A 144,179-nucleotide genomic window follows, 5' to 3' on the forward strand; every position below is an offset into this window, starting at 1 on the left:
ATCTCACGATACATGGCCCCATTCATTCTTTCATGTACCCGGATCAGTCGTCCTGGCCCCTTTGCAGAGAAACAGCCCCAAAGCATGATGTTTCCACCACCATGCTTTACAGTAGGTATGGTGTTTGATGGATGCAACTCAGTATTCTTTTTCCTCCAAACACAACAAGTTGTGTTTCTACCAAACAGTTCCAGTTTGGTTTCATAAGACCATAGGACATTCTCCCAAAACTCCTCTGGATCATCCAAATGCTCTCTAGCAAACTTCAGACGGGCCCGCACATGTACAGGCTTAAGCAGTGGGACACGTCTGGCACTGCAGGACCTGAGTCCATGGTGGCGTAGTGTGTTACTTATGGTAGGCCTTGTTACATTGGTCCCAGCTCTCTGCAGTTCATTCACTAGGTCCCCCCACATGGTTCTGGGATTTTTGCTCACCGTTCTTGTGATCATTCTGACCCCACGGGGTGGGATTTTGCGTGGAGCACCAGATCGAGGGAGATTATCAGTGGTCTTGTATGTCTTCCATTTTCTAATTATTGCTCCCACAGTTGATTTCTTCACTCCAAGCTGGTTGGCTATTGCAGATTCAGTCTTCCCAGCCTGGTGCAGGGATACAATTTTGTTTCTGGTGTCCTTTGACAGCTCTTTGGTCTTCACCATAGTGGAGTTTGGAGTCAGACTGTTTGAGGGTGTGCACAGGTGTCTTTTTATACTGATAACAAGTTTAAACAGGTGCCATTACTACAGGTAATGAGTGGAGGAAAGAGGAGACTCTTAAAGAAGAAGTTACAGGTCTGTGAGAGCCAGAAATCTTGATTGCTTGTTTCTGACCAAATACTTATTTTCCACCATAATATGCAAATAAAATGAAAAAAAAAACAGACAATGTGATTTTCTGGATTTTTTTTTCTGTTTGTCTCCCATAGTTGAGGTCTACCTATGATGTAAATTACAGACGCCTCTCATCTTTTTAAGTGGTGGAACTTGCACTATTGCTGACTGACTAAATACTTTTTTGCCCCACTGTATCTGTCCTGCCCTGCTTCTCCTATTCCCCCCCCTTACTGGAGCAGACACTCCTCCGGCTTTCAGTGGTCATGCTTTGCTGCAGCAATGTTACCCCTGTACTGACACTCCCCTCATCTGCTGACTTAGCAAACTTATAGGGGTGAGCAAGATCAGGACTAGCCTTCCTGGCGCTCTTCCCTCTACCCCGCCTTCTGTCTCCCAGCTAGCCTCACTGTCAGGGCTGGACTGGGACTAAAATTCAGCCTGGCATATGAAGTTACACAGGCCCACTAGTCACATGGTGACTATATAATATCTTTGTACACTTGTAGGTTACAAGAAGTGAGAGATTAACACGACTATATAACATGTAGTCAGAGCTGTGCCCAGTATTTCAGCTCAGTCCTATTTATTGCTTTTAGGTACAGTACTCCTCCCAAAGTTGTCCCCTTTTGTATGCACGGTGACAGAATTCCTGGCAGAACTGCTATCCATTGGGCAACCAGACCCCCTGGTCATAGCTGCCCCTATCATACCTCCCAACTTTTGAAGAAGGGAAAGAGGGACAAAGATTGCAGCGCCCGCAGCGTGCCGCAGCAAATTTTAGGCCACGCCCGGCCACACCCATTTAGCAACTAGTCACACCCATGTCCACGCCTAATCGCACCCATTTAGCACTGCTGATCACACTGACTGGTACTGAGGGCACAGTGGCTGGCATTATGGGCACATTGACTGGCACTAAGGAAGAGAGAAAACAGAGAGAGAGAAAAAAGAGAAAGAAAGGAGAGCGAGAGAGAAAGAACAGAGAAAGAACAGAGAGAGAAAGAAAGAGGGGAAAGAAAGAAAGAACAGAAACAGAGAAAGAACAGAAAGAGAAAGAAAGAAGTAAAGAAAAGAAAGAACAGATATAAAGAGGAATGAAAAAGAAAGAGGGGAAAGAAAGAACAGAGAGAGAGAAAGAAAAAAGAAAGATTAGAGAAAGAACAGAGAGAAAGAAAATGAGGGAAAGACAGAACAGAGAATGAGAAAGAAAGAGAGAGAAAGAAATAAAGATTCTATTAAGATACTATAGCAGCCCAGCTCCCATTGTAGTGCCCACCTGAGCCTCCCTGTGCAGGACATATCATGATCAGCTCACATGGCCGGCAACCCCGATTCCAAGGCGATCCTGCTGTCTGCGCTGTCGGAGGACATGGTGATGGATCTGAAGCATTCCTGGTTCCGTCACAATCTCCTCATGAAATTACCTAATTTCCGGTCAGCTTCCAGCACATCACTTCAGGTGGAACGTCATGTATGTGTTTTAAAATGCTCCTCGGGGCTCCGCCGTGTACTCCTGTGTCCGTGGGAAAAGCCAGCTTTGTATGCTTCATACACACTTGGCCCCGCTCCGTACATCCCATACACATATGGCTCCACTCCGTACACCAAGTACACACACGGCTCCTCTACGTGCACCTCGTACGCGCACGGCTCTGCTACATCTACCCTGTAAACCCCTCCTGACCCCACACATACTTGCCTCATCCAGCACCATGACAACAGCACAGCAGTCTTGCAGACACCAAGAGGCAAGGCTGAGCACACAGGACCTGTGATGAGGTCACAGGAGGGGGCAGAGTCAGGGGTCACATGATCAGGGGTGTGGACAAAGGTTCCTGATCATGTGACCCTGGCCCTGACTCCTCCCCTCCTGTGACCTCATCACAGGTCGTGTGAACAAAGAGAGCAGGCAAGCGATGCTGTGAGTGGCTGCGGGGGGGAGGTCTCATGCTATGGCGAGGATGGGGTGCGTGAGGGGGGCGTGGTGGCTTATCTCCCTGCAGTGCGGGAGGGTTGGAAACTATAACCGCCGTGCCCGCAGAGGGCCGGCGGCAGGAGCAACAGCCGGGCCAGTGGCCGCATCAGCTGGCAAGCGGCCAGATGATCGGGCGCTGCCGCCCGTGGCCCACATGACAGCAGGCCAGCGGGAAAATGCCCGGTTGGTTATATTACCAATCCGGGCCTGCTCACTGTCCTGCAGCTCCATACTACCATCCCCCCCCTCATCTATCCCATTGAGCGTCTGCTCAGTGAGCAGCAGACTCATGTTCATATTGTCTATGGATCTCAGTGTTGCCAGCTGCACATTTAGAGCCAGTATCTGGGCTTCCAAATGCACAACGTGCTCACATCTCGCACAGCAGTATGCACCCTCGACCGGCTGTTCAAGGATTGCATACATGTGGCAAGATGTGCACTGGATGGCATTGTCAGTAATGGAGCACATTTCCTAATGGGGATTGCACCAGACAGAAAAGTAAAAATAAATAAAAAGTATTAATAAAATATAGCAGTAATTCCTCCCTCGGATATCCAAGAAGTATCGTTTCTCCTTGCGGAAATTGACATGCTAAGCATGCCGAGATGAGGAGACTTAAAGCCACAATTTGCATATATCCTAGAGGAGCATTGTGGCTTTAAAGCCTCCGTTACACACTGCGATATCGCTAGCAATATCGCTGTAAAGTCACCGATTTTGTGACGCTGCAGCGATATTGCTAGCGATATCGCTGCATGTGATACTTACCTCTGACCGGCTCCCCCGCTGGTTATCGCTGATCGCGCGAGAAGCTCCTGGACCATTCCTCGTCGGTCACTTCCTGTGGCGCTGACGAGCGACGCGTGGAGCCGTGCGGGAGGACGCAGGATTGCCGCGTCTGACAGGTAAGTAGTGATCCCCATCCCCAGCGATGTCGCTGGTGAGATCTGCCTGTGTGGCAGCTCACTAGCGACCACCTAGCGATGCACCAGCGATCCTGACAGCGTCATATCGCTGGTCGGGATCGCTGGTGCATCGCTAGGTGTAACGGTACCCTAAGTCTCCTCATCTCAGCATGCTTAACATGTCAATCTCCACTAGGAGAAACGATACTTCTTGGATATCGGTCAGACGCCTCTCACACAGCCAAACCAGATCTCGCACTTTGCACTGACGAAGGGCAGTACCCCGAAACAAAGTGTCTGCAAATTGAGATTCTGGTTTGGCTTTTATCCTAAGTCATGAGACAAGGCTCGTTAAAGGGTCGACATTGACTTGTAGGATTGCTACTTCCAATAGGTGGTACTAGAGTTCTAGTCCTCTTCCTCTCTGAAGAGACAATTTGCACATTCCTCCCTTGGAAATTCCCTGAATCCAGTCACTGAATCACAAGTCACACACACATACCACCGTTCGCACTTACGCTCCGGTCACATTCAGCTTGCTCACACTCGCTCAGGCAGAAGATGTAAGGGTACGTGCACACGCTGCGGAATCCGCTGCGGATTAATCCGCACGGATTTTGCAAAAACCGCAGATAATCCGCAGGTACAAAGACCTGCGGATTATCTGCGGTTTTGCCTGCGGTTTGGACCTGCGGATTCACTATCTCCACAATGGTGGAGATAGGAACCCGCAGCGGTTTCCGCAGAAAGAATTGACATGCAATTCTTTCTGCGGATTCAAAACCGCAGCAAATCCGCGCGTTTTTTTCCGCAGCGTCGGCACAGCGTTTTTTTTTTTCCCATTCAAATGAATGGTACTGTACACCGCGGAATCCGCAGCGTGTGCACACAGCCTAAGGTTGGTTTCACATTAGCGCATGGCGCCGCTAAGCCCTGCCCCCTGCCCGCTCCATCCGGTCATCGCCTCCTACTATCGCACACGGCTGCATGCGATCTGCGCACCCTATCTTTAGCATAGGGTGCGCAGACTGTGCGCTAGTAGGATTTTGGCGTGCGCTGCGCACTTTTGAACGTGCACCGAGCGCGCCAAAATGCAACATGGTGCGTTCGGCGCACCTTCAAAAGTGCGCAGCGCACGCCAAAATCCTAGTAGCGCACGGCCTGCACACCCTATGCTAAAGATAGGGTGCGCAGATCGCATGCAGCCGTGTGCGATAGTAGGAGGCGATGACCGGATGGGGCGGGCATGGTGCGGGGCTTAGCGGCGCCGTGCGCTGCATGTAAAATGCGCTAATGTGAAACCAGCCTAAAGAGATTCTTTTCCCCTTCAACAGCAATCCACCCTGCAGCTCAATGCACTTCCAAAAGTGAACACAGCTGGACGAGGATTTTTTTTTTTGCGGGATGAGTTGTAGATTTTTTGGTACCATTTTGGGGCACATTTTTTGATTGCTTTATATTCAGATTTTTAAAACACAGTGAACGAAATCCAACAACTCAGTTTTTATTTTTTGTGCAGTACACCGTGCAGTAAAAGTGATGACATGTTTTTCGGGTCGGTATGATTTCAGTGATATCAGATTTATATATTTTATGCTTTGCCATTTTTACACATGAAAAATAATATTTTACAAAAATGATTTTTTTTTCATCCCTATATTATGAAAGTTGTACCTTTTTTGTTTGCCGAACAAGCCATATTAGGGCTTGTTTTTTGTGGGCCGATTTGGCGTTTTCAATTATATATATATTTTTTTACATACAACTTTTTGATCGCTTTTTATTTTTTTTCCAGTGTTAGCCATACCGACTAATATGCCAGTTTCATACACCAGTTTGTCCCGGACGCAGCGACACCAATTATGCATACTTTTTTTTTTTTTTTATTACAAATGCTGTGTTTTGTATGGCTTTTAGCGATGTGTGCACTTGAGTTTTTTTTTTTAATTTTTTTTTTTTAACTTTTTCACTTAGTCCCACTTTGGGACGTGTCATTTTTATTTTGATCACTGGTGTCATACACTACTCGTGTACTGCAGTGCATGAGAGCAGTGAGTGAGTCACTGACTCAGCCTGTGAGACCCAGGGGTCATCACATGACCTCAGGATATCATGGTAATCATCAGGACCAACCCCCCCTTGCAACCAATACCGCTGTCGCAATTGACAGGGGTTAATAGTACCTGATCGGCTTCAAAAACCATCCTGGGTTGATACAGCTGGATTTCAGCTGTCATGCATGGCGGACACCCACTGGAATTGCCGCAGCTAGTCTCTTATTCCTCAGCGCCATTTAGGCTGTGTGCACACGCTGCGGATCAGGTGCGGATTCATCAGCGCGGGTTTTGTAAAATCCGCAGGTCAAAATACCTGCGGTTTAACCTGCGGATTGCTCTGCGGTTTTTCATCTCAATGGAGATGGCAAACTGCAGGGGAATCCGCAGAAAGAATTGACATGTCAATTCTTTCTGCGGATTGAAAACCGCAGATAATCCGCGCGGAAAATTCCGCACCATCTGCATTGTGGTTTTTGATTCTCATAGGGAATCATGGTACTGTACACCGCAGCAGCCGGAACCGCAGCAAAATCCGCAGCGTGTGCACACAGCCTAAAAAGCAGCGCTGAGGAATAAGGCCAATTAAGTTATCAGCAATTAGAGGTTAGCTGCTATTACAGGCAGATTGCTAGCTGTATAGCACAGCCAGCATTTGCTAGGTATAGTGAGGGCTCAGCTCCTGAGACTGCTCTATACACTTACACAAGACACTCAGCATACATATATGGTAGATATTGGGAAGGGGGTTAAAATGGTTGTCCTAGACGTGGACAACCCCTTCTTGATCAAAATGTTTGGCGCCAATAAAACCTGTACTCACCTATGTCGCCGTTCCCGCAGCTCCTGAGCAATTGCTGACACCAGCGCCCAATCTGCGATAGCGTCACTGTTCCCGCCTCCTGTTGAATTGAGCAGGAAGAGGAAGGGCGAGATCAGCTGCAGCCTGGACTTCATGTTCAATTGGTCCAAATGGAAGGACAGTGCCGCCAGTACTCATTGGGCACTGGCGTCACAACAACCTCACGTGAGCCCTGGGACACCGCAGGAACGGCTCTGGCATGGGAGGCGAGTATAAGCTTTATTATTTTATGGGGAACAAGTGTGAGGTATGAGAAGACATTATCCAAGACTAGATTCCTAATTTAAGAACAATTGCAAATATTGTTGCGCCAGATGCATCTTTCACCATAATCTAGCAAAATAAAAGCACAGCCTTTATACCCTTGATCCACACATTTCAACTGAAAAATGCCAAGGTTTGTCTCTAGATTTCACAACACGAACTGCACGAGTTAGTTTTAAAGGGAATCTGTCACCCCTTTTTTGAGATATCATATAATGATATCATTCAATTGTGTGTCACATAAAGATTCTCTTAGTACTTTTGCTTCCCCCTGACCCCGCACCTTTCATGCACAAATACCTTTTTTATATCGGTTCAGATGTATGTAAACTGCCGCTGGGCGGTCTGATGGGCGGGGCTTATTCACCTGGCCCCCCCCCTGTCTTGCTCTATGCATTTCTTCAACCTGTGCGGAGCAGATTTCAGTAGCAGTACGGGAGGACCATGATATCCAGATCAGCCACACGTTCTCAAGGATCACACACCACCCCTCCCACAACTCACACTACTGTTCTTTAGACTCTGATCTATATTTTGCTGCATTCAATGTTCAACTCTCAAAATGCATTTCCAGATCAAACCCACTGTTTGTGAAGCTGGTACCGCCCAAATGATCGAAACTGTGGCGTAAGAAGGCCCAACTTAGGCTATGTGCACACCTAGATTGTTGTCCTGCGTATTTGTAAAAATCCGCCGGTAAAATCTCAGGTCAAAAGACCTGCGGTTTCACACCTCTACAACGGAGGTGTGAAACCGCAGTGGAATCCACACAAAGAATTGACATGCTGCTGATTTGATCCCGCAGAAAAATCCGCAGCATGTGCACTGCGTTTTCCAGTTTACCATTGAAAACAATGGTACTGTACAACGCAGCTAAATCTGCTGCAGACCCGCGGAGCCTGAAACGCTGCGGATCCGCAGCAGAATCCGCACCGTGTGCACATAGCCTTAGAGATGAGTGAACATGCTCGGATAACGTGTTATCTGAGCATGCCAAATGCTATCCGAGTATGTTGGGCATACTTGAATATGTTTGAGTCGCCGCGGCTGCATGTATTGTGACTGTTAGACAGCTGCAAATCATGCAGCCGCAGGGACTCTAACGTATTATTTGAGCCTGCCCAAGATACTCCGATAGCACCCAAGCATGCTCGGATAAGACTATCCAAGTGCGTTCGTTTATCACTACTAATTAGTGGTATTAATAGATTTAGATTTTATTTCATTTTTGCACTTGGTCCAATTACCCTTTCTCTTCTCTCCTCCAGAAATAGCCTTAACACACATACATAATGAACTTGTGCCATCACATGTAGACTTTTTGCCTACATTTTCCACTTAGGTGTACCATTTAATTTACCACATGCTCTTCCATTTTTGTGCTCCAAATTACCTTTGTTGCACAATAGGGATTCTGACTTACATTTTAGCTTCCTAGATTGTAACTTTATCTACTTGTTATCACTTGTAGATCCCATTTTTTCAGACATCTCTTCATTGAGATTTTGGTCTAAATTTCTCAGCAAGGGACTGTGTATTAGTGTATTGCTAGATAGACTCCTGCTTGTACCTTTGTGGTACACTTCTAGCCTTCATAGCCTAAGTGATCTGTATGGTTATTTGTATCCTTGTTCCATTTTCTTACCTTCACACCTTAACATTTTTGCTTTCATAATGTCCACATTTAAAGTAAAGGAACTCCAACTCCACCCACATTCCTAATGAGATATTCAGCATTGCTCCAAGCATGATGTTTGTTACTATTATGCACTTCCACTAAATAAATCTAAAGTCTTCCTGAGCTTTTAAGCAATTCTTTACACCATAATTCACCTACAAACTGTCTTGTAAGCTTTCATTGTTGCTTACAGAACGGCTGGATGCTCATAATGTAAGACCTATAATGGCTGCTCCATGTGCTTGGACCTTATTAAAAGGGAATCTGTCACTCGATTTATTCCATCCAAACCACAGCAGCAGGAGTCAAAGCCTGGCTGCAGAACTGCAATCAGGTATATATTTCTGAAACTCTCTGGCGTTCCAGAGTAAACAGTTCGAAGAGCTGCGTGGAGACTATAGGGAAAGACTATACTAGTCTGGCGCCATCACCAGACAGCTTCTCTTCATTTCATTGACAAGTCTCTAACATGTTTACATATGAACAAACCCACAATCATCTGGAGAGGCACTGGATTAATATAGTCTCTCCCTGTAGTGCCCAGCTGACAAACTATTTTTATAGAAAAATACACCTGACTGCAGTCGTGCAGCCAGGCTCTCATTCATCCGGCGATGGATCAGGCAGCCTGAACCAAGTGCTTTTAATGTAAGATGCATATTTAAAATTTATCATAACCGATCAACACATCTCCTAACCTTGTTTATCCACACCAGTCAGGAGGCATTTGTCTCTAGTTGTGAAACCACCATTTTCTTGCCATAACATGTATTCCTTCTGAATTTTACCCATACACAATCTGCTCCTCTGTCGTTTTACTCCAGGCTAGGCTTCCTGAAGATTGTGAACACATGGCGACGTGGCATGGTCTCAGGCGACATGTAACCCCAACCTAGCTATTTCAAAGCGAATATTGTCAAACACTGAAGGACTTATTGTTTTCCATACCAGATCCACGGTCTGAAATTTGCAGTCTGCATTCCATTTAATTGGCAGTCATGTCAACTCTTAAGGGTATTTTTCATCTTGCAGACTCCTTCAATTGGTTTCAGAGTTTGCACCCTTACTCAAACTGGTCAAGCATGAGCTAGGACACTGACATAACACTCCAATTTCCTGATTTGGTATGATGGTATCACTTAATTTCCTTTTTCAAACTACAATTTTACTATAAACTATTTGCATCTGTTGGACAGTTCAGTTTTCTTGATTGGGGGAGGTAAGGGGTGAATATCTTCCTGCATAAGGTAAAACATACTCAAAGCAGAGGTAGAACAATAAAAAGCAATCACGTCATAGATCAAAATGTATTTTCTTAAAAATTGTTTACAATTAGACAATGACACAAAATTAAATGTTATATTTGCATTCATATCATTTTAGAAAAAAAAAAAAATCCCACAAAAAGAGCCATTCTACCGAAATGTCAGCTAAGCCATGCACGCAGCGTCAGGCGGTAAATCACAACCCTACGAGCAATGGGATGAGAAGAGTGACAAATTTAATGCCACTTACAAACTGGACCAGCAGGATTGTTATGCAGAAAAATAATTAAAACATCAGGGCATTGCCAAGTACAACCTGAACGTTCCAGGAACACTGAACTGATAAAAACGCAACAGTAGCTGCATGAGAGCAGACGGCTTGGGTATATGTAGGGAAAGTTGCAGTATTGTCCAAAATACACGAGGTTCCCAAAAGGCACTTCCCTACATACAAGTGATATTGCAACTCGTTTCGTACAGAATAAAAAAAACATGTGTTACAGACCAGATGGGACTTTGAAAAAGGAGAAAGAGAGAAGAGGGGAAAAAAGGATTCAATGTGATCCATTTGTTGAAATATTACAGAATATCATCTTTGACCCTTTGCTTTTCTTCATTGTCAGAACTTTGACGGTCATGGTCCCTACTTTCGTGCTCACGCTTATGGCCTCTGTCTTTACTCCGACTTCTCTTTCGCGGCCTCTCCCTGCTTGAGCTGCGCTCTCTTTTTCGGGACTTTTCAGCACTGTCTGTCCGCCCACGACTACTGCTTCTGCTATGTTTGTTTGACTTCTCTTTTTGTCTGTTTGACTTTTCTTTGCTCCGGCTTCTCCCTCTAGCATTTCTGCTAGGGCTCCGGCTCTTTCTCTGTTTTCGGTCTTTGCTTCTACTTCTGCTGTGTCTTCTTTCCTTACGCAATTCTCTGTCTTCTCTGTGCCGTCTGTCCTCTCTGTCCTTCCTCTCTTCACTCCTCTTGCGCTCTTTTGAACGCTCTCGGGGTCTATCCGTATCTTTTTCCCTGCCATTGCCCTTTTTATCATGCTCCCTCTTTCTGCTTCTCTCATTTTCTTTTTCTCTGTCCTTATCTCTCCGGTCTGTCTTGCGGTCTCTGCTCCGACTCCTGGTCCTGTGCCTTTCTCGACTTTTACTTCTCCTACGCTCGTTGCTTCGTGACCTCCGTTTGTCTTTGGACTCGCGTTCTATCCGCTGCCGTTCTCGCTCTCTCTCTAGTTCCCTATCGAAACTTGATGTTCCATGATGTTCCCTGTGATGGCTTCTACTCCTTGATCTCCTAGGCGACCTTCGTGGACTTGCAGACCTTTTCGGAGACCTATACAAATGCAAACATAAGGTACTCGAATTAAAAACAAAAATAAATATTACAAAGCAAAATGTTATGTCCTTCGAGGATCAGTCTTCGATATGTTAAAGGGTTCCCCTTCATCATATACATGATGATATATACACATACATATACAGATATTTTAACTACTGAAGACATGTAAACTTGGTGCAGCCGTTTGCTAAAGCTAGGGGGGGGGGTTTGTTAAGAGGTTTAGTTTGAAAAGTCACCTAGACCGTCTCCTCTCAACGTGACGCTGAACATCTTCTGCTTCCTCAGCATTCTCTTTCTTGACCTTTCTTGGTTTGGTTTTGATTTGTTGGTCTATGTGTTTCTGCACTGGAACAGGGATCCTTGGAAACAGCGTAGAGAACCACTCCAGCTTAGTAAGGAATGAACGTAACATCTCTCCTATTGTCATTATACAGCCTCCACCAGCTTTCACATCGAGGTCCTGTAAAATTAGCGGAAGAAAGAGGCAAAGGGGAAGATTCTTGTAAAACAGCATCTTGCATATGTGAAATAAAGTCACAAAAACTACAAGTCATACTGGAGGTATCTAATCTTGGGTGCATCCATAGGTGTTAGTGATCCTAATAGAACATGGAGGTGTGCACTACTAGCAGACTCCTTTTTCTAAGTTCCCTACAAAATAGGAGGTGGGCTGCATTCCTCCATTACATAAGAACAAAGGTGCTAATAAAAATAGGTCCACTTTCTAAGATTTGGACTGTCAACTTAACACAAGCCTATAAAAGTGAGTAGAAATGATTACTAATATTAAAAACACAACCGTGAATTTCAACATGCATTCTGAGGGTTTACAAAGGGTATAAGACAGGTGTTAACATCAATTTATCCCCAAATTTCCCTCACTTTCATTTCATTTGAGCCCTGGGCATATTTAAAGGCGAATCTTAAGATAAAACTTCTTGCACTCACACACATGCATGTGTTCAGTTTAATTTCGCCCCATACAATTGGTGCAGCAAAAAGATCTAGAGGAAAAAAGAGCAGGTTAGCTGAAGTAAATCAGATAATGCCATATTGCAAACCATTTTGGGGCAAGGAAAGCTCTTCATAGCAGAAACAGGAGAAATCTTCCAAAGAAGCCACTACACTGAACCACCTTAGGCCGGCTTCACATTTGCGTTCCTCAGAGCTGCGGACTTCCTCAGTGAAGCTCCGCCCACTGCCGCACCTCCTCCGGTCAGCTCCGCCTATGTCCGCATACTTCTGCATGCGTCCCTATCTTTAACAAAGGGTACGCACGCAGGTCGTGTGGATGTATGCGGATGCCTCCGCATGCGTCGTTTTGACGATGCGGCGACCAGCGACGAACGCAACATGTTGGAATTTGATGCGGTCAACGCATCGTCAAAACGACACATGCGGAGGCATCCGCACAACCTGTATACCCAATGTTAAAGATAGGGTACGCAGGCCGCATGCAGAAGTATGCGGACGTAGGTGGAGCTGACCGGAGGTGCGACAGTGGGCGGAGTTTCACGGAGGAAGTCCGCAGACCTCCGCAGCTCAGCCATCCGCAAATGTGAACATAGCCTTAGAGACAATGTCATCTGTAAAGTAAATGTTTGCTATATAAACGATGTCTGCAAAGCCGTCAGGTTACTCATTTTTTCCCTTCACCTCTGAACATGCCATTTACCTACAGATGTAGGGCTAAAAAGGGTTACAATGCTGCCCGGCTGTCTTACTCAAAGTGTGGCTCTCCAGTAAAAATGTATTTGTTTCTTCCTGGAAGACGCCGGCTTTCAGTCACTGCTCATTATGTTGTGAGCGGCAGCTGAAAGAACGCTCCGACACTCTGATTTGACAACTGGCTCTGTAGAACATCAGTGCTAAGCGAGTTGTCAAATCAAAGTGTTCTTACAACCGCTGCTCACAGTACAGCGAGTGATGCTATGAGCAGTTACTGTAGCTGATCCATGCACGCCGCCATGACTGAAAGCCGGACGATCCCAACATTTGCAGGTAAAGTGTTTTGAGGTGACAGGTTTGCTTTAATAATTAGAAAACGTAGCTCTGAAGTAGCAACAGACTTTATAAAATTATGTATAAAAAAAAAATGGATTAAAAATGTAGACAATAACTATCACTAAACGTTTAAAGAAGTAAAAAGAATTCACAATTTTAATAGCAAAAGATCAGGAGTGACAGCTTGTAACTTGCAGACATGGAGAGTGTTGTGCCGGTGTGTGGCATCTTCTCATCTGGATGTAGCCGTCTTATCTATTCCACACATTTTTGATGAACTTGAATGGGGACGGAGGGGAATGGGAGGGTCGAGCATGCATCCTGCTGCACGTGTCATACATATGCACCAAATGTGCAGTATGTTCTGTGCAGATTTGCTTGTGAAAAAATGCAGTGGAGATTTATGTGAAAAAAAAGTCTCTTCTACATGCTGTCAAGTTATTTTATTTTTTTAGTCAAATACAGTGGTTGATTCCAGAAAGATATTAAAAAGGGAGCACTCCATGTCTGCCATGGTATTACTTGAAACAGCAGATTGGTGGGTGGTGGGGTGATGATCTACCTTATGGAGAAGTCATCAATAAATTTTAGGCTGGAAATTTCTTAAAGGAAAATGACTTGATCACTATCTAAATAGCAGACTGATGAACGATATATGGTGCCAACAGGCCGTTTCAGCATCAGCATGCACAATTGAAAGCTGTACAAATGAAAATTGAATTACCCTTGTTGACATACCTCTTCGTCATCAAGAAAGTCTTCATACCAGTCCCATAAGTCGGTAGGGGGTTGTGTGTACCTGGGACATGGAAAGACAATATTCATGTAACAGAAACAAGAAAATTCATAATGGATACTTTAAAAACCTGAACCAAAAGTTGAAAATACATATATAAAAATTCTCTCTGCACGGTTGTCCTAAGGCCCTTCCATCTAATGTTCCCAAGAGGTGAATACACAGTGGATTTCCTCTGCCGATCTGTGTGTGGAAAATCCACTGCATATTCCAGTGGCACCGTTAACACGCTGTGGAGAAACTGAGTAATTTAGGTGGCTGCAACCACCAAGGATTTCATATATACAGCAGGATTTATGGGAATGTACCCTCTTGCTAAGCAAGTTATTTTCAACGTCATATCCTACAGAAGAATGTCTATACGATAGTGAAATATACTGTAACATGACCACTAGCTCCCCTGAATATTGTATTGGATCTTATATTTCATGGGACCAACAATTTTCTAGAATTGTGTAATAAAAATATAATGATCATTTAAAGTGAACCTGTCATCAGGTTTGGCCAATGCAAGTTACGGCCACCGCCTTTCAGAGCTTATCTATAGTATTCTAAAATGCTGTATATCTGCCCCTGATCCGACCTGCAAGAGAAGAAAAGGTTTTATTATACTCACCTGCAGAGCAGGGCAGTCCGATGGGTGTTGCAGGTGCTGGGCCTCTCTGACCTTTCCCAGAGCCTGCAGTACTTTGCTCTACCCTCAACAGGGCAGATAAGTAGCGGGATGCCGGAGAGCCATAAAGCAAGCAGGAGGGCAGTGTCGCAAGAAGATGGGAGGCGCCAGACTAGGACTTGGGACCCCCATTGGACGGACCGCCCCCGGGTGAGTATAATAAAACTTACTTTTCTTCTTATCTTGCAGGTCGGATTGGGGGCTTATCTACAGCATTATAGAATGCAGTAGATAAGCCCTGAAAGGTGGTGGCCGTAAATCGCGTTGGCCAAACCTGATGAAAGGTTTGCTTAATAAACAAAAAAACAAAAACACACATACCCACTTACCTTATATACATGAACCCAAGTGCCCTAATGTACGGGGAGTCTGTGTGTGTGATAAGCCCCATTACTTGCTTTCTTGTCAGCTTCAGTGTGAACAGTTTATAGAGGAGACAGAAGGCTGTTGATACAATGCCGCCTGTTCCAACACCACGGACCTGCAAAGACAAAAGAAGGCTTCTGTAAGTCACATCTCTTCATGCAATAACATGAATAGTGAACCAGAGGCAACGAGCCCCATGAGAACCACGATGCCCACACAGAAGGTTTACACCTCTCTTCTTTGATTAGATAAATAGATCACATGGCTTTGTACACCTATTGGTACATTTACTTGATCTTGGACAAAAATATTTTAATCCCCCCTAGAAATAATTGAATTCCAATATGAAAAAAAAAGGCTTTAAACAAATGAATAAGTGTAAAAAAAAATATTTTGTGGGGCAATTATTTCTTATATACCTCATTGGAAAACACCAAGAATGGGAAGGCACGTACTTCTACTTACCCCCCCGCACATCCCGGTTTGTCCAGCAGTTTTCCGACTTCCTTTCTCCCAAGGCTCAACATGATTAACCTAGAAGAGTGAACGAGTGGGGTTATTACAATGTCTTACGTAAAGATACAACTCTGCTACTCTGTACTGAGAAATCTTAACAAAACAAAGAGAAGTCAGCATCTTGGAAGAAATAAGATGTCAGGGCAAAGAGTTAAAGGCAACATCAAAAATATAACACAAAATTATCAGATTTAGGGCAGTCACCAAGAGCCTTTCAGCCTTTTCCACAAAGGATTGTACCCTTAAAGGAGGTGTCTTCCCTCTCCAATTGCCTGAAAGGGGCAGACCGATGCTATAAAGCAGGGTTCCCCAACTCCAGTCCTCAAGGCCCTCCAACAGATCATGTTTTCAGGATTTCTTTAGTATTGCTCAGGTGATAATTGCATCACCTGTACAATACAAGGGAAATCCAGAAAACATGACCTGTTGGTGGGCCTTGAGGACTGGAGATGGGGAACCCTGCTATAAAGGATATTGGATCCTAGATAAGTAATCCAGTGTACGATCTTTGCAAGGAAGAGCTCCAGTTCTTGCAAACTAAACTTTTTTTTTAGTGTTGCAACTGCAAATTCAGCTATTTGCCAGAGGTACCAGGTATCTCATGAGAATCCGACTTCTACCTCTGTGTATATATGGCAATCCTATATATTGTTCCAAAGACTGTCCCCATCTCTCGCTTTCCTCCTGTTTGTATGAATTAATACACAGAAGGATATTGTATAGAGGATACATTTAGCTTAAAATAATTTGGTAAGGGACTTCAAACACTCTATAAGTTGCCATGTAAGGATAGGACAAGGCGCCCAGATGGCACCTAGTATCCGATAGACCTAAAACATACAAATTTAGTGCCAACATGTATATTTGGTGGAGAAAGATTGAACTTAATGGAACAAGTGTCTTTTTTCAACTTACGGTATATGTAACTATATAAAAATGTTTTTTTTTTAAAAAAAAAAAAGTTATACTTAATATTCACATTTCTTTTCGAAGTTTGGATTGTGTCGCCAGTACACTGGTATGCTTAGTAGCTGCTGAACCACTGACACAGACGTACAGCATTTCTTATGCCTCCCACGACAAGCAGATGACAATGTGTTCTTCAGAACCAGAAAAACAAGATGTACATGCAGCGACTCCACTGCCAAAATCAGCAATGGGAAAAAAGATCCTGTTTTTACACAGCCAACGATCTGTATAAGAACGAACCATTACATATAGAGGTCGCCAGTACAAAACACTTCACGGAAGGCAACAAGACACAAGCACCAAATTATATTTTATTAATACTAAAATTTCTGGGACTTTGTCCCCCCACACATTAGTGAGTTTTTATTATCTGGGCATCTAATCTGTCCTTAGGATAAGTCATCAATGACGAATCAGTGGAGATCAGACACCTGGCACCGCATTGATCGGATGTAATGAGCTCCAACCAGAATGAAACTTTGATTAGAAATGACCCCACAACTTAATACAATGTCTAGTGGCCATTGACGAGAACTACACACTAAAGGCCCCGTCACACGAGATCACTGTGTGTGACGGGGATCAGCGACCGCCCCCCCCGCCCGTTATTGCTGATCATGCAGCATTGGCCAGGGTCGTTTTTCGATCGCTGGTCTCCCGCTGGCCAGCACGCATCGCTGCGTTTGGCAGCGAGAGACCAGCGATCAGCAACGCTGGTTTCTAATGTAAACATCGGGTATCCAGGAGCCGCGGCTTCTGGATACCCGACGTTTACATTAGAAACCAGCGTCGCTGGTCCTGGTCGCTGGGGCTCTCTATGCGACAGCTCAACAGCTATCAGCCTAACGATGTCCCAGCGATCCCATCATGTCGGATCGTTAGTGGGATCGCTGGGACATCGTTATGTGTAACGGGGGCTTTACTCCTATTCAACACCATAGGAATTGATCTGCAGTTCTCAGCAGTGGCTGTAGTATATTGATCAGAGCCAGACCGAACCACCACTGATAATGGGGGTGGCAGGATCTGATAATATCTAGGTAATAAGTGTTTGGATGTCCAGACAATCGCTGTCTTTTCATGCCCAGAATCTAGAGTATGCTTAGGACATACACCTTACAGGGTATCAGTACATCATCCTTCTACTCAATCTAGGGGTCCATTCACACAGATAGACCGGCAGCACGATAAGAATAGCGGTTGTTTAATATCCTGTTTACACTGGCAGACCAAAGAAACCGATGAGCACTGACCAGGGTGGATAAAAATCAATGTTTTTTTTTTTAAAAAAAAATCAAAATCGGATTTTTTTTTATTTAAATCGGATTTTTTTTATTTAAATCGGATTTTTTTCAATAAACTGCTTTTTGAGGAAAATATTTTACCATCCAAAGGTTCTTCCATCATGAGGTAAAGCTGAGTTGTTTAACTCAGTAGAATAAAGGCTGTATATGTGTAACATTCACAATGCCATGCTCTTCCAGAGGTTTCTGTAGGATTAGTGGGCAGTTTCTCTCCTATATTATCACAGACGCTCGCTTTACTTACGCAGTTCTCAAAACTGAATTTGACTCCGCAGAGGTCCCAGCCTCTTCTTCACGGCAAAAATGTTACAACATGAACAGAGTCGAGAAAAAGACCTTAATCCTATTATTCTACAAACCTATGAATACAGAATCAACCCATTCAGTGCCAAGTCCAAGAAGTTAGACAATATGTTTCTGATTGTTTGGAGTGGAATAAATCTGCACAACACAAGAAGAATGTGAATCTAAGTGTGAGGAGGAAGGGCAAGCAGACAAGAAAATGAAAGTGAAACTTTGAGCACAATACTGCAGCATAGCCACAGACAGACAAGTCTGGATCTGTTTGTGTGTACGATCTGAGGTTTATTACATTCTTTCCTATCGGTAAGGCAGACATGCGTGCAAAATGCAAACGATGCAACAAAGAGATGCAAGGCCTGGTGGCGCGAATGAGGCAACATCATGAGAAGTGCGGTGATGAAGATGACCAAAGAAACACTTCTGAACAGGCAGGATCTTCAGGTTGGTAAACATTTTTATTGAATCCTATTTCTAAAGACTGAACTGTCATGTGTGAGAAAAATTATATTTCTTATTACTGCATGTTACTGTCATTTGGTACAGTTATGAAGAAAAACAAATATTCCTTTTGGGGCAGGGGCAGTAATGTGTTGTGTACAATAAGCAGAAATTGTATAAACAATAAAATAACAGCACTGACTTTTTTTGTTTAGGGGAATTCATGGATTCTGGAAACTATCCACCTCCAAGATCAACATCATCCTGTTCTACAGTTTCAGAGTTATCCATCCAGGATAGTGCTTCATTAGCAGCAGCATCATCATCAGACACCCACAGCCACATATCACCATCACCCAAAAGGAAGAAAAAACCTTTACCTCCTGGAACCACCATAGATAGGTTTGTGATAAGAACTAGCAGATTAGAAAAAGAGTTGATTGATGAAAAAATTGCCCAGTTTATTTATGCAACGAACTCTTCTTTCCGTCTGACTGAGAACCCACATTTCATTAATATGGTTCAGTCACTGAGACCAGGATACAGTCCACCCAGCAGAGCTGATGTTGCAGGGAAACTGCTGGATCAAGTGTATGACAGAGAAATGGAGCAATGTGCAACAGCTCTGGAGGGTAAAATTGTTAACCTAAGTATTGATGGGTGGAGTAATGTCCACAATGATCCTATTGTATGTGCTTGTATAACAACAGAAGAAGGTAAAGTCTTCCTTGCACAAACAACTGATACGTCAGGAAATGCACACACAGCAGAATACTTACAAGAAGTGGCAGTAAAAGTTATAACGACATGTGAACAAAAATTCAAATGTCTAGTACGCAGTTTGGTCACTGACAATGCAGCAAACGTATCCAAGATGAGAAGAGATTTAGAAGAGCAGGGAGGGAATACAAAGCTGCTAATAACATATGGTTGCAGTGCTCATTTGCTGCACCTCTTAGCCAAAGACTTAAGTGTTCCAGAAATAAAGGCTAATGTTGTTGAAATTGCTAAATACTTCCGTAATAATCATTTTGCTGCAGCAGCTCTGAAAAGGATGGGTGGAACCAAGCTAACGCTCCCACAAGATGTTAGATGGAACTCTGTGGTGGACTGTTTTGAGCAGTATATCAAAAACTGGCCTATTCTGATGACACTTTGTGAAGAAAATCGAGATAAAATAGATGGCACTGTCACGGCCAAAATCCTCAACATTGGGCTTAAGAGAAATGTTGAACATATGCTGAGCTTCCTGAAACCCATCTCTCAAGCTTTAAACAAAATACAGAAAAATAGCTGTTTTATTGCGGATGCTGTTGAAATTTGGAAGGAACTGAGTGAACACTTAAAAACAGAACTACACATGGACAGAATTAAATTACAAGCAGTAAACAAACGAATGGGATAAGCACTGACTCCAGCTCATTTTTTGGCAAATATTGTCAATATCCAATATCAGGGTCAAAACCTAAGTGCTGAAGAAGAGGAGTTAGCTATGACATGGGTATCCAGCAATCATCCATCTTTAATGCCAACTATAATAAACTTCAGAGCTAAGGGGGAACCATTCAAGAAATATATGTTTGCTGAAGATATTTTAAGGAAGGTCACACCAGTAAACTGGTGGAAGTCACTTAAGCGCTTGGATTTAGAGACTGTTCAAGTAATGATTTCACTTTTAACAGCAGTAGCTTCTTCTGCAGGCATTGAAAGAATATTCTCTTCCTTTGGACTCATTCATTCTAAATTGAGAAATCGGTTGGGACCCAATAAAGCAGGAAAGCTTGTTTTTCTTTTCCAGATTATGAATAGGAACAAAGAAGAAGATGATGATGAAGATGACGACAAGTGAGCTACAGAGGACAGCAGGGACAGTAGTATTTAAGTTTTTCATGTGTCGGCTGGGCTGACAGTCTAAGTTTCTTAAAATATATATATATTTTGTTTAGCCAAATTAGTTAACAAACATGGATGTTTGTTTAAGCAAATAACTTATGCTATAATGTTGTTATTGTTTCAGTTGAATAAATCTATTTAAATTGTTATTAAGGTCAGGATTATTTTTCTCCTTCCTAAGTACAACAGAACAGTGGTGTCAAAATATGAATGATTAACCCATTAAACTGGGGAGAAAAAAGTAATATAAAAAGTGATTCTAAAAATCTTCATCTACTTGCATGTTAAAGTAGCAAGAACTAGTTTAGGTAGAAACTTTGATTTAAATCAAGCCTTACTGACTAGTGATTTAAATCGTGATTTAAATCAGTTAGATTTAAATCAAATCCACCCTGGCACTGACTGATGTAATAGAGTGCTCAGTGCACATAGGCTGTTGTTATTTTCCTATTTACACAAGACTATGCACTGCTGAGATCGATTTTACCTGATGAATGAGCGTTTTTTGCTTGTTCATTGAGATAAATTGTAAGCAGACTGAATGGGACAGGTACATCAAGACTACCACAGTGCGCTACACCAGTCTTCCTGCAGTACAAGGCTCCAAATTCATTGAGATGAACCACTTAATGAATTTGGCGCAATTTCTAAGGGTATGTTCCCATGGTCAGTAAACGCTGCGTGTTGAACGTTGTGCACAGCCGCAGCGTTCAAATGTTACAGCATAGTGGATGAGATTTCATGAAATACCATGCCCACTATGCGTGCAGGGACGCCTCTGGCTTCCCTGCGTACACGCATATGCGGCGCGTCTTTCCAGAACGCAACATGTCTATTTATCTTGCAGAGACGCTTCTTCTCTGCAAGAAAATATCACCGGACAGTGTATTGGACGCAGTGATTCCGCACGGGTCAATGAACACACGCGCTATCACCGGCATTCAAAAGCCGGCAGCGCTTTGGACGAAGCGGACATGTGCTGCGTCCAAAGAGCTGCTGGTTTCTGCCCGTGGGAACATACCCTTAGGGGCGAGCACCTCTGTGAGTCGTGCAAAACATGCTACTCCAGGAAAGTACTGGAGTAGCATTTCTGCAGTTTAAAAAAACAGCCCTTTTGATATGAGAATATTCCCTCAATCTGAGAACAGCATAATGTAGGAAAAAAGAACCCAATTCCGTGTCACTTACTTGGCTGCTTGCTGTATTTATAAAATCACTGTTTTATCATCAGGAGTTCACCCCTAGAGGAGTTGTAAACCTGCTACCATGTAGTACTCCATATTCATGAGCTCTGAATAACCCCCCTGATAGACCACTTTCTGTGTACACTGCGCATAGGCAGAAAGATACCAATCAGTTATCACTTACTGGGTTTTTTGCTGAAGTTTGGATAAAACTGATTTATCTGCTGATATACAAGTTCTCTAAATGCTAAACTCTGTATAACCAATGATTGGCAGATTTCATTGTACACTGTACATAGGCAGCAAGCTGCCAATTAGTGGTAAAAACTGGGTCAGACAGAGATCAGGAATATGGTGAACTACCTGCAGCAGGTTTACTAGTCCTCTAGTGGAAAAATCCCCGTTTTATCAGCAGGAGTTTATAAAAAATAACAGCAAGCAGCCCAGTAAGTGACACATAGCTGGAATCAGGATCTCTGCCCATACATCATGTTGCTCTCAAATTAGGTAGCAAAAAGCCAGCGAGATTCCATTTTACATAACAAATCTTCCCCACTGTATGAAGTCTCAAAAATCCGCAGTGAGCTTAATGGCGCTTTCATTAGGTGTCTTAAAACATCACAGGTTTGCCACAAGTTTTATTAACAATATGTGGAATGATTGACATACCACATCTAAATAGGTGGCAAGGACACACTGATACATTTGAGAAATAGAACAAAGATTTCGCATACTGCATTGTCACCAGTGGATCAATTTACACCTTTACAATATGAAGGAAGTTATATTGCCAGACGTTTGCACAGTCTCCACTTCCAGCAGTCCAGTACTTATTGCCATATGCAGTTGGATCGTCTGCCATTAGTGCTCAGGCTGCGTGTACCTCTGCAGTAAAGGAGACAGCTCTGTAGGATGTAATGCTGGATTCTGTATTGGACCCTGAGGTGGCCACCATCTCCTCAGTTTCTGAGTCCAGTACATAAGCCAACACTAGGAACACATTGCATCCTGCAGAGCTGCTGCCATACTGGTAGGCAAGGAAATAGAGCAGGACAGTCTCACACAGCGCACAGGAGAGCCGATGTGGAAACAATGACCAGTCTTCACATGTCTGCTGTTACAGAAAGATTATATATACAAAAGGTAGAATGTTAGAAAGAGAAACTTGACGAGTGATTGAGTTTTCCTATAAGAGGGCAGAGAGGTGGTTTGATGGCTAAAAGGGTATCCAGACTTGGGACAAAAGTCTGCTATCACTTTTTTTTTCCAGATTGCTGAATTGTGACAGCGTGTGGTATGCACACAGTCACAATTTCTGAAGCCAACAGGCAGTCATGCGTTCAGTTTCTGTCAATAGAAGTTAATTGAGAGATGAGATTAGCTGGCACAAGACTAAACTGATACACATCACATACATACAGTCACATGACCACCCGCTCACACTGGGAATAGTGAAAATGTACACATCGCACACAGTCACAAAGAGTGATTGCAGACTTTTGTATCAACCCCGGACAGCATAAATAATATCATTCATAGAAGCTGTGGGAGATGTGGCATCACTCACACTGCTTCTATCACCACTCCCTTCAGAGAAACAAGCTGCGGGCCAGCGGCGACAGAAGACACGTGCCGCTGCTGTGGTCACTCTGGAGGGCATCAGAGGGCAGCGATCGCTGTGCTGGCCCTTGATGATGTCCTGCTCCTGGCCAGGTGACCAAAGAGGGAGAAGTGACTGCACGGCCATTCTCCTGATCACAGTCTCCCTTCAATGAAAAGTCACAGAAGTAAAAATTAAATACATTAAAACCAGGTGCAGTTATTAGCTGTATAAGGAGATCAATAAATTGTCTTAATATAAAGCAAATCACAGTGGCTTGGGGGTTGAAAATAGATATTTCTAAAGTGATCTCTATGTATCGGACCAGCCCTTTAATGAATCAGGGCCTTAGAATGCAATAGTACAAGTTGTATCGCCTTACCAGCCCCCGGGCCCCCCACTGGCTCCAGTATTAACAGATAACATGGATCTATGACCACAGTAGCCAATCACTGGCCTCAGCGGTGACCTCAGTAACTGGCTGCAGCGGTCCCACGTCCATATGAATAGAGGAGGACCAGAGGCCCCTGGTGGGCACAGGAAGCAGCAGGGGGTCGGTGAGGAATCCCCGGGTACATGTGATCACAGGCGGGAAAGCATGGCGGCCGCTCGGCACAGATCAGGGCAGGCCCCGCACTCAGTCCGTACTCTCACCCCGCTCTACGTACCTTAAAGTAGATTTCGTCCACCACCTCATGGTAGGTCTTCAGCTCGTACAGCTGCACCTTGAAATATGGAGAGGACAAGATGTTGGTCAGAATCATAGGGTTCAGATTCATAGTCTTTTCATTGCCCCACAGCGGCAGTACATTCCCAGGCTTCCCAGAGGGCGCAGATTTGTTTCCCCCACCACCTGTCTGAGTGGGTTGCGGGGTCCCCCCGAGGGCCACCGCGTTGTTATTCGCCATTTCTAACCGGAGAAAATATGGCGGCTGCCTCACCGGACAGCAGGAAGTGACGTCACGTAGTGGAAAGGAGGAAGAAAGGCGGCTGGGCAGAACTGCCGAGAGAACCAATCACCGCGCTGGAATATGCGGGCAAATCAAAATGCTTGTACTTGGCGTCCAATCATTGAGTTCGTCTCTCGTATCCATGAAGTAACCAATCACAACGAAATGCCGTGACCCGCTTGTTTTTTTATTTTGGAGATTCGAAACTTTATTTTTCAACCACCACAGCTAACAGTGAGCATTTTGTGTAAGTCATGATCCAGAAGAGACGTAAATGGACGTCTGTCCGCCCGCAGTGTTTAATAATTGTACTAATTCTAAAACTCTCGTGTAGCTCAGTGCTTCCAGCGCCCCACTGCGGTTTACCTCCTGGTCTGCGGTAGTGAAACTCCTAAGCAGCAGTGAGTGCAGCGGTCAGGGATAGAGCGTGCAGAGATCAGGGATAGAGAGTGCAATGGTCAGAGATAGACAGCAGCGATCAGGGATAGTGCAGTGGTCAGGGTTACAGAGCAGCGATCAGGGATAGTGCAGTGGTCAGGGTTACAGAGCAGCGGTCAGGGATAGTGCAGTGGTCAGGGTTACAGAGCAGCGGTCAAAGATAGAGAGCAGCGATCAGGGATAGTGCAGAGATCAGGGATACAGAGCAGCGGTCAGGGATAGAGAGTGCAGTGGTCAGGGTTACAGAGCAGCGGTCAAAGATAGAGAGCAGCGATCAGGGATAGTGCAGAGATCAGGGATACAGAGCAGCGGTCAGGGATAGAGAGTGCAGTGGTCAGGGATACAGAGCAGCGGTCAGAGATAGAGAGCAGCGATCAGGGATAGTGCAGAGATCAGGGATACAGAGCAGCGGTCAGAGATAGGGAGCAGAGGTCAGGGATACAGAGCAGCGATCAGGGATAGTGCAGTGGTCAGGGATACAGCAGCGGTCGGATACAGAGCAGAGGTCAGGGATAGTGCAGAGATCAGGGATAGAGAGCAGCGGTCAGGGATACAGAGCAGCGGTCAGGGATAGTGCAGAGATAGAGAGCAGCGGTCAGGGATAGTGCAGTGGTCAGGGATAGAGAGCAGCGGTCAGGGATAGTGCAGCGGTCAGGGATAGTGCAGTGGTCAGGGATAGAGAGCAGCGGTCAGGGATAGTGCAGAGATCAGGAATAGTGCAGTGGTCAGGGATACAGAGCGTCGGTCAGAGATAGAGAGCAGAGGTCAGGGATAGAGAGCAGCGATCAGGGATAGTACAGTGGTCAGGGATACAGAGCAGCGGTCAAAGATAGAGAGCAGCGATCAGGGATAGTGCAGAGATCAGGGATAGAGAGCAGCGGTCAGGGATACAGAGCAGCGGTCAGGGATAGAGAGTGCAGTGGTCAGGGATACAGAGCAGCGGTCAGAGATAGAGAGCAGTGATCAGGGATAGTGCAGCGGTCAGGGATAGTGCAGAGATCAGGGATACAGAGCAGCGGTCAGAGATAGGGAGCAGAGGTCAGGGATACAGAGCAGCGATCAGGGATAGTGCAGTGGTCAGGGATACAGCAGCGGTCAGAGATAGAGAGCAGTGGTCAGGGATACAGAGCAGAGGTCAGGGATAGTGCAGTGATCAGGGATACAGAGCAGCGATCAGGGATAGTGCAGAGATCAGGGATAGAGAGCAGCGGTCAGGGATACAGAGCAGCGGTCAGGGATAGTGCAGTGGTCAGGGATAGAGAGCAGCGGTCAGGGATAGTGCAGTGGTCAGGGATACAGAGCAGCGGTCAGGGATAGTGCAGTGGTCAGGGATACAGAGCAGCGGTCAGGGATAGTGCAGAGATCAGGGATACAGAGCAGCGATCAGGAATAGTGCAGTGGTCAGGGATACAGAGCGTCGGTCAGAGATAGAGAGCAGAGGTCAGGGATAGAGAGCAGCGATCAGGGATAGTGCAGTGGTCAGGGATACAGAGCAGAGGTCACAGATAGTGCAGTGATCAGGGATACAGAGCAGCGATCAGGGATAGTGCAGAGATCAGGGATACAGAGCAGCGATCAGGGATAGTGCAGAGATCAGGGATAGAGAGCAGCGGTCAGGGATGCAGAGCAGAGGTCAGAGATAGAGAGCAGTGATCAGGGATAGAGAGCAGCGATCAGGGATAGTGCAGAGATCAGGGATACAGAGCAGCGGTCAGAGTTAGGGAGCAGAGGTCAGGGATACAGAGCAGCGATCAGGGATAGTGCAGTGGTCAGGGATACAGCAGCGGTCAGAGATAGAGAGCAGTGGTCAGGGATACAGAGCAGAGGTCAGGGATAGTGCAGTGATCAGGGATACAGAGCAGCGATCAGGGATAGTGCAGAGATCAGGGATAGAGAGCAGCGGTCAGGGATACAGAGCAGCGGTCAGGGATAGTGAAGAGATAGAGAGCAGCGGTCAGGGATAGTGCAGTGGTCAGGGATAAAGAGCAGCGGTCAGGGATAGTGCAGTGGTCAGGGATAGTGCAGAGATCAGGGATACAGAGCAGCGATCAGGAATAGTGCAGTGGTCAGGGATACAGAGCGTCGGTCAGAGATAGAGAGCAGAGGTCTGGGATAGAGAGCAGCGATCAGGGATAGTGCAGTGGTCAGGGATACAGAGTAGAGGTCACGGATAGTGCAGTGATCAGGGATACAGAGCAGCGATCAGGGATAGTGCAGAGATCAGGGATAGAGAGCAGCGATCAGGGATACAGAGCAGCGGTCAGGGATAGTGCAGAGATCAGGGATAGAGAGCAGCGGTCAGGGATACAGAGCAGAGGTCAGAGATAGAGAGCAGCGATCAGGGATAGTGCAGTGGTCAGGGATACAGAGCAGAGGTCAGGGATAGTGCAGTGATCAGGGATAGAGAGCAGCGGTCAGGGATAGTGCAGTGGTCAGGGATACAGAGCAGAGGTCATGGATAGTGCAACGGTCAGGGGCAGTGCAGTAGTCAGGGATACAGAGCAGCGGTCAGAGATAGAGAGCAGAGGTCGGATAGACAGCAGAGGTCAGGGAGAGTACAGTGGTCAGGGATACAGAGCAGCGGTCAGGGATAGAGAGCAGCAGACAGTGATAGTGCAGAGGTCAGGGATAGTGCAATGGTCAGGGCTAGAGAGTGTTGAGGTCGCCCCACTGCGGTTTTCCTCCGGGTCTGCGGTAGTGAAACTCCTAAGGCCTGTTTTCCACTTCCGTTTTTGACCATCAGTCAAAATCCGCCGTTTTTTTCTCCATTGAGTTGTATTACCGGCGGATCTTGACGGATGGCCATCCGTTGGATCCGTTTTTTTGCGGATCCGCCAAATTTTTTTTGTCCGCCGACATGCCTGGACGGACCCTGCAATGTTTTTTTTGCTGCAGGATCTGCATTTTACAGTGCGCATGCCTGGAGGAATGAAGTGAGCCGAAAATGTAACCCTGAAATCCTTTCTGGCGGACGGAAAAAATTCTCTCTCTCTTTCCCAGGCAGCGGTTCCTTTAAAATTCATAGGATCTGTCAAAAAACGGATCCGGTGGCATCCGTTCACATCAGTTTGCAACGGATCCGCTTTCCGCTATTTTGGCGGATTTTAACTGACACAAAAAAACGGAAGTGTGAAACAGGCCTAAGCAGCGGTCAGGGATAGAGCGTGCAGTGGTCAGTGATAGTGCAGAGATCAGGGATAGAGAGTGCAGCGGTCAGTGAAAGTGCAGAGATCAGGGATAGAGTGTAGCGGTCAGTGATAGTGCAGAGATCAGGGATAGAGAGCAGCGGTCAGGGATAGTGCAGTGGTCAGGGATACAGAGCAGCAGTCAGGGATAGTGCAGTGGTCAGGGATACAGAGCAGCGGTCACTGATAGAGAGCAGCGATCAGGGATAGTGCAGTGGTCAGGGATAGAGAGCAGCGATCAGGGATAGAGAGCAGAGGTCAGGGTTAGAGAGTGCTGAGGTCAGGGATAGAGAGCAGCACATAGTGATAGTGCAGAGGTCAGGGATAGTGCAATGGTCAGGGCTAGAGAGTGTTGAGGTCAGGGATAGAGAGCAGAGGTCAGGGATAGGGCAGCGATCAGGGATAGAGAGCAGAGGTCAGGGCTAGAGTGCTGAGGTCAGGGATAGAGAGCAGCACATAGTGATAGTGCAGCGGTCAGGGATAGTGCAGTGGTCAGGGATAGAGAGCAGAGGTCAGGGCTAGAGAGTGCTGAGGTCAGGGATAGAGAGCAGCACATAGTGATAGTGCAGAGGTCAGGGATAGTGCAATGGTCAGGGATAGAGAGCAGTGGTCAGGGCTATTGTGCAGATGTCAGGGATGGAGAGTGCAGTGGTCAGGAATAGTGGCTGCGTTGTTGCTTGCTTCACTCGCCTGCTCTGACTTGTTTTTTGTTGTTTTGTTTCCATCTTTGTTGTTTTGACCTAAAATTCCACATAAACATAAGTTTTCTTTCCTGGCATTTTTTTTCACCTTTTTGGGGAGTAAAATTAATCTGTTATGTGATTATGTTTTTTACATTATGTTAAATATATTTTTAATCTGTATTTTAGCTTTGTTTCTGCACCCAAAATCAACCCCAATTATACTTTGAAAGAGAATTTGTTACCATATTTGACCTATCTTAACTATTAATCTTGCCATACAGGCTATAGAATTCTGAAAACAGTCTTCCCTGTATGTCTCATATAACTGAGTTGTTGCTGAGAAATCTTTTATCACTTTATATAAGTGACCTCTTCCAGGCTCCGGGGCGGATGCTGCCTGGAGATAAATTTGCCTCCAGAGCTTTTTTTAAAAAAAATATAATGGGGAATTACCGGTGTTCCCAATTTGATGTATAATGGTTACCAGTGTGATGGCCGCTGTCTGCTCTCCTGTTCTCACTGCAGAGCTGTGTGTGATTATACCTGACACATGTGCAGGTTCCTCTCAGCTTTCAGCTCACAGGCAGACAGGGTGTAATATTCTTACAATACACCAGAGCTCAGAGAGAAGCAAAAAATGTGTTTCCAATAAGACAAATTTAATTTCACCTGTTCTGTCTTGGTTGCTTGTCTCACACTGGGGACTCCACCTTCATGTAACATAATCTCTGGAGGCAGAGCTACCAGGCACCATTGTCCCCAGAGCCTGGAAGAGGTCATTTATATAAAGTGATAATAGATGATTTCTCAGCAACAACCCAGCTGATATGAGACATACAGGGAGGACGTTTTCAGCATTCTGTAACCTGTATGCCCATATTAATAGTTTAGATAAGTCAAATGTGGTGACAGGTTCCCTTTAATATTAGCTTTAAAATAAAAACGTAACCTCATGGCACATCTGGTCGGGTTGTTGGAGACATGTCACTTCTGCGCAATGAATGAATTAAAGTCAGAAAAGTACGTCCTAAACTCAAAAAAAAACTGGTGATTTACTAAAGAAATAAAATGCCAAAACTCTGAAATTGAGGCGGTATTGTGACGTACACAACTTTTATTGGAGGATTTTGCCACTTTCTGCATCTCAGTAGACTTTTCGAAAGTATCTAGAAAAGCAGGTGAGACTGAAGCTTCGTTCATGGCTGGCTACCTAGACAAGGAGCATACGGCACCATCTGGATCGCTGAAGCCAACCACCTCTGCGTCCTTGCGGTTCTCCCATCCTGCTGAGGTGAAGCTGCCCTTGTAGCAGCCTGAGAGAGAACACAGAGTTGGGACCAGCAGCGCGACCATGCTGCTGGCCTGAATTGACCATTTTCTGGAGCGCACCGACCTTCAGCAAAGCAGGGAGCATTGGGCTCCTGAAGCCTTATGTTAAGAAAACTAATTTTAAGAGCCTCCATCTCCAGTATGTGGCTACCCTTAATAAATAATTCATCAGTCTGTGGCTGCCCATTATCAAAAGGCTACAGATGTGTCCCTTATGTTCCTCTTTCTAGCAAAGTTAGGTCCTAATGTCCGGTCCGATGGCTCCCTGCATGCAGTGCGAGATCCCACCACCATCCGTGGTCCCCCACACAGTGCTATGACAGAAACCAGCATACCAATACTGTTTTTTATCATAATTTATACCAGAAATCTGGCGTGATTAGCTGAACTCTACACTTGCTCATGGCTGGAGTAGAGGTTCTTTTCTGGCTCATGAACAAGCAGAAAGTTGCACCATGTTATTACGAGTTGTGTACTTCACCCTGCTCAAGTGGGCTATAGGTTCAAGACTGGTGTACAAAATGTCAGTGAGCCATCTAATAGATGGTGTAAACTTTGGGGTCAAGTAGCCACTTTTGGAGTGTTTTGCGAGGTGGCAAATTATTAAAAGACTTGTGGAAAGGAAAAGTAGAGCGGTTCATCATGTAAACCAGGGATGTCAAACGCATATGCACAGAGGGACAAAATTAAAAGCTTCAACAAAGTTGCTGGCCAACCTTGATATTTATTAAAAAAAAGTCTACAATTACGTAAGTTTTTCCTTATCACCCAATATAACTGTTAACTTTTTCGTATGGAAACAAACTTAAAGGGGGTGTCCCACGAACAAAGTGAGAATTTTCTGACTATGGGAACGATGACGTCAGTAAGGTAACCAGGTTTCATTGACTTTGAGCTTCGATGATTCTTACATCAGTGCTAGACACTTCAGGAGCGTTCTCACGCTGCTGCCTCAGTGTGTTCTGGCTGTTTTGCTGAGCGGTTGCTTCCTGCTTCCGCTCAACAATCCATCCGGATGTTGCAGAGCTGGAGTTCTTTGTGGGACAGCATCATCACATAGGGATTATCTGCGGACAGGTGAGGATGACATTGTTTTTATTTTTATTTTGATATTCATAAATGAGTAAAAAAGGTCGGGGAGTTATTTTTTGAAATAAAGGACTTTACTCTGTGTTTGTCTTTCTTACATTTGGATAGGGGGTTATTAATGGGGGTGTCTTATAGACGCCTCTCCATCACTAACTCCTGGGCTTGATCTCAGCTGACATTGCAAAGCTGATATCAGCCCTGATACTATTACCTCACTTGCCACCGCACCAGGCCAAGTGGAAAGAGTCTAAGCGCCAGAATTGGCGCATCTAATGTGTCATTTCTTGGGTGGTTGAGGGCTGGTGTTCTTAGTCAGGGAGGATGCCAATATTCATGTCCCCTTCCTAGGCTATTAACATCAGTCCCAGCTGTCTGCCTTGCCTTTGCTTGTTATTAGTAGGGAAGGACCTCATGTCATTTCTTTGGTGGGGGGGTCACCCTTGTTAATAACTGGTGAAGGCTAGGTAGACAGCTGTGAGCTGATAGTAATAGTCCGGGAAGCTCCATATTTATTACACCCTTCCCAGACTATAAACATCAGCCCACAGCTGTCTGTTTTCCCTCAGATGGTTATGGCAAATCTGGAAGATCCTACAGCATATTTATTAAATAAATAAAATAAACATTAAAAGCATGTAAAACAAATGCGGACACTAAACCACACATGAAGAGAAAATATAAGGTCCCTAGATCCTCGCCAAAGTTAGCACTGATATATGCCTACTTATGTTTAGTCAGTCCCCTTTTCTGTAAATATTTTTACATAAATTAATTTCCCAAATATTATTTGAAACTACAGATATGCTTTAACAGTACACAAAATTACATGTTTGTCTAAAGTGCCAATTAAAAAAAAGGAAATTTTAATTTAAAGGACCAAACATTTAAACCAGCAAATAGGTATATTTCTGTCATACGCCAAACCATGACAAATATGAAATAAAATATTAATTCAAGACAAAGCAAAATGGGAAACAATAAACAACAAACAAACATTACAAATTATAATAAGAAGGTGGGGAATTAACATCAGAGCCAGGACTGGGTGTTGAAAAAGGTGGGGAAGCAGCAACAGGAGTGGAGACATAGGGCATATGTGAGGGAGGAAGACTAAATGGTAGAGATGGGGGACACCTGGATGTTTGCATCTGACCGAACAGTTTCAAAAGGTTCAGGTTTGGGTACCAGAACAGAAACCGGACCCCATTAACTTGAGTGGGGGGGGGCCTGAACATCCAGTATTTGCAACGCTGTCATGTTCATGACGGCGCAGCAAACACGGCTTGTCATCGGTGGTAAAATCATCACCGCAGGTCAGATAACCTGGGTTCCCACTCTGTCTAAAGATAGCGTGAGCGCGCAGCTATGATCGGAGGTAGAAAATTTACCTCTGGTCACTGTTGTCACCTTATGGGACTACTACTCTCTTCAGCCGATGCCTGCAGATGCTAATAACAGTGAGAGCAGGAGCTGCGGATGGGAGTATTAGCTGGCTCCTGTGCTGTAAATAAATAATGCAAAAAAATGGCTTTGGATTCCCCTGTATTTCTAATCACCTGCCAGGCAAAACTCACAGCTGGGGGCTGCAACCCTCAGCTGTCAGCTTCAGCAAGGCTGGCTATCAAGAATAGAGGGGTTCGTTACACCATATTTTTAATTATTTAAATAAATAATAAAAAAACGTTGTGGGGTACGCTAATTTTTGACAGCCAGCCTTGCTAAAGCTGACAGCTTGGGGCTGGTATTCTCAGGCTGGTAAGGGATGATTGATATAGGCCCTCAGCCTAAAAAATAGTCGCAGCCACGTAGAAAAGGAACATCTATAAGATGCGCAAATTCTGGTGCTTTGCACTGCTCTTCCCACCTGCCCTGTAGCGGTGGCAAGTGGGGTTCATATTTGTGGGGTTGATGTGACTTTTGTATTGTCTGGTGACATCAAGCCCATGGCTTAGTAATGGAGAGGCGTCTGTAAGACCCCTATCCATTACTATTCCTATAGTTATATGGTAAATAAAGAAACAGGCAGAATAAAGTCCTTTCATTGAAAGAACGACACAGACTCCTTTAATGATTCTAATTTAAACCATACTCCCCTAATGCCTAATTACGCCGAAGCCCTCATTATCCTGTAATAACATAAAAAACAACAATATCACTCTCCTGTCCGGCCTTCTGTCCCACACCGTATACCATGTCTGGGGGGGTAAACAGTTTTCAACCTGGACGGTGCCAAGATGCGACCGTCCACGCTGCGACCCACTGGTGAATTAGCTGTTGCGAGCGGAGCGTCAGTGACTAGCGGTGATGTCATCGAGGTTACCTCCGGTCACTGAGGCTGCGTTCCCAGCTGGGCTGATCTGCGGTGACCTCGATAAGTTTCCTGCTGGCACCGTGAGACAGAGGCGAATTCACCGCAGCAAAATTCTCCTGAACAGTGAATAAGCTTGTCACTGTTGTTGATACATAATAAGTTGCAAAATATACATATTACCTGTGGAAATCACAGGTGACCAGAGAGTGCTGGCTGTGCGCTGACTCTCCTAAACCCCTTTAGATGCTTATTTGTTTATTATAAGCTTATTAGTTGTATAATATGTTCTTTGTAAGCTTATTAGATGTGACCCTGCGGTGTGGGTTCTGCCGTATTGTTCTCTAGGCTGATATTACATCAGGGGATTTGTCTTTCATTATTATTTGCTTACATAGGTACTGTTTATAAATGCCCTGGTTTGGATTACACTTCATCTCCAGACACCAAGAGATATTATACCCCTAACATTGCTCATACATTTTGAGGGTCGGCATTTGAATAATTTTGGTGTTCAGAGGCGATTGCATCCCTGTGCAGAGGTGCGGTCACTATACTGCAGCTGCAGATTTGTCAATATTAAGCTTTAAATGCACTGATTTACAGGCTTTCCTAATTCTGACAATCTAATACTGGGTGCTGCAGCTGCCTCCCCTGTGTTCTGAGGCACCTTTTCATCTTTTTCATGTGTCATATGTTTGTGTATTATTTTAATTTGTTATAAACATGTTAATTTTATCCTTCCGAACACTTCTTGATTTTTATGCTGCTTACATGTTGCATGATCAGTATGATATTTTTGTTACTTGGGTGCGTTTTATACGGACGCGATACGGATGGCACACGCATGATCTGTGTGCTGTGCAAATTTTTTCTCGCACTCACTGACTTGCATCACCGAGTCTCGTCTAATATACACGCCACTTCCAGCATGCTGCAATTTTTTTTTCTCAGTCCGATCCGAGCTGAGAAAAAAATTGCAGATGAACACAAATTTATTCAATAACATTAGATTTTTTTTTTTTTGGATTGCACACATCCATTATAAATGCAGTTCAGTATGAGCCCTTATACAGATAGTAAAGTATAATGCAAACAAAAGTGCCCCCAAACACAGTTAGACACACCCACAGTGATTTCCTTCACAGTAACCTCCACACTCACGGCCTGCTAATCCTACTCTACCCCCCTCGCTCAATCCCCCCGGCAAAGTATGGTGACCCCATCACAGTGTGATTCCCCAACTGTAATCCCCACACAACCCTTCATACAGTATAAAGGCCAAAAAAAGTGCTCCATACAGTAAAATAGGCCCCATATAGTCCTTCATACAGTATAGCGGGGCCCTACATTGCTTTCCATACAGTATAATGCCCCCATATAGTGTCCCATACAGTATAATGGCCACAAAAAGTGCTCCATTTAGTATAATAACCCCACATTGTGTTCTATACAGTTGTAAACACTTATGTCCCCCCTAAAAATTCAGAAAAGTATTCAAGGAGTGATACCTTTATTGGCTAACCAGAGAAATTATATTTGCAAGCAAGCTTTCAGGGCTCAGAAGGCCCCTTCCATCAGGCTGGATTACAAGTGAATTACTGAGAAGAGAAGGCAACATTTAAATAGGAATTATAACAGGACATGAGGTGATGCTAGCTAGAGACAGGCCAAGGAAATCAAATTAAGGTTTCTGCTACACATGCAGATGAGGACCAAGTGTTTTATTAGAGATCTGAAGACCTTCTTGTGGAAGTGTGAACTGTGTCCATCTAATGAGTCATGAATCCAGGTGTCAAATTCAGTCCTATTGTTAGAGATTGAAACATATTTATAAATTTAAACTCCCAAATTTTTCTTTCTCTGTCACTATTAAAATGACCTTTCAATATTAGGACTTTTAGATCTGCCAAGCTGTGTCCAGGTCTAGAGAAGTGTATCCCTACAGGTGTGTCCAGCTCATTTTTTATCGTATGTCTATGCAGATTCATCCTTGTTTGTAGCTTTTGCTTAGTTTCCCCGATGTATGTCCCTGCATTGCACCTTGTACACTGTATCATGTACACTACATTGGAGGATGTACATGAAAAAGAGTCCATGATCTTATAGTCCTGATTTGTGTTGGGTATGGGGACTTTATCTGTTGGGGATATGTGGGTGCAGCTCTCGCATTTCTTACTGTTACAGGGAACTGTGCCTGTCTCTGATGGTGATGCGAGGGCACGTCTGACAAGGATATTCCTTAGGTTGGGAGGCTGTTTGTAGGAGAGCAGTGGCAGTTCTGGGAATATTGCTTTCAGTCTGTGGTCTCTGTGGAATATGGGTTGGAGGTCAGCGCCAATTTTCCTTAAAATGTTCATGTGAGGGTTGTAAGTGACCACCAGTGGCACCCTGTTGTTTTCCACCTTCTGTTTGTAATCCAGGAGGCTGCTTCTTGGGATCCTTGTAGCTCTGTGGATCTGTTCATCAATTACAAGTGGATGATATCCTTGGTGTAGGAATGTTTTCCTAAGTGATAGTAGTTGTGGTTTTCTATCCTTGTTGTTTGAACAGATCCGAATGTACCTTATAGCAGTGGTCCCCAACCTTTTTTGCACCAGGGACTGGCTTGAAGCAAGACCATTCTTCCATGGCCCGGCAGGGCGGGGATAGAGGTGTGACAGGGGCGGGGCTTTGGTCATAAGGGGGCAGGGCTATGGACGTGGTTGTAGTTTAGCAGTGCATACTTATCATTTAATTATAACATTTTTAATGTGACTCAACTCACCATAGGTTTTGAATGAGTGGGAGCACCTGGCTTGTTTCTCTGTTTCAATGGGAGCACTGGGCTACTTCTTCTGATGACCGTCACTGCTAATGATCATTGGAACCTACAAGGAAATGGAGCATTGAGCACTTAAGAAAAATTGTACTGGAGTTCTGTACATGCTGATTATTTTCTAATCATCAGAAAATGTATGTGTGGTTCCCCCCATCCTGTCCAGCTCTGTGTGGCTCCCCCTGTTGTATGCATGGCTCCCCTGTCCCATCCTGTATACATGGCTCTGCTCCCACCCTCCCATCCTGTATACATGGCTCTGCTCCCACCCTCCCATCCAGTTTACATGTTTCTGCTCCCATCCTCCCATCCTTGTATACATGGCTCCGCTCCCACCCTCCCATCCTGTATACATGGCTCTGCTCCCACTCTTCCATCCTGTATGCATGGCTCCCCTGTCCCATCCTGTATACATGGCTCCGCTCCCACTCTCCCTCCCCTGTATATATGGCTCCGCTCCCACTCTCCCTCCCCTGTATATATGGCTCTGCTCCCACTCTCCCTCCCCTGTATTTATGGCTCCGCTCCCACTCTCCCTCCCCTGTATACATGGCTCCGCTCCCACTCTCCCTCCCCTGTATATATGGCTCTGCTCCCACTCTCCCTCCCTTGTATATATGGCTCCGCTCCCACTCTCCCTCCCCTGTATTTATGGCTCCGCTCCCACTCTCCCTCCCCTGTATATATGGCTCCGCTCCCACTCGCTCTCCCTTATATATGGCTCCGCTCCCACTCTCCCTCCCCTGTATATATGGCTCCGCTCCCACTCTCTCTCCCCTGTATTTATGGCTCCGCTCCCACTCTCCCTCCCCTGTATATATGGCTCCGCTCCCACTCTCTCTCCCTTATATATGGCTCTGCTCCCACTCTCCCTCCCTTGTATATATGGTTCCGCTCACACTCTCCCTCCCTTGTATATATGGCTCCGCTCCCACTCTCTCTCCCTTATATATGGCTCCGCTCCCACTCTCCCTCCCCTGTATATATGTTTCCACTCCCACTCTCCCTCCCTGGTATATATGGCTCCGCTCCCACTCTCCCGGCCTCCCTTGTGTATACGGCTCTGTTCCCACTCTCCCTCTCTTGTATATATGGCTCTGCTCGGCTCCCCCATCCTCCCCCATCATACTTACCCTCACATCGCTGACCTTCCTTCCCGTCGTTGAACTTCCCTCCCTGCATCTCGCGGTTCTTCAGCTCCTTTGCGGAGCTGTCACGTGCTACCGCTCATTAAGGTCTATGAATATGGACGCCACGCCTATGGGAGATGAGTGGCGTCCATATTCATGACCTTAAATGAGCGGTACACGTGACCGCTCAGCGCTGGATGAAGCCGGCGCGGGATGCAGGGTGAGTATCAGCTGCTGCACCGCCGCCGGCTCCCCTTCTGTCCGCGGACCGGCAAGGGCACTGCAACGGCCCGGTGCTGGGCCGCGGACCGGTGGTTGGGGACCCCTGCCTTAGAGCTTGACTGTAGATTATTGATTTTTTTTGTGTGTCTTGGATAAAAGCTGTTCCATCTCAGGTATGCCGGACGTCCTGTGGGTTTATGGTAAATAGTCGTCTGTACGGTATTGTCTTTGATGTACAGTATATGGTTGTGTTTAGAAAATGGATTTGGGATTTTGAAAAGTTGAGGGTGAGCTTGATGGTTGGGTGGAACTTGTTGAAGTTTTTGTGGAAGGTAAGCAAGTCCTCCTCTGAGCCTTTCCAGATTATTAGTAGGTCATCAATGTAGCGGAAGTATGCTAGAGGTTTGATAGTGCGGGATGCCAAAAAGTCTTGTTCTAGTTTAGCCATAAACAGTTTAGCATACCGTGGTGACATTTTGCTTCCCATGACGCTGCCCATGTTCTATACCAGTGGTCCCCAACCTTTTTTGCACCAGGGACCGGTTTCAAGCAAGACCACTCTTCCATGGCCCGGCAGGGCGGGGATGGAGGTGTGGCAGGGGCGGGGCTTTGGTCATAAGGGGGCGGGGCTATGGACACGGTTGTAGTGTAGCAGCGCATACTTATAATTAAATAACATTTATAATGTGACTCAACTCACCATAGGTTTTGAATAAGTACTCCATGACCCCCTTCTCCCCATCATTGCCTTCACCCCATCACTCCCTTCTCCCCATCATTGCCTTCACCCCATCACTCCCTTCTCCCCATCATTGCCTTCACCCCATCACTCCCTTCTCCCCATCATTGCCTTCACCCCATCACTGCCATCTCTCCATCATTGCCTTCACCCCATCACTCCCTTCTCCCCATCATTGCCTTCACCCCACCACTGCTGTCTCCCCATCATTGCCTTCACCCCATCACTGCTGTCTCCCCATCATTGCCTTCACCCCATCATTGCCTTCACCCCATCACTCCCTTCTCCCCATCATTGTCTTCACCCCATCACTCCCTTCTCCCCATCATTGCCTTCACCCCATCACTCCCTTCTCCCCATCATTGCCTTCACCCCATCACTCCCTTCTCTCCATCATTGCCTTCACCCCATCACTGCCATCTCTCCATCATTGCCTTCACCCCATCACTCCCTTCTCCCCATCATTGCCTTCACCCCACCACTGCTGTCTCCCCATCATTGCCTTCACCCCATCACTGCTGTCTCCCCATCTTTGCCTTCACCCCATCATTGCCTTCACCCCATCACTCCCTTCTCCCCATCATTGCCTTCACCCCATCACTGCTGTCTCCCCATCATTGCCTTCACCCCATCACTCCCCTCTCCCCATCACTGCCTTCACCCCATCACTGCTGTCTCCCCATCATTGCCTTCACCCCATCACTCCCCTCTCCCCATCATTGCCTTCACCCCATCACTCCCTTCTCCCCATCATTGCCTTCACCCCATCACTGCCATCTCTTCATCATTGCCTTCACCCCATCACTCCCTTCTCCCCATCACTGCCATCTCTCCATCATTGCCTTCACCCCATCACTCCCTTCTCACCATCATTGCCTTCACCCCATCACTCCCTTCTCCCCATCATTGCCTTCACCCCATCACTCCCTTCTCCCCATCATTGCCTTCACCCCATCACTGCCATCTCTCCATCATTGCCTTCACCCCATCACTCCCTTCTCCCCATCATTGCCTTCACCCCATCACTGCCATCTCTCCATCATTGCCTTCACCCCATCACTGCCATCTCTCCATCATTGCTTTCACCCCATCACTGCCATCTCTCCATCATTGCCTTCACCCCATCACCCCCTTCTCCCCATCATTGCCTTCACCCCATCACTGCCATCTCTCCATCATTGCCTTCACCCCATCACTGCTGTCTCCCCATCATTGCCTTCACCCCATCACTCCCTTCTCCCCATCATTGCCTTCACCCCATCACTCCCCTCTCCCCATCATTGCCTTCACCCCATCACTGCCGTCTCTCCATCACTCCTCTCATGGCCTTCTCCTCATGTCCCCATCTCCTCCAGGGCCAGGCTACACAAACACAGACCAACACACACATACATACACACACACACACACACACACACAGACAGACATACATACACACATACACATTATACACACACACACACCACCTCTCTCCTCTCACCTGCCCGCCGCCCGCGCTTCCTCGCTCTGACACAGCAGCGGCCGCGCTCTCCTCTCTGTGTCAGTCAGAGACAGGAAGCGCGGGCGGCGGGCAGGAAGCTGGACGGGTCCTTGCAGCTCCGCTCCTGCTATTCCCTCTTGCAGGCAGCGGAGCTGCTTGGATCGCTCCCTGGCCGCCGCTAAGAACTGCTGCGCGCCGCCCCAGCCCCCGCTATGCCACTGACCGCCCCTGGCTCCCCTTGTGTCCGCGGACCGGCAAGGGCACTGCAGCGGCCCGGCGGTTGGGGACCCCTGTTCTATACAGTATAATGGCTAAACATATCACTGCATAAAGTATAATGAATTGCCCCACATAGTGTTCCATACAGTGTAAAGGGCCCACATAGTGCTCCATACAGTGTAAAGGGCCCACATAGTGTTCCATACAGTATAATGGCCCCACATAGTGCTCCATACAGTATAATGGCCCCACATAGTACTCCATACAGTATAAAGGGCCCGCATAGTGCTCCATACAGTATAATGGCCCCACATAGTGCTCCATACAGTATAATGGCCCCACATAGTGCTCCATACAGTATAATGGCCCCACATAGTACTCCATACAGTATAAAGGGCCCGCATAGTGCTCCATACAGTATAATGGCCCCACATAGTGCTCCATACAGTATAATGGCCCCACATAGTACTCCATACAGTATAAAGGGCCCGCATAGTGCTCCATACAGTATAATGGGCCCCACATAGTGCTACATATTTATAGAAAAAATAAGCCTAAATTATGGCACTTCCTAAAGTCTCAAACATTACCTACAAAAACTTAGAAGTATACGCCAAATATTATTAAAAAATAATCCATATTTATTGAAAATTCTTTTTTAAAAAAAGTTAATGACAGAGATACAAATGCAAAAATACTGCTAATAACAGGTCAACAAAAAAAATTAGGAAACCATTAAATAACAGACAATTCTTTATTTGATATGATAAAGACATACACACTAAAAATGGTACATGATTAGACAACATGTGGTACGTCCTTTTAAAACGTGATAGCCATTATATAGATTTTTTCAGGACACAATTATCCTCTCATAAAGTTGTCCTTAATTCATATATATTAACCTCTGGAAATTATCCACATTAATTAATAGAAGGAAAAACCCTGTGCATTTTATAAATATATCTAATTTACATAGTTTTATTAAAAATTATTTGAGAAAATGCATCATATATGAAAACCCATGCCCATAGAAAATGTATGCATTAACTAACCTGCAAAGTGCAAAAGTGCATAGCAGCAAAAAATACTTATAGCTGTAATAGCCCAAGTAAATCTTTCCAATCTATTTGAAATCTACATTTATCATAGATTGATTATTTGGTGAACTTCGCTCGCAAATCAATACCTATAATTTATTAATTGTATATAGGTTTAGCAACCACCTATATATAATGTTAATTACTTGGTATCCAATGCAGTAGGAGTCATCCATTATCTAACTTGACCTGTTATTAGCAGTATTTTTGCATTTGTATCTGTCATTAACTTTTTTCCAAAAAAGAAGTTTCAATAAAGATGGATTATTTTATAATAATATTTGGCGTATACTTCTAAGTTTTTTTAGTGCTACATATAGTATAATGGCCCCACATAGTGCTCCGTACAGTTTAATGGCCTCTCATAGTGCTCCATACAGTATGATATCTCTACAAAATGCTCCATACAGTATAACGGCTCCAAATAGTGCTCCATACAGTATAATGGCCCCATATAGTGCTCCATACGGTATAATGGCTCCACATCGTGCTCCATGCAGATAGTGCTCCATATAGTCTAATGACCCCACATAGTACTCTGTACAGTATAATTGACCCCACATAGTGCCCCAAACAGTATAATTGGTCCCACATAGTTCTCCATACAGAATAATGAGCCCCACATAGTGCTCCATACAGTATAAAGAGCCCACATAGTGCTCCATACAGTATAATGGCCCCACATAGTGTGCCATACAGTATATTGGCCCCACATAGTGCTTCATACAATATAATGGGCCCACATTAGAAAAAAAACTCTGCCCGTTCCCTCGCTGATTCGGTCTTTTCATGATGTATTCAGATCCTCTGCGCATCTCAAAGGAGGCGCATGGAAATGGCATGATAGTGCCCTCTGTGCTGAACCACCATACCGTATAAAGGTCCCACATAGTGCTCCATACAGTATAATGGCTCCACATTGTCCTCCATACAGTATAATGGACCCCACATAGCGCTCCATACAGTGTAAATGTTAGGAACGGCGGAACGCACTAAATAAAAATAAATAATAAAGTGCGTTCGCCGCTCGGGGTCCACCGTGCAGTAGATGTTACACCTCTGCTAGGTAATGACAGACCGCAATATGGCGGTATATTGCGCACGGGTTGGACTTCACCCGAAGTGCGCAAAGCGGGCTCTGTTCACACACAGAGGCGCCGCAACATAAACATACAAAAACACTGAGCTTGTTAGTATCACAGGCCTCAGGTAAATGCACACACGGTATAAGGTCACAGGAGCAGGACCTAAGACAGAGGAGCTGCGTCCATCTAGACCTACCGTGTTTGCGGCATCGCTACTGCGAGCGCCAAGAAGGGCTGCAACTGCAGCGCGGCGTAGGACACTGCCACAGGACGACACAGCTACAAAGCAGGCGCAATGTCGGATGCTAACGCAGAGGTGCGTTGTGCATAGTGGCCTAAGACTTGCCACAGACTGGCGCAGACTACTGAACTAATTCCCTAACCACATGCGTAATATCAGAGGGAAGGGGTTTCATAATAAGTCAGTCACCAGAATCATACATCCGTCACCATTCACACATAGCAAGTATAGGCTATACTAGCGCATGGCCGAACGGTCATGCGCGCTTTTTATAGCTGTGAGGGACCTTCCAGATGTCCGAGATGGACCAATGAGATCTTGCGCAGGACCTGGGCACATGACTCCCGATCTCCAATGGGAGATCGTCTCATGAGCATGCCCAGTATGAGCACAGAGGAACTTAGTCTCTGGAGCAGTCTGCTGCAAAGTAATCTTCAATGCAGTAGATAGACAGCAGGAGACCGCAGAATGTGAGGCTCTGGATTCCTGCAGAGCAGACGCAGAAACCTGACGCCAGACAGTAATGGCCACACATAGTGCTGCATACAGTATAATAACCCTACATACTGCTCTATATAGTATAATGGCCCTACACAGTGCTCCATGCAGTATAATGGCCACACATAGCGCTCCATACAGTATAATGACCCCACATAGCGCTCCATACAGTATAATGGCCTCACATAGCGCTCCATGCAGTATAATGGCCCCACATAGCGTTCCATACAGTGTAATGGCCCCACATTAAAAAAAATATACCTCTGCCCATTTCCTCGCTGCTCCGGTCTCTTCATGGTGTCCTCAGATTCTCTGCACATCTCGGAGGCGGTGCATTGAAATGACGTATTGCGCCTTCTGTGCAGCCATCAGACGCAGAGGAGGGGCATAATGGGAGGAGTGTCAACTGACGCTCCTTCCTCCATCATTGCTTTCAATTGTGTCGGCATCTAGAATGTTGATATAGTTGAAAGTGCCATATGTGATGTAAACCAATTAAATTGACAAGGACAATATTTATGCACATTTTTACTTTACACACGAGTTGATAAATCCCCCATTGGAGTGCCGTTTTTTTTTCTTTTTATCACATTAACAAGCTAATATGCCATTTCTATCAGTTTGGATTATATCTGTAAAGGGCACATGGGAATGACTGGCCTTCTTGAGTTATCATCTGTGTGGCATTTAAAAATGGTACAGTATTTATAGTGTGAACCAAGCAGCTCATTGGCATATTTGACTAAGGGACAGTTCTGAACACTGAAGTGCTTGGGTTTCATTATTCATATGCTGACACACTGCTTTTAAAATGCCACTTTAAAGGGATTGCCTAGCCTGAAATGAAAAGTCTGCTCTTACATTATGTGACTGCGTTGCTCAAACTGTCACGATTCCCCTGTACTCCACATGGTGGCCATCCACGTGACTGTATGTATGATATTTGCCGAATAGACTACTGCAATTCTCTAATGTGTCATCTATTGAGAGAAGACAAATGAGTCTAGTCAGCAGATGACCATAAGTATGCAATCCGGCAACATGGGGAATATAGGGGAGGTGTGACCGCTTGTGCTTCGCACACCGTCACTGTTTGGCAGTCTGCAGTCACAAACTTTTCATCTCAGCCTGGACAACCCCTTTAAAAAGTGGCATTTTTTGAGAAGCTTTGTGTGTGTCATGGCACCCTTACTGATACAAGTCCAGTAATAATAATAATAGAATTCGACCTTTTATTACTTTTGAGTCTGCAAAAACTCTTACTGTTTCTCTTATTCATTCTCGTCTGGACTATTGTAACTCTCTTCTAATCGGTCTCCCTCTTACCAAACTCTCCCCCCTCCAATCTGTCTTGAATGCTGCAGCCAGGATCATATTTCTCGCCAATCGTTACACGGATGCCTCTACCTTGTGCCAGTCATTACACTGGCTACCCATCCACTCCAGAATCCAGTACAAACTTATTACCCTCACCGACAAAAGCACTCCACACTCGGCACCACCCTACATCTCCTCCCTTGTTTCAGTATACCACCCTACCCGCGTCCTCCGTTCTGCTGATGACCTGAAGTTAGCATCCTCAATAATCAGAACCTCCCACTCCCGTCTCCAAGACTTTACACGTGCTGCGCCAATTCTTTGGAATGCACTTCCCAGGTCAATACGATTAGTCCCCAATCCCCACAATTTTAAGCGTGCCCTAAAAACACATTTATTCAGACTGGCCTACCGCCTCAACATATTAACCTAATCTATCCCTGTGTGGCACAGCCAAAAGTGTTACCATAACAAGGTTCCCCGCATCATGTTCCCACATGTTTTATGCATCCATTAGCCCTCTGTGTCTGTACTGTTACACACTTAACATTATGGCTGGTCCATACAATCAGGGCAATTGTTACCACCCACCTTTCGTGTCTACCCTTTTTTCCTCATAGACTGTAAGCTTGCGAGCAGGGCCCTCATTCCTCTTGGTATCTGTTATGATCTATGTGATTATTGTTATGCTGTAATGTCTATTGTCTGTACAAATCCCCTCTGAAATGTAAAGTGCTGCGGAATATGTCGGCGCTACAGAAATAAAATTTATTATTATTATTATAAGCTTTGTATGTGTCATGGCACCCTTACTGATACAAGTCCAATGAAAAAAAGTTTTTTATAGTTCCAGCACACGATGTGAAAAAATTAAGAAAAGCCTTTATTTAATCCATAATTAAAAAATGCAATTCCAGTGATGATAAAAACATGTGTAGGCTTACGCGTTTCGGATCATATTTGACCCTTAATCATGCTATGATTAAGGGTCAAATATGATCCGAAACGCGTAAGCCTACACATGCTTTTATCATCACTGGAATTGCATTTTTTAATTATGGATTAAATAAAGGCTTTTCTTAATTTTTTCACATAGTGTGCTGGAACTATAAAAAACTTTTTTTCATTGAGCATTTCTCCCAGATGGGGATGGATCCACTCCGTGCACCGAGATTATGGAAAGGAGGACTGGGCAGGCTGAACCAGGTGAGCTGAAGATCAATCCTACATTGTTTGATACAAGTCCAGTATGCAGACAGGCTATAATGCTACACTAGGTAGGTCATGCAAGAGTGAAATAATGATCCATGTGGCTGGGGAAGCTTAGTATTTTCAGAGCAGACAGAGTGCCAGTAACATGGTGAGTATAGTCTTTTGTACTGGCAGGCATCCTATGGGTCAAATCTATATTATTAGATCAGGGGGGCTGCTCAGCTCCTCTGGAAGTACAGAAACGACACCACGTACTCCTCCAGCATCACAAGGCCAGTCTGTATTTCTCCTGATCTAATAGTATTGCTGTGATACTACACGCAAGGGTAAATTTATGTGGGGATTTTTTTACTACATTCTCAAAACCAGACGCTATTTTTTTATTTCCTGTAGCATGGGATTTGCAATGCAGTTGTCAGCTATGCAGTTTTTACAGATGAAGCACATTTTTGTTGCAGGGGTTATCTGGGATTTTTGTTGTTCTTTTTTCCTATGGGTCTAAGAACTTAGTGGTAGTTAGTTGCTAAGCATGTGTTTGTTCTGTCTTGCAACTATCTCTCCCGGGTCAGAGCGGTCACACTCTGTTCATGGCAGCGATTCTCCTGCTTCTGGTGACGTTGGGTCGCCAGTGCAGCTCTTCTTCTCCCACTCTGCTTTGTCAATGCCAATGCCATTCTGATTGACAGCCGGCTCCCGGCAGGTAGACAGAAGGAGGCTGGCTGTCAATCAGCATGACATTGACAGTGGCACCCCCACAGCAGAGCAGAACAGAATTCACAGGAAGCAGGAAAATGAATGTCAGGAGTGGTCCATGACCTCTTGGATGAGACAGCGGCCTTCTATATAACTTGCTCTTTAAAGAGGTCATGTCATCAGAATTCTATTATTGAAATCAGGTTGTGATGCTAACTCCTTTATGATTGGGCAATTTTTTGCTTTTTTGTTTTCGTTTTTCCTTTGCTTTTTTTTTTGTCAAGCTGAATCCGGGCTCACTTTTTGCTGGATGAGTTGTACTTTTGTTGACACTAATTCACTTTACCATATAATGTAAGTAAAGGTACAGCAATACCGGCATACTTGATTTTTTTTTTTAGTTATTTTAATGTTTTTAAAAAATTTAGAACTTTGCAAGTTAAAACTTTTGGTTTATTTTACCGTTATTTGAGATTTGTAAATTGTTTTTATTTTCCATCAAGATATCTGTGTGGGGCATGTTTATTACTTTTCTAGCTTTTGTTTCTATTGGTACCAAGTTGGGGTACATAAAAATTTTTTACCTCTTTTTATTGCATTTTTTAGGTGTGTTTTGACCTAAAAATGCCAATTTAGGTGTCTTGGTTTTTTTCTTTACAGTGTTTCGTGTTAATACATTTTTTAAAGATTGCCCTTTTATGGTTGAGACATTCAGATATGCTTTAAAAAAATATATACCGGTGTATGTATATATATTTTTAAAGTTTTTCCAGTAGACTTGAACATGCTTGTACTAAATATTGCAGTATATGGTGAAATAAGCATTCTATGAAGTGCAGGCTGAGCTTCATAGGAAAACAAAAGATGTCAGCAATAGAAGTCCTTAGTAAGCCTCGCATGCCGTGTCATTGTAGGCAGGTGCCAGCTGTATAGTGCAGCTGGCACCGGCCTTGTATGGGGCAGTCCTAGTTCCTGAGTCCTCTCCATGCACCCGCATTAATGTCAATAAGGAGATAATCTTAAACCATGCACTCCCTACACATATTTACTGCATTGACTTTGTTCATTCTGGATTTAATCTGTGGTTTCACATTTCAGCTGTAAATGGGCCATTGTCTTAAATACACATGGATCCAGTACGCTTTATTCCGCCACTGTATGAACAGCGATATGAATTTGTGAAAGCTTACGTCGAGGCTCACAAACCCAAAAAGGTCAGTTTTTATCTATATAACAGAAGGTCAGTGTGAATTGGAATGTCATCTGAACTATAGTCTGTGCCTTCTGATACATCCCAGTCTGATCTGCAGTACTTAGTGACTGTGTGCACAGGGCACAGAACGATTGCTAGCCTGGGGTGTAGACAGAAATCATAAGTTCCCATAGCAAAACTTAAGTGACATCTTTAGGGACATTTTTTAACTTAAAGAGCACCTATCACCAAATCATGTTGAACTGAACACAGGATATGAATGACAGTGGCTGCAGAGCCAAAGGTACATGATTTGTTTTTAAAGCACCACTCCAGCGTCTCCTTTTATTGCACTGCTGGAGAGGTGCTTTAAATGTAATTCCCCTGCCCCTATTCTTATACTCGCCTATCACCCCCTTCATTTACTTCCAGTGTCACTCCGGTCAGTGTCCGGTGAAAAGTGACCTACCAGCGTGCTCCAGTGTTTCATGGAGCGGCGCGGAGGTCACTTTACAATACAAGTCTATGAGGGCCTCATTCTGACCTTATTGTGGCCTTGTTCTGGATCTCATAGACTCGTATTGAGAGCCTGTGACGTAGCTTCTGACTTCTGGAAATTCAGATACTGCACTTACAAGATGGCGCGTGAGGACCAGAGTGGCACTGAAAAAATATGAAGACGCCTCATGGTGAGTATATGACCAGTGTCAGGGGACTTAGATTTAAAGCGCCACCCCAGCTCTGAAAACCAAACGCTTTAGTCGTGCTTTAAAAAACATAAAATAGAACATGTACTTAGAAAACAGACATCTGCACAATGTAACCTCGATGCGTAGTGGTAGTGCTCCTCACCCTCCTCAGGTTCTGCAGGTCTTCAATTATTTGTATGCTACTTGGCTATGCAATCTTGATTTACACTGGGTACGGAAAGTATTCAGACCCCTTTAAATTTTTCACTCTTTGTTTCATTGCAGCCATTTGGTAAATTCAAAAAAGTTCATTTTTTTTCTCATTAATGTCCACTCTGCACCCCATCTTTGGATGAAAAAAACAGGAATGTAGAAATTTTTGCAAATTTATTAAAAAGCAAAAACTGAAATATCACATAGTCATAAGTATTCAGACCCTTTTCTCAGTCACTCGTATTTAAGTCACATGCTGTCCATTTCCTTGTGATCCTCCTTGAGATGGTTCTACTCCTTCATTGGAGTCCAGCTGTGTTTAATTAAACTGATAGGACTTGATTTGTAAAGGCACTCACCTGTCTATATAAGACCTCACAGCTCACAGTGCATGTCAGACCAAATGAGAATCATGAGGTCAAAGGAACTGGCCAAGGAGCTCAGAGTCAGAATTGTGGCAAGTCACAGATCTGGCCAAGGTTACAAAAGAATTTCTGCAGTACTCAAGGTTCCTAAGAGCACAGTGGCCTCCATAATCCTTAAATGGAAGAAATTTGGGACCACCAGAAGTCTTCCTAGACCTGTCTGTCCAGCTAAACTGAGCAATCATGTGAGAAGAGCCTTGGTGAGAGAGGTAAAGAAGAACCCCAAGATCACCTACTTTTGGCGGGCTATTTAAATGAGGTCTGTCCGGTCCGATGGGCGGTTTTTCCGATCTTTGCCGCCTGCCCATCCTTGGCTGCCGTCTGCAATTTTTTCATGAATAGGAGTAGGTGTCCGCCATCTTTCGCGCGTGCGCTAAGCATTCTGGGCTCGCGCACGCGCAGTATGCTTTGCCCAACTGCGGGCCAAGCCGAAAAGCCTTACTGCGCATGCGCCGGTCAACTAGGCCCCGGAACACAGCAAAATACTTCCGGGGCTTAGTTAACTGGCGGCAAAGATCGGAAACACCGCCCATCGGACCGGACAGACCTCATTTAAATGGCCCGCCAAAAGTAGGTGACAGATTCCCTTTAAAGGGGTCTGAATACTTTCTGTACCCACTGTATGCTTACACTGCAGTGGTATATGCTGTGTATGACCCACTATGGGCCTTATTGATTTCTTTGTGCCTGTATGTGTGCCCTTTTTGTATATTTATACTTTCATGTAATTTGGAGTCCTTTATACTTTATTAGGGTTGCTTCTTACCTCATTAACTTTTGTATACCTGCATTCTGGATAGGTGGGGTCTTTGTGTCATATAATTTCCCCCTTTCTTTTACTCCTATTTTATCATGTTGAAACCCTTAATAAAGATTGTTGATTATAATTTTGTTGTTTTTGCTTGTACTGATTTTCAGATTCCTATACTTTTTGGACACACCCTTTACACTTGCTGTCCTTTTTTTGGTATTTGTTTTTATACTTTAGACTGATGCTGAAGACGGCTTGTCGTTTTCTCTGCTCTGCCATCTTGCCTGTTCGTGCCTAGCCCCATATGCAAAAATATTAAAAGGTCTTGATAACCCCTCTAATGATTGGTTGTAAGTGTGAGGCTGAGGTCCCACAAAGTCTTTGATGGGCATTAACAAGAAGCAATCAATTTTCAGTTTTTTTCTAATGTTACAACTGACAGCTGCTGAGACTTGTATGAAGCCATTGTGTGCTAGCCATGCATCAACTGCTTCAATGTAGACCAGCCTCAATATTTCCTGTATTCTTTTCATTTGTTTTTAGTATTAAAAACTGCCTAGAAGTGCTGTGTATGAGCCTGTCTGATAGGTAGCCAGTCAGTAAGCAGGCGGGATTGTGTTTTATTCTGCAGGTTGCAGATTTGGGGTGCTCAGAATGCACACTTTTACACAAGCTGAAGTTTCGGGACTGCATTGAGGAGCTTGTTGGTGTGGACATTGATGAGGAGATACTGAGAAGGAAAGGGTAAGTAGCTGTTCTGTGATTAGGGAAAAGGTATTGTCAAAAAAGCATTAAATGGATGAGTTCAAGAGAGTTTTAGATTAAAGTGAATTCTTTAGAGCGATTTAATACATTGTTCTAGAAATCATCAGGTGTATCGGTGCCATGAAAATACTGATTGAACATTCCCTTATAATTTGAAATTTCAATTCACACATATTCGCATAGATGTATATTGGACTAATGTCCATAATGCTCTGTATTTGGAAACGTTGCAAACATTTAGGGCTCCATGCCATTTACAAGGTGCATTTTATACATAAGGCAGGTGGTCTACACTATTGCAGTAGTATGTAGCCACCCAAAAATGTTGGCATTTGCTACATCCTACAAGTGTTTCATCACGTATCCCTTTAACCCCTTAACCCCCAAGGGTGGTTTGCACGTTCATGACCGGGCCAATTTTTACAATTCTGACCACTGTCCCTTTATGAGGTAATAACTCTGAAATGCTTCCATGTATCCCGGTGATTCTGACATTATTTTCTTTTGACATATTGTACTTCATGCTAGTGGTAAAATTTCATTCATATAACTTGTGTTTATTTGTGAAAAAAACGGAAATTTGGTGAAAATTTCACAATTTTACAACTTTGAATTTTTATGCCCTTAAATCACAGAGATACGGCTCACAAAAAACTTGATAAATAACATTTCCCACATGTTTACTTTACATCAGCACAATTTTGGAACCAAAATTTTTTTTTGTTAGGAAGTTATAAGAGTTAAAAGTTGACCAGCGATTTCTCATTTTTGCAACACCATTTTATTTTTATGGACCACATCACATTTGAAGCCACTTTGAGGGGTCTATATGATAGAAAATCCCCAAAAGTGACACCATTCTAAAAACTGCACCCCTCAAGGTGCTCAAAACCACATTCAAGAAGTTTATTAACCCTTCAGGTGCTTCACAGGAATTTTTTGAATATTTAAAAAAAAATGAACATTTAACTTTTTTCACAAAATAAATACTTCAGGTTGAATTTTTTTTATTTTATCAAGTGTAAAAGGAGAAATTGGACTGGAAAAGTTATTGTGCAATTTGTCCTGAGTATGCTGATACCTGATATGTGGGAGGGAACCACTGTTTCGGCGCATGGCAGAGCTCAGAAGGGAAGGAGCGCCGTTTGACTTTTTCAATGCAAAATTGGCTGGAATTCAGATCGGACGCCATGTCACGTTTGGAGAGCCCCTGATGTACCTAAACAGTGGAAACCTCCCACAAGTGACCCCATTTTGGAAACTAGACCCCCCAAGGAGCTTATCTAGATACAGTTTGTGGTGAGAACTTTGAACCCACAAGGGCTTCACAGAAGTTTATAACTTACAGCGGTACAATTAAAAAATCATATTTTTTCCACAAAAATGATCTTTTCACCCCCAATTTTTATTTTCCCAAGGGTAACAGGACCCTAAAAGTTATTGTGATATTTGTCCTGAGTACGCTGATACCCCATATGTGGGTGTAAACGACTATTTGGGCACATGGCAGAGGTCAGAAGGGAAGGAGCACCATTTGACTTTTTTGGCTGGAATTGAGATCAGACACCATGTCGCGATTGGAAAACCCCTGATGTACCAAAACAGTGGAAACCAACCACAAATGACACCATTTTGGAAACTAGACCCCCAAAGGAACTTATCTAGATGTGTGGTGAGCACTTTGAACCCCCCAGTGCTTCACAGAAGTTTATAACGCCCGGACGTGAAAATAAAAAAATCGTATTTTTTCCACAAACATGATCTTTTAGTCACCAATTTTTTTGTTTTCGCAAGGGTACCAGGAGAAATTAGACCCCAAAAGTTGTTCAATTTGTCCTGAGTACGCTGATACCTCATATGTGGGAGAAAACTACTGTATGGGCACACGTCGGGGCTCGGAAGGAAAGTAGTGACGTTTTGGAATGCAGACTTTGATGGAATGGTCTGCGGGTGTTATGTTGCTTTTGGAGAGCCCCTGATGTACCTAAACAGTGGAAACCCCCCACAAGTGACCCCATTTTGGAAACTAGACCCTCTAAGGAACTTATGTAGATGTGTGGTGAGCACTTTGAACCCCCCAGTGCTTCACAGAAGTTTATAACGCCCGGGCGTGAAAATAAAAAAATCGTATTTTTTCAACAAACATGATCTTTTAGTCCCCATTTTTTTTATTTTCTCAAGGGTACTAGGAGAAATTAGACCCCAAAAGTTGTTGTCCAATTTGTCCTGAGTACGCTGATACCTCATATGTGGGAGAAAACTACTGTATGGGCACACATCGGGGCTCGGAAGGAAAGTAGTGACGTTTTGGAATGCAGACTTTGATGGAATGGTCTGCGGGTGTCATGTGCGTTTGGAGAGCCCCTGATGTACCCAAACTATTGAAACTCCCCAGAAGTGACCCCATTTTGGAATCTAGACCCCCCACGGAACTTATCTAGATGTGTGGTGAGCACTTTGAACCCCCAAGTGCTTCACAGAAGTTTATAACGCCCGGCGTGAAAATAAAAAAATCATTTTTTTCCACAAAAATGATATTTTTGCCCCCAAGTTTTAATTTTCCTAAGGGTAACAGGAGAAATTGGACCCCAAAAGTTGTTTTGCAATTTGTCCTGAGTAGGCTGATACCCTATATGTGGGGGTAAAGCACTGTTTGGGCGCATGGCAGAGGTTGGAAGGGAAGGAGCACCATTTGACTTTTTCAACGCAGAATTGGCTGGAATTGAGATCTGACGCCATGTTGCATTTGGAGAGCACCTGATGTGCCCAAACAGTGGAAAACCCCCCAATTATAACTCCAACCTGAACCCCAACACACCCCTAGCCCTAATCTCAGCCCTAACCCTAATGGGAAAATGGAAATAAATACATTTTCTTTTAATTTTATTATTTTTCCCTAACTAAGGGCGTGATAAAGGGTTTTTTTTATTTTTGGCAGCTGTTGCATGCTAAAAGACGCTTTTTATTGCAAAAATAGTTTTTGCATCACCACATATTGAGAGCTATAATTTTGACCCACCGAGTCATTTGAGGTCTTATTCTTTGCGGGACGAGTTGACGTTTTTATTGGTACCATTTTCGGGCACGTGACATTTTTTTATCGCTTTTTATTCCGATTTTTGGGTCGCAGAATGAACAAAAACCAGCGTTTCATGAATTTCTTTTGGGGGGTGCGCTTACACCGTTCCGCGTAAAATTGATAAGGCGGTTTTATTCTCCGGGTCAGTACAGTTACAGCGATACCTCATTTATGTCTTTTTTTATGTTTTGGCGCTTTTATGAAAACAATTTTATATAAAAAAATAATTATTTTTGCATCGCTTTATTCTGCAAGCTATAACTTTTTTATTTTTTTGCTGATGATGCTGTATGGCAGCTCGTTTTTTGCGGGACAAGATGACGTTTTCAGCGGTACCATGGATATTTATATGCGCCTTTTTGATCGCGCGTAATTGCACTTTTTGTTCAGCGGTATGATCATTATTTTTTGCTTCATTTTTTATTTTTTAAGGGGTTCGCTAAAGGGGTAAACTAATGGGACAGTTTTATAGGGCGGGTCGTTACGGACACGGCGATACCAACTATGTGTACTTTTATTGTTTTTTTTTTGTTTCCAAAACATGAATTTATTAGGGAATTTTTTTTTTTTTTATTTATTTAGTGATTTTTTTAAAAATTATTTTTACACTTTTTTTTATTTTTTTTTAACTTCATTACATTGTCCCAGGGGGGACATCACTGTCCTGTGACAGATCGCTGATCTGTCACATCACAGATCACTGTGACAGATCAGCGATCTGTCACAGGCAGTGTGCAGGTTTCCTCCTTGCCTGCGCTTTGCAGGCACTGAGGAAGTCAACTCCCTGCAGGCCCCCCAAGGTCTCCGTCGCCATCTTGGATTCGGGGACCTGCAGGGATGGAATCCCCCGCAGCAGCGCTGCACATTGCGCTGCTGTGGGGGGCTCAGGGAAGCACGGAGGGAGCCCCCTCCATGCCGATGCTTCCCTTTAATCCCCGGTACACTGCGATCGTGTTTGATCGTGGTGTGCAAGGGGTTAACGTGTCGGGGGCGGTCTGTGACCGCCCCTGACACATTGTGCCGGGTGTCAGCTGTGATAATCAGCTGACACCCGGCCGCGATCAGCGGCGCTCACCACGTGGCCGCCGCTGATTGCTGTGACGTACTATCCCGTCCCTGAGGATTAAGTCCCAGGGCACATGGACGGGATAGTACGTCACATGACAGAAAGGGGTTAATATTCCCCCTGTTGCTGCTCCTAGTCAGCCCAGCAGAACTTCCCTGGTCCATATATAGACCTGTAAGGCAGCAGGGATAACAATGTAACTTATAGTTTTCATTTAAAATTGTTTGTTATACAGTATACAGTGGGCGAAATAAGTATGGAACACGTCACCAATTTTCTAAGCAGATATATTTCTAAAGGTGCTATTGACATGAAATTCTCACCAGATGTTGGTAAAAACCCATCCAATCCACATAGTCAAAGAAATCAAACCAAAGATGTCCATAAATTAAGTTATGTGTGATAATGAGAAATTGCAGGCAAAACGTATTGAACGCGCTTACTGAAATGTAATTTATACTTTGTAAATAAGCCTTTGTTGGTAATGACAGCTTCAAGATGCCTCCTGTATGGAGAAACTAGTCGCACGCATTGCTCATGTGTGATTTTGGTCCATTCTTCCACACAAACACTCTTCAAATCCTGAGTATTCTGTGGCCTCCTTCTATGAACTCTGAACTTTAGTTCCTTCCCTAAATGTTCTCTTGGATTCAGGTCAGGTGATTGGCTGGGCCATTCTATCAGCCTTATTTTCTTTCTCTGAAACCAATAAGCGTTTTCTTGGCTGTGTGTTTGGGATCATTGTCTTGCTGAAATGTCCACCCTCGTTTCATCTTCATCACGGTGGTAAATGGCAGTAGATTTTTATCAATAATGTCTTGGTGCTTTTGTACATTCATCCTTCCTTCAGTCATATGAAGATTGCCAGTGTCGTATGCTGAAAAACAGCCTCGCACCATAATGTTCCCACCTCCAAACTTCACTGCTGGTATAGTGTTTTGGGGATCTTATGCAGAGTCTTTTCGCCTCCAAACATGGTGTGTATTATGGCATCCAAAGAGTTCAATGTTGGTATAATCTGACCAGACTATGTTCTCCCAGTATTTCACAGACTTGTCTAAATGTTGTTGAGCAAACTTTAAACGCTCTTGAAAATGCTTTTTCTTCATCAATGGACTCGTGCGTGGTGAGCGTGCATACAGGCCGTGGAGGTTGTGTGCATTACTTATAGTTTTAGTTGAAACAATTGTACTTGCTGATTTTAGGTCTTTCTTTAGCTCTCCACAGCTGGTCATAGGCTCTTGGACACCTCTTCTGATAATTCTTTTTACTCCTTTGTCTGAAATCTTTTGAGGAGCACTTGGTTGTGGCTGGTTTATGGTGAAATTATGTTCTTTCCATGTCCTGATTATAGCCCCAACAGGGCTCACTGGAACCTTCAGTATTTTAGAAATTCTTCTGTAACCCATACCATCAGTATATTTTGCAACAATAAGGTTGCAAAGTTCTTGAGACAGCTCACTGGTTTTACCCATCATCTTTTGTGACACCTTGGTAATTAATTAGACACCTTTTTATAGGCCATCAGTTGAACCGTCTGATACTATTTTTCATTTTTCACTTTGTGGCAGGATTGCTTTCTAATTACTCATAGATTTCAGCTTGTGTCATGACTTTCCACAGCTTTTTGCACCTCTCTTTCTTCATATGTGAAATACTAATTCCCAGTGTCATTTCTCATTATTACACATAACTTAATTTGTGGACATCTTTGGTTTCATTAATTTGCCTATGTGGATTGGATGGATTGCTACCGACAACTGATGAGAACTTCATGTCAAGAGCACCTTTAGAAATAGATTTACTGAGAAAATTGTTGACGTGTTCAAGACTTATTTCACCTGCTGTATAGTAGGAAATCTGACCTCCTATGCTTTTATCATCAGGCATACTTTAACTCCTCTTCCATTCCATTACTTGGACCCACTGGAAAGATCATTGTCTGTAACCCTGTATCATGGTTCTGTGACTGAAAAGGATCCTGCTCTGCTTGGATTTGACCTAATAACTTGCATTGAGCTGTAAGTATGTACAGGCGCCTGAGATGTTGTGAGTTCTGTATTAGCAGGAGGGAGTGGATTTGCTTGAGGGAATGACAGACTGTAGTGAGTGGTGCCAGCACCGAACTATACTCTAAAGGTCAAAGAGGTCATATTACTGCGTAGTGGGCCAATATGACATGAATCAATATCATCCATGTTACTCATTAGGAAACTGAGATGTGGCCTATGTTATATTTTTGGCTAATGACTATGCAATACATTTTACCTTATATTCAATATTTCTCTAATGCATTATTACTGTTTTTGACTTGTTATAGTCCTTAGGAGAATTTTGTCCTTGTCATCTCAAGAAAAAAAAACTGTTGAGAGCATAAATAGTTTGATAGGATTTCCTGAAAAAGGTTATTGCAAATAGCCTAAGTCAATGGGGTTGTCTGAGCATATGATATTGATGACCTGTCCTAAGGATAAGTCATCAGTATCAGATCGCGGAGGGTCCGACACTTGACACGCTGACCAATCAGCTGTTATTAGCTGATCTGCAGGTCTTGGCAGAGGCCACTACACGGAACTGAGCGGCCCTTGTTTATATCTGTACACTGCTGATGGAGCTGGTTGCTGGCGATTTTGGACACCCATCTCTCACAATCTGATATTGATGACCACCCTAAGGAGACTTGGCTACTCTGACTGGAGACTGATTTCTTGTGATCCGCAGCCGGGACTAGATCATAAACTACATACGTTATCTGCAGTAGGCAGCCCGCTTTCATCTATGGGGCGGTTATAATTCTGCAGTTATTGACTTAGTACTGAAGACATCTCTGTAACTAAACTCAAGATTATCTTTATTAGAATCTCCTTATAGTTTCTATAGCATAGTTAACCCCTTAACCCCCAAGGGTGGTTTCCATGTTAATGACCGGGACAATTTTTACAATTCTGAGCCCTGTCCCTTTATGAGGGAATAACTTTGGAATGCTTCCATGGATCCCGCATTTTGATACAGGAAAGATGTATATCTTTGTACCGTGTTAGCCAGTAGATAGAAAAATATTCAGGATTGAGAGTCCTCAGTAGTTGATACCTTTTAATGGCTAACTGAAAAGATGGTAACACATTGCAAGCTTTCGAGACTACTCAGGTCTCTTCATCAGGCAAGACTAATACAAAATCTGAAGTCACATATTTATGCACAATACAGTCTAGAAAAAATGCAATAGATAAGACAAGTGACGTGAAGCAGAACTATCAATATGGGAGAGGGAGAAACATAAATATAAACAGTGGGCCAGTTCATAGATAAGGAGTCCGGATGTTTTATGGTCCTCTGATTGGGGTCTAGTTCTGTGTTGTGATACCCCCTCAAGGTTTTAAAAGGAAATTCCTTAATTGATGTAAAAAGACATAAATCCATGCGACACATTCATTCCAGCACTGAGGGTGTCAAAGGTCGTCATAAATTTGTACTCCCAAACTTGTCTCTCTCTCTGAGAATTGAAGTTACCTTTCAATACCAGTAATTTCATATCCACGTTGCTGTGATCAAGGATACAGAAATGTTTTGCCACAGGTAGATCCATTCTTTTTTCTCTTATTGTGTGACGATGAGCATTCATCCTTGTTCTAAGCTTTTGCCCTGTCTCCCCCCACATACAGACCCCCAGTTGGACATTTAGTACAAATAATTAAGTACACCACATTAGATGTAATGCAGCTGAAAGTACCTGGGATCTTGTAGTCCTGATGTGAGTTGGGGATCTTTATCTTGTCCGTGGTCATTATAAATGGACAGGTTTTACATTTTTTCTGGTTGCAAGGAAAGGTTCCTGCAGCTGTTGGAGAGGACAGGGAGCTTCTGACAATGATGCTTCTTAAATTTGGGGGCTGCCTAAAACACAGCAGTGGGGGGTCTGGAAAAATGGATTTTAATCGGGCATCTTTTTGTAGTAAAGGTTGTAATTTCCGTGCAGCTCCCCTTAGCACCTCCAGATTTGGGTTGTAGGTGACTACTAGAGGCACCCGGTTATTTTCTTCTTTAGCTTTGTAATGTAGCAGGTGATTCCTTGACAATCTGGTGGCTCTTGTAATTTGGTTTTCAATTGTTCTTGGATGGTAACCCTGATTCAAAAAGGTCTTTTTGAGGCGACCAAGGTGTTTGTCTCTATCCATGGGGTTGGAACATGTACGATTGTATATGATGGCTTGGCTATAGATAATAGAGTTCTTTATGTGTTTTGGATGGAAACTGTCCCATCTAAGGTATGTTGGACGGTCGATTGGCTTCTGATACAGGGATGTCTCTATTTCATTGTTTTTTAGCTTAATGATGGTGTCCAAAAAATTAATCTCAGTACTGGAGTAGTTGAGTGTTAAATTGATGGTGGGATGAAATTGATTAAACTGTTCGTGGAACGTCTTTAGCTGTTGCTCAGACTCCGTCCAGATGATTAAAATATCATCAATGAAGCGGTAGTAGGCCAGGGGCCTGATGGGGCATGAGGACAAAAAGTCGCTTTCAAGCTTGGCCATGAAAAGATTTGCATACTGTGGAGCCATTTTACTTCCCATAGCTGTGCCAGTCTCCTGTAGATAGATCCTGTTGTCAAATTCAAAGTAATTGTGGGTGAGGATGAATTTTATAAGTTTCACCACACCATCAGCATCAGTCCCTGTGTTTTCCATGAAGAATTTGCAGGCATTTAAACCATCTTGGTGTGGGATATTAGAGTACAAAGATTCCACATCCATGGTGGCCAGGATGGTTCCTTCTGGTAGAGGACCTATTGCTGCTAGTTTATTCAATAGGTCAGTTGTGTCCTGAATGTAGCTGGATGTATCCTTCACCAGTGTTTTAAGAATACCATCTACCCATCCAGATACCTGCTCAGTGAGGGTGCCCACACATGAAATAATTGGTCTTCCTGGATTTCCAGATTTGTGGATTTTGGGAAGCATGTAGAATGTCCCTATTATTGGAGTCTCTGGTATCAGGTCATCGCCAGCTCTTATGGACTGGTCAGGCAGACAAGAAACCAACTTGTTTAGTTCCTGTGTAGGATCCGACTCCAATTTTCTATAGTAGCGTGTGTCCATAAGTTGCCTGTTTGCTTCCTTCATGTAGTCTGACGTATTCATCATGACTATTGCACCTCCCTTGTGAGCAGGTTTAATGATGATTTCCTTGTTGGTTTTTAAAGACTGTATGGCCTTTCTCTCCTGGGCACTGATCTTGGATGCTTGTCTCCTGTTAGTGTCTATGATTGTGGATTTTATCAAATGTCTGAAGGAGTCTATATATTTATCCAAATGAGGGTTGCGTCCAGGTGGAGGTGTCCAGTCTGACCTTTTCCTAGTTGTTACGATCCCTTTTCCTTCGGTCTGAGTGTTTTCTAAATCTTCTGTATCATTGAAATATTCCCTCAGGCGCAGTCTCCTGAAATACTGTTCCATATCACTGCAGAGTTTTTTATCTAGGGCCTTAGTGGGACAAAATGAGAGTCCTCTAGAAAGCACGGCCAGTTCCACTTTGTTGGGTTTATAATCTGAGAGATTGATGACACAGTTAGATGCTTTTGTGTCTGGAATGGAGTGGTTGTCCAAGTTGTCAGGTTTTGGATTTGTTTTGTATCTGTTTGTATAGAGTCCTGAATTGAGACGCAGTCTGTGTAGTTTCTTTTCCTTGTTATGAACCAGAAAGGTCCATAGTTTGTTGTAGTATTGTTGTAATTTTTGCTCTGTGCTTTCTGTAAGTGTTTTCCTCAGAGTTTCAAATTGCCCCTGGACTTTACTCCTTATGCTGTAGCAGACATGTAAAAGGTGGTTCCTTAGTCTCTCAGAAGTCCTGTGACAAAGGTTTTGTGCATAATGGGTATTGTAGGTATGAAGAATTGGGTTTGTAATCCAGAGTCCTTTGGGAATTAGATTCTCCTTTTTGCATTTAGATAAGAAAAAAATGTCGCTGTAGAGGGTATTCTTAAACCACTGGTGAAGGATACATCCAGCTACATTCAGGACACAACTGACCTATTGAATAAACTAGCAGCAATAGGTCCTCTACCAGAAGGAACCATCCTGGCCACCATGGATGTGGAATCTTTGTACTCTAATATCCCACACCAAGATGGTTTAAATGCCTGCAAATTCTTCATGGAAAACACAGGGACTGATGCTGATGCTGTGGTGAAACTTATAAAATTCATCCTCACCCACAATTACTTTGAATTTGACAACAAGATCTATCTACAGGAGACTGGCACAGCTATGGGAAGTAAAATGGCTCCACAGTATGCAAATCTTTACATGGCCAAGCTTGAAAGCGACTTTTTGTCCTCATGCCCCATCAGGCCCCTGGCCTACTACCGCTTCATTGATGATATTTTAATCATCTGGACTTTTGCATTTAGATAAGAAAAAAATGTCGCTGTAGAGGGTATTCTTAAACCACTGGTGAAGGATACATCCAGCTACATTCAGGACACAACTGACCTATTGAATAAACTAGCAGCAATAGGTCCTCTACCAGAAGGAACCATCCTGGCCACCATGGATGTGGAATCTTTGTACTCTAATATCCCACACCAAGATGGTTTAAATGCCTGCAAATTCTTCATGGAAAACACAGGGACTGATGCTGATGCTGTGGTGAAACTTATAAAATTCATCCTCACCCACAATTACTTTGAATTTGACAACAGGATCTATCTACAGGAGACTGGCACAGCTATGGGAAGTAAAATGGCTCCACAGTATGCAAATCTTTTCATGGCCAAGCTTGAAAGCGACTTTTTGTCCTCATGCCCCATCAGGCCCCTGGCCTACTACCGCTTCATTGATGATATTTTAATCATCTGGACTTTTGCATTTAGATAAGAAAAAAATGTCGCTGTAGAGGGTATTCTTAAACCACTGGTGAAGGATACATCCAGCTACATTCAGGACACAACTGACCTATTGAATAAACTAGCAGCAATAGGTCCTCTACCAGAAGGAACCATCCTGGCCACCATGGATGTGGAATCTTTGTACTCTAATATCCCACACCAAGATGGTTTAAATGCCTGCAAATTCTTCATGGAAAACACAGGGACTGATGCTGATGCTGTGGTGAAACTTATAAAATTCATCCTCACCCACAATTACTTTGAATTTGACAACAGGATCTATCTACAGGAGACTGGCACAGCTATGGGAAGTAAAATGGCTCCACAGTATGCAAATCTTTTCATGGCCAAGCTTGAAAGCGACTTTTTGTCCTCATGCCCCATCAGGCCCCTGGCCTACTGCCGCTTCATTGATGATATTTTAATCATCTGGACGGAGTCTGAGCAACAGCTAAAGACGTTCCACGAACAGTTTAATCAATTTCATCCCACCATCAATTTAACACTCAACTACTCCAGTACTGAGATTAATTTTTTGGACACCATCATTAAGCTAAAAAACAATGAAATAGAGACATCCCTGTATCAGAAGCCAATCGACCGTCCAACATACCTTAAATGGGACAGTTTCCATCCAAAACACATAAAGAACTCTATTATCTATAGCCAATCCATCAGATACAATCGTACATGTTCCAACCCCATGGATAGAGACAAACACCTTGGTCGCCTCAAAAAGACCTTTTTGAATCAGGGTTACCATCCAAGAACAATTGAAAACCAAATTACAAGAGCCACCAGATTATCAAGGAATCACCTGCTACATTACAAAGCTAAAGAAGAAAATAACCGAGTGCCTCTAGTAGTCACCTACAACCCAAATCTGGAGGTGCTAAGGGGAGCTGCACGGAAATTACAACCTTTACTACAAAAAGATGCCCGATTAAAATCCATTTTTCCAGACCCCCCCACTGCTGTGTTTTAGGCAGCCCCCAAATTTAAGAAGCATCATTGTCAGAAGCTCCCTGTCCTCTCCAACAGCTGCAGGAACCTTTCCTTGCAACCAGAAAAAATGTAAAACCTGTCCATTTATAATGACCACGGACAAGATAAAGATCCCCAACTCACATCAGGACTACAAGATCCCAGGTACTTTCACCTGCATTACATCTAATGTGGTGTACTTAATTATTTGTACTGAATGTCCAACTGGGGGTCTGTATGTGGGGGGAGACAGAGCAAAAGCTTAGAACAAGGATGAATGCTCATCGTCACACAATAAGAGAAAAAAGAATGGATCTACCTGTGGCAAAACATTTCTGTATCCCTGATCACAGCAACGTGGATATGAAATTACTGGTATTGAAAGGTAACTTCCATTCTCAGAGAGAGAGAGACGAGTTTGCGAGTACAAATTTATGACGACCTTTGACACTCTCAGTGCTGGAATGACTGTGTCGCATGGATTTATGTCTTTTTACATCAATTAAGGAATTTCCTTTTAAAACCTTGTGGGGGCATCACAACACAGAAGTAGACCCCAATCAGAGGACCATAAAACATCCGGACTCCTTATCTATGAACTGGCCCAATGTTTATATTTATGTTTCTCCCTCTCTCATATTGATAGTTCTGCTTCACGTCACTTGTCTTATCTATTGCATTTTTTCTAGGCTGTATTGTGCATAAATATGTGACTTCAGATTTTGTATTAGTCTAGCCTGATGAAGAGACCTGAGTAGTCTCGAAAGCTTGCAATGTGTTACCGTCTTTTCAGTTAGCCATTAAAAGGTATCAACTACTGAGGACTCTCAATCCTGAATATTTTTCCATGGATCCCGGTGATTCTGACTTTGTTTTCTCGTGACATATTGTACTTCATGAAAGGGGTAAAATTTCTTTGATACAACTTGCGTTTATTTGTGAAAAAAAACAGAAATTTGGCGAAAATTTTGAAATTTTCCAACTTTGAATTTTCATGCCCTTTAAACAGAGAAATATATCACACAAAATAGTTAATAAATAGCATTTCCCACATGTCTACTTTGCATCAGCACAATTTTGGAACCAAAATTTTTTTTTTTGTTAGGAAGTTATAAGGGTTAAATGTTGACCAGCGATTTCTCATTTTTACAACACCATTTTTTTTTAGGGACCACATCACATTTGAAGTCACTTTGAGAGGTCTATATGATAGAAAACACCCAAAAGTGACACCATTCTAAAAACTGCACCCCTCAAGGTACTCAAAACCACATTCAAGAAGTTTATTAACCCTTCAGGTGCTTCACAGGAATTTTTGGAATGTTTAAAAAAAAAATGAACATTTAACTTTTTTTCACAAAAAATTTACTTCAGGTCCAATTTGTTTTATTTTACCAAGGGTAAGAGAAGAAATTGGACCCCAAAAGTTGTTTCAAAATTTGTCCCGAGTACGCTGATACCCCATATAAGCAGGTAAACCACTTTTTGGGCGCATGGCAGAGCTCGGAAGGGAAGGAGCACCGTTTGACTTTTCAATGCAGAATTGGCTGGAATTGAGAACGGACGCCATGTCGCATTTGGAGAGCCCCTGATCTGCCTAAACAGTGGAAACCCCCCACAAGTGACACCATTTTGGAAAATAGACCCCCTAAGGAACTTATCTACATGCGTAGTGAGCACTTTGAACCCCCAAGTGCTTCACACAAGTTTATAACGTACGGCCATAAAAATTAAGAAATCTTATTTTTTTACAAAAATGATCTTTTCGCCCCCAATATTTTATTTTCACAAGGGTAACAGGAGAAATTAGACCCCAAAAGCTGTTGTCCAATTTGTACTGAGTACACCAATACCCTATATTTGGGGGTAAATCACTGTTTGTGTGCACAGCTGAGCTTGGAAGGGAAGGAGCACTGTTTGATTTTTTCAGCGCAGAATTGGCTGGAATTGAGGTCGGACACCATATCGCGTTTGGAGAGCCCCTGATGTGCCTAAACAGTGGAAACCCCCCAATTCTACCTCCAACTCTAACCCCAACACACACCTAACCATAATCCCAACCCTAGCCATAACCCTAATCCTAATCCAAACCCTAACCCTAACTTTAGCCCCAGCCCTAACCATAACTTTAGCCCTAACCATAACTTTAGCCCTAAGCCTAACCCTAACTTTAGCCCTAACCCTGACCCCAACTTTAGTCCTAACCCTGACCCTAACTTTAGTCCTAACCCTGACCCTAACTTTAGCCCTAACTCCAACTTTAGACCCAACCCTGACTTTAGCCCTAACCCTAATCTTAACCCTAATGGGAAAATGGAAATAAATACATTTTTTTATTTTATTATTTTTCCCTAACAAAGGGGGTGATAAAGGGGGGGTTGATTTACTATTTATACCTGGTTTTTATATTGGGTGTTTGGCAGCTGTCACACACCAAAAGATGCGTTTTATTACAAAAAATAGTTTTTGCATCACCACATTTTGAGAGCTATAATTTTTCCATATTTTGGCCCACAGAGTCATGTGAGGTCTTGTTTTTTGCGGGACGAGTTGACGTTTTTATTGGTACCATTTTCGGGCGCATGACTTTTTTTGATCGCTTTTTATTCTGATTTTTGAGAGGCGGAATGAACAAAAACCAACAATTCATGAATTTCTTTTGGGTGGGGCATTTAAATCGTTCCGTGTGCGGTAAAATTGATAAGGCGGTTTTATTCTTCGGGTCAGTACGATGACAGCGATACCTCATTTATATCATTTTTTTATGCTTTGGAGCTTTTATACAATAAAAACTGTTTTATCTAAAAAATTATTATTTTTGCACCACTTTATTCTGAGAGCTATAACTTTTTTTCAACTGATGACGCTGTATGGCTGCTCGTTTTTTGCGGGACAAGATGACATTTTCAGTGGTACCATGTTTATTTATATCCATCTTTTTGATCGCTTGTAAATCCAGTTTTTGTTCAGCGGTTTGATAAAGCATTTTTTTGCCTTGTTTTTTTTTTATGGGGTTCACTAAAGGGGTTAACTAGTGGGACAGTTTTATAGGGCGGGTCATTACGGATGCGGTGATACGAAATATGTGTACTTTTATTGTTTTTTTTATTTACATGAAGAAATGTATTTATTGGGGAAATTTTTTTTTTAATTAAGAATTAAAAAAATATATTTTTAAAAATGTTTTTTTTTTTAACTTATTTACATTGTCCCAGTATGGGACATTACTATACAGTTGTGGCCAAAAGTATTGACACCCCTGCAATTCTGTCAGATAATACTCAGTTTCTTCCTGAAAATGATTGCAAACACAAATTCTTTGGTATTATTATCTTCATTTAATTTAAGATAATAATACCAAAGAATTTGTGTTTGCAATCATTTTTAGAAAGAAACTGAGTATTATCTGACAGAATTGCAGGGGTGTCAATACTTTTGTCCACAACTGTATAAAGTCAGATCGCTGATCTGACACTTTGCACTGCACTATGTCAGATCAGCGATCTGACAGGCACTGCAGGCGGCTTCTCAGCGCCTGCTTTCAGCAGGCACTGAGAAAGCCGCCTCCCTGCAGGACCCTGCAGCCATTTTGGAGCCGGGGTCTCCATGGAGACACTGTTCTGAGGGAAGCCACCTCCCTGCCGATGCTTCTCCTGATGCCTCTGCCAGCGCCGGAACACTGCGATCTTGTTTGATTGCATTGTTCCGAGGGTTAAAGTGCCGAAAGTGGTCCATGACAACTCCTGGCACTTTGTGCCGAGTGTCAGCTGTGAGAACCAGCAGACACCCGGCCGTGATCAGCCGTTCTCCCCCCGTGAGTGCGGCCGATCGCCTATGACGTACTATCCCATCCATGGGAATTAAGTCCCAGAGCACATGGATGGAATAGTACGTCTAAGGTCAGAAAGGGGTTAGGTAATTCATTAGCTTCTCGTTTATTTGGAGAATGGGTGTTTCCTAATATAATTGAACTGATTTTATCATCATAAAAGATCCTAACTGGTTTCTCATTTATTTGTGTCTTTGAAGGATCGAACACCTGGAAGCAAAGGACCTGGAACAATTCCAGGATGTACTGTTTGGTTTTATGGCTCCTAAGGCTGTAGTGATTAGTACTCCAAATGTAGAGTTTAATGTCCTTTTTTCTGAAAAAACACGCTTCAGACACCCAGACCACAAGTTTGAATGGAGCAGGAAAGAATTTCAGAGCTGGTGAGACTTCATATTTATCTAAATTCTTAATAAATATAGGGGTTTTGTGCTTTAAAAACACATTTTCCAATATCTTACTGGGAATTCTGAGTTACAAATTGGCATTGCTTCATATAATAGAGCAAAAGAAGCTACAGCTTCTCCCTTTGTTGAGCACGGGGCTGGACCATGCATCACACTGTAGATTCCTATAGGGGTGCTTTAGAGGAGCAGAAACTTGCTGCCAAGTTTCCCTGTGGATTAAAGGGAATCTGACTACTGAAACATCCTGACTGATCTATAAGCAGCATTAATCAGTAGAGTTGAACAAATTTGATTGGGTCCCTGCTTATTCGGCAAGCTATAGTATTTGCCGAATAAGCTGCAGAGGGAACCCTGTTGTGAAATCATTTTCTGGTCTGCCTCTGGTTCCTGATGAGGGAGCTGGTTGTGCTGAGAGAGGAGTTGTGAGTTCTCTTTCCGGGCTCCCTCTGGTGGTGGCAGGAGGTAGTGAAGCTGATCTAATTAACAGAGACCTGCCACCTGATAATGACGAAGAGGATTGGACATCTGGAGTCTCAGACTGGATTTAAGACAGCCGACTCCCTATTCCCATGCTGGTGATTTTTCCCTGCCCCTTGAGGTCTTAGTTTCCAGCTCAGTTCCTGCCTTCTCAAGCTAAGTTGTCTTTGCTAATGTTCACATTTGATTTGGTTTGGTCTATTCAGTTTTTTGTGTGGTCAGCCAGCCCCGCCTGGGGCTGGGCTGAATTTCCACTCTTATGTCACTGTATGTGCCAGTTTTGCTTTTTGTCCCTTATTAGATTGGCCTCTTTTTGCTCTGTTCTCAGAATATGCCAGAGTGCTGATATAGTGGGAGAAGTCTAGTGACTTCAGGGTATTTTTTGCTCTCAGAAGTGTTGGACATTTTTGCAGGGTTTTTTGGCGTGATTGCAGACAGTATCTTTCCTTTCCTGTCCTTTCTAGCTAGTGTGGGCCCCATCGTTTGCTCAGCCTATTTTCCTTCCTGTGTTCGTGTTTTCATCTTGTCTCACCGTCAGTACATGTGTGGGGGCTGTCTATTCCTTTGGGGTCTGCTCTGGGGCAGTTTTAGATTTCCCCTTTTCTTGCTTTAGGCTTATTTAGTCCTCCGGCTGTGACGAGGTGTCTAGAATCATCGTAGGTATGCCCACGGCTGCTGTTAGTTGTGTGGTTAGGATCAGGGGTCTGCAATCCGCGTAGTTACCAACCTCTCTGGTTTTCTGTGACTTGGCTTGGTCTTATTTTCCTCCTCGGTGACCCATTCATAACAGAATCACCAGCCATACCGCAGATTCTAGGGTACTCAAAAGCAGGAAAAAATTGTTAAAAAAAAAAAGTGTCAGAATTTTTTTTTTTTATATGTATTTTTTCCTCTTTTTCTCTGGGGCCGTAGGAGGATTTTTTCTCTAATGGAGATTAAGCAATTGTCTGATCGTGTGGAGCAGCTCGCTGCTGAAGTGCAGGGAATTTCCACCTATCTCGCTCAGTCACATGCGGTTGAACCAAAGATCCTTACTCCTGATGTGTTTTCTGGGGATCGGTCTAAATTTTTGAATTTTAAGAATAATTGGAAATTATTTCTTGCCTTAAAGCCTAACTCATCGAGGAGCTCTGTGCAGCAGGTTAAAATTGTCATCTTGCTGCGCGGCGATTCCCAGGATTGGGCTTTTTCTTTGACACCTGGAGATCCTATTCTGACTAATGTGGACGCATTTTTCAAGCCTTGGGGTTGTTGTATGATGAACCTAATGCTATTGATCAAGCTGAGAAAATCCTATTGACATTGAATCAGGGTCAGGATTCTGCAGCGTTATACTGTCAAAAATTCTGAAAGTGGGCGGTCCTTACTACATGGAATGATGGTGCATTGGCAGCTCTCTTTCGGAAAGGTTTATCAGAGACTGTAAAAGATATGATGGTGGGATTTTCTGTTCCCTCTGGTCTTGATGATTCTATGTCATTAGCCATTCAAGTTGATCGGCGTTTACGTGAACGTAAAACTACACGAGAGGCGTTACCACCTTTTGAACAAACGTCTGAACCTATGCAATGTGGTAGGGTTTTGTCTAGGGCGCAACTTCAGGAGTTTAGAAGGCGTAATAAGCTGTGTTTTTTCTGTGGAGACGCCTCTCATACTATTTCTGTCTGCCCTAAATGAGAGAAACGATTTGCACACACATTTGCTGTGGGCAGTGTACAACCTAAGTTCCTTTTGGCAATTACTCTGATCTGCTCCTTATCCACATTTTACGCTAAGGCTTTTGTAGATTTGGGAGCAGCTTTGAATCTGATGGATTTGGACTTTGCTAAACGTTGTGGTTTTTCCATGACGCCTCTGCGGACGCCTATTCCTTTTAGTGGTATTGATGCTATTCCTTTGGTGGAGAATAAACCCCAGTTTTAGACCCAGGTGATAATGTGAGTTGCCCCAGACCACCAAGAAAATTGTAAATTTTTGGTGCTGCACAATTTGCATGATACTATTGTTCTGGGTTTTCCCTGGTTGCAAACTCATAATCCAGTTTTGGATTGGAAATCTGAGTCTGTGGTGAGTCGGGGTTGTCAGTGTGTTCTTAGGGACGCTCCTGTTTTCTCCACCTCTCCTCAGTCTCATGATATTCCTGATTATTTGGCTGATTTTTCTGATGTATTTAGTGAGTATGCGTCTTTGCCTCCTCATAGGAGTTATGACTGTGCAATTGAGTTGATGCCTGGGTGTAAATTTCCCAAGGGTCGGCTTTTCAACTTAGACCTGTTTCACACATCTGTTTGTGTCCATCAGTCAAAATCCGCCGTTTTGCGGATCCGTTTTTTTTCCCATTGAGTTGCATTACCGGCGGATCTTGACGGATGGCCATCCGTTGGATCCTTTTTTTTGCGGATCCGCCAAAATTTTGACGTCTGCCGACATGCCCGAACAGATCATGCAACGTTTTTTCGGGCGGCAGGATCCGCACTTCTCACTGCGCATGCCCGAAAGACTTCACTCAGCCAAAAATTTAACCCTAAACCCTGTTCTGGCGGCTGAAAAATTTCTCTGTCTCTCTCCCTCTCCCTCTCTCTCTCGTCCCCCCCCTTCCCCAGGCAGTGGTTCCTTTAAAATTCCTCATTTGACGGATCCGTTAAAATAACGGTCCGGTGACAAACGTTGTGGTCAGTACAGAAATGGATCCGCTATCCGCCATTTTAGCAGATTTTGACTGACCAAAAAAACTGATGTGTGAAACAGGCCTTATCAGTACCCGAACATGATGCTCTGCGGTCCTATATTAAGGAGTTGTTGGAGAAGGGTCATATTAGACCATCCTCTTCACCCTTAGGTGCTGTTTTTTTTTTTGTGGCCAAGAAAGATGATTCATTAAGACCTTGTATTGACTATCGTTCCCTTAACAAGATGACGGTTAAATATCAGTACCCGTTACCCCTGATGTCTGATTTACGGTATTCTCCAGAGTTAAACGTGCCTGCTGGTTCACTAAGCTTGACCTCAGGGGGGCGTATAATCTTATTCGCATCAAGCATGGGGATGAATGGAAGATGACGTTTAATACTCCGGAGGGACATTTTGAGTACCTGGTGATGCCTTTTGGGCTCACTAATGCCCCTTCTGTCTTCCAATCCTTTTCGAATGATATTTTCCGGGACTTTGTGGATAAGTTTTTGATCATCTATCTGGATGATATTTTGATCTTTTCCAGTGATTGGGATTCACATGTGGAACATGTCCGGACTGTGTTCCGGATTTTGAGGGAGAATTCCCTGTTTGTAAAGGAATCAAAATGCTTCTTTGGTGTACAGAGGATTTCATTTTTGGGATTTATTTTGTCTCCGTCGACTATTGAAATGGACCCGGCCAAGGTACAGGCCATTTATGATTGGGTTCCAATCTGGGAATTCAGTTATCTTTCTCCTCTGCGTTTCATCCTCAGACCAATGGGCAGACTGAGAGAACAAACCAGACTTTGGAGTCCTATTTGAGATGTTTTATATCTGCTGATCAGGATGACTGGGTCTCATTTTTGCCCTTGGCCGAATTCGCGCTAAACAATAGAGCTAGTTCTGCCACTTTGATGTCGCCCTTTTTCTGTAACTTTGGGTTTCATCCTCGGTTTTCTTCAGGGCAAGTGGAATCTTCAGCCTGCCCAGGTGTGGACACTGTGGTAGAGAGAATGCAGCAGATTTGGGACCAAGTGGTGGATAAGTTGTCACTCTCTCAGGAAAAGGCCCAGCGGTTTGCCAACCGGCATAGGACCATAGGTCCCCAGTTTAAAGTGGGTGATATGGTTTGGTTGTCGTCAAAGAATATCTCTATGAAGGTTGCGTCTCCAAAGTTCAAGCCAAGATTTATTGGACCTTATAAGATTTTGGAGATTCTTAATCGTGTTTCTTTTCGATTGGCTCTTCCAGTTACGTTTAAGGGTACCGTTACACCTAGCGATGCACCAGCGATCCCGACCAGCGATATGACGCGGTCAGGATCGCTGGTGCATCGCTAGGTGGTCGCTAGTGAGCTGCCACACAGGCAGATCTCACCAGCGACATCGCTGGGGACGGGGGTCGCTACTTACCTGTCAGACGCGGCGATCCTGTGTCCTCCCGCCCGGCTCCACGCGTCGCTCATCGTCACAGCAGGAAGCGCCGCAGGAAGTGACCGACGAGGAATGATCCAGGAGCTTCTCGCGCGATCAGCGTTAACCAGCGGGTGACCCGGTCGGAGGTAAGTATCACATGCAGCGATATCGCTAGCAATATCACTGCAACGTCACAAAATCGGTGACTTTACAGCGATATTGCTAGCGATATCGCAGTGTGTAACGGGGGCTTAAGATCCATAACGTATTTCACAAATCCCTGTTGAAGAGGTTTGTTGAGCCAGTAGTTCCTGTGGCGGCGCCTCCTGACCCTGTATTGGTTGAAGGCAATGTGGAATATGAGGTAGAGAAAATATTGGATTCTCGTTTGGCTAGACGGAGACTCCAGTATTTGGTCAAATGGAAGGGTTATGGCCAGGAGGATACAGTTGTGGCCAAAAGTATTGACACCCCTGCAATCAATTTTGTCAGATAATACTCAGTTTCTTCCTGAAAATGATTGCAAACACAAATTCTTTGGTATTATTATCTTCATTTAATTTGTCTTAAATGAAAAAACACAAAAAGAATTGTCCTAAAGCCAAATTGGATATAATGCCACACCAAACATAAAAAAAGAGGGTGGACAACAGTATTGGCACTGTTCAAAAAATCATGTGATTCTTCCCTAATTTGTGTAATTAACAGCACCTGTAACTTACCTGTGGCACCTAACATAACTAAATCATACTTGCAGCCAGTTGAAATGGATTAAAGTTGACTCAACTTCTGTCCTGTGTCCTTGTGTGTACCACATTGAGCATGGAGAAAAGAGAGAACACCAAAGAACTGTCTGAGGACTTGAGAAACCAAATTGTGCGCAGTGTCATCAAGAAGTTTAAAGCCCATGGCACTGTGGCTAACCTCCCTAGATGTGGCCGGAAAAGAAAAATTGACAAGAGATTTCAACGCAAGATTGTGTGGATGTTGGATAAAGAACCTCGACTAACATCCAAACAAGTTCAAGCTGCCATGCAGTCCGAGGGTACAACAGTGTGAACCCGTACTATCCGTCGGCGTCTGAATGAAAAGGGACTGTATGGTAGGAGACCCAGGAAGACCCCACTTCTTACCCCGAGACATAAAAAAGCCAGGCTGGAGTTTTCCAAAACTTACCTGAAAAAGCCTAAAACGTTTTGGAAGAATGTTCTCTGCTCAGATGAGACAAAAGTAGAGCTTTTTGGGCAAAGGCATCAATATAGAGTTTACAGAAGAAAAAAAGAGGCATTAAAAGAAAAGAACACGGTCTCTACAGTCAAACATGGCGGAGGTTCCCTGATGTTTTGGGATTGCTTTGCTGCCTCTGGCACTGGACTGCTTGACCGTGTGCATGAATCCAAAGGGAGTTTGTAGCTATATTCCGCGCTGCCGCTTTAGACAAATTCCAGGAGAGTGCTGTATGATTGCAGTGGTTTTATTCTACGCGTTTCAGGGGTCTCATGCCCCCTTCATCAGGAAATACGACCGTGTGCATGGCATATGAAGTCTGAAGACTACCAACAAATTTTGCAGCATAATGTAGGGCCCAGTGTGAGAAAGCTGGGTCTCCCTCAGAGGTCATGGGTCTTCCAGCAGGACAATGACCCAAAACACACTTCAAAAAGCACTAGAAAATGGTTTGAGAGAAAGCACTGGAGACTTCTAAGGTGGCCAGCAATGAGTCCAGACCTGAATCCCATAGAACACCTGTGGAGAGATCTAAAAATGGCAGTTTGGAGAAGGCACTCTTCTAATATCAGGGACCTGGAGCAGTTTGCCAAAGAAGAATGGTCTAAAATTCCAGCAGAGCATTGTAAGAAACTCATTGATGGTTACCGGAAGCGGTTGGTCGCAGTTATTTTGGCTAAAAGTTGTGCAACCAAGTATTAGGCTGAGGGTGCCAATACTTTTGTCTGGCCCATTTTTGGAGTTTTGTGTGAAATGATCAATGTTTTGCTTTTTGCTTCATTCTCTTTTGTGTTTTTTCATTTAAGACAAATTAAATGAAGATAATAATACCAAAGAATTTGTGTTTGCAATCATTTTCAGGAAGAAACTGAGTATTATCTGACAGAATTGCAGGGGTGTCAATACTTTTGGCCACAACTGTAATTCTTGGGTCTCTGCCTCTGACATTCATGCCAATAGATTGGTTCATGCTTTTCACCGGGCCCATCCCGATCGGCCTGGTGGCGTGGATGAGGGTTCGGTGACCCCTCCTCAAGGGGGGGTACTGTTGCGAACTCATTTTCTGGTCTGCCTCTGGTTTCTGGTGAGGGAGCTGGTTGTGCTGACAGAGGAGTTGTGAGTTCTCTTTCCGGGCTACCTCTGTTGGTGGCAGAAGGTAGTGAAGCTGATCTAATTAACAGAGACCTGCCACCTGATGAGGAAGAGGATTGGACATCTGGAGTCTCAGACTGGATTTAAGACAGCCGACTCCCTATTCCCATACTGGTGATTTTTCCCTGCCTCCTGAGGTCTTAGTTTCCAGCTCAGTTCCTGCCTTCTCAAGCTAAGTTGTCTTTGCTAATGTTCACATTTGATTTGGTTTGGTCTATTCAGTATCTTTCCTTTCCTGTCCTTTCTAGCTAGTGTGGGCCCCATCGTTTGCTCAGCCTATTTTCCTTCCTATGTTCGTGTTTTCATCTTGTCTCACCGTCAATACATGTGGGGGGCTGTCTATTCCTTTGGGGTCTGCTCTGGGGTAGTTTTAGATTTCCCCTTTTCTTTCTTTAGGCTTATTTAGTCCTCCGGCTGTGACGAGGCATCTAGAATCATCGTAGGTACGCTCCATGGCTGCTGTTAGTTGTGTGGTTAGGATCCAGGGTCTGTAATCTGCGTAGTTACCAACCACTCTGGTTTTCTGTGACTTGGCTTGGTCTTGTTTTCCTCCTCGGTGACCCATTCATAACAGAACCCGGCTTCCTGGATCGTGCCAGCTGATCAGCTGTTCGGCTCCGCAGCTGCATGTGTCTCGACTGTGTCACAGTCACAGCACATATATGGAGAGTCTGTGTGTTGGGCACTCCATGCATGTGCTGTGACTGTCACACAGCCACGACACATGCAGCTGCGGAGCCGAATAGCTGATCAGCCGGCTTGCTCCATGTACCCTGGTTCCCTCTGCAGCATATTCGGCAAGTGCTATAGCGTGCTGAATAAGCAGGGACGTGATCAAGTGTCTGATTAACAGAGTTGAGCGCATTTGGAGTATGATTTCTGCCAGGTCTGTTTGACTCTGAAATGCTATTTCAGAGAAAGATGCACTTTAAAAGCAACACAGGAGACTAGTTGATCAGGCTGGTACCCCATCGGCTTCTCCCCACCCGCTGACAGGTCTTTCCCTATACATACAGGCAGGGGGAGGGCTGACACTCTAGGGGGTGGATAGGAAGAAGCTGCCAGTGACCTGCCTTTCTGACTAGTCTCCCATGCGGCTAGATCCCTGGCGATTTTGACAGTATGTTTTTCTCTAAAATGTTGCAGCCTTTCGATGTCAAAACATATATGGCTGAAATCATACAGCCAGTGCCTGCCATGCTGCCAGTTGATAAACTGTCATGTTCCCTTTAACCCTTTCACAACATGCGCTGTATACATACGGCGCTGCCAGGGGTGCATTCCTTCAAACCGCCATACATACATACATACATGTGTGACGATCACGCTGGCTCACAACGAATGCCGCGGCAATCAAATGCGATTGCCAGCTTATATGAGAGCTCACACCCTGCTGCAATGCGCATGATCGGCTCTAGCGCTGATCGTATGTGTGTAATCCCTCTAATGCCTCTATCAATAGTGACAGCGACATCGATAATCATTGCAGAGGGAGGGAGCTCCCTCTCTGCTCCCATCTGCACAACGCGATTGTGATCGCATTGTGCCAATAGCCTCCATAGTGACCCTGGATGAAAAATGGACGTGGGGTCACCCAGGAAAAGTGGCCTGTAAGTTCCTGCTCAGAGCACAAGCTTCTCATGAACCGGGGGTGTCTGGTTGCCCCCAGTTCATCAGGGATTTATTATATCCTACTTTCCAGTTCCGGTTTGGAACTTGCAGCTCTCTGGCCCCCCCTTACCCTCAGGTCAGTCAGGGAACTACACCTAGGATAAGTAGTCACCAGAAGGGCCGTCTTGCCGTGTACTGGCTATTGGGCATTCTGTGGTATGTATGTCCCCAGTCTCAGGTGGGTAATACACACATAAAACCTCTGTTCTGTCACTAGCAGAGTCTTCCCAAATCCCCAGAACACTCGCTGCCACCAGCTCCTAGTTCTATATTAATATCAATATCGGGTCAGGAGCCAACCCACTAAGTAGTGTGAATTTAGCACGGAGATGTGGCGATAAGTTTATAGAGCAAGGAAAAAGGAACTAGTAAATGTTATAGATTTTACTCTAAAAAGAATAGGCAGTGTTTACAAAAGTACAAAAGATGTTACAAAGAGAGACAGATTCAGTATATACAGGCAATTACAAAATAAGATGGATTAAGATATGAAACTTACAGTTATTAGTCAATGGCTCGCCATGTGGAGGTGGGGGAGGGGAGTTCTCAAGGACCATGATTGGGACCACAGCAAGGATGGTATATGCTGTCTCCCCAGGTCTGAACACACTGCAAAATGTCTGTTCCTATTTTATAGTTAGGTCATAAACTTAGAGACTTCCCCTGTGCCGACCTCATCGGGTGGCTGGATACACCCCCTTTGGAAAGTTACAAAAAACTTTCTATTGGTCATAACTCTTGGGGGGGAAGCTCGTAGAGGGATAATGGAAGTATTATATGTCTGCTTACAAAATCATCTTCCATTTGAGACTAAACATCATATCTCTAGGTATTATGGGGAAGCATATACCCCTTTCTCAGTTCCTAGTGAGCGAGGAGATCCAAAAACGCTGTGGTGAATAGTTTTAACAATGTAGATCTCAAAAATATAGGTTTCCTGCATATGTGAATAATCTGTGCTATTATATTTGATCTGAAATACACAAAGGAACCATGTGCCATGTGCTTCTAAACAATGGCTGGTTTTAGCTGGTCAGCAGCACACATTACACCAGCATGTGTAGCTGGAGGGAGGGGGGAGGAGGGAAGGGGGCTGGAATCACATACAGGCAGAGAAGATTGCAGCTATGTGCCTGGGCAACACAAACGTAATGGTGGAAGGGGCCAGCATGTCAAACCCAGTAGATGCAGCAGAAAGTTCTGGAAGTGTACTCGAACCCCTGGAAAATGCTTCATATTTTCATGACAAAAAGCCTCCTCCCTGCCTGTGAAATTCTGATCTAATGCATTGTAGGGTACTAGATCAGTAATCAGGGTAGGAAAAGTTGATGTTCCATTCTGGGGCGATGTAGAAAATTAAAAAAAGTTTTTTAAAATTGCAAAATAATTACAAAAAAAAATCACAAAATAAAGAACAAAAAGAAGAAAAAATATTAATCCAATAAATACATTTATTCATGTAAAAACTAAAATTTACAAATAAAGTACATATATTTGGTATTATCGCCATGTCCAGAACAACTCGACCTATAAAACTGTCCCACTACTTAACCCAGGGCTGTGGAGTCGGAGCCCGTTTTGGTGGAGTCAGAGTCGGTATAAAATGGATCGACTCAGACTCCTAAAATATATAATAAACTGGGTACATTAGTTCAATGCAGTTTGTGGGGAATATTTTTTTCATGAATTTTGGGAAAGTTATGAAATGCCCCATATAAATGTCTGTCCTATTCCTGATCTAAGGTCTAGACTTTTAACTGAGATGAATCTGTGCTGCAGTTTATGTTCTTGATAAGTAGTGAAGCTCCTCTACAGATAAGGGAAAAAAATAACAAACACACAGGGAAGGAATGCCTGCATTCATCTCAGAACTTCTGGAGTGGACAGGAAAGCAGGATTAAGGTAAGTACTTCTTAAAGCATATCTAAACTTTCAATAAACTGTACATAAATCAATAGTCCAGTATATGTTGTCTCTGTATGCTTAGTGTCTTAGTTTTTTTTTCCTCTTATCTCATGTTTGGAGAAATTAGCTGCTCTGATGACTTATATACACTATACATTGAATATAAGGGGAAAAACTGTTTTCTAACATCTCAAATTCGGAAATACAGTAACAGGAACGATGAGGACATATATATTTTGTGTGTGTGTGTGTTCTGGAATATGATTCAGCACAAACATGCTCCCTCCCTTCTCCCCTCCTCATAGAATGTGAAGAAATATGATGTGAAGCATTTAGTGAGCTGTACCCTGAGACAAACCTGATATTCAAAGTTCAGAGTAAAGCTATCTAACAACATATTTTGCAAACTTTATACTTATCATCTGTCCTATTGATTTATGCAAAAGTTGTTTTATTTCTGTCCTAAAGTATACAGTGCATGATTCCCTATTCTTGCAAGAATTACAATATACCTTATTTTTTTTACAAGAAAAAATCACTTTGAGAGCGAATTTACATAATTTCAAAATGTCTAAGAAGCATCTTATGAAGTCAGCTGTATTTGAGCATTTCACAGTGACTCAAGATAAAAACATTTTTTATGTCAGTGTATAAGTGACCCAGATGAAAACAAATGCTGTGATGCCAATATCAGTGCATAGTCAGCCAGTGATAAAAATGCTCCTTCAAGAGCTTTCAATCTGAAAAGACATTTACAACGCTGCCACCCAGAAGTTTACAAAGCTGTGATTGAAAAAGAACACAGCAGCACCAAGAAACCAGAGACTAGCACTTCCCGCCAAGCAAAGTAGAAGGAAAGTGCGTCTCAAACGTCAGTTACAAGATATTTTGTGACAGTTACTGTAACAATGACAGCAGATGTGTTTAAAAGACAGCTCATGGAGCTTGTTATCACAGCAAAAAAATTGTTACTAAGACGCTGGCAGTAAAAGATACTAAAGCTCATCACAGCAGCCAGTTTCTCCAGACCTTAGTGGAAAAAGTACTGCAAGATTATTAACTCAAAAAAGAACAGCTTTTTGCTATTGTAACTGATAATGCTTCAAACATGATAAGTACAATTAAACTGATGAATGAGAATAATGAAGGTGAACAGCAGCTAGAAGAAAATTTCACATTCATTATGTTGGAGATGGAAGGCCACAGTCCTGTTCCCATAACGGAGGAACAAACAGATATTACTACAGCAGAATAGCAAAATGATTTTTCACAATTAGATGATCTTGTTAAAGCTGCTTCACACCTCTTTCCTATTCATCACTTGCACTGTGTTGTGCACACACTGCAGCCGGCAATAAGAGATAGTCTGCAAGAGGAACATGCTGGAACTCTGATTAGCAAAGTGAGGAATTTGGTTATTGCTGGCAGAAGCCCTATAATTGATTCTATCTTGAAGAGACGTACTGTAAAAAGGGCAATTGCAGATCAAGCCACTCGGTGGGGCACCACCTATTTAATGATTGAGCAATTGCTTGAGCTGAAACCTTTCCTTGTAGATATGGCCAACCCTCAGGTAACACTACATGACGGTCAATGGTCACAGGTGGCTGAATTGAAGGAATTGCTCCATCACCCATTTACAGTGACTAAAAAGTTACAAGCTGAGGATTTAACTTCTGGCATTTTTATAAAGTGGAAGAACTTGTTGTTTTACCTGTTTCACAGAGGAGGTTTAATCGCAGGTGGCATTGCTGCTTCTATGAAATGGAGAGAGACACTGCTATTAAAAAATAAAATTCTTCTGGTAGTTGTTTATGTGGACCCCAGTCATCGTATTTTGCTGGATGATCAACAGCTTACTAAAGGAAAAGAAGGTCTGATTGAGGTAGCAGTTAGGATGAGTGGTCTACAGGACGGTCAAGAGCAAGAGGACTCTGGTTCTGCCAGTACTGCGGCCGCCGTTTCTTCATCCTCATCAGTTGAGGAGTTTGATTTCGAAAAGTATTTGGACGACATGGAGCAGGCAAACCGTTGCTGCAGGGAAAAGATTCCACTCCCATAGAAAACAGATTGACCAGATTTCAGCAAAATTTTTCACTGGCTCTCAAAGAAGTAGAAGAGTTCAATCGTTCATCAAAACTGACTGCGCATGAGGCAATTCCTTTATACCCTGAAATTGTTATACTGTAGATGTTACCCATGTGGTTACTGCTTTGCCACCAACCCAAGTTAATGTAGAGAGGTTGTTCTCTAGCCTTAAAATAATGAGGTCATCTATGAAGGAGGATCTGATTGAGGCAATACTATTTCTCAGAACAAATTCATAGACTGCACAAATGTTATTCAGTACATTTTTGTTGAGAACTGGTTTTTTCCACTTACTGCATAGTGTATAATAAATTGTAAATATGCAAAAAAAATTGTTCCAAAGTTGTATTCCAATATATATATTTTATGTTCTATCTAAATGGATTGATTATTGTATAATAATAATGATTAAAAGCCTGATGTTACCATTTTAATACAGTAAATTTATCACTTAAACTTAAACATGAGCCATGTATGAGGTAGTCGGAGTTGATGTCATGGAAATTGAGGAGTCGGAGGTTTGGCTTACCGACTCCACAGCCCTGACTTATCCCCTTCAGTCAACACCTTAAAAAAGTTGCATAAATGATACTTTTTCATCATACTGCTGGACAAAAAGTGGAATAAAATGCGATCAAAAATTCAAATGTAAATAAAAATGGTACCTCTGAAAACATCATCTTGTCCCACAAAAAATAAGCTGCCATAAAGATCAGTCAGCGGAAAAATAAAAAGTTATAGCTCTCAGAATGAAATGATGCAAAAACAATTTTTTGTTTTAATTGTGTAAAAGCGCGAAAACATAAAAAAACTATACGGTAGCTATAGGATTACTATTGGATAGGTGTCTTATAGATGCTTCTCCATTGCTAATCCGTTGGTTGGTTGGTTGGTTATCAGAAATCCAGGGAAACCTATGCTTTTTTTTTTAATTAATTCTTTACAGCGCAGGCGCCGGCTGATGAATACTCCCATCAGCTGCTCCTGCTCTCACTGTTGTTAACGGCAACAGACGTCGGCTGATGGGAGCAGTAGTCCCATCAGCTGACACCAGTGACCAGAGGTAAACTTTATACCTCCGATTACAACTGCGCGTGGGATTGTTAATCAATGCAGTACTCCCTGACGAAGGCAGCGTGCCGAAACGCACCTTGGGGAGGACGCCATCCTGGAGAGTGAGATCCATATCACTTTTGTAAGTACTACCATTTTTTCCAAATTTGGATTAACATTTAAACATTTATACTTTAAAGTCTCCTCTCTCTCTTCTATAGCATCTCCATTGTGCCTGCATACTTTCTTTTACTTTTTATATTCACTATGAATTCACATTAAAGGGAATCTGTCACCCCATTTTTCAAGTATCAGCTGCCGGCACCGGCATCAGAGGCTTATCTACAGCATTCTGTAATGCTGTAGATAAGCCCCCGATGAAACCTGAAAGATAATAAAAATGAGTTATATTATACTCACCGGGGGGCGGTCCCGTCTTGGTCCGATAGGTGTTGCGGTCCGGCGCCTCCCATCTTCTAACGGTGACGTCCTCTTCTTTGCTGCCTGTCGTGGCTCCTGCGCAGGCGCACTGCTCTGCCCTGTTGAGGGCAGAGCAGAATACTGCAGTGCGCAGGCGCCGGACCTCTCCCGGTGCCTGCGCACTGCAGTACTCTGCTCTGCCCTCAACAGGGTAGAGCAGTGCACCTGTGCAGGAACCACGGCGGGAAGCAAAGAAGACGATGTCACCGTTAGAAGCTGGGAGGCGCCGGACCGCAACACCCATCGGACCAAGACCGGACCGCCCCCCCCCCGGTGAGTATAATATAACTCATTTTTATTATCTTTCAGGTTTCATCGGGGGCTTATCTACAGCATTACAGAATGCTGTAGATAAGCCTCTGATGGCGGTGCTGGCAGCTGATACTTGAAAAATGGGGTGACAGATTCCCTTTAACACCTGGCTATATGAAAAAATTATTTCTCATTGGAGTTTTTCTTTACACCTAAAGCACTAAGCACTTTATTAATATGGGATATTGATAATACAGATGTTTGTATGCATTTTTCTTAATTGGCATTTACATTGAGATTGGCACTTTGCTTTTGGCCTTATGATAACAATTTTGGCCATTTTTTTGTACCTGGATGTGCGCCCTTGTTTTTAATGAATTGTTCGTACACATTGATTTGGTGTTCTGATTAGAACCTGTATATTACTATTATTAATAAATATTATCTATTTTTCACTTATTGCACTTTATGGTCGGCTTTCCTCTTTTTCGTTTGCTTGCTTCTGTGACATTCCAACTGTCCTTTTTTAGCCACTTTAGTCCATCTTCTGCAGGTGCAGGGATACTATCTGTGGTTACACGATACTTTTCATTACTTTTACACAGCAGCCATTGTGAGCATTCCTTTGTTTTGATTTTTTTGATGTCTATTACAGCATATTACAGGCAGGATCTTACAGGGTGCCCATCACTATAACACTGACAGGCTGGTATAACACACTCCTCTACATTTGTAGTGAATTTGTATAGAAGTATAACAGATTCTGGTACTGACTTAATAGAATCTATTAAGTTTCAGCTTTTTTCTGGATAAATTGCTGTGTTCTGCCAAACCAAGGCAATGGAAACAACCATCAGAAGAATCCAGTTGAAATATAAACCTTTAGATGGTTTTCCAGCCACATAAAAATTATAAATCAACCGAACATGTGTAAACAATAACAATTTCCCCAGTGCGCCTCCAATTCTGACCTCCTGTCCCCTTCTGATCTTTTTCTTTGCCAGTCCAGCAGCGATTTTACATTCTGCCACGTGATCACACCAGTCAATGGTTGATGTTAGCAAGATTGAAATTTCACCTAAATGGCCGTTATTTAACCGTCACATCACTGCATCAGTGTTCAATAAGACCAGCAGGGTAACGAGGAAACTTTAGGTGGGGTGTTTGAATGATAAGTTTGACTTTTTTATTTTAATACATATCTCAGTAGATTTAAGAAATGAAAAAATTGGGAATCGGAAACCTTTTTAAGGTTCATCTAAAATACTTTTTTTTTTTTTTTGGAAGAACAGTTTTTGGTGCAGTTTTTTGGACAAAAGCCAGAAGTGAATTCAAAATGAATGGGAAATATAAAGGAAGGACTTATACTTCTTGTATGTGATGTATTTAAAAAAACAACTGCATCCAGACTGAAGAGGTGTTTAAAAAAACTAACAAACAAAAAAAAATAAAAACCTGATGTGAAATCAACCTGAGGAGAACATTTATTATTGTTTGTAGCACTAAGGTCCAATAGTAAGAAATGACAGTTCATTCCCCAATTATCGGCATTGCCTAAATGGACCTTTACTGTGATTGTAACCTGTGTTTTGTTATCCCAGGGCTGTGAAAATTTCCAGACAATATAATTATACGGTTGAGTTTACTGGGGTTGGAAAAGCAGAACCAGAAACTAAAGATGTCGGTTATTGCTCTCAAATTGGAATATTCCGCAAAAACTACAACGAGAGCGAGGAATCCATCAATAACAAAAAGGGGCACAGAAGTGTTTACAAGAGAGTAAGTGATTTTTTTTCACTTATATTTGTGTATTTCCATATAAAGCACAGTTTTGATCAATCAAAGACCTGGACCATTCTTCCCTACCAGATGCTTCTTATTTTATGATTCATAAAGCTTCACTTTTATGTTACTTTAAATTTAATATTACTTTTTAATGAGATATTTATTTCGGGTAATTTTTTTTACCTGGAATACAACATTTTTTGTCATCCGGGGCATGACTAGGAGCTGTGGTGGCTTTCTTTATTTTTTTCTTTATTTTTTATTTTTTCTGTTTTGTCTTTATTTTAATAAATATTGTGTCCCCCCTCCTCCAATAAAGGTCTAAATTTCCTTTTTGGGGCACTTTACCATTATATTTTCTGTTTATGACAATCCTAGCTAGGGTTGTGGAATGATTGCCTAAAGTCTCTACCACCCCGGGACTTTTACTACTGTAGTTAGTGAGTCAGACGCTCCAGCTATCCCACACCAGCAGGACCGACCGCGGAGGCGATCCAAGCTGCATCAGTTTAGCTCATCATCCAGGTCAACGTTGGTCTCTCTAGGGAGGCGATTATGGTCTTGTTCCCCCCATCTCAGGTGGTACACTTCCCACAAAGGTCAGAACGTTGTTCCACCTCTAAGTCACATTTGCACCCCTATCAGGTAGGGAAGTTAAGAGAGATGACGTATAGTCTTGTTTCAGTTGAAAAGTAATCTCTAAGGGTTACAGCGGTGGATCACCATCCCTCCACTGAATCAAGGTTTTTTTTAGAAGGGGTTGATGTGTGTCTAGATCTTGTCTAACCACTAGTAGTTTTGGGGGGGTACTACATAAGGCATGGGAGCATCCAGACAGACTTTTCACAGACGTAGCTATGTGGAATTATTGTACCCCTTTCCAGCAGAGTTGGTAGTTTTTTCTTGTGGACACACCAGTGTCCCATTTTTCGGGATCTACCATCCTTCCTCTTACAGGGTTAGCAGCGCTGAGGGATCCTATGGACAGACACATTGAGTCCATGGAAAAGTCAACATTTGAGGCGGCAGGTTTTGCCCTGTGCACTGCTTTTGCCACTACTTGAGTGTCTAAGACAGCGACCACCTCGGCGAAACCCTTATGTCAAGGTGTCCTTTCTGATTCTCCTAGGGCTGAATTAGCAGTTGTAGCAGACTAGATCACTCAAGCAGGCAAGAATTTGTGTTCAGGATCCTTGTATGCAACCAACTGCTCATCTAAGGGATTGAGCAATATTGTGGCAAATGTCTCTTATAGGTCTGCCGTTTCAAGGTTCTCCTCTGTTCGGAACTATGTTAGTAAAGATCATTGCAGATGCACGCTTCTTCCTCAATGTAGGACTAACCATCCATTTCGAAGATGTGTGTCTCTTCATCCTTTTTGTCAGTTCCCATTGGCAAGTGGCCCCAACTGTCAGGTGAGACCTCAGGTTTAGAGACGTGCGAATATTTCAATGTTTGGTTCAGAATTTGCAATATTTGATTATTAATTCGTCAAATATTCGCCGAACATAGCCGAATGCCATTAACATCAATGGGAGGCAAAAACAAATGCAAGCACAACACCTTATAACGGCCCCAAATGCTGCCAAGACACATCAAATGAGGTACAGACACCAGGAAAGTGGCCTCAATTCACCCACAGTGCAGATTTTAGCATGTTACTGCAGCAATCAGCCAGGCATGAGTTATCAGGGTCTGGGACAGCATTTACAGCTTTCAATTGAAGGTCACAATAAGATGAGGTGGGTAAGGGATTGGTGTAGGGCCCCATTTCTGGGAGCCCTGATACCACATGTAACACCTCTACCTGCTTTCATATTGAACCACACGCAGGGGGCATAAATATCAGTTTTCTAGACTACCATTGTCAGAAAAATTTAAGGATAGTAACACGGGTAGTTGAGTCCAAGGAAGTGAAGGGGCCTGACTGTCACAGAGGCTTACTGCTACAGGCAACACGCATGAAGGAGACCTAACCAGGAGTCTACACATGTACAAAAATTAGTGGCAGACCCCGACAAAGTGTCATCAATTGCAATAAAGTAGAATTAGTATAGGATGTGCTCCACTATTGCCAATGCCATCCAGTGCACGTCTTGCCGCATGTATGAAATCCTTGAACAGCCGGTCGAGGGTGCATACTGCTGTGCGAGATGTGAGCACGTTGTGCATTTGGAAGCCCAGATACTGGATCTAAATGTGCAGCTGGCAACACTGAGATCCATAGACAATATGGAAAGGAGTCTTCTGCTCACTGAGCAGACACTCAATGGGATAGATGAGGGGGGGATGCTAGGTTGGAGCTGCAGGACAATGAAGCAGCTAGCTGGGTGACAGTTAGAAGGCGGGGTAGAGGGAAGAGCACCAGGGAGGCTAGTCCTGATCTGGCACACCCCAATAAGTTTGCTAAGTTGGCAGATGAGGGGAGTGTTAGTGCAGGAGTAGCACTGCTGCAGCAAGGCATGTCCTCTGAAAGCCGGAGGAGTGCCTGCTCCAGTAAGGGGGAAAATAGGAGAGCAGGGCAGGCCAGACAGGTTCTGGTAGTGGGAGACTCAATTATTAGGGGAACAGATAGGGCAATCTGTCATAAAGACAGGGATCGTCGAACGGTGTGCTGCCTACCTGGAGCTCGAGTCCGACACATCGCTGATTGGGTTGACAGATTACTGGGAGGGGCTGATGAGGATGCAGCGGTCATGGTGCACATTGGCACAAATGACAAAGTTAGAGGTAGGTGGAAGGTCCTTAAAGATGATTTCAAGGAATTAGGCTGTAAGCTTAAAGCAAGGACCTCCAAAGTGGTATTTTCGGAAATACTTCCTGTACCACGTGCCACGCCAGAGAGGCAACGGGAGATTAGGGAGGTTAATAAGTGGCTCAGGAATTGGTGTAGGAAGGAGGGGTTTGGGTTCCTGCAGAACTGGGCCGACTTCTCAGTTGGCTACAGGTTCTACACTAGGGACGGGCTGCAGCTGTGCTGGGGGAGAAAATGGCTAGAAGGTTGGAGGAGTGTTTAAACTAGGGATGGGGGGGAGGGTATTCCTTTTATAGGAGGGGAAGACAGTGCAGATAGAGACCTAGGCACAAATAATGAAATTGGGGGTGGGGGTGGCATGGGGGGGTGGGATTAGAACAGTTAATAATTTAAGAAAGAATAGAGGTGCAGAGAGATACATAAAGTGCATGTGTACTAATGCCAGAAGCCTCGCCAACAAAATGGAGGAATTGGAGTTAATGTTGTTGGAACATAATTATGACATGGTGGGGATATCTGAGACATGACTGGACAAGAGCCATGACTGGGCGGTTAATTTACAGGGCTATAGTCTGTTCAGAAATGACCGTACAAATAAACGAGGGGGAGGCGTGTGTTTATATGTAAAATCATCCTTAAAACCCATCCTTTGTGATAATATATAGGAATCTAATGAAAATGTAGAGTCCCTGTGGGTAGAGATAAGGGGAGGGGGGAAAAATAATAAATTACTGATAGGGGTTTGCTATAAGTCTCCAAAAATAATGGAAGCAACAGAGAATATCCTCATAAAGCAAATAGATGAAGCTGCGACTCAAGGAAAAGTCATTATTATAGGGGACTTGGGGACGTGGCCTAGCAGAGCATGGTGCTGGTCACATAATCCAGGAGCTCTGACGACTTCAGGCGGTGAAGCGGCTCACACATCTTACCGGCAGTTCCTTCAGCGGTGAATCTCCAGGCACTTAGTGTCACCCTGGGATCAGATGAGGCGGTCCAAAACCGGGCTCCGGAGCTCCCCCAGAAAGGTATCTGACTTCTTTGCCAGAGGCTCCAGGCTGGAGAGGAGTTGTAAGATGGCTGCTGCCTCCCCTCATGCTGCAAAGTCTGCAGGATCAGCACGTTCTGCTACTTCCTCTGCCTCAAGCAGAGAAGGCTCCATGGAGACTGCGGGCACTGTGGATTTGGCAAGCCCTGACAACCAGCCTGTCACAAAGGAGGAGATGAAATCCCTCTTTGCAGCTTTCAGGAAGTCTATGCAAAATGATATAAAGAGCATGTTGGCAGAGCTGAAGGGGGAAGTAGGAGCTATAGGGAACCGCACAGATCATTTAGAGAACAAAATGGAGGAGTTAACAGGGTCCCACAATGCACTGATAGATGAGCATGAGGAGCTTAAAGCTGAAGTCCGCAAGTTAACATCTAAAATGCTGGACCTGGAGGACAGATCCAGGAGAAGCAATGTTAGAATAAGAGGAATACCAGAAGAAATACATGATAAAGATTTGCTCCCCCTGTTACAGGACTTTATTCAAGCTGTTGTGCCTGAAGCATAAGGGAGAGATATCTTAGTGGACCGGATTCACAGAATCCCTAAGCCTCGAGGACTTAACCCTTCGAATCCCAGAGATACTATTGCCCGCATTCACTTCTATAAAACAAAGGAGGCCTTCCTGCTCGGTTTAAAGAAGAAACCTTCCCTGCCAGACAGATTTGCTCGCCTTTCGGTATTCCCAGACCTCTCAGCTGGCACGCTTGCGAGGAGGAGAGAATTCACCTCTTTTACAAAGATTCTACGTGATAAAGGCATTATATATCGTTGGGGATTCCCTATCAAGCTCATTGTCAGTAAAAATGGTAACACTCGGGTCTGCTTCTCTACTGCGCATCTTGGGAAAGTGTTTGAGGACTGGTATATTCCACCCCCTCCGCCATCTTCCTTGGATAAAGGTTCACCCCAAAACAGGAGAATTAACCCTGAATGATTTAAAGCTTGAAGTTCCCATAACTTTCGCCTTTTTAGGTTGTGGTCTCCATTTTTCTGGATTTTTTTTTTGTTTCTGCAGAGGGTGCTGGCTACTAAATTTTGTCGCCACATCCAGCCCACTTGCAGTTCCTGCCCCACGAGCGCCTTTTTTTCTCTCTTACTCATTGATATCCCTGAGGAAGGTGCCAGGAAGGGCGCCGAAACACGTAGGAAGGAATAAAGAAGTACTTTGTTACAACATCTTGCATCCCAGGTGATTTTGTGGACTCAGCAGCGCGGACTGTGGTACACCTTGCTTTCCATATTCTCTGGTAGTTTTTCCACATTGGAGTGGTCGGTGGAGGTCCTGCAGCAGCTGATACTGTGTTATGTCTTCAAGCCAGTTGTGGGTCACACAACTGGAATAGGTGAGTGGAACTGCATTACACCACTCACATCGTAGTGTCACTAGTGATAGGGCACTATTGCGCCTCTTGTTCCCCCACCCTTTTTGTATTAAAGACAGATGCCAGGTCTAAGAGAAGGAGGAGGACAAACATGTCGTTTTCATTTGGCGGTTAGTAGGTCATTGGTGATTTTAGTCAGGGCAGTTTCAGTGGAATGCTACTGTCTGAAGTCAGATTGTACACAGTCAAATTGGGAGTAAGAGGAGAGATGGGAGGACAGTTCAAAATGTGCATGTTCCACAAGTTTGGTGGCATATGGGAGAAATGATATGGGACGATAGGAAGACACAGAGGATGGGTCAAGGGGGAGCTTTTTGAGGTTGGGTGTGATCAAGATATGTTTCAGTCAGAATGGAAGACACCAGTTTTTAGTGACACATTGAAGAGGAGGGTTATGCTTATGATGAAGACTGTGGTAAACTTTGGAATGAGTGGGACGTTATTGTGTCAAGTTGACAGGTGGTGGAGGCAAAGTATTCAGCTGAGATGAGAGGAGAGGGAGGGAGAACTTGTGGATGCAGGAAAGAATTGAAAGTACTGAATAGCTGTTTAAGGTTGTGAGACAGATATGATATGAGGGATGAGAAGTCGGTTTGTTTTGTTGCAGTCAGAATTTGCATTTTTACAACTTCTGTTACTGGACGGGAAACTCCGCTCCCTTTCTTTGGCAGCCGTACAACGGTACGCTTTGTATATGAGGGCCAGAAAGAACATGTGCTCCAGTAGATGGCAAGCGCTGCATCAAGTAGCCTCTGCTCCTCTTTCTCTACCTTAACATCACATACAGTACAGTCCTCTGTGGTGGCACCCCAATTAACATTTTTTCCCCCACATCACAACTCTCCAGGCATCCAAATGACCTTTGGGAACCATAGATGACTGAGTTTGCAGATCTCTTCACACATTGTATGCCATGGGCATGGAAAGTGTACTCTAAAGATTCACAGAGTCAAGAGGAAGAAAACATCTGCACCGATAGCCAAATTTTTTCTGTCTGAGATCTATGGCCGGATGAAGTTTTGTCTGAGCATAAACCAAACCATCTTTAACAGGCGTTAACCCCGTTGGGTGAACGTTATCCATTTGTGACAAGACTAAGATATTTGAGGCACCCGCGGACTGTACTGTGCTGTCAAGGCAAGAAGAGGAGGGTGACTCTCAGGGTGAGGAATGGGAGAACAGGGAGGATGACGATGAGGTAGTTGATCACACTTGGTGTAAACCGAGAGGCATGGAGCTGAGTAGCTCAGCAGAGGAGGAGGAAGTAGATAAGGAGGTTATGTAGACACAGTTATGCAACCATGACAACCAGTGCATCCTGAGGCCCAACTCTGGCAGTACACAGCAGCGTTCGCGGTTCTGCAGTTGCCTAGCTTGGGTCTTTTTTTCAGATAAGCAAAAAATCATGTTATCTGTCATCTTTTTTTAAAAATAACCTAGTAGAGTAAAAAAAATGAAATAATTTTAGTACTCTATGCATGACCTGCCACATGCGTAATCAACATGCATTAATATGGGAATATCATTGTGCTAAAATGCAGAATAGTGGGTCTCGCCAACCACTGTCCATCCCATCAACTGCATCTTCTGATTCTTCCTCCTCCCTCACCGTGGCAAGTATTGTCACATAGGTCTCCAGCCGAAGAATCTCCAGTTGTTTACCACTTACTGTTCGGGTGATTGAAATCCCGTCAGCTGATACAGAATTGGACATGCCTTCTTTTTTTTGCCTGATCTTACGTACCAAGCACACCCCATCTTTCTCAATTCACCGTCACATCCCTGCCTGCACCTCTCTCACAGTCCAGCAGCTTGTCATGTTCACCCTGCTCCACCCTGTGTCGGCACAGCAGCAAACCCTCGTTTGTGCAATTGTTCTCACTTAAAGGATTCTTCACTCCTACACATGGCAGAGTTAGTTAACAGTTTGAATTTCACCATCTTCAATCTACTAATAATAATAAACATTATTTATATATCACAAGCACATTACACATAGCTTGACAAGTCAGCAGTTCATATAAAACAGTCAAAAGGTACCAAGTTTAAGATAAACAATTAAAGCAAAAATAATGACGGCCCTGCTCCTCAGAGCTTACAATCTACAATGAGGTGAGGGTGACACCAATTTCAGGTGCTTATTTACAATGATGGTACCACCATCTTGAGGAAATGGGAGGTAGATAAAGGCTGCATGAGCCTTTTGGGCACGATTGAATTTTATGGTGAATTATGTTCAGAGAAGTAGAGAAGAAGCTATATATATATATATATATATATATATATATATACAGTGCCTTGCAAAAGTATTCGGCCCCCTGGAACTTTTCATCTTTTTCCCACATATCATGCTTCAAACATAAAGATACCAAATGTAAATTTTTGGTGAAGAATCAACAACAAGTGGGACACAATCGTGAAGTTGAACGAAATGTATTGGTTATTTTAAATTTTTGTGGAAATACAAAAACTGAAAAGTGGGGCGTGCAATATTATTCGGCCCCTTTAACTTAATACTTTGTTGCGCCACCTTTTGCTGCGATTAAAGCTGCAAGTCGCTTGGGGTATGTCTCTCAGTTTTGTACTTAGAGAGACTGAAATTCTTGCCCATTCTTCCTTGGCAAACAGCTCGAGCTCAGTGAGGTTTGATGGAGATCATTTGTGAACAGCAGTTTTCAGCTCTTTCCACAGATTCTCAATTGGATTCAGGTCTGGTCTTTGACTTGGCCATTCTAACACCTGGATATGTTTATTTGTGAACCATTCCATTGTAGATTTTGCTTCATGTTTGGGATCATTGTCTTGTTGGAAGACAAATCTCCGTCCCAGTCTCAGGTCTTTTGCAGACTCCAATGGGTTTTCTTCAAGAATGGTCCTGTATTTGGCTCCATCCATCTTCCCATCAATTTTAACCATCTTCCCTGTCCCTGCTGAAGAAAAGCAGCCCCAAACCATGATGCTGCCACCACCATGTTTGACAGTGGGGATGTTATGTTCAGGGTGATGAGCTATGTTGCCTTTACGCCAAACATATTGTTTGTCATTGTTGCCAAAAAGTTTGATTTTGGTTTCATCTGACCAGAGCACCTTCTTCCACATGTTTGGTGTGTCTCTCAGGAGGCTTGTTGCAAACTCCAAACAACACTTTTTATGGATATCTTTGAGAAATGACTTTCTTCTTGCCACTCTTCCATAAAGACCAGATTTGTGCAGTGTACGACTGATTGTTGTTCTAAGGACAGACTGTCCCACCTCAGCTGCAGATCTCTGCAGTTCATCCAGAGTGATCATGGGCCTCTTGGCTGCATCTCTGATCAGTCTTCTTGTTTGAGATGAAAGTTTAGAGGGACGTCCAGGTATTGGTAGATTTGCAGTGGTATGATACTCTTTCCATTTGAATTTGATTGCTGCACAGTGCTCCTTGGGATGTTTAAATTTTGGAAATCATTTTGTATCCAAATCCGGCTTTAAACTTCTCCACAACAGTATCACGGACCTGCCTGTTGTGTTCCTTGGTCTTCATGATGCTCTCTGTGCTTCAAACAGAACCCTGAGACTATCACAGAGCAGGTGCATTTATACGGAGACTTGATTACACTTAGGTGGATTATATTTATCATCAGTCATTTAGTACAACATTGGATCATTCAGAGATCCACAACGGACTTCTGGAGTGAGTTTCTTGTACTGAAAGTAAAGGAGCCGAATAAAATTACACGGCCCACTTTTCAGTTTTTGTATTTCCACAAAAATTTAAAATAACCAATAAATTTTGTTCAACTTCACAATTGTGTCCCACTTGTTGTTGATTCTTCACCAAAAATTTACATTTGGTATCTTTATGTTTGAAGCATGATATGAGGGAAAAGGTTGAAAAGTTCCAGGGGGCTGAATACTTTTGCAAGGCACTGTGTATGTGTGTGTATATATATATATATATATATATATGTGTGTGTGTGTAAAAAATAGGAACAGCACAAAATACCTTAGAGCAGTGCACGCTTTATGTCCTTAGATAATAGGAAAAAAAAATATTGCCATATCCGAAACGTCGCCACGCCACTAAGCTATAAAACAGTTCACACCACTACTATTTTGGTGCTGCTTTTGTTTTCCATATATATATATATATATATATATATATATATATATATATATATATATATATATATAGGACTTTGATTAGGGAGCGTGATAGGCTGCCCTAAACATGTGTTTTTAGGGGACACCTAAAAATGTCTAAGCTGTGGTTATACTCCTAGTTTCATGGGGCATAAAAGGTAAGAGGTGAGTCATCTAGGTAGGAGATTAAACTGAACCGGACAAATTCCAGATCAGGGGTGTTACTGTCTTTGTGTGTCTCAGAGCTTGAAAGATTTGAGAGGCCACTAGAATTGGCTAGAGAGAGAAGCTGGGTTGCAGTTGGGGAGGTGGAGCTGTTGAAGTCTCCCTGGATAAGGGTTGTCATGTCTGAAGACATGAAGTGTGGCCGCAACACATAAAAGTGGTCAAGGAAGGTGGGTGAGCCTGGGGGCTGGTATATGACTGCTACTCTGAGGGAGAGGGGATGGAACACCCTGATGGTGTGAACCTCAAAAGAGGAATGGCGTCCAATCTGCCTGCATTTATTTATTGGGTTAAACAAGATTGTTGTTGGCAGCTAGGAGTGTAGGGTTGTCATGGAGTTAGCAGTGATCGTACAGCGGGATACACTCATATTCCATGTGTTGTAATCTGGACGTGGACAAGCCGTACGCTCACTAGTACTTTTCTGAGAACTAATTATTGTGAGCAGCCTGCGGCCTCCTTGGATGATTTGTGGCCCAGTCGTGTCATTGTCTGGATGATAGGGGCCAGCTGAGAGCTATTTGCTACTAAGATTACAGTGCTTGTTTCTGTATGATTCATGGCCTGTGATCTCTGTGATTAATGCATGGACACTCCAATCTGTTGGCCACGGAAATGCAGCCTTTACACCTTATGGATACAGATGGTTTCCGAAAGCTGATGGCCGTCGCAGTCCCCCCAATACCAGTTGCCCAGTCACCATTACTTCTGTAAGAAAGATATGCCTGCGCTACAGCAACAAGTCGCAGACAACATCACCTGTTCCCTGAAAAATTCTGTGTCTGCCAGGGTGCATTTCAACAATGACACCTGAACGAGCAAGCTTGGACAGGGGAATTACAGCTAGATGACTGGGCACTGGGTGACTCTGTTGGCTGTAGGGGCAGTTGGGGAAGAGCGGCTCCACAAGTTTTGCAATCCCCAAGGCGTGCAGGGCGCTTGGGGATGGAAAAATAAACCACTACACACCATAAGATGAATGACTAAACTATTAGACAACAGTGGTTGGAGAACTAAACTACTAAACAGCTATGATTGCAGGACTAAACAAATACACACCAGAACATTACTACACAACAGGGGTTGGAGAGTTAAAGGGAACCTGTCACCAGTTTTTGAGCCTATGAGCAAATGCCACCACCTTTAACTGCTCCTGTGCTACATTCCACATATCAATCAAAGCAGGAGGAAGCGATTAGGAGCAGAGAGGAGGGACATACGCTGCAGCAAAAACGCCCATCGGACCGGACCACTCTTATTTACATACAGCGTGGGAGCATATCAAATGGTATTTTTGGGGACATACAGAGGGAGTCAGGAGCTGACAGACACGTTTGTGGAATGCAGCACAGGAGGAGTTAAAGGTGGTGGCATTTGTTCATAGGGTCAACAACTGGTGACAGGTTCCCTTTAAAGCACTAGACAGCAAGGTTTCACTAGACACCAAGTTTTGGAATCCTCAGGGCTTGTGGAACAAACCTCTGTATTTAATACTTCCTCCAGTGCTTCTGCCTCCTCCACTTCCTTTAAGACCTCCACCTGTGCCTTCTACCTCTGCCTTAATGAAACAAACATTACAACACTGCAGAGGGAATCACCCCCACCTCTGTACTGCGCAACCACTGCTCACTGCAATCAGGTACTGTTTAAATTAATATGTCTTGGAGATCGCAGTCATACAGATCAACAGTTGTGGACAGCTATCCATACCGAGGTTGCGCAATAGTTGCTGTGGTACAGTAAAGGGTGTTTTACTGGATGGGAGATACATTTCTCCCAGCAGGTTAATGTTTGGCCGGCTTTTTCCCTAAAGACAGGACCTGCGATGATGTCATGGTCACGTGATCAGCCCATGTGATGTTTACCTCACTTGTAGGAGGGGTTATGGGCTATGTAATGGAGGTTGGTGTTTGGCACATGGTGAGTGTGTCTGGAAGTTACAGGAGCTTGGCTGGACTTAGCCTGAACTTGTATACAGGATCCCCGTGCTGCAGGACTATAGCAGCAAGACTCTCAACAACCCTGGGAATAGCACCTAGCGGACGCCGCAGACCTGGCAGCCGCTAAGTTAAGCCCGTCCCGTGCAAGGGGTTGAGTCTGGGACCAGTGGTTCTTCAAACTGGGGTATATTTGTGTTTTTCCTTACTTTCTGTTAATCTGCTGTTTGCAACATGACATTAAACCACTAAAATTGGACTTTAAGCCTGTGTGTTGCCTCGTTACTGCAGCCCTGCCATTACCTACCTGAGCGAATCCCTACAATTGGTGGAGAATGCGGGCAAATGCAGTGAGGCCAGGCTGTTTTTCTTATTTTTGATTTGTACCCCAGCCTATGTCCTGGGTGAAATATCTGGCACAGACCCAGGCGGGGAACTTTCCAGAAATGGAGGCCACTGTAAAAATGCTCATAGAGGCCATGCGACAGCAGCAGCAGGCTATGCAGCAGCAGGCTACATAGCAGCAGGCTATGCAGCAGTAGGCCATGCAGCAGCAGGAGGCCATGCCACAGCAGGCTATGCAGCAGCAGGAAACCAATTAGCTGTTGATACAGCATATCACGACAGCGCAGACAAAAGGAACTAACCGGGGAATCCCTGATGTCTGGAAAGCGGTTCGTACAGCGGTTCCCAAAATGGAGAAGTCGGACGATGTGGAAACGTACCTGGAGATGTTCGAAGGAGTCGCTGAGAGAGAGAAGCTACACCGGGACCAGTGGGCAGAAATCATCGCTCCGTTTCTGGCCCCAGGACCTTTGAAAGCGTATCAGGACCTACCCACGGAGCAAAGGGCGGACTACACGTTCGTCAAGGGTGAGATACTGGCACGTCTTGGGGTAAATGTGTTAGTTCGGGCCCAGCGGGTACACCAGTGGGAGTTTACCCCCTCCAAGCTGGCTCAGTCCCAGTATTACGACCTGATGCACCTGTTATGAAAGTGGTTGCAGCCTGAGGTGTTGTCCCCCATGGCCATGCTGGACCGCATAGTGACTGATAAGTTTTGGAGGGATTTTGCCCTCCTCCCTCCAGATATGGGTCGGACAGGCATCCCCTACTAAAGCCATGCAGATGATAGACCTTGTGAGGAACTGAAATACTTTCCCAGCACAGATGACTAGTTACCTCAATTTATGTTGTATTTACATGCAATGACCTTATTTGGTGGGGGAATATGTGCCTTTCTTTCTCTCGGCAGGGGGGCCTCTTGGGTTCACACCACTCCAGACTGGCTGGAGACTTCACTCTCTGTGAATTCAATGTACATTGGTTAGGGGGTTGGGAGTAGAGTTGAGAGACTTGATGGGGGAGTGCAGTTGTGTCTGAGGATCTGAAGCGAAAGGAGCAGAGTTAAGGCCGCTCCTGGAACCCATGAATGGACTATCGAACTTGGAACTAAGTTTTCTCGGGCTTCGGTCGTGAGATCTATATTCCCCTAGGAATTATCCCATGGACTATTTTTACTGACTTGTTGCTGATCCCGTGGACTGGGGCATTACATTGGGGTCATCTACCTGGACTTACTGAAATGCTTGTATGGATACAAATAAAACTTGTTGCATCGTTAACCTGCCTAGGTGATTACTAACACCCACAACTCTAGATCTTCACAGACCTCATAGAAAGGTATGGGGCTACCAAAGAGCTACAGGGAGGGACTCCCCGGAATATAACAGGAAGGTTCCCCAAGTCTTCACCCCTGGTTCGGCGAGCGGAGCCCAGGAAGGCCGCTCAGGACTTATCTGGGGAAGTAAGGAGCCCCATAATCTGCTGGCGGTGCCAGGAACCAGGTCATATAAGAGCTGATTGCCCCCACCTGGCTGAGCCCATTGACACAAACTTTGGGTACCACCAGTCTCACTATGCCGGACCAATGTGTGCAATGGGCACCCCGAAAGGTTCTAATATGGAACATTTGTGTCGGGTTGAAGTGGAAGGCACCCCGGCTGTGGCCCTATTGGACTCAGGGAGTCTTGTAACCCTGGTATGAGCCAGCTGGATACAAAGCAGCGAGTATACGGGTCGGAAAATAGGGGTGTTTTGTATACATGGGGACTTAAAAGACTATCCCACCGTGCTAGTGGTGATAAACACGCCAGCGGGATGGCAGTGCCACGAGGTGGGGGTTGTAACTAATCTACTTTATGAAGTGATAATTGGAAGAGACTTTCCTTTATTTTCTGTGCTGTGGCCATCTGTTGTCCCACCCATGGAGCAACTGCAGGCACCAGAGGTTACATTCCCCAGAAGTAGGGCGTGAACCTGGTGGCCCGGAGGAAGAAGTGCTGGCGGTAGGGGTAACCTTCCCTTCTGTGGAGGAGGAGAAGAATTCTTCCATAGAAGTATTGGCTGGAAAGGTGGAAGACTTGCCGCCGGGACCCGAGTTGTCAGACTTGAATGTAGCAGGTGACAATTTTGGTATGGCGCAACTCCGAGACCCTACTTTGGCCCAGGCCAGAGAAAATGTACTGTTTGTTAATGGGGAACCCCAACAACGTGGGGCAGCTACAGTGTTGCCACGCTTTGAGCTGAACCAAGATTTGTTGTACCGAGTGGAGAAAATATGTAGGGAAATGGTAAAACAGTTACTGGTACCTCAGGCATATCGTAGGCTGGTAATGGACTTAGCGCATGCACATGTACAGTACTTTGGGGGGCATTTGGGCCAAAAGAAAACCCTAGACCGAATTCTGCAGCGGTTCTACTGGCTAGGGGTCCATGAAGAAGTTAAACGGTACTGTAATTCCTGTCCAGTGTGCCAGGTAACCAGTCCCCAGCCTCACTTTCGGAGTCCCTTGGTGCCTTTACCAATCATAGAGGTACCCTTTGAGAGAGTGGCAATGGATCTGGTCGGGCTTCTCAATAAGTCGGCAAGGGGACACCAACACATCTTGGTAGTTCTAGATTATGCTACCCGATATCCTGAGGCCATTCCTGTGCACCACACATCAGCTAAGCTTATAGCAAAGGAACTCATGGGCATGTTTTTGCGGGTGGGAATTCCTCAAGAAATTTTAACAGACCAGGGAACCCCCCTTTATGTAAAAAATGATGAAAGAACTCTGCCGTTTGCTAAATGTTCAACAGTTGCGCACATCGGTCTATCATCCCCAAACAGATGGTCTGGTAGAAAGAATCAATAAGACGCTGAAGAACATGTTAAAAAAGGCAGTTTCCAAAGATGGGAAGGACTGGGATCTCTTATTGCCATATTTGTTGTTTGCAGTGCGGGAGGTGCCTCAGGCATCTTCGGGGTTCTCGCCCTTTGAACTATTGTACGGCAGACATCCACGGGGCTTACTCGATATAGCCAAAGAGGCCTTGGAGAACCAACCTACCCCCTACAAAAGTGTGATTGAACATGTTGCAAAAATGCAAGAATGAATGGAGACAGTCCTACCCTTAGTCCAGGAACATATGGAGGCAGCACAACAGTCACAGAGTCGGGTCTATAACCAGGGGGCTCGAGTAAGAACCTTTAGCCCTGGGGATCGGGTGTTGGTACTTGTGCCTACCTTAGATAGTAATTTTCTTGCAAGGTGGCAGGGACCCTACGAGATCATGGAAAAGGTGGGGCCAGTAGACTACAAGGTACACCAGCCAGGACGGAGAAAGCCAGAACAGGTTTACCATGTTAATTTGCTTAAACCATGGAAAGATAGAGAAAACCTTGGTGGGGATAGTCCGCTGCCTGCGTTTCAGATGGAGAAGGCTCCATCACCTCGAGGCGAGGCAGGAGAAGCCCAACCCGCAGTCAAAATTGCAGACACTTTGTCTCCTAGACAGGTTCAGGAGGTCCGGGAGTTAATTAGCCAAAATACAGATGTTTTTTCGGAGCTCCCCGGACGCACCTCCCTAATCCAACATGACATTGTCACGGAGCCACAGGCCAAAGTCCGACTAAAGCCATTTCGGGTGCCTGAGGCACGGCAACAAGCCATCTTGGAAGAGGTAAAAACTATGCTACAGTTAGGGGTCATAGAAGAGTCTCAAAGTGAGTGGGCCAGCCCAATAGTCCTAATACCCAAGCCTGATGGGTCTCTAAGATTCTGTAATGATTTTAGAAAACTTAATGACATTTCAAAGTTTGACGCCTACCGTATGCCCCGGGTTGAAGAGTTGATAGAGCAATTCGGGCAGGTACGGTATTTTACAACTCTGGACCTCACAAAAGGTTATTGGCCGGTACCCCTAACAGAGGCGGCGAAGGAAAAAACGGCTTTTGTAACACCCGAGGGGCTGTTCCAGTATAAGGTGTTGCCCTTTGGGTGTTGCATGGCACACCAGCAACGTTCCAGCGATTAATGGATATTGTTCTCTGTCCCCATTGCCGCTATACCTCAGCCTATCTATACAATATTATTGTGTACAGCACCGACTGGGAAAGTCACTTAGCAAAAGTACAGGCAGTGATAGACTCTCTGCGACAAGCAGGGCTAACTGCCAACACAAAGAAGTGTTCCATAGGGTTGGACCAAGCTCGGTACTTGGGTTACGTCATTGGGAGAGGAGTGCTCAAGCCTCAAGTAAACAAAGTGGAGGCAATTCAGAACTGGCCCCGTCCCCTCACAACAAAGCAGGTAAAAGCCTTTTTAGGTTTGGTTCAGAACAGGAAAAATGTGGTCAGACAATCCGCGCTGCAAATCACTAAAAACTCGGATTATTAATACAGTGGTCTTTATTCTACGCGTTTCAGAGTCTCACAGAACTCCTTCCTCAGGAAAAAACCTGATTTTTTTTCCTGAGGAAGGAGTTCTGTGAGACTCTGAAACGCGTAGAAATCCAAGTTTTTAGTGATTCGCAGCGCGGATTGTCTGACCACATTTTTCCTGTTCTGAATCTTCTATGTTGGTCCCTCGTGGATCTGTGGTTCTGCAGCAGCGAATCCTCCATTGCCTGTTACAAAACTCCATTTGGTGAGTGTATTACTTGCAATTGTTATCTGCAAACCGAATAATGCATTATTGTGCTATTTCTCTTTTACAGCATTTTTAGTTTTGGTGGGATATTTCAGGCGGTTCATTCCCAAATTTGCAACCCTGTCCGCGCCTTTAACAGACTGCTTAAAAGGGAGGAAATCTGTGATGGTCCACTGGAATGATCAGTTAGAGGAGGCCTTTACAAAGTTAAAAGGGGTACTGTGTGGTACACCAGTCCTGATCACTCCTAATTTCAAAAAAGAGTTCGTTGTGCAGATGGATACTTCTGAGATAGGGCTCGGGGCCGTGCTGTTTCAGGAGGTTAACGGGGAAGAGCATCCCGTTAGTTTCCTAAGCCGGAAGCTTACCCCAGCTGAAACCAGGTACAGTATTGTGGAGAGAGAGTGCCATCAAGTGGGCACTGGAGTCATTGCGCTACTATTTGCTGGGGAGAACATTTCGGTTGGTGACAGATCATTCCCCTCTTACGTGGATGAGTCAAGCTAAGGAGATGAATGCCCGAGTCACCAGGTGGTTCCTGTCCCTGCAAAATTTTAAATTTTCAGTAGAACATCAGGCAGGCAGGCTACAGGGGAATGCAGATGCCCTGTCCAGAGTTCACTGTATGTCTTGTGTCCACCCCCTTAGTGTTGAACATAGGAGGGAGGTATGTGGTACAGTAAAGGGTGTTTTACTGGATGGGAGATACATTTCTCCCAGCAGGTTAATGCTTGGCCGGGTTTTTCCCTAAAGACAGGACCTGCGATGATGTCATGGTCACATGATCAGCCCATGTGATGTTTACCTCACTTGTAGGAGGGGTTATGGGCTATGTAATGAAGGTTGGTGTTTGGCACATGGTGAGTGTGTCTGGAAGTTACAGGAGCTTGGCTGGACTTAGCCTGAACTTGTATACAGGATCCCCGTGCTGCAGGACTATAGCAGCAAGACTCTCAACAACCCAGTGAATGGCACCTGTCGGACGCCGCAGACATGGCAGCCGCTTAATTAAACCCGTCCTGTGCAAGGAGTGAGTCTGGGACCAGTGGTTCTCCAAACTGGAGTATATTTATGTTTTTCTTACTTTCTGTTAATCTGCTGTTTGCAACGTGACATTAAACCACTGAAATTGGACTTTAAGCCTGTGTGTTGCTTCGTTACTGCAGCCCTGCCATTACCTACCAGAGCGAATCATTACACTGCCTACACTCAACCTGGAGCCAGGGAAGTTCGTGTGCGCTAACGGTGCAAACCTGGTGGCGGCCCTTCACCTGGCCAACCTTACACACGTGCCTTGCATGGCTCGCATCCTCACCCTGATGGTACAGCAATTCCTACACCACTGTCCCAGCATGGATGCGCTGCTGTAAAAAAAACTGTCGTCGTGTGTTCACTTTCACCATTCCACTTAAGTTGGTATAGAGATCTTTTGGACTATCGGTTAACCGATTGATATGTGAAGTGGTGATATCTTGGAATTAAACTCTGCACATGTTGCAGCGACTGTGGCGGTAGCACCGAGACCTGGTTCAGTATGACATTTTGCATAGCCTGGCACATTGCAGTACGGACGTGGTGCAATTCACACTTGCATAATGGACACAGATGAAGGACCTCTGCACCCTTCTGCATGTTTTCGAAATGGCTGCTAAGATGGTTAGCGGTGACGATAGCATCACTATTACTGTCATCTAAATGCTGGACCACACTTTAAATAGTCTGGGTGAGGAGGTGGTGGCTGTCCAAGGGGAGGACAAGGAAGCAGAGGAGGATGCCTTTAGGGCTAACAATATCTCTAAGTTCAGGTCTGTTGTCTCACAGGCGGTTGTCATGGGAGGAACAAATAGAGGAGGAACAAATGGAGAAGGTCCTTGAAAAGGACGAGAAGGAAGAGGTGATGGACACACACCAGTTAGGAGATGAAGAGGATAATGATTCCCTCTCTGTTGTCCTTGATTGCCACAAGGGGATGGAGGAAGAAAGCTTGAGTGTTATCCCGCCACCAACCCACTGTGGAGTTGGCCAAATGAAAGAGACTGACCCATGTGCGCCTTCTTGCAGCACAATCTGCAACATGATTGTTACACGTAGAGTTATGATACGAAATACTGCTGACTTCTGGGTGCCAGTGTATTCTATCCATAATACAAAAGTACATTTTGCCAGTTGCCTTTCCCCCTGAAAAAGAGATGTGCCCATTCTGCAGTATCAAAATATGCTTGAAGACAATCTTAACATTGGTTTTCCCCAGGACAGCAGTGACGCACACAGTTTGCATCACAGTGATAGGCTTCCAACCCCAGAAACGTTGAGTCGTCAAGCAAAAACATTAGCAGCCTTGCATCGCTGGAGTCCTGTGTTTCAACTCCACCAAGGACAACATCTGCAAAGAGTTTGTATGTTCTAAATGTGTATGCAAGGGTTTCCTCCCAGTATTTATTTTTCTACCCACATTCCAAAGACATACAGATAGTAAATTTCGATTGTGAATCCTATTGGTGACAGTGGCAGTAATGTCTGTAAATGTCTGTAAAGCGATTGTTGAATTATTGGCATTATATACCATATTTTTCTGACTATAAGATGCACCAGACCATAAGACACAACCCAAATTTTCAGAAGGAAAATGGGGGAAAAAAATTAATGCGTCAAAAGGGGGTCCATCTTACAGTCCTGAATTCAGCTTACCCGAAGGGGATCGGCAGCACTGGTAGCAGCAGGAGTCGGGTGATTCTTGCGGTGGTCCGATGCTGCAGGACGATGATCTCTCTCCCATCCTAGCCTGGTGTGGCTGGGGCGGCAGGATCAGCGGTGCTCGATGGTGTGGGGGGCTCCGGCGACATTTTCTGAAAGCCCAGAGCCCCCCCACCGGAAGAATTGCCCGACTCCTACTGCCACCACGCTAAGTGTAAGTACCATACATTCCAACTATAAAACACCCCCCGTTTTCCCCCAAAAAATGTGGGAAAAAACTGCGTCTTATAGTCCGAAAAGTAGGTTAAGTGATAAAAATTGAAATTGATGTTCAGCCACACTCAGATGGCACAAATATCAGTTTCGTAGATTACTATTGTCAGAAAAATGTAAGAATAGTAACACGAGTAGTTGACTCAATGAAAATGAAGGACTGCTGGTCTCGGAGGCCTACTGCTACAGGCAACACACATGAAGGAGACTCAACCAGGAGTCTTCACATTTCCAAAAATGTATTGGCAGACACTAACAAAGTGACATCAATTTTACCACAGTAGAAATAATATAATAGGGAACAACAAATCTTCCACTACAGCCAACCCAGCAGATGGACACCCAACCAGGATTGTTCACATTTCAAACAATTAGTGGCAGACACCAACAAAGTGGTATCAATTTCAAGAGAGTAGAAAAAGTATAATATAGACCCATTCATCTTCCACTATAGCCAACCCAACAAATGGACACCCAACCAAGAGTGTACACATTTCCAAAAATTAGTGGCAGACACCAATAACGTGGCTTCAATTTCACCACTTACCCCATTTAGACCTTGAACACAGTATTAGTAACTAAAAATTAGATTTTTTTACTCTGCATCACTTCTGCACAGCTGAATTTCAGTGGCACTAAATGAGAAGGTGAAATATGGCGTGCTGAGTTGAGTTAATCACAGTAAAAAAAAATTCTGTGTGGATGAGGCCTGTATGACAAAAAAGATGTGCTCCAAACAATTTAAAACTGAGATCTCCCCTACTGTATGACGTTAGTAACAGAAGAATTTTTGGGGGCCTGTCGATAAGGCCTGTATAATATTGAGTGGATGCTCCAAACAATTTAAAAGTGTCATGTCCCCTTCTGTATGACATTAGCAACAGAAGATTTTTTTGTACCTGTCCATAAGGCCTGTATAAGATTTAGTGGTGTAACAGATGCGTGTCTCAAGCTAGGTATAAAAGATGCCGTGAGAAATTGGATGCCAAAGAAGCACATAATCTAGAAGATAGGCTCAATACTATTTCAAACTCAAATCTTGGCTGCTGTATCACATTTGTAAAAAAAATAAAAAAAATAAATTTTAATGTGCAACAGCGCTGCGCACAGAACAATTTCAATGCCACTAAATTAAAAGGTTGGATATAGCAGTCTGTATCACATTTATCAACAGAAAAAAATAAATATTTTAATGTGCTTGAGGTCTGCAGACAGCTTCATATCACCGCCACAAAATGACGATGTGGGATACGGCAGGCTATATCAAATTCAGCAACAGAAAAAATGAGAACTTTTTGAATGCGCGTTAGGTCTGCAGACAGGTTCATAAAAGTGCCACAACATGGCAATGTGGGATACGGCGGGCTGCATCTCATTCAGCAATAGAAAATATTCTATTTTTTTAATGTGCGTTAGGTCTGCAGACAGGTTCATATCACCGCCACAACATGACAACGTGGGATACAGCAGGCTGTATCACATTTAGCAACAGAAAAAAAATTATACTTTTTTTTAATGTAGAAACATACTACCCATGCCGTTTTTCCCTCACATGGAGAATAGGCAACACTGAAATAAACATACCGATCTAATAGTCATTAAAACAAATTTCGACCAAGAAGTGTTTTCAAAATATTATTAAAACCAATAAATTTTTAATTTAGACAGCTAAAATACATACAAACACTACAAATAATAAAAATTAGTGCCTCAAACCAAAACACAGAGGTCAGCTGAAGCAGAACGTATGAATAACCAGGGGATGACAATTAGTGGATCACAGATGATCTTTAGCATAAAAAATATAAAACCCTAACCGCAAAAAAACAGACATGTATCCACTATATTATACCTGCACAACACACATGCACATGCCAAAAAAGATCCTCTACCAAAGTAATGGCAAAGTTTCATCCAAATAGGAACCACTGTACCACCAACTGCCACTATTATGTCCTCAGAACTTTCTTGCTATAAACAGGGATAGCATCCCATGTCATATACATATTACCTGTATATGACATGGGTAAACGCGCGTTGGGGTTCGGAGGTCCAGCGAGTCACTAGACTGCACATGTGTGGCGGACGCCTACCCAGGTAATATGTCTCTTTTTTTTCGGCTTGTGCTATATACTTTTTATGCAAAAGATCATATGTGATCCACTAATTGTCAAAATTATTTAGACCAAAAATCCCAGAAAGAACAGAGGTTTAAATGATGAAAAAACGGGTTATAACGAATCTTTTCTCACAAAGCTAAATATCAATCTACTCCGCTCCCCCTGCTCTATAACATGGGACCTGCAGATTGGGCTGTATTTTCTTGGTTACAGGTTCCCTCTAAATGATTTGCATCTTTTAGTGCTCAAAGGTTGCAAAAATTGTGGATAAAGACAAAAATAAGAGCATTTTGGGATTTTGCATCAAATTGTGTGCTATTTTCAAGAATTTAGCGCAAAAAAGTCACCACATACTCCAAGACAAAAAAAGAAAAGTGACTGCAATAAATCAAAAAATTTTGAATCGGGCCATGGTCTCCGGATAGCTTTGCAAAGTATGTTTACTCTGCAATTTTGCAGTATAAAACCTACAAAAGACAAAGTGAGCAAAAACCCTGCTGTAACTAAAGCCCCCTTTACACATAGCGATATCGCTAGCAATATGTAAAAGCAAAAATACAAAGAAAAAACACACAAATTGAGCTTGGTTTGAGTTGATACACATGCAGCATATGTTGCATTGGCCATAAAACATAAAACCTGCAAAAGACAAAGTGAGCAAAAACCCTGCTGTATTTTTGCATTCTGTGCAAGCTGGGGTGTGGCCTCCCTCTCCTGAGCTGGAAATTGTATATAAGGCTTCCCCAGACTGGTGTCTACTGTTTGGGACCCAGTCCTTTTGTCTGCCCTTGTTCACACATTGAGGTCAACTTTGACACAAGGCAAGGTTTTTAATATTAGACAGTGTAGGACTATCCCGAACAGAGTTACCGTGTTGTGGTGGGATGGCTTTCATGCTACTTTTGATCAAAACCAGTATTACTAAAACCTCTGTATTATTTAGATGCACTTTTGCTTTTACTTATTTAGTTACAGCAGGGTTTTTGCTCACTTTGTCTTTTGCAGGTTTTATGTTTTATGGCCAATGTCAACATGCATTTATATGTTGCATGTACATCAACTCAAACCAAGCTCAATTTTTGTGTTTTTAATTTTGCAGTGATTCAGAGTAAAACATTCATGGCTGCAATTTCGCAGTCAGTGTTTGATTCATGTTGCCTGTAGCTCGGGCAGCATGAATATGGCTATTTCACTTTTAAAGGGAGTTTTTCACCAGGTTTTTTCACCTAATTTGAGCTCTGTATAACCTTTTTTCCAGTACTGATTGGCAGCTTTCTTCCTGTGCACAGTGTCCACCGAAAGCTGTCAATTAGTGGTGGGTGTGGGGCTATACAGAGCTCAACATTCAGAGAACTGCTAGATCTGCAGAAGATAAAACTGTGATTTATCAAAACTACAGCAAGCAACCCATAAAGTGATACACCGCTGGAATCAGGGTCTCTATCTCTACATTGTGCGGTTTTCAGATTAGGTGGCAAAAACCTGGTGACAGATTCCCTTTAAATATCACAGACTATATACAATAACAAAGGTAAGTAATAATAGGTGAGGCAGACACAACACTTTTCTGGGCATCTGTCCCACTAAGTAAAAGGGATATCCCAGATATTATTGGAGGTGAAAATGTTGGATCGGTTATAATGTAGGACTGAGTACAAGTAGAGATGTAACTTTTTTCTTCTCTAGGTTCTTCATGTGGTATATCCAAGTATTCAAGACGAAAAATATCTGCGTAAAGTAGTACTGAGAAATGCCCTATCACATGCAGATCGTCTGAAAAACAACTTCTTACGTACTCTCTTTCCTGAAAAAGAGGAGGAAAATGAGAATATGGCAGACAATGAGAGCAATTCATGTGGAGTGTCAAGGTGGGTTTCTAGTTTCCAGACGCCTATAGAAAATGAAGAGAACAAAGTCAAACCTCCATTCCTGGAAGGAGATGCCATTCATGTACCACTAGAAACTCTGTTTGCCATCCCAAAGGTGAAGAAGCTATGTGGAGGTCTTGACGTCCTTCAAAGAATGATGAATGGAGAAATTCTGTTAAGCAGTGATGGGAGCGCTGTTGTGTATCCTCTTCACAGAGAGGATGACTTGGATTCTGATATGGGTGATGCCTGATTTTTGCATGTTGGTTGTTGGCCAAGTGGAGCTGTTTCTTAAGTTGGACTTTGTCTTTTTAGGTTTCTTTGTTTTTTTATATTTTGTTTTTTTTCCCTATGGTCCATGTGTCTGGAGTCTGCTACCTATGTATATAGTTATTAATGGATCATCCAATAAATAGCATTTATCACCAACCCACAGTGTGGTTGTCTGACTGCTGGGTCCCACACTGATCACAAGAACAGGGGCCATGTGTGACATCAGCATGCCTGTCGCTTGTGGCGTATGACATCTCTGCCTTGCGCCAACCCCATCACGCCTGATATAGAGCAGTAAGAAAATGCCATGGGAGTGCAGACAGGTAAGACAAATCATTACATTAAAAGGTTCAGGATGGAATACATTAGTAAATAAAGGGGTTAGGATGGTGTACATTATTAAATAAAGGTCCCAAGATGGGAGACATTTTTAAATAAAGGGGCCAAGGATTGATGTCATTATTACAGGAAGGATCCCAGGATGGGTGACATTATTAAAGGGGTACTCCGGGGAGATAAACATTTTTTTGTACTGTCCCTGCCCTCATACACTATAAAGATGAGATGTCGAGTGCAGTTTACTGATCTTTATAACAATTGTAATTCCGTGTGACAGGAGCTGCTCCTCACTGCTCCCCTTTCTGTCTGGGACATTACATCACGCAGCAGTGTGCAGATCTCCACTGTAAGGAACAACCAGTCCAAGAAGAGTAGGCATGGCCACTCCCCCTGTTCTCTGCAAAGAAGCAGCTATTATTAGGAGACTGGCTGATAACAGCAGGGAGCTGCACACTGCTGAAATGTCCCAGATGGAGGAGTGAGCAGTGAAGAGCAGCTGCAGTCACACCAACCCACTCATAATGTCTCTCTGTCTGGAGCCTGAGGTGAGAGGGCATGGCCTGCCCCCTTCTTTCAGCTTCTAGGAGCAGTCAACTCCCTGATAATGTTTCCTTTACTGCAGGCCTACTAGCACTGAGCAGGCCACGCCCCATCAGGCTGATGTGACATGAGCTGCTTTTCACTGCACTGCTCACCACTCTATCTGGGACATTACAGCAGTGTGCAGCTCTCTGCTGTTATCAGCCAGTCTCCTGAAAATAGCTGTATCTCTGTAGAGAACGGGGAGTGGCCACACCTCCTCTGCTAGGACTGGCAGTGGGGAGCAGCACACTGCTGTGTGACGTAAGGTCCCAGACGGGAGGGGGAGCAGTGAGGAGCAGCTCTTGTCGCATGGAATTAGAAGGATTATAAAGATAATATAACTGCACTGGGCATCTCATCTTTATAGTGTATGAAGGCAGGAATAGTACAAACATTTTTTCTTTCCGGATTACACCTTTAAATAAATGGTCCGAGAATGGGAACATTATTAAATAAAGGGGCCCAGCATGGAGAACATTTTTAAATAAATAGCCCAGGATAGGGGACATTAGTAACTCCTCCATCTCAATACGATTTTCCGTTTTTTTGTTTTCATTTTTTCTCCCCTTCTTTCAAGAGCCATAACTTTTATAATTTTCTGTGAATATAGCTGTATGAAGGCTTGTTGTTTGCTGAACAAGTTGTACTTTTGAATTACACAGTTCATTTTACCACATAATTTACTGGAAAACAGGAAAAAATTCCAAGTGCGGTGAAATTGCAAAGAAAAGTACAATTTTTTTTTGTTTTTTTATTTACTGTTCATTATATGGTGAAGCTGACCTGGCAATATGATTCTCTTCTCCAGGTTAGTACGAGTATACAGATACCAAACATGTATAGTTTTTTTTAAGTGGTGTAAAGGAATTCCGAAATTTTTATGAAAAAATGTTTATGCTTTTGTTGCAAATTTTCAAGGCCCATAGTGTTTTCATTTTTAAGCATATGGGGCTGGGTGAGGGTTTGTTTTTTGCGTCCTGAGCTGACGTTTTTACTGGTACCATTTTGAGGTAGATATGATGTTTTAATTGCCTCTTATTGCATTTTATGCAATGTTGTAGTGACCAAAAAAACGTAATTCTGGGGTTTTGATTTTTTTCTGTTACACCATTTTACCTATCAAATTAATTTATTTTATATTTTGATAGATTGGACATGTTTGAATGCTGCAATAGCAAATATGTGTATTTTTTCTTTTCTTTTAACCCCTTAGCGACAGAGCCAGTTTGCAGCTTAATGACCAGGCCAATTTTTACAATTCTGACCACTGTCCCTTTATGAGGTTATAACTCTGGAACGCTTTTATGGATCCCGCTGATTCTAAGATTGTTTTTTCATGACATATTGTACTTCAGGTTAGTGGTAAAATTTGTTCGATAAGTCTTGTGTTTATTTATGAAAAAAACGGAAATATGGCGAAAATTTTGCAATTTTAAAACTTTAAATTTTTATGCCCTCAAATCAGAGAGATGTGTCACACAAATTTCTTAATAAATAACATTTCCCACATGTCTACTTTACATCAGCACAATTTTGGAAGCAAAACTTTTTTTTGTTAGGAAGTTATAAGGGTTAAAAGTTGACCAGCGATTTCTCATTTTTACAACAAAATTTACAAAACCATTTTTTTTAGGGACCACATCATATTTAAAGTCATTTTGAGGGGTGTACATGACAGAAAATACCCAAAAGTGGCACCATTCTAAACACTAGACCCCTCAAGGTGCTCAAAACCACATTCAAGAAGTTTATTAACCCTTTAAGTGCTTCACAGGAACTAAAGCAATGTGGAAGGAAAAAATTAACATTTAACTTTTTTTTGCAAAAAATTTACTTCAGAACCAATTTTTTTTATTTTCACAAGTGTTAAAAGAGAAAATCAACCACAAAATTTGTTGTACAATTTCTCCTGAATACGCTGATACCCTATATGTGGGGGTAAACCACTTTTTCAGCACACGGCAGAGCTCGCAAGGGATGGAGCGCCGTTTGACTTTTTCAACGCAGAATTGGCTGGAATTGAGATCGGATGCCATGTTGCGTTCGGAGAGCCCTTAATGTGCCTAAACAGTTGAAACCTCCAACAAGTGACCCCATTTTGGAAACTAGACCTATTAAGGAACTTATCTAGATGTGTGGTGAGCACTTTGAACCCCCAAGGGCTTCACAGAAGTTTATAACGTAGAGCCGTGAAAATAAAAAGTCTTTTTTATTTTTTAGGAGTGCCATTTTGGAATGCAGACTTTGATGAAATGGTCTGTGGGCATCATGTTGCGCTTGCAGAGCCCCTGATGGGCCTAAACAGTGGAAACCCCCCACAAGTGACCCCATTTTGGAAATTAGACCCCCTAAGGAACTTATCTAGATGTGTGGTGAGCACTTTGAACCCCCAAGCGCTTCACAAAAGTTTATAAACGCAGAGCCGTGAAAATAAAAAGTCTTTTTTTAATTCCACAAAAGTGATTTTTTAGACCCCAATGTTTAGACCCCCAAAGTTGGCAAATAGTGGAAACCCCTCAATTCTTGCTCCAACCCTAACCCCAACACACCCCTAACCCTAATCCCAACCCTAACCCCAACCCTAATCCCTAATCCTAATTCTAGTTCGCCCTAACCCTAATTCTAACCCTAGTCGTGACCCGAGCCCTAACCCTAGCCCAGCCCTAGCCCTAGCACAACCCTAACCCTAGCCTAGCCCAACCCTAACCCTAGCCCAACCCTAGCCCAACCCTAACCCTAGCCCAACCCTAACCCTAGCCCAACCCTAACCCTAGCCCAACCCTAACCCTAATGGAAAACTGAAAAAAAATATATTTTCTTTATTTCATTATATTGGCCTATATAAGGGAGTGATAAACGGGGGGTTATGTACTATTTTTTTTATTTTGATCACTATGATCGTTTATCATAGTGATCAAAATTCTGAATGGAATCTGCCAGCCGGAGCCGGCAAATTCCCGGCGGGCGCACTGCGCATGCCCCCGCCATTTTCAAGATGGCGGCGCCCATCGGAGGATGCCGGTGGGACGTGGGACCACCGGGAGGGGACGGAGGGCCACGGAGAGGTACCGGGGGGGGATCGGGGACCCTATTTCTCTCTCCTCTGATGTGCGATCACATCAGAGGAGAGAGAAATTAAATGTAAAATCGCGGCTTTTTTTTTTTTCTTTGCGGTCGCCGTTATAGGGTTAATAACGGCGATCGCAAAAGCGGGGGTCGGTAAAAACCGACCGATTCATGTTCTCTGGGGTCTCGGCTACCCCTGGCAGCCGAGACCCCAGAGAAAATCCGACACTGGGGGGCGCTATTCACTTAAATCACTGCGCCATGATTTAACGGCGCTGTGGTTTTAGTACCCTTAATTACCGCCGTTAAAAGGCGTATCGGCGGTCGTTAAGGGGTTAATTGTTTTATTTTCAATTGGGCAAAAGGGAGGTGATTTGAACTTTTTTAAAAAATTTTTAATTTTGTAAAACTTTTTCCCCCACTTTTTGCTGTATTTAATTGTCCCCTCAGAGGACTTGAAACTGTGATCTTCTGATTGCTTGTACTATATACACATGTGGTCAAAATTGTTGGTACCCCTCATTTAGTGGCAGAAAAACCCACAATGGTCACAGAAATAACTTGAATCTGACAAAAGTAATAATAAATAAAAAAAAACTATGAAAATGACCGTATGAAAGTCAGGCATTGCTTTTCAACCATGCTTCCACAGAATTTTAAAAAAAATAAAACTCATGAAATAGGCCTGGACAGAAATGATGGTACCCTTAACTTAATATTTTGTTGCACAGCCTTTTGAGGCAATCACTGCAATCAGATGATTCCTGTAACTGTCAATGAGACTTCTGCACCTCTCGACAGGTATTTTGGCCCACTCCTTAAGAGCAAACCGCTCCAGCTGTCTCGTGTTTGAAGGTTGCCTTTTCCAGACGGCATGTTTCAGCTCTTTCCAAAGATGCTCAATAGGATTTAGGTCAGGGCTCTTAGAAGGCCACTTCAGAGTAGTCCAATGTTTTCCTCTTAGCCATTCTTGGGTATTTTTGTGTTTAGGGTCATTATCCTGTTGCAAGACCCATGACCTGCGACTGAGACCAAGTTTTCTGACACTGGGCAGCACATTTCTCTCTAGACTACCTTGATAGTCTTGAGATTTCATTGTACCCTGCACAGATTCTAGACACCCTGTGCCAGATGCAGCAAAGCAGCCCCAGAACATAACAGAGCCTCCTCCATGTTTCACAGTAGGGACAGTGTTCTTTTCTTGATATGCTTCATTTTTCCATCTGTGAACATAGAGCTGATGTGCCTTGCCAAGAAGTTCCATTTTTGTCTTATCTGTCCATAGGACATTCTCTCAGAAGCTTTGTGGCTTGTCAACATGTACAGTAGTTTGCCAAATTCCAGTCTGGCTTTTTTATGATTTTTTTTCAGTAATGGTGTCCTCCTTGGTCGACTCCCATGAAGTCTACTTTGGCTCATACAGCGACGGATGGTGCGATCTGACACTGATGTTCCTTTAGCTTGAATTTCACCTTTAATCTGTTTAGAAGTTTTTCTGGGCTCTTTTGTTACCATTCGTATTATCCGTCTCTTTGATTTGTCATCAATTTTGCTCCTGCGGCCACATCCAGGGAGGTTGGCTAGAGTCCCATAGAGCTTAAATTTCTGAATATGTTCAACTGTAGTCACAGTAACATCAAGCTGCTTGGAGATGGTCTTATAACTTTTACCTTCAACATGTTTGTGTATAATTTTCTTTCTGATCTCCTGAGACAACTCTTTCCTTCGCTTCCTCTCGTCCATGTTGAGTGTGATACACACCATGTTACCAAACAGCACAGTGAATATCTGTAGCCCTCTATACAGGCCCACTCTATGATTCCAGTAGTAGAAGAAGAAGTAATCAGGCTCCTTGCATCTTCTTACTTCCTACTACAGTGACCCCATTCCATCACATGTCCTCCAGTCCCTTTCCTCTGCTGTCACCACTCACCTAACAAAAATATTCAACCTCTCTCTCTCTTCCGGTATCTTTCCTTCCTCATTTAAGCATGCCATCATACAGCCATTACTAAAAAAAGCCATCCCTCGACCAAAACTGTGCCGCTAACTATAGACCTGTCTCTAATCTTCCCTCTATCTCTAAACACCTGGAACACCTGGTTCATGCCTGACTTATCCGCTATCTTTCAGATAACTCTTTTCGACCCTCTACAATCTGGTTTATGCTTTCTACACTGTACTGAAACTGCCCTCACTAAAGTCTCTAATGATCTTCTAACAGCTAAATCTAATGGTCACTACTCCATGCTAATTCTCTTGGATCTCCGCAGCATTCGACACTGTGGATCATCAGCTCCTCCTCACTATGCGCCGCTCCATTGGCCTCAAGGACACCGTTCTCTCCTGGTTCTCCTCCTAGTTCTCTGACCGCTCCTTTACTATATCTTTTGCTGGTTCCTCCTCCTCTCATCTTCCCCTTACTGTTGGAGTTCCTCAAGGATCGGTTCTAGGCCCCCTCCTCTTCTCTTTGTATACTGCCCCTATCGGTCAAGCAATCAGTAGATTTGGGTTTCAGTACCATCTCTATGTTGATGACATCCAATTATACACCTCTATATCACGCCTGCCTTTTTGGAAAACACCAGTGATTGTCTTACAGCTGTCTCTAACATAATGTCCTCCCTCTATCTGAAATTGAACCTGTCAAAAACTGAACTCCTCGTGTTTCCTTCCTCTACTAACCTACCTTTGTCCGACATTGCCATTTCCTTGTGTGGTTCCACCATTACTCCCCAGCAACTGTCTTGGGGTCATACTTGATTCCGAGCTTTCATTCACCCCCCACATCCGATCACTGGCTCGCTCTTGTTATCTGCACCTCAAAGACATTTCTAGAATTCGACCCTTTCTTACTTTCGACTCTGCAAAAACTCTTACTGTTTCTCTTATTCATTCTCGTCTGGACTATTGTAACTCTCTTCTAATCGGTCTCCCTTTTAACAAACTCTCCCCTCTCCAATCTGTCCTGAATGTTGCAGCCAGGATCATATTCCTCACTAATCATTATACGAATGCCTCTACCTTGTGCCAGTCCTTACACTGGTTACCTATCCACTCCAGAATTCAGTATAAACTTATTACTCTCACCCACAAAGCACTCCATGGCTCAGCACCACCCTACATCTCCTCCCTCGTCTCATCCTACCACCCTACCCGTGCCCTCCGTTCTGCTAATGACCTGAGGTTAACATACTCAATAATCAGTACCTCCAGCTCCCACTCCCGTCTCCAAGAATTTTCACGTGCTGCGCCAATTCTTTGGAATGCACTACCCAGGTTAATACGATTAATCCCCAACCCCCACAGTTTTATGCGTGCCCTAAAAATGCATTTGTTCAGACTGGCCTATCGTCTGAATGCATTAACCTAAATATCCCTTTGTGGCTCATTCAATATTTTTTTTACCATAATCAGGTTCCTCGCATTATGTTCTCACATGCTTTATGCATTTAATAGCACTCTGTGTCTGTACTGTTACGTATTTAGACTGTTAACTGGTTCATGCAGAATCACATGGTCCGAACAACAAAAGCAATTGTTACCATCCACCTTTCATGTCTCCCCTTTTTCCTTATAGATTGTAAGCTTGCGAGCAGGGCCCTCATTCCTCTTGGTATCTGTTTTGATCTATGTGTTTATTGGTATGCTGTAATTTCTATTGTCTGTAGAAGTCCCCTCTATAATGTAAAGTGCTGCAGAATATGTTGGCGTTATAGAAATTAAATTATTATTATTCCAATCGTAGACACCTGTGATGCTAATTAGTGGACACACCTTGATTTAACATGTCCCTTTTGTCACATTATTTTCAGGGGTATCATTATTTCTGTCCAGGCCTATTTCATGAGTTTTATTTTTTATTTTTTTTATTTTTAAATCCTGTGGAAGCATGATTGAAAAGCAATGCTTGACTTTCATTTGTTCATTATCATAGGTTTTTTCGTTAATATTACTCTTGTCAAAATCATGTTATTTCTGACACCATTGTGGGTTTTTCTGTCATTAAACGAGGGATATCAACAATTTTGACCACGTGTGTATAGCTGTGCATCAGTACTGCTAAGTATCGCAGCAATCTCAATCTCTTATGAACGCCAGCCGTGGGCTTGGTTCACAGGAGGATCATAATGACAGGCATGGGGTTCATGAGTAGATCCTCGGCTATCATGGCAACCCATCGGTGCCCCGCGATCACATCACAGGCGGTGGGAGCATGGAATGATGTGCTGCCTGCCGGCATGTGTTAAATCCCGCTGTTAGAGATTGACAGTGGTATTTAACAAGTTATCAACCACAGGCGGAGCTCTACACCACCCATTGCTGTTAGAAGCACATGAAGGAATAAATCAGCTGTCATGTGCGGGGAAAGATTCGGGCTTAGCATCACAGGCAGGGACATGACATATGACATAAATATGTCAAATGTAAAGGGGTTAAATAAAAGAGCCAAGATGGGGGACATTATTAAATAAAGGGGTCCTGGATGGAGTACATTATTAAATGAAAGGGCCCAGTATGGAGGAGATTATTGCAGTAAGAGGGCCAGGATGGGGGACATAATTACTGTTTGGGGGCCAGAAAGAGGAACTTTGGCAAGTTTATGTGGTAACATAATTACTGTGGGGGGAAATTAGGGGCCACTGTTACTGCTGTAAATATATTTTACTTTTGAAGATACTGTTTTCCATGGGTGGAATAAAACAGAAGTCATCTTACTTTGCAGGGCAATACTACCGTATGTTGCATTTTTTTTCAGGTAAGCAGGTAAGCCCTCATTCAGCCGAAGATACAGGGGATAGCCTTGGGTGGGGGGCTTAATGTACAGAAGCTGCAGCCCAGTATGGAAAAGGGGGCCTCATGGGGTGGGATGCCTATGGAAAAGGGGGCCGAAAGGGGTGGGATGCCTTTGGGAAAGCAGGCAGCATGAGGTGGGATCACTATGGCGAAGGGGCAGTCTGGGGTGGGATGACTGTAAAAAAGGACAGCATGGAGTGGGAACACTATAGAAAAGAGGGCAGAATGAGATCACTATGGAAAAGTGGCAGTGTGGGGTGGTTCACTATGAGAAAAGGTCAGCGTGGCATAACTATGGAGAAGGAAGCGTGGGGTGGGATGACTGAAAAATGGGCAGCGTGGAATCACTGAAAAAGGGGCCACGTAGAGTGGGATCATTATGAAAAAGGGGCAGCGTGGGGTGGGATCACTATAGAATAGAGGGCACTGTGGGCTGGGATCACTATGAAAAAGGGTCATTGTGGCATCTCTATGGAGAAGGGGTAATGTAGGTTGGGATGATTGAAAAAGGGTCAGCGTGGGGTGGGATCACTATGAAAAAGGATCAGCGTGGCATCACTATGGAGACGGCAGCGTGGGGTGGACTGATTGAAAAAGAGGCAGTGTGGGATCACTATGAAAAAGGGGCAGATTGGGGTGGGATTATTATGAAAAAGGGGAAATGTGGGCTGGGATCACTATGAAACAGTGTCAGTGTGGCATCACTATGAAGAAGGGACAGCGTAGGTTGGGATGACTGAAGAGATAGCAGCGTGGGGTGGGATCACTATGAAAAAGGGGCAGAATGGGGTGGGATCACTATGGAAATGGCAGCATACAGTTGGATCACTATGAAAAAGGGGTGGCATAGGGTGGGATCACTATGGAGAAGGTCCAGCATCGGGTGGGATGATTGAAAAAGGAACAGTGTGGGCTGGGATCACTATAGAAATGGAGATAGCGTGGGGTGGGATCACTATGAAAAAGGGGCAGAATGGGGTGGGATCACTATGGAAATGGCAGCATAAAGTTGGATCACTATGAAAAAGGGGTGGCATAGGGTGGGATCACTATGGAGAAGGTCCAGCGTCAGGTGGGATGATTGAAAAAGGAACAGTGTGGGCTGGGATCACTATAGAAATGGAGATAGTGTGGGGTGGGATCACTATGGAAAAGGGGCAGCTTGAGGAGGGATCACTATGGAAAAGGGGGCAGAGTAGGGTGGACTCAGTGAGTAGAAGGAGTAGAGTTGGGGGTTCAGTATTGGGAAATGGGCTCAGTGTAGAAAAGGCTAACATGAGAGAGACATTTCAAAGAGGGGGCAGCATGGGGTGGGGTCAGTGTGGAGATTGTAGTTCATAAGTGAGGTAGAATTCATAAAGGGGAAGGCGTGGATGTGGTGGTCATAGTATATGAGGAAGGACGGCCTGGTGGTCAAAGTATATAAGGGAGGACGGCGTGGTGGTCACTGTATATAAAGGGGAGCGTTGTGGTGGGAATATTTTATATGAATGGACAGTGTGGAGGCCATGTGCCATTAGAGGGACAGTGTGAGGTCATTTTTTTATGCCGGGATCACAGTGAGGGGCAGTTATTTATTTGGGTTTACAGCATTAGGCTTATTGAAGACACAACAACTTCACCAAAAAAGAAATACAGATGGCACTCATCGGTTAAAATCTTCTTTATTCTATTTCTTTAAAACATCGGCATAGGGAGGATGGGAGCAGGAGTGGAGATGACGACAGCTGTTTCGCGCTGCAGTGTCAATTTTGTATGTGAAGGGGTTAATTTTGTTTTTAAACACAATGCATTTAAGTTTGAAGACTCATGGTTTTTACAATGCACTGGGACCGCGATGAGAACTCCGGTTGCTTGTACTTTCGCAAACCTCTTTCTAGCTGTGTTGGAGGAGGACTGTGTGTACAATGTGGGGAACAATTTTCGGAGACATATCAGACATTTTGTGCTCTATGTGGACGATATATTCATGATATGGGACTGACCCCGTGAATCATTTGATGAATTTGTCCAGTACCTAAACAAGTGCAATGGCATGAATATGTCGTTCACGTCTAGATATGGAGGTCTTAACCTCGATTTTTTTGGATGTACAGATCAGTGTTGTAGATGGTGAGTTGCAGACCAAGGTATTTCATAAACCCTCCGCCACAAATGCCGTTCTTCGGTTTGATAGCTTCCATCCAAATCACGTAAAACGGTCTCTAACTTATAGCCAATTATTAAGATTGAAGAGATTTAATAATACTCAGGAAGATTATAATCAGTAAGCAGAGGAATTATGTGATAGGTTCCGTTGTAGGGGCTATCCTAATGGTCTTCTTAACACTAGAACTACTGATGGAGTCATTTTGACTCCTTTCGTTTTTTATTTCTCTTCTGTGACTACATTTTTCAGAATTCCGGCTTGAAACTCGGTGACTTTTCCTCAAATATGATGTGAAAAAAGATTTTGTGAGAATAAATAATTTTGGTGAAAAATTTGCGCGTTTTTTTCAAAATTTACCAAGAACTACTATATTTTGAGGTCCTTTTGTCACTAAATGTTGCTATAAAGTTTTGTGCATAATTTTTTCACTCTGTCTTATTTACCCTGATGTTCATATAGATGTAGTTCAATTTACATGTCAACTTTTCACATTTTCCTTGTGTTTTACCTGCTTGTATTACTGTGTAATACTGAACAAAATAGCTTGTTTACTCTAGGCTCTTATCTTATCAGATTTGATGAGAAATCTACTCGATCGGAGAGACTGCAAACGGACAAGTTTGCTCTATTTTCTACTGTGTGGGACAGGTTTATTGAAAATTGTATTGCGTGTTACAAACCTGGCCCATACATAACGGTGGATGAGCAACTTTTCCCAAGCAAAACTAGGTGTCCATTCACGCAGTAGATGCCTTCCAAACCAGATAAATATGGCCACAAATATTGGCTAGCTGTTGATAAGGAGAGCAAATATCTGGCAAATGGCTTCCCTTATCTAGGCAAAAGATGACACACGCCGTGCTGAGGACCGTTTAGCTGACCATGTGGTAATGAAGTTATTGGACCCGTTTTTGAAAAAAGTTCGCAATGTTACAACCGATAATTATTTTACTTCAGTAAAATTAGCTAAACAGCTAAAAAGCAAAGGAACAACCATCGTGGGAACACTGAACAAGATAAGGCGAGAAGTGCCTAAAGAAATAAAATCCATGAAAGAGGAATTGTACAACACTAAAGTGTTTAGAAATGAAGACAATTTTACACTTACAGTATATCAAGGAAAGCCCAACAAAAATGTTGTCATTTTGAGTTCCGTCCATCCAGATGTTGTTGTTGCGTCTGATTCCGCTAAAAAAACTCCAGAAATGGTAAAGTTTTACAATGAAACAAAATATGGAGTAGATGTAGTGGATCAGATGGCACGAAAATATACCACACGAACATGCACAAGGAGATGGCCTGTTCATGCATTTGAAAATGCCTTAGACTTTGCGGGTATAAATGCATGGATAATATTCAAGGAGATTACCCACCAAAAAATGTCACGCAAGGCATTTTTGCAAACGCTTGTGAGAGAGTTGAGTGGTCCTTATGTCACAGATAGGGAAAAGGGTTCCACGTCCCAAGTTTCTACATGCTCAGAAGTGATGGTTCAAACAAAATTTTGCCAGATCAAAGAAAAGTGCAAGAAAAATAGATCTGTCGGCAATTGTAAGACTTGTGGTAAGTCTTTGTGTGGGCAATGTACTGCCATAAATCAAAGGCAATGCCTAAAATGCGAAACACCAAATGTTTAGAAGGTGAATTCTGCGCCATATTTTCATTTTTATGCTCCTCCACCTACATTCTCTCTGCTTTTTGTTCTTCAGTTGTTGTTTATATGTGTGCACTTGAATAAAAAAAAATGTTTGAAAAACGTCTATTATAATTATTGTTATTTTCTGTAGAAAAATAAGAAAAGCAGAAAAAAAACAATCAAAAGCATTACTGTTGGATCTCACAATAATAATACATTACAAAAAATATAATTATTAATAAATAACCACAAATGAAACTCTAAAAATAAACGAAAACAAGCAAGGAGTCAAAATGACTCCTTTCAGTAATTCTAGGCGGGGTCACGAGTCCAGTAGTCCTAGTGTTAATGAGGCTAAGGTTAGGGCCGATCAGGCAGAGGTCGCAATCGTAGTCCTGCCCGTGGATCTGAAAAGAGATTCGTTTTTTGTTTCAAATTTGGCCCTATGGAAAGGAGACCAGTAGAAGCGCCACTGCAGCGCGAAACAGCTGTCGTCATCTCCACTCCTGCTCCCATCCTCCCTATGTCGATGTTTTCAAGAAATAGAATAAAGAAGATTTTAACCGGTGAGTGCCATCTGTATTTCTTTTTTGGTGAAGTTGTTGTGCCTATTGGTTTGGAGTGGCACCCCGGTCTATGGAGAACTTCTTATACTGCACGCACTCTTAGGCGGCAGTTCACACAGGCATGTGCACAATAAATGCATTTTCTTGCTGTGCGGATTAATTCCTGGTTAGACTTTTTTAAGACAGAGCATGGGTGGTTCTTTTTATTCAGGAGCATTATAATGACACTGTTATTTTTAAGGGCACTGTATCGGAATGTGCTGCAGAAGACTGGAGAAGATGGAGATCTGCAGAGATGAGCTGTGGATGGGAAAAGTCATCATGGTACCAGGACCTGTGAGGTACCTAGATCTAAGAGTGGCTAAATACATTAGATAAATGCAGTTTTTAAATGACCGCATGACTGCACTTTAATGTGCACAGGACGGCCTTTACATGATCATCCTGTGCACATGGAATAGTATTGTTCAAAGGGCATTATACTGCCAAGAAAGATGATATTTAAAGGGTGTCTGACACCCCCAAATTATAATTAAACTACATAAACATTTATTTAGGGAATGTAGCCCATATTGAAACCATAACAGGCATCTACAGTTTAGCCTAATAATGAAAAAGCTTCCTTTATTTTTTTAAGCAAATGAGAGTGCATTGGTGCTCCTTTGGCATGGTCTATGCCTTGGTGCACCATTACACCCGTCTATTTGCATATTTAAGCTGTTACCTTGTCTTGATTGACAGCGCTCCACTGGTAAGAGCGAGAGCTGCCTAAAATCAGTGTGCTCCAAGTGTCCGTGTGGCTGCAGGTGCGTTATTTATGGCTCCTGCTTGTCTTTGGCCACCACTCGAGCAGCTTCAGTGAGGAGGATGAGGCGTGTTTAAGTGAACAGACCACATGTACATTTCACATGGTGCTGTCGTCACTGAAGTCACTCGCTACACTTCCAGGTGCATCGAGCGGCGACCACGGACGGGCAGAATCCACGCAACAAAGCACTTCCGTAGCCACATTATATGCGCACTGCCACATGGAGCACTCACTGTTTTCAATGGACCGCTGTCAATCAATACAAGGGACTAGCTTTAATATGCAAATATTAGGGCATAGACTATGCCATGAGTGCACTGCTGTGCTCTTCTTTGCATATTAAATAAACATGGATTTTTCAGCAAATTTTATGCTAAACTGTATACACCTGGAATGATTTTTGTATGGGCTGCACTCACTATTATAAATGATTATGAAGTTTAATTGGCATTTTGTGGGTGATAGACTTCCTTTAACCCCTTAACGACCACTGATACGCCTTTTAATGGCAGCAGTTAAGGGGCCTTATAATAAGGGTATAGCGCCTCCCAGCGTCGGAAAATCTCTCTCTCCCCGGAGAACGTGATTCAGGTCGGTTTTTACCGTCCCCAGTCTCGTGATCACCGTTATTCGGTGAATAACGGCGATCACAAAACAAAATCCCATTCATTTCTCTCCTCTGATATGATCTAGCATACCAGAGAGAGAAATGGGGTCCCCCAAGCCCCCTCAGTACCTCCATCATCCCCGGACCCTTTGGCTCCGGCCCTCTGCGTCTTCTTCCTGGAAGAAAATGGCGGGCGCATGCTCAGTACGCTTGCCGAGATCTGCCAGCCGGTACCCGGCAACAATAGAAATTTCTCCTATTGGTTCATTTTGATCACTGTAATAGACACGATCCCAGTGATCAAAATAAAAAAAATAGTAAATCAAACCCCCCCTTGTCACCCCCTTAGTTAGGTAAAAATGATAAAATAAAAAGTACCGTATTTTTTTCCATTCTTTGCAGTTAGGGTTAGAACTAGGGTTAGGGTTAGGGCTGTGTTAGGGTTAGAGTAAGAATTGAGGGGTTTCCACTGTTTAGGCACATCAGGGGGTCTCCAAACGAGACATGACGCCACCATTGATTTCAGCCAATTTTGCATTAAAAAAGTCAAACGGTGCTCCCTCCCTTCTGAGCCCTGCCGTGCGCCCAAACAGGGGCATTCCCCCACATACGGGGTATCGGCATACTCAGGAGAAGTTGCACAACAAACTTAGTGGTCTATTTTATCGTGATACCCTTGTGAAAATAAAAAAGTTTGGGTGTAAAGTACATTTTTTGTAAAAAAAAAAAGTTAAATGTTAATTTTTTCCTTTCACATTGCTTTAGTTCTCGTGAAGCACATGAAGGGTTAATACATTTCTTTAATGTGGTTTTGGGCACCTTAAGGCGTGCAGTTTTTGGAATGGTGTCACTTTTGGATATTTTATGTCATATTGACTCCCCAAAGTCACTTCAAATGTGAGGTGGTCTCTAAAAAAAATGGTTTTGCAAATGTTGTTATAAAAACGAGAAATCGCTGGTCACCTTTTAACCCTTATAACTTCCTAATATAAAAAAAATTCTGTTTGAAAAATTGTGCTGATGTAAAGTAGACATGTGGGAAATGTTATTTATTAACTATTTTGTCTGACATGACTCTGATTTAAGGACAAAAAAGTAAAAGTTTAAAAATTTCCAAATTTTTGCAAAATTTCTGTTTTTTTCATAAATAAACGCAAGTCATATCAAATAAATTTTACCACTAACATGAAGTACAATATGTCATGAAAAAACAAACTCAGAATCTGTGGAATCCTTTGAAGTATTCCAGAGCTATAACCTCATAAAGTAACACTGGTCAGAATTGTAATAATTGGCCTGGCCATTAAGGTCAAAATTGGTTTAGTCACTAATGGGTTAAGTAGGCTTAAAAATTTTATCCTACAAACAAATGTTTTGCTCCTGCATCAGGTGATTGACAGCCTGTTTATGTAGACCAATAATCAGCTGCTCTGTAAATGCACCTTAGTTAATGTTTTAGAGCTTATTTGATATGTTTTAAGGCCCCGTCTCACTAAGCGATCTCGGTAGCGAGATCGCTGCTGAGTCATAAGTTTTGTGACGTAACAGCGATCTCACCAGCGAGATCGCTGTGTGTGACAGCGATCAGCGCCGGCCCCCCCTGCCGGTATCGCTGATCGCTGTAGGAAAGCCCTGGACATTTTTTTTGATCCTGGTCTCCCGCTGGCCAGCACACATCGCTGCGTGTGACAGGCGGGAGACCAGCGATCATGTAGCGACTCACCAGCGATCCTGACACGTTGATATCGTTGTCGGGATCCCTGGTGAGTCGCTATGTGTGACGGGGCTCTTAGGGTTATTAATTCTGTTAAGATCTGTGGGGGACATTGTCCCCTATTCCCCACCAATCGCTCAAAAGACCTCTTAGAAAAGAGCAGTGCATGAGGCAGGAGAGCACACACAGCAGAACGGATGCAGTAGAAAGTCAAAGTCCTGTCTCCTGAGCTTTGCACTTTTAAGAGGGTCTTTTGTGCAATTTATGGGGGTCTTAGTACACATTGCTGCACCAACCTGCTCAGAATTAAGGGACCTAAAACATATAAGATATCTCCCAAAAGTTAAAGGGGTGGTCCAAAGGCAAAGTAATTTTTATTCTTAAATCCCTTTCTATTTAGTGCCATAATCTAAACTATTTTCTAATATACTTGCATTAAAAATTCTCTATACTTCCTTAACTACACTATCTAATTGCTTTTCTATTTTTTTCCCTAGTTCCTTTTTGATGACGCTTTGATTTAGAATCCCAGTGACAGTAACAGAGCAGTGTCACAATACCCAGCGTGCGTAAACCAGTGATGTCTCTTGCGACGGTGGTGTTGGTCTCTGTGCTCCGGGTATTTCGACACATCTCTGTTATCGGCTCATTAACACTGATCAGAGTCGGCAACAGAGGCGTGCTGTCAGTGTGCACATCACACAGTGCACAGCATGCAGGGACTAGCCCAGCCACTGAAATAAGCATCACTGATGACACTCAATTTCAGGGAGGGGGCAGGGGCTGCAGGAGTCTCCTCAGCCTCTGCTCCCTGATGATACTTCATTTGAGCATCACAGCATGCGTTGGGATTCTCAAAGGGAAGCATCATCAAAAAGCAAATGTAAAAAAAGAAAAGCAGTGTAGTAAAGGAAGGATAGGGATTTTTTAATACAAGTATATTTGAAAGTAGTTTATATTGTGGCACTATATAGATAAGAATTTGGAATGAAAATTACTTTGCCTTTTCACCACCACTTTAAGTTGCTCTATAAATGTTTACTAGTGCTTCAGCTTGCTAGTAATCAGTACTGTGGTGGTTCCTGCATGGTCCGTAGTTTGATAATGGTTGGTGACAACAACTCCACTCATCTCCTTGTGATTAAGGACATACTTGAAGTTGCAGTTTCATGTGATACAAGTGTATAACTGGGGGCTAACCTGACATTGCAAGTGAATGCTGCACTAATCCTGGTGATGTAGTTATGTTCTGACGGTGGTTCTGGTGCTGTAGTTTTGTACTGATGATTGTTCTGGTGATGTAGTCATGTGCTAACTGTGGTACTGGTGATGTATTCATGTATCGATGTTGATTCCGATAATGTAGTGTTGTCATATACTGACGGTGGTTCTGGTGATGTATTCATGTGCTCACTATGAATTTGATGATGTGCTCATGTACTGACAGTGGTTCTGTTGATGTATTTAAATGCTTATCATGGTTCTGGTAATGTAGTTGTGAACTGATGGTCGTTTTGGTAATTATCATTGTAGATTTCATAATCTTTAATTTATTAGACATGATACTTGATCATTATAGGTTCAGTGTGCAAGACTGATAATGCAGTCTGAGTTAAATCGAATTTATCAGCTGAAAAGTTTTTAACTAATTCCCCATACATTATAGACAGCTATCTGATCACCGATTTTGTGACGCAGCAGCGATATCGCTACATGTGATACTTACCTCCGACCGGCTCCCCCGCTGGCTATCGCTGATCGCGCGAGATCGTCCACGTCCATTTCTCGTCGTCGGCTTCCTGCTGGTGCCGACGAGTGAGCTATGGACGCGGGCGGAAGACGGCGGTCATCGCTTCTTCTGAAAGGTAAGTACGACCGCCGAGCATCGCTAAATCGCTAGTGAGATCTGTCTGTGTGGCAGCTCACTAGCGACCATTTAGCGATGCACCAGCGATCCTGACCGGGTCGTATCGTGGTCAGGATCGCTGGTGCATCGCTAAATGTAAAGGGGCCTTAAGTGTCACACACAGCGATCTCGTTGGTGAGATCGCTGTGTGTGACGGGGGCTTTACTCTCTCTTACACAGAACTGCTCCTTTGCCAAGTGCTTCTGTGTTCTCTATAAGAGAGCTGCTGGCAGACATTTCTGGAGGCTTATCATTTAGAGAACAAAAGGATCTTCAGCCCTAAATCAGACACACGGGATCCTTATCTCCCCAGATAATATCAGTCAGGAGCACCCATACACATTATACTGTTAGTAGAACATGTTGATATTGGCAGATTTTGATCATTTTAGTCTGTGTATGGGAGGGCTTAACTATTATCTAAAGGTTTTGGGCACACAATGGCTATTAGGCTTCTGCAAATTTAATTACAGCAGTTTTTCAGGCAGAAGACTCTTCGTTTGTGGTAAAGTTACTTTTTTTGCTTCTTTTCTGTTCTCTTTTCCATCTTTTGGGGACCGTTTTTTAATTTAATTGTATTAAATTAAACTGGTTAGCAGCTTCCAAGTTTAATCTGTCTGAGGAATGTTTGGGTCATGTTGTTCAAACACTTTGTATCTTTGGAAACCTGAAGCAGTTAAAAGATGCTCAAAAGACTGAACATATGATCAGCACGTCATTTTTACACTGCAACTCACATATTCAGTCTTTTTAGCACTTATTTATCGCTTTTTCTGGTGGTTAATGGAGCCACCCTGAATAAGATGTTGTGTGCACATACTCTTGTTCTGACTTACCAATACGGGGAGTGACAGCTTAAAATGCCTAGGGCAGCATGAACACCAAATACGGCCTTGGCTGTAGTTTGGGACCCTGGAGCCAATGTCTTCTGTGGGTTCCAGAGACCTCAGTCCAACGCAGGGTGTTTTGAGTTGTAATACAACCAGATACATTAGGTCTAAAGCTGTATGTGCCTTTGGTTTCTTCCAAGGAGCATTATCATTTCTGATGCAATATATATTCCACCATCCAAAGGACCAAGGTAATGAATTTTCCATGACTTCCATTTAGATGTAGAAGATGTATCGCGACCATTGTGATGAATAACGTAGGACTGCTTTGCTTTTATTTGAAAGTCATTTTCCGTGTTGCTGTGATTTGCCATCTCCTCTTTTTATCTTCTTTTCAGTTTCCCTTGCGTCTTTTTTTTTTTGCAGCAGAAACAACAAAAGTTTCATGTTATTTGAGGGCCTCAAGATTGAGACCCCACCTTTTATTTGTAAATGTCTTAATAGCCCTTTAAATTAGATAATTTTCACCTATCACCAGATTTCACTATAGAAACTGCATATATTATTAAAATGATCTTTTAGACCTGATGAGAGCTGATAAAGGGGCCTGGTAGCCGTGAAACACTTTGTGTATGTCACACTACATCAAATAAAGAAGGACCAGCTTCAACACCATTATGGATTCAATTGATCACTCATGCTATGCGCCTTTTTTCTGGTTTGTTCTTTTTTTAGGCCTTCTGAACCTTGAGCTTATGAGACTTGTGTGAGTATTTTCTAAGTCCAGCTGTAGAGTGATGGAGCTCATGAGTCCAAGTGCATCAATGTCCACCCACCCAGCCCCACTGACAATTAAGCAGTGTAAGCTATCAACAGGGAGAAGCGACACTGAGAATATGTCATTCAGACTAGATGGGGCTGAGATTGAGTTAAAATTTCATATCTGATTATACAGCAATTCTAACATGGATGATCAAAGAGAAAAATCATCATTATCAGGTCTTGGTTATCTATCTATTCAGTATGTATGCCATTTAAAATGAAAAATCCATTGAGAGATCTGCTTTAAAACAAGATTATGTTTAGTATCTCCAACAAAGTGTTAATCCGCACAGCCGGGAAGCTCATTCATTGCACAAATAGCTGTGTAAGCTGGTACTGCAAATATGCGTACTATGGGAAGTGCTCCATAAACCGGGGTGCCATTCCAAAGCAATTAGTCGCAGCGGCTACACCAAAAAAGAAAATGGATGGCACTCACCGGTTAAAATCTTCTTTATTCCAATACTTTAAAACATCGGCATAGGGAGGATGGGAGCCGGAGTGGAAATGACGACAGCCGTTTCGCGCTGCAGTAGCACTTCTACTGGTCTCACAGGAGAGTGGGACTGGCCTCATCTCTTAACTGATATAAAAAGCCTTACAGCGACACAAAACAACATAAACCACATGGGTCGCTTTGCAGGTGGTTTATGTTGTTTTGTGTCGCTGTAAGGCTTTCTATATCGGTAAGACCATTCGCCCTCTGTACGTGAGGTTCAGAGAGCACTACAACTCGATCTGGTCAGGTAAGGGTGTTCCACGTTTAATTAAACATGTTAGGGAATTCCATGGAGAAAATCTAGAGGTGCTTTCTTTTGCTGGCCTGGAAAGGGTGTCTCTTCCAGCACAAGGAGGAGATTTACATAAGCTTCTGTTAAAAAGAAAGGCCATTTGGATTATGCGCACTCGAGCGCAGGAATCCGCTGGTTTAAATGAAAGATTGGACATGTCTATTTTTTTGCAATAAGCCGCTTTTATTGTATTTGTGTGTTGTTTGCATTTGTTTTTCAAAAGCATTTTAATTGTCAAGGGTAGCTGCTGCACATGTGTTTAAACACCGGGGCGGGGTTGACTATCTTCCTCTGTTAAGAGGTGAGGCCAGTCCCGCTCTCCTGTGAGACCAGTAGAAGCGCTACTGCAGCGCAAAACGGCTGTTGTCATTTCCACTCCCGCTCCCATCCTCCCTATGCCGATGCTTTAAAGTATTGGAATAAAGAAGATTTTAATCGGTGAGTGCCATCCGTTTTCTTTTTTGGTGTAAGATTATGTTTAGTACCTTTTAAAATATTTTACCAGTTAATGATTTTTGTACTCCATACACATATACATACAGATTTATACATTTATCTTTGTCGTGGTACACATTTTGGATAAGTAAGATTCCCAAATCTGCACTGACTTCTTAAAGCATAAGACATTTTATACTCATAGTTTTCAAATCCAGATTTACATACAAAATCCACAAACTCTCCGTGTAAGAAAAAATTGCTATCAAAGTTCCATTTCAAACGCACGTGGCTTCTGTCCATCTCCTCTGTGGATATAACACATGGTTCTGTAATCATAGGGGAAAAAAAGCATATTGAAGACTTTCTAGATTTTAGCATTTAATATAATAGAAAAGGAAACATTAAATATGAAACACATAAAATTCTACAAAAAACAATGGATGTTTACCCTGTAACGTAAATAAATACCAATAATACATGTAAAAAAAACATAGGGTACTTGATTAACACTGTTTTAATCAAAAGAGGGTAAAAAACATCCAACCATGACATGGTGTACCTAATAAATGACTCTAAGGACTCATCTCGGTATGTGCCAGCAGGCCTCAAAATAGATGAGGGCAGAACAGGGCCTGGTCCTGACTGTTTCACCTGCCTGTGCAAAGGTAAAAATAAGGTACGCAGCCCAAAGGGAAGTGGCCCATCCCCCAAATGCATCAAGTATAAGAAACTAATGCTAAAGCGAAACCATCGGCCAGCATTCTTCTTAGTATAAGAGCAATGTGCAGCTTCACATTCACACAGTGGCCATTAACAGACAATACCGAGAATAAAAACAATGAATAGATACCTTCAGTAAGTATATAAGTAGTAATAATGCATGTAAAAACATAGGGTACATAGCTGATACTATTTTGATTCAAACAGCAAAAAAGCCATCCCACCGCAACAAGTTGTACCCAATCAGGATGGTTCCTAACTCTAGTGACTCGCCTTTGTGGCAGATGGCCTCACAATAGACAGGGGGCCAAATGGGCCTGACTGTGTTTTGTGTAGGGTACCAGAGGGCTGTAGTCATGGATAAGCTGCTACTTCATGTCGCCCTGGCACTCAACAGAAAATTTGTGTCCCAGATCAAATGTGCCTTGGGATGTGTTGCATTCACTTGTAGGCTGCAGGCCCAGTTGATTCCATGTCTTTAGTTTCAGGAGCTGCCGCACATGAATCGGGACATCCAGTTCGTTTCAAGACATACGTTTACTCAACAGTCCATGTGCATCATATTGCAACTCGTAGTATCCGGCACATTACTTGCCGTTTCTTGTTTCCACAGCATAGTACACTTGCAGATTTTCCTTCCATTCTATCTGGACTATCCCTGCTTTCACTAGTGCTGTCAGTCACAGGGATCCCCAGCCCAGTCCAGCAGTACCCCCAAGGTCCATTACTTCTCCCACCAGTGACTCCACGTCAATCGTCTTCTGCACGGAAGGGGATTAGAGTGCTTGCCATAGCACCTGAATCAAGCCTTGAGCTCTAGACATTACAGGAAATTCTAGTAAGACCTCGTACTGCCAAGAACACTGTGTATGCTACCTTGCTATTCAGCCCTAACTCTAGCAAGCAGTCACTTGCTCTAACACGAAGACCCTGCCACTATAGGCTAGTTCCAAACATTAAGTCTTACCTTACCCTAAGGTCACTACCTAACTACAGCCATCTAGCTTATACTACTTATCTTATGTCCTAAGTCCTAAACTATCTGGTACACTATGAGATAGAAACAACAAGGCACTCTTCAAATAAATGGTACTTGGTGCACAAGTAGGGTCTCCAGCCCACGTAATACTATGAAAAAACTTGGCACTCAAATGGCAAAATGACTTTGACTTCGTTTTATTTGCATCCAAATTGTGTTAAACGTTTTCGATCCAACAACGGATCTTCATCAGAACTTCTCTGAATTAATTATAAGGAGAGCGCTGGTGTGACAGACCTTGTCACTTATTTCATAATGGCGCTGACCCCTCAGGCTATCAGAGTCCTGCGGTGTGACCGCTGAAGTGGAGAGACGCGTCAATGGAACCGCGGTATACCCGCTGAGGTGAAAGACGCCCCTAAGCATCATATGTTTTTTACATGCATTACTACTATTTATTTGCTTACTGCATAGTATCTATTGATAAATGTGCAAAACAGGGTGCTGAGTTTTATTTCAAATACAGGATTTTATTCTTGCTGTGTGTTTATTTAAAACTTATGGGGTTAATAATGGGGGCAAGTTATAGACGCCTCTCCCTTACTAAACCTTGGACTTGATGTCAGCTGACAACACAAAGCTGACCGCAACCCCAATCCTATTACCCCACGTGCCACAACCACATGGCAAGTGGGAAGAGCGAGACTAAGTGCCAGATTTGGCACATCTTATGGCTGCACCATTTCTGGGGTGACTGAAGGCTGATGTTGGTAGCCTGGAAGGGGGGGTGGGGCAATATCTCTGTCCCCTTTCCAAGCTATCTAGCGTTTGCTGATTTGAATTTATAGGGAGACCCTAAGACATTTTTTTCTGGAGGTCCCCTGTAAATTCAGTAAAGAAAGGCTTGGTAAACAGCTGAGAGCTGTTATTAATAGCCGGGGAACCTTTTGGGATATTGTCCCTTTTCCCACATTACTAACATCAGCCCCCAGCTGTGGGCTTTCCCTCTGCTGGTTCTGAAAATTGCTCGTTTGTTTTACACAGCGGGTGCTGAATACAACTCCCATCATTGTCGCCTGGTCGAGCTGATCACAAGGAGAACAGGTGCCAATACTGAGAGTTTCAACAGCCGGCGCATGGGAACAGTGAGAACTATACCGCTTCTTTTTAGGCACCAGTATGTGTCATGCTGGTGACATACGAATGTCATCCATGTGTGGCATGCTGTGTACTGCCCGTGCAGCAACATGGTCTGATCATACCACATCTCCTGGAAAGGGGGGGAAACGAGTATACAGACAGGACAGCATGGGATCACAGCGGATTCGTTTTGTGAGATAAAACATTTCTCTGCCTGTGCTAAAAATCTTTTACTTCAAAGAAAGAATCAGCTGTGATCCCGTGCTATAATGTCTGTATTCTCTCTTTTGCTTCCTCCCCTGCCCAGGAGCTGTGGTATGATCAGACCGTGTTCATGTACGGTCAGACACGGCCATTACACAGTACACAGCAGGGGCACAATTATAAAATTATGTCAGCACAGAAACATTTTAATAAAACACATCCAATTGTGGAAATTATTATTCCAATATGTATTGATTAAAATGTCCTTATGTTTGTGGGAAACCACTTTAAAGTTGTTCTGTCTTATGTAGTTTGACAGAGAGGAGAGCAGGAGCAGGGAGTCAAAAACATGCCCTACTGCGAACTGTTGCAGCTCCCCATGCACTGCGCTTGGGAAAACAATAATGACCTCTTCCACTTGTCTGAGCACAATTCTCAATAAGCAATATGGGGTTGACTTTCCCAGAAATATTTTAGATGCTAATTATTGTTTTCTTTTTAGTATTAATGCTACCAAGTCACCATTTTTGCTGCTTTTTCACTGCATTTGTGAAAAAAGAGCTCAATACTCCAAAAAATGTTGAAAATAGATGGTTGATTGTAAAATAAACCTAAAAGGGAAAATTATATGCTATAAATACGCAAGTTTAAAGAGTTCATGGCACTAACCAAACATTCATGATTTTATCTATGTCCATGGCAGTATATCTGGGTGCATAAAATAATACTTTACCTATACAAGTTGGGGGAGATCCCCAGTGCCCATCTGAGCAGTGAATTGCACTGTCGCCATTCAAGAAGTGATGTTCTGAACAATGGTACACAATCACCGAGCCAGAGTCATACATTGGTTGCGAGAAATTACCTACACTGTGCTCTACTTTTGGAGGAGGACCACAAGATTTCAATGATTCTAGGCAAAGAAAGAGAGATTTATGTAAGTCAATTCACTGGTTTAGCGATGAGGGATAATGAATATGTAGCTTATTTTATACCTTTCTTTTTGCAGGAAGGATACTGAATGTGGCCATTTTTGCAGAGTCCTTTTACTTCAGTGTACATCGGCAGCTCAAAACCTTCCATGCACTGAAATTCCACCATATCACCATGTAAAAATTTTGAGTGTAGGTCTGACCTCCATTGAAGCTCTAAATTTCTCTCTTTGATGTCACCCACAGTGAGGGTGCAGGGCTCTACAGAGTGCGAGATACATGTGTCCTTTAAGAAGCAATGTAAGTTCATGCAATATTCCAGTTTAAATGTACAGAGTATACTAGATCGTAAACTTTATGCTTGACTTCTATCATACAATTAGATGCATATTTTTACATTAGTTTCTACACTTAACCCATAGAAGTCTTGTATTGCATTTTGGACAGTTCAATGAAGTTGTGGCTTTTTTACATTTCACAAGGCCACCCAGGTTATAGTAATAGTTAAAACATGCAAAGCAGAAGCCGCGGAGACACCATCACGTGTTTCTCAACGCAAGCAGTGACCAGCCAGGTCTTTGCCCGGGAAGGAACAACCACGGGAAGGGCAGTCTCCAATGAAGGAAACCACCTATGCCAAAACATAGTATCCATCCACATACAGCTGTTTCGGGGTATTGCCCCTCATCAGTGTGGAGTAGGAAACTGGTAGGAGCAATGCCTAGTAAAAAGACTATGAAGAGGAGGATGAATGAACTCATGGAGCTCAACATCCGACACTGCGGAGACACCATCACGTGTTTCTCAACGCAGTGATTCTAGAGCACTGCCCCCATCCCTTATGGGAAATATGTAAAACATGCAAAACAGAAGCCGCGGAGACACCATCACGTGTTTCTCAATGCAAGCAGTGACAAGCCTGGTCTTTGCCCAGGAAGGAACAACCACGGGAAGGGCAGTCTCCAATGAAGGAAACCACCTATGCCAAAACATGGTATCCATCCACATACAGCTGTTTCGGGGTATTGCCCCTCATCAGTGTGGAGTAGGAAACTGGCTGGTAGGAGCAATGCCTAGTAAAAAGACTATGAAGAGGAGGATGAATGAACTCATGGAGATCAACATCCGACACTGCGGAGACACCATCACGTGTTTCTCAATGCAGTGATTCTAGAGCACTGCCCCCATCCCTTATAGGAAATATGTAAAACATGCAAAACAGAAGCCACGGAAACACCATCACGTGTTTCTCAGTGCAAGCAGTGACCAGCCTGGTCTTTGCCCGGGAAGGAACAACCACGGGAAGGGCAGTCTCCAATGAAAGAAACCACCTATGCCAAAACATGGTATCCATCCACATACAGCTGTTTCGGGGTATTGCCCCTCATCAGTGTGGAGTAGGAAACTAGCTGGTAGGAGCAATGCCTAGTAAAAAGACTATGAAGAGGAGGATGAATGAACTCATGGAGATCAACATCCGACACTGCGGAGACACCATCACGTGTTTCTCAGCGCATTGATTCTAGAGCACTGCCCCCATCCCTTATGGGAAATATGTAAAACATGCAAAACAGAAGCCGCGGAGACACCATCACGTGTTTCTCAACGCAAGCAGTGACCAGCCAGGTCTTTGCCCGGGAAGGAACAACCACGGAAAGGGCAGTCTCCAAAGAGACCGTGGTTGTTCCTTCCCGGGCAAAGACCTGGCTGGTCACTGCTTGCGTTGAGAAACACGTGATGGTGTCTCCGCGGCTTCTGTTTTGCATGTTTTACATATTTCCCATAAGGGATGGGGGCAGTGCTCTAGAATCATTGCGTTGAGAAACACGTGATGGTGTCTCCGCAGTGTCGGATGTTGATCTCCATGAGTTCATTCATCCTCCTCTTCATAGTCTTTTTACTAGGCATTGCTCCTACCAGCCAGTTTCCTACTCCACACTGATGAGGGGCAATACCCCGAAACAGCTGTATGTGGATGGATACCATGTTTTGGCATAGGTGGTTTCCTTAATTGGAGACTGCCCTTCCCGTGGTTGTTCCTTCCCGGGCAAAGACCTGGCTGGTCACTGCTTGCGTTGAGAAACACGTGATGGTGTCTCCGCGGCTTCTGTTTTGCATGTTTTACATATTTCCCATAAGGGATGGGGGCAGTGCTCTAGAATCACTGCGTTGAGAAACACGTTATGGTGTCTCCGCAGTGTCGGATGTTGATCTCCATGAGTTCATTCATCCTCCTCTTCATAGTCTTTTTACTAGGCATTGCTTCTACCAGCCAGTTTCCTACTCCACACTGATGAGGGGCAATACCCTGAAACAGCTGTATGTGGATGGATACCATGTTTTGGCATAGGTGGTTTCCTTCATTGGAGACTGCCCTTCCCGTGGTTGTTCCTTCCCAGGCAAAGACCTGGCTGGTCACTGCTTGCGTTGAGAAACACGTGATGGTGTCTCCGCGGCTTCTGTTTTGCATGTTTTACATATTTCCCATAAGGGATGGGGGCAGTGCTCTAGAATCACTGCGTTGAGAAAAACGTGATGGTGTCTCCGCAGTGTCGGATGTTGATCTCCATGAGTTCATTCATCCTCCTCTTCATAGTCTTTTTACTAGGCATTGCTCCTACCAGCCAGTTTCCTACTCCACACCGATGAGGGGCAATACCCCGAAACAGCTGTATGTGGATGGATACCATGTTTTGGCATAGGTGGTTTCCTTCATTGGAGACTGCCCTTCCCGTGGTTGTTCCTTCCCGGGCAAAGACCTGGCTGGTCACTGCTTGCGTTGAGAAACACGTGATGGTGTCTCCGCGGCTTCTGTTTTGCATGTTTTACATATTTCCCATAAGGGATGGGGGCAGTGCTCTAGAATCACTGCGTTGAGAAACACGTGATGGTGTCTCCGCAGTGTCGGATGTTGATCTCCATGAGTTCATTCATCCTCCTCTTCATAGTCTTTTTACTAGGAATTGCTCCTACCAGCCAGTTTCCTACTCCACACTGATGAGGGGCAATACCCCGAAACAGCTGTATGTGGATGGATACCATGTTTTGGCATAGGTGGTTTCCTTCATTGGAGACTGCCCTTCCCGTGGTTGTTCCTTCCCGGGCAAAGACCTGGCTGGTCACTGCTTGCGTTGAGAAACGTGATGGTGTCTCTGCGGCTTCTGTTTTGCATGTTTTACATATTTTCCATAAGGGATGGGGGCAGTGCTCTAGAATTACTGCGTTGAGAAACACGTGATGGTGTCTCCGCAGTGTCGGATGTTGATCTCCATGAGTTCATTCATCCTCCTCTTCATAGTAATAGTTAGACACATACACCAGAAGGACATTTTGTTAGTTAATATATCAAATGCTCCCTCCCCGACTCCAACAAATAAAATTGTTACAGATGTTAACCAAAAATTGGTGCCATTCATGAGACAGTCTGTGTGGTTCATAATGCCTGATGAAGAGAAGTAGTCTCAAAAGCTTGCTATTTGTTACCAACTTTTCAGTTAGCCATTAAAAGGTGTCAGCCACAATTTGTAATATTTTTCTATCTAATGGCTAACATTCCACAAAAATGTATTTTTCCTAGTCAATAATTATTTTGAAGCCATTTCTACCCAGAATAAAATATACGGTAGCACCCTACGGAGGCCCTAAATAGTGCAAATAATTTGTCCGTTTGTGGGAATTGACCTTCAATTGTCTCTAATAACTTTTTAGTGTTAGAGTGGATTTTATAATCTAATATTCACTATGATGCTCATCACATGATTTGTTATACTAAACACACTCTATAGAACTTCATACTTACGTAAGCATTTGGGCAGCACAGACCAGGATCCACGTACACAGTACACAGTTTTAGACCCCTCCATCAGGTGGAAACTGCGACATTTATAGTCCACAGAGGAGCCATTTTCATAGGTGTCCAGTGGAGCTTCAATGAGGTCACCATTGATTATTGCTGGTGGCGATTGACAATATTCATTGTTAACTGAAATATATACAGAAAAGACATTAGAATAATATACAATTTACTCCTTAGAAACATTTCCAGTGCTGATAAAATGTTAACTGTTTTTACATATATAGCATATTTATAAATTTTGCAGATTATTTCACTAACAAACAGCTAATTGTTTTTTATGTTTATATTTTACTAGTGTTTTTTTCTTATATTTTCATTCATTTCTAACCTTTTAACACACATTGATTTCCCGGTGAGGTTCTGCCAGACTGGTATTTCAAAACCAAATCCCCAAAGGGACTCTAAAAGGCCGATAAGAAAGGATGAGTGCCCTTAAAAAGATATTGACAGAATATAACAAATTGGGGTACTCCACCATATCTTATCTAAAGATTACTATTTTGCACACCATAAAGATCCCAATTTCCTGAAATTAAAGATACTAGAGCAAATCCCTGAGTTTCACCCAAATTGTTATGGGAAATTAATTACAGGGACTGTCCACTACTAGGACAACCCCTTCTCATCCTGAATGTTTGCCCTGTTAAAATAACATCGATACTCACCTCCCATGCTGTTGCCATTCCAGTGGTGTCGACACTCGCATTTCCGGGGCTCATGTGCATTTGTTATGACATGTGAGCCTTGCGCTCAATCAGCACTGGTGTCACTGTCCCCACCTTCAGACATATAAATAATCAAAAGGAAGTGACTGGGCAACTGCAGCTCTCGCTTCCTCTTGATTACTTATAGGTCTGAAGGCAGGGACAGTGACGCCATCGCTGATTGAGCACAGGGTTCATGTGAAGTAGAAATCTCATGTGAGCTCTGGGAGAGTGAGGACTGACATCGCTGGAATGGAGCCTGCAAGGGAGGTCAGTAGTAGTGGACAGGACAACCCCTTTAACAGAGAATCCTTAAGCTATGGGGAACACCCCATTTTTAAACTATGCACTCTTGCTCCAGAAGGGTTAAATGAGATAGTGGGAAATACATATTTGTAAAAATTTAGCCATCACTATCTGATGTGGCATACTCAGGCATCAGTTTACAGATTCCTCTGGTGTAGTAATTCCTCATACCCATTGGGTAGCTAATACCTTAGCTAGCTGGTAAACCTGCTCTTCACAAGAAGGAGTATGTTTCTATATTACCCTCTGCTGTGGTATAGCGACACAAGATACTGGAACTCTTACCATGATGTGAGCTTTTTTCATGCTTCACTGTGGCCCTCATAGAGTCTTGGGTAGAAGCACCTTAAAGCCTTTTTAAAACGGCCTGATATTTCCGGTACTGGAAAAACCGGTACCGAAGATATCTATGTCTGTGTGTGTAATACTTGTGGCAACCGTGTGCCACATCAGTACCACACGCACTGGCGCCAGGGAAGCAGCAGTACAGTTAGCGCTGTTCCTTGGTGCTAGGTGCTGAAGACCACTCGGATCATTCTCCCCTACTCTGCCGACCAGGGGAGAATGATGAGAGTTATGTTCATGTGATAACAGTGAGTGCAGGCGGCGGCTGTTGGGACTATTACTCCCATCATCCTACACCTGCTACCGCTAATAACAGTGAGAGCAGGAATGGCTGATGGGAATATTCATCAGTTGCCTGCGCTATAAATAAATAAACCGGTGTGGGTTCCCCTGTTTTTTTTGCTAACCAGCCAGGCAAAACTGACAGCTGGGGGCTGCAACCCTTAGCGGTTAGCGTCATCAAGGCTGGTTATCAAGAATAAAGGGGTCCCCATGCTGTTTTTTTTTTTTTTAATAAAATAAATAAATAAAATAACCTGTAGGGTCCCCCCCATTTTTGACAACTAGCAAAACTAAAGCTGAAAGCTGGGGATTGGTATTCTCAGGCTAGTAAGGGGCCATGGATATTAATCCCCCACATTCTAAAAATAGCAGTCCACAGCCGCCCAGAAAAGCACATCTATTAGATGTGCCAATTCTGGCACTTTGCCTGGCTCTTTCCACTTTTCCTGTAGCGGTGGCAAGCAGGGTTCATATTTGTGGGGTTGATGTCACCTTTGTATTGTCTGATGTCTTCGGTATAGTATAATGCACCCCCATAATCCTCCATATAGTATAATGCATCTCATAGTCATTCATATTGTATAATACACCCCCCATAGTCTTCCATATACTAAAATGGACCCCATAGTCCTCCATACAATATAATGTACACCCTATAGTCCTCTAAACAGTACCCTCCATAGTCCTCCATAGAGTATAATGCAGCCCTCATAATCCTCCATATAATACATATAGTTTCATGCATACCCCATAGTACTCCATACAGTATTATTGACACCACAATATACTCACTGATTTAAAAACATAAATACATACTCACCTCTCCCTATTCCTCCACTGCTCCAGTCTCTGCAGTGCTTCTTTTCAGCAGCTCTACTGCCCAGCACAGCGTGGCGCGATTTGATAGAAATCAGTTAATAATTGTTAGGTACCTCACTGGCACTGACAAATACGTCTCATCCTTTACAAGTTATCAGACTCAAACCATAAGAAAAGCAATGTGTGGCACTTGAAATACAACAATTAAAAAAGTAAAAAAAATATTTAGTTCTAAATATTCTATCAAGGCCTTTATCACATAATATTTACTGTTTTTTGACAGATTTTTTGAAAAAAAAAAATCAATATCAAATTCAGTTATCTCTATATATAAAACGGAATGTATGTACAGTTGTGGCCAAAAGTATTGACACCCCTGCAATTCTGTCAGATAATACTCAGTTTCTTCCTGAAAATGATTGCAAACACAAATTCTTTGGTATTATCTTCATTTAATTTGTCTTAAATGAAAAAACACAAAAACAACAAAAGCCAAATTGGATATAATTCCACACCAAACATAAAAAAGAGGGTGGACAAAAGTATTGGCACTTCGAAAAATGATGTGATGCTTCTCTAATTTGTGTAATTAACAGCACCTGTATCTTACCTGTTGCACCTAACAGGTGTTGGCAATAACTAAATCACACTTGCAGCCAGTTGACATGGATTAAAGTTAACTCAACCTCTGTCCTGTGTCCTTGTGTGTACCACATTGAGCATGGAGAAAAGAAAGAAGACCAAAGAACTGTCTGATGACTTGAGAAGCCAAATTGATGTGGGATATTAGGGGTAGTAGTCCGTAGCTCTGGCTGACGGGATGATGTGGGATATTACAGTGAATGTGGCTATGCGGAGTGGGCGGGGCTATACGCTCAGCTTTATATATATATAGATATAATCATTATAATTTGTTATAACTAACCGTAGTTAGTTACTATGCCCGGGCAACGCCGGGCTCTTCAGCTAGTAGGGAATAAAATGCAACTAGCAAAATAAAGTGTAGCTATGGGTCTATATGGAATTACTCACCAATGCATTTAGGAGGCTGTGGCCATTTACCCTTTCTGCATGTAATTTCCTTTTGTCCTTGTATTTCATATCCATCAGCGCACTTGTACTGAAGCGCATCACCACTGTGGTAACTCTCTAGACTCAGAATTGCACTCCCATGTTCTATTTCTGGGGGTTTATTACATTTTATTTTTTCTTTAAGTTCTGTTAAAACAAATGAGAAACACAAATGATATAGCGCTGCAGCTTTCAAACCTGTATTTAACCCCTTCACGCTGAGCCAATTTCAGTTTTTCATTTTCATTTTTTTTCCTCCCCTTCCTCTAATAGCCATAGCTTGTTATTTTTTCACCTACAGAACAATATGAGGGCTTGTTTTTGGCGTGACAAGTTGTACTTTTGAATCACAGCATTCACTTCATTATTTGATGCACTGTAAAGTGGGAAAGCAATTCCAAGTGCTTTGAAATTGCAAACAAAAAGTGCAATTTCACAATATGTATTATTTTTAAATTACCATGTTCACTATCTGTTAACCACTTAAGCCCCCGTTACACACTGTGATATCGCTAGCAATATCGCTGCAAAGTCACCGATTTTGTGACGTTGCAGCGATATTGCTAGCGATATCGCTGCATGTGATACTTACCTCCGACCGGCTCCCCCGCTGGTTATCGCTGATCGCGCGAGAAGCTGCTGGACCATTCCTCGTCGGGCGCTTCCTGCTGGGCTTCCTGCTGTGACGACGAGCGACACGTGGAGCCGGGCAGGAGGACGCAGGATCGCCCCGTCTGACAGGTAAGTAGCGATCCCCGTCCCCAGCGATGTCGCTAGTGAGATCTGCCTGAGTGGCAGCTCACTAGCGACCACCTAGCGATGCACCAGCGATCCTGACAGCGTCATATCGCTGGTCGGGATCGCTGGTGCATCGCTAGGTGTAACGGTACCCTTAGTGACTGAGCCAATTTTGACCTTAATGACCAATTTATTTGCTATGACTTGCATTTATTTAAGAAAAAGAAACAGAAATTTGGCAAAAAGTTTGAAAATTTAGCAATTTTCAAACGTTTAATTTTTTTGTGCCCTTAAACCAGAGAGTCATGTCACACAAAATAGTTCATAAATAACATTTAATACACGTCTACCTTGCATAAGCTCAATTTTGGAAACATATTTTGTTAAGAAATTATAAGGGCTAAAAGTTGATCAGCGATTTCTCATTTTTCCAACAAAATTTACAAAAACATTTTTTAGGGACCACCTCACATTTGAAATGACTTTGAGGGGCCTATATGACAGAAAATACCCAAAAGTGACACTATAATAAAATCTGCACCCCTCAAGGTGTTCAAAACCACATTCAAGAAGTTCATTAACCCTTTAGTTGCTTCACGAGAACTGAAGAAATGTGGAAGGAAAAAATGAACATGTAACTTTTTTCACAAAAAAATTATTTTAGACCCAAACTGTTTTATTTTCACATGGGTGACATGAGAAAATGGTCCACTAAAGTTGTTGCGCAATTTCTCCTGAGTACGCCGATACCCCATATGTGGGGGAAATATACTGTTAGGGCAGACGGTAGGGCTAGGAAGGGAGGAGCATAGTTTGACTTTTTGAACGCAGAATTGGCTGGAATCGAGACCCTCTGATGTGCCTCAACAGTGGAAACCACCACAAATGACCCCATTTTGCAAACCACTCCCCTCAAGGATTTTATCCAGGGGAATACTGAGCATTTTGAACCCACAGGTATGACGCAGAATTTCATAAAATTAGGTTGTTATATTGAATATGTCGTCATTAATGTTGGGCGCAAGTGCTCGCTACTCCACTTTGCCCGGGTATGCACCAAATTTCGCGGGTGCTCGAGTGACATGTTTTGCAGCTCTTAGACACTCCAAAAAAACATGCAGTGATCGCGATACTCCGTGCATACCCGAACACCCGATGCAAACTCCAGTAGCGAGCACTTGCACTCAACACTAGCCGTCATATTGTCACAATTTTTTTTACTTTTGAAAAAGCTACAAATCTAACTTCAACCCTAAAACAAGCCTAACCCAAACACTAACCCTAGCTCAACCCTAACACAACTGTAAGCCCAATCCTAACACAACCCTAAGCCCAACTCTAACCCCAACTCTAACTACAAAGAATGGTAAAAAAATGTTTTAATTTGTATTGTAGGGATGTGACTCGCTTAGGTGCAGCGGGAGACAAACATGAGGCACGTTCCTTTAAAATTTCACCAGGTTTATTACTCCATAAACCATAGACAGCATAACACTGAAATGTAACCTTCACTTCAGGCAAAGGAACAGAAATGTCCGTGGCTTCAGACTCGGACTGAGAGTCTCAGCACATGCTGGGAGCTGTAGTCCTCCCCATATACACTCTCTGTAGTGTCCCACCTGGACACATGGAAGTCTGTCCACACTCAGACAGACTCACTCTCACACTCTCTCACATGTGCCAAACACCTCAATTACATAGCCCTGTAACCACACCCACAGGTGATCACATGGCTATGACATCACTAAAGGTTGTATAGACACACACAGGCTTCCCTGACACAGTGTAACAGAAAGATCAGCAGTACCTCTGCTGATCAATACACCCTGGAGCCTGCATCCCAAGGCCACCCACCTTGAGACCCATAATGGTCATTTAGGACCCTGCTCCTGTTACCACACTGAATGTGCCTGTACACCCGTCCTGGGACACCCACACAGCGCCCCCTAGCTGACATAGTGGTAACTACACCACATACCTCCCCCCTCTGTTCAAACTTGTGGGGTTGAACACATGACATCACCCAGGGATCTTGAGACCTGGCACCCATGTCACCTTGCCCTACCAGTCGGGAGGACCATCTCCGTCTGTTTCGGTAGTCATACTGCATATTTACGTTAGGCCTCCCCTGCCCCCAGCGGTCAGTATCTCGGCCTTGGGCTTTGGCCTTCCCGTCAACGTCCGTCAGTGTGACCAGACACTCTTTAGTCTCCACCTGTCTGCAGTGTGCTTCATCACGCGACCTTTCTCTCACTGGCTGGCTCTCCCAGTTCGCACGGTCATGAGTCCCACGTCCAGCTGGGCCAACTGGCTGGTCTGAGTCTGACCCTCTGTCGCTATATCCACCACCGAGTCTCGTGCCTATGTTACTAAGATTAGAACGGCCACTTGCGGACTCTCGACGTTCTTGCCTTCGACTACCTGTCCTTTCATTCCTTGGAGGATCCCTTCGGGTCCTTACACCTTGGGTTGGAGGGGGACGCCACCTGATATTCTCTATCTGCTCATTCATCTGCAGTCGATCCTGTCTTAGCTGCTCAATCTCCTTCAGGTACGCTACCCGATATTCCAGGAGCATGCGAAGCTTCCCAATGCTTTCCACCGAACCAACCACAATGACAGGAACCATGTCATCTTCAATAACGACTTGGATTTCACCAGCAGGTGGGATCCTCACTCTCTTCACACAGGATTGATTCACCATCTCCTGCATCACCTTTCCAAGTCTGCCAACGACTTTCCCCACCAGATTTCTGGGCACCGGAATTATGTCTTCCACAAAGCCCAGCCGACTTTGTGCTTCCGTTGCAAGCTCCAGACGTCGAGCGGCTTTCCAATTACGCTTCACGAGCATCTGTTTCGTGCGGAGACATTGTAGGTGCATCTCCTTCAGGACAGCCACCCTTCTCTCTGTGTCTTCCGTTTCTGCCAGTATCACCAACTGGTCTGTTTCTGGTGCCCAGCTCACACTATAGGCCTTTACTGCCTTTTTAAAGGTCTCATGCACACCTTCGCTGGCACACGCTTCTCGCACGTCTTCGGGTACCTCCATCACACACTTGAAGGTCATGGACTTGCTCTCATCCTGGACAGATGGCTCTGGGTTCCCCACGGACACTTCCCTCAAGGTATCTGCCAAGACCGGGTGACTGTCTTGTGCAGCTCTTGGCTCACCATCTTCCTGAGATTTACAGTCTTCAGGACCCTTTTCCAAGATGGGCTTTGGCAGTTCTGCCTTGCTATCAGTCGGGCAAGGCCGCTGTACGTCTTCGCCCATCCACTTCTCCTGCAGAAGACCTTTTACTACTCAACTGAGTTCTTGCAGAACTTTATCTTTCTCCTCTGCCAGGTAGCGACGCTCATCCTCTCTCCTGAGAATCTCCTGTTGATGCTTCTCTTGGGCCTCTCTGAGCACCTCCATATCTTCCAACAGGGTCTTGTTCATGGTTTTACACGCTGACAGGTGACCTCTGAGCTCAGAGACTTCCTTCTCCAGCTCATCCACTCTGTGCTCAGCTGCTTGCCTTAGGACTCTTTCCCGTTCGACATGTTCTGTTACAGTCTCCTTTATCAGCTGTATCTCATGATCTTGTTCTTTTTTGGCCAGCACGTGTCTCACCACTACCTCTTTAATTATATCGTTAAAGGGTACCACTGGGTCAGTCACCCCAGTCGAGTGAACCCTCCAGTTACCGTCCAGCACCAATGTGTCTAGTCCAGTCGTCTCATCTCCCAGCCCACCATCTGTCTTATCACGAGACGTCAGGTCCATCAGTTGGGCAGATGTACTTCTTCCTCTGGTCAGTTCTACCTCTGACCTGTCCATGTCAGGAGCCGTCACTGTCTCAGTGTCCGCTGGCCCCACAGTCGAAGCATCTCCATCGTCAGACCAAACGTCATCAAACAAAAGAAAGTCCCTGCCCCTCTCCCAGGCATAGACTAAGTCCCGTGGTATCCCTCTACCTTGGCACTCACCACCTTTGGTCCCCTCAAACACTACTCTGTCTACTGCGTAGTTCACCGTGACCCCGTGTTTACAGCGAACCCTGATGTTTTTCTCGGTCAGAGAGAAAACGAGAGGAGTTCCTGTCAGAGTCACCTGACTCTCTGAGTCCAGCCGACCAAAGGCTCCTTCCCAGTGCAGCATCACTGTACACATCTGTGGCCCATCATTACTCCTCGGAAAGGATATTCCACATTCTGAAAAAGACCTGCACATACACTGCGGTACTCCAGACATACCTACTGAGACACCCAGTGCTGTCACTTCTTCACACTTGGCCCCTTTCTGGACCACCACCCCGCTTTGGGTTGCCACCCCAATTTTGGTCACCGCCCCCTTTTGGAACTCCACCCCTTTTTGGGTTACCACTCCAATTTGGGTCACCGCCCCCTTTTGGGACTCCACCCCTTTTTGGGTTACCACTCCAATTTGGGTCACCGCCCCCTTTTGGGTCACCGCCCCCTTTTGGGATTTCCCCATGTCCGTCCTGCAGAACCTCTTAGGCCACAGTTCACACAGTACAGTTTGTCCTTTTTTTTTTTTTACGATACCACACAAGTCTTTGCTGGCACCACCACAGCTCCTGCTGTCACTGATCACCGGCACCTCCGGCTGCTGTTCACACACACACACAGCGGCTGGTGTCACTGCAGCTCCTGCTGCGCCATCTTCGTGGACCCGCCGATCCACCGGAAGCCGCTTGTCACCTTCGTAACCCCGCCGGGTTACCGGAAGCCGCTTGTCACCCTCGAAGATAAAAGAAACCACAAAAGTGCACCCATAGGGCCTTACCAGTGCAGGTATAATGGTATAATGACATAATACAGGGTACTCACCCTTAATAGTTGTGTAAAGCCACAACTACTGTATCCGCTTAGTCACATGCAATAAAGCTGCAGCAGGATGGTGTAGACAGACAGCGTCTGC

General features: G+C 43.6%; 3 protein-coding genes across 5 annotated transcripts in view; 1 reads left to right on the forward strand and 2 right to left on the reverse strand.

Annotated features, from left to right (window-relative positions):
• Positions 1–9,870: 9,870 nt before the first annotated feature.
• On the reverse strand, positions 9,871–24,192 carry PRPF38B (pre-mRNA processing factor 38B). 2 transcript variants are annotated; one of them, XM_073582866.1, is made up of 7 exons: positions 24,078–24,177; positions 23,893–23,949; positions 15,483–15,551; positions 14,981–15,132; positions 13,921–13,981; positions 11,415–11,638; positions 9,871–11,172 (listed from the first exon to the last, which is right to left on the reverse strand). In XM_073582866.1, exons 3-7 carry the CDS (start codon positions 15,492–15,494, stop codon positions 10,422–10,424), a joined length of 1,200 nt encoding a protein of 399 aa, XP_073438967.1. In that variant the 5' UTR covers positions 15,495–15,551; positions 23,893–23,949; positions 24,078–24,177; the 3' UTR covers positions 9,871–10,421. The 2 variants fall into 2 exon arrangements, with proteins under 2 accessions (XP_073438967.1, XP_073438966.1); XM_073582865.1 differs by having other exon boundaries at positions 23,893–24,192.
• HENMT1 (HEN methyltransferase 1) lies at positions 24,188–106,258 on the forward strand. Of its 2 annotated transcripts, XM_073582867.1 has the most exons (7): positions 24,188–24,421; positions 47,059–47,174; positions 49,862–49,974; positions 56,027–56,161; positions 66,040–66,222; positions 82,243–82,420; positions 105,648–106,258. In XM_073582867.1, exons 2-7 carry the CDS (start codon positions 47,088–47,090, stop codon positions 106,080–106,082), a joined length of 1,131 nt encoding a protein of 376 aa, XP_073438968.1. In that variant the 5' UTR covers positions 24,188–24,421; positions 47,059–47,087; the 3' UTR covers positions 106,083–106,258. The 2 variants fall into 2 exon arrangements, with proteins under 2 accessions (XP_073438968.1, XP_073438969.1); XM_073582868.1 differs by lacking the exon at positions 56,027–56,161.
• A 20,898-nt stretch (positions 106,259–127,156) lies between these two features.
• LOC141096336 (coagulation factor XIII B chain-like) overlaps positions 127,157–144,179 on the reverse strand; it is a 103,368-nt gene continuing 86,345 nt past the window's right edge. Inside the window, exons 7-11 of the mRNA XM_073582869.1 lie at positions 138,473–138,658; positions 134,928–135,110; positions 131,192–131,389; positions 130,930–131,109; positions 127,157–127,479 (exon numbers count right to left, since the gene is read on the reverse strand). Coding sequence (XP_073438970.1) covers positions 127,268–127,479; positions 130,930–131,109; positions 131,192–131,389; positions 134,928–135,110; positions 138,473–138,658 — 959 coding nt within the window. The 3' untranslated portion in view covers positions 127,157–127,267. The remainder of the gene's footprint in view (positions 127,480–130,929; positions 131,110–131,191; positions 131,390–134,927; positions 135,111–138,472; positions 138,659–144,179) is intronic.

This window comes from Dendrobates tinctorius, unplaced genomic scaffold (genome assembly GCF_039654945.1).
Source record: "Dendrobates tinctorius isolate UK_male_01 unplaced genomic scaffold, ASM3965494v1 ptg000074l, whole genome shotgun sequence".
Classification (NCBI taxonomy): domain Eukaryota; kingdom Metazoa; phylum Chordata; class Amphibia; order Anura; family Dendrobatidae; genus Dendrobates; species Dendrobates tinctorius.

Coding starts and splice junctions, on each gene's coding strand:
- PRPF38B (XM_073582865.1), bottom strand. CDS start 24,132: ATGGCGAATAACAACGCGGTGGCCCTCGGGGGGACCCCGCAACCCACT. Junction 15,133..15,482: donor AAACCGGGATGTGCGGGGGG/GTAAGTAGAAGT, acceptor TTGTCTTTGCAG/GTCCGTGGTGTTGGAACAGG. Junction 11,173..11,414: donor GTTGAGAGGAGACGGTCTAG/GTGACTTTTCAA, acceptor GCATTTGTATAG/GTCTCCGAAAAGGTCTGCAA.
- HENMT1 (XM_073582867.1), top strand. CDS start 47,088: ATGGATCCAGTACGCTTTATTCCGCCACTGTATGAACAGCGATATGAA. Junction 47,175..49,861: donor AGGCTCACAAACCCAAAAAG/GTCAGTTTTTAT, acceptor TTTATTCTGCAG/GTTGCAGATTTGGGGTGCTC. Junction 82,421..105,647: donor ACAGAAGTGTTTACAAGAGA/GTAAGTGATTTT, acceptor TTTCTTCTCTAG/GTTCTTCATGTGGTATATCC.